Source organism: Notechis scutatus, chromosome 10, assembly GCF_049901735.1.
Source record: "Notechis scutatus isolate UNSWTSFEM ecotype Mainland chromosome 10, rNotScu1.2, whole genome shotgun sequence".
Classification (NCBI taxonomy): domain Eukaryota; kingdom Metazoa; phylum Chordata; class Lepidosauria; order Squamata; family Elapidae; genus Notechis; species Notechis scutatus.
Window position 1 is genome coordinate 17,252,443 of NC_142018.1, and position 143,584 is coordinate 17,396,026.

The following is a 143,584-nucleotide window of genomic DNA, read 5'->3' on the forward strand; positions in this document are numbered from 1 at the left end:
GGGGATCATGTGATCCTGGGACACTGCAACCATCATAAATGTGAACCAGGCATCAAAGCATCTGAATGGAAACCAGGTGACCATTGGGATGCAGCAACGGCTGTAAATGTGAAAAACGGTTATCGGTCCCTTGTTTCACTTCCGCTGGAACTTTGAACGGTCACTAAACAAATTGCTGTAAGTCAAGGACTACCTATCATGCTCCCGGAGTCTGAATCCAAGGAGGAAGACGAACAGCTCACAGGGAGTGGGAGTGTGGCTCCGTTGGCTGTGGAGGAAACTGGGGAAGGGCAAAGTCCGGCTGGGCAGAGCAGAGGAAACGGAGAATAAGGGAGAGGAAGTTCAGAGGAAGACCCAGGCCCACCCCCTCTTCATCCTAGGGCACGCAGGGAGGAATGGAGAAGAGAGCAATGTGGGTTGCATGGCTTATGGGAGAGGAAAGGGCCCTGATTCCCTTCATTAGCTGCAGCTGGGAACATAGTGTTTAAAAGAGATGCATGCTGAGTCCGGCAGCTGCCGGGAACAAACGTGAGTTTATCTTGTGTTGACTTTGGTTATGTGTGTTTCTGGCATCCTCCCAATCCAATTGAAACTCAACACAATCCTCCTGCTCTTTTCCATCCCTGGTGATGGTTTTCCTTTATCACAGCATTTTATTCCGCTGCTGGAAGCATTAGGTCGGCTATTGCAACAGAATTCATCAAAGGCATTTGTATCGAACGGCTGCGCTCCCAAAAAGGAAGCGGCACATTGGGTGTACTACAGCTTCCGAGTTCTCAAACTCTGCAATTATGCCGACCGGACATGATTCAGAGCTAGTTAAAAGCAACGTTGCCTGTTGAGCTCCCGAATTGGGTAATGGGCATAATTTGATCTCCAGCTATATCTTTTTTGGGAGGGGGGAGTCATTTAAATGATGACTCAAAAGGCCTTTATTTCGGGCAGATAAATCCACTTGCAGCCATCATACAGTGACACTATCAAACATCCCGTAAGTGAGCTGAATTCCTGAATGTAGACACCTCATTGCTGATGCGATCAGTAATTCTACGTGCCGTCCATGAGCATTAAGGGAGCTTTGTCGTGCTTTTCACAATAAGCTAGAAAGCAAGATCTGTGCATTACCTCTACAATACTGTTCATAACTGATTATCAATGGAGTAACAGAGTTGGAAGGGACTTCGGAGGTCTTCTAGTCCAACCCCTTGCTCATGCTATACCATTCCAAACAAGTGACTGTCCAGTCTCCTCTTAAAGGTTCCAGTTCTCTCCACTGGGAGAGAATTCCTTCACGCTATATACTATATACCAAGGTCTTCAAACTTGACAAGTTTAAGAATTGTGGACTATAACTCCCAGAATTCCTGAGCTAACATGACTGGAGGAGGAATTCTGGGAGCTGAAGTCCACAAGTCTTAAAACTGTCAAGTTTGAAGACCTGAATAGATAAAGAGAGGTAGGAGAGAGAGGTGGGAGAGAGAGAGAGAGAGAGAGAGAGAGAGATATAAAGAGGATAAAGAGGTAGAATATATAGAGGATAGATAGATAGATAGATAGATAGATAGATAGATAGATAGATAGATAGATAGATAGATAGATAGAATAGAGCAAGGGTCTTCAAACTTGACAAGTTTAAGAATTGTGGACTTCAACTCCCAGAATTCCTGAGCTAACATGACTAGAGGAAGAATTCTGGGAGTTGAAGTCCACAAGTCTTAAAGCGGTCAAGTTTGAAGACCTCTGCTATATACTGTTAAGATTATGTCGTGGCTATGATTACATATGCACGTACGTATGTATTTATGTATGTATGTATGTATGTATGTATATGTATATGAGTATGGCTATGATTATGAAGTGGCCACAAAGAAGAGGGGATCAAATTATTTATCAAAGCACAGGAAGGGAAGGGAAGAAACAATGGATAGAAACTAATCAAGGAGAAGCAACCTGGAATAAGGAGAAACTTCCAAACAGTGAGGACAATCAACCAGTGGAACAGAAGTTGCCTCCAAAAGTTGTAGGTGCTTCATCACAGCAGACTGAAGAAGACACTGGACAGCCATTTGCCTGAAATAAAACTCCAAAATCCTTTCCAGCTCTATTCTGATTAATTATGATTCAGCTATCTAACTGAATTAGCTCCAATAAACCATAGGTTAGCATAATATATGAATTAAACACTGGAGAAAAATGGAAACTTAGATCCTTGAGAAAGATGGAAAAATAAGAATGATAGAGACAGGGCTCAAGCATTTTAACTGGTCTTGTGTCTAAGTAAAAAGAAAAAAAAACCCATCATACAGAATATAAAATAATAAATCACTTTATTAAAAATAGTCACTTGAGTTTAACTGCAAAAACAATTCTATGATTATATTAAGTCATTGTAGTACGTCTAAAAAAATAAATCTTTCTTAACACGTTGGAATATAGCTTCTCAAAGTCAACAATTTCATTATATAATCAACAGTTATTTACAACTCAGGCCATCCTTTACACACAACTCAATTCCGCGTTTCAGCGTGGATTGACACGCAACTTATGCATAGCTTGTAAAATCCCCCCTCCCCCCGATGCGTTCGTGAATTTTTTTTTAAAAGGGTGAAAAAAAATAAATCGACTGTCGTGAAGAAAAGTACCCCAGATAGATTTCCATATAAAACAAGTTCTTGCTATTCTCTACGTGAAACAAAAGGTTTAAAACGAAACCCACAAAGATGTCAGGGGAACAACAATGACTCCCACCCCAACACAACCCTTTGCCATGTTTTAACAAGTGGGGTTCTTTTTTTTTTTTTTTTTTTTGAGTTCAGATCTGGCCACAGGAGGACGAGCTGTGTCGCTTCAAACAATGCCACTTATAAAAAAATAAGCGTGAAATAAGTGGGGCAGATCAGGGAACGTTGCTCGAAAACCAAATTTAACACTTTTTTTTAATTGGCAGCCATCCAGGAGTTTAAAGGTCCCGCTTCCTGAAAGCTATCTGGCCTGGCTAGATGGAAAGGAAGTTGTGTGTGTGATTTTTTTTAGCAGCATTCTTATTGAAGTTCAAACTGTCAGTTTCTGGTTTCCTCCCCGTGCAATCGCCATAAAGTGTCAGCAGAAGTTGTAAGTCCACCCCCCCTTTGAGCTGAACTGCCACTGTAGTGTTCAACAAACTCAAAAACAGTCCAGCTTCCTTCCCAGGAAATGCAACCACAACTCTACAAAAGAGAGGTCTTCTACCCCCAGTGCTCCGTGTTGTGCACACCTGTTTAAAGCCGGTTTGTGCCACGAAAGTGGTTTTTTTTTCTTCTTCTTTTTTTAAACAAGTTTTCAAATAAATATGTCAATAAATAAAAATGCAGCGGTTGTTTTTAAAAAGGAAAAAAAAATAAGGTAAAACAGCTAGATCGTTTTAGCAAGATAGGAGTAACAAAATAGGGGTTTTATCACTTAGGAAAGCATCGGGAAGCACAAAACGAGGAAGAGGACTATTTTAAATCTCAAAAGGGGATTTATTATCCTGGGTGCTTGAGGGATTTTTTTTTGCATCCTAGCAATCCCTATAAGCCATTTCAGGAAGGCAAAGAAGTAAAATTAAAAACTGAACATCCCATTTATTCTCCTGGAATTGCAAAGTTATTAGCCGGTCCTCACTCTTTCCTCCCTAAAGAGGCAACTGAGGTTGAAATCAATTAATATTACATTCAGTTTATGTTTTGCCACCTAATATAGTATCTAGTGCAAGGGGGAAACACGGATAATCTGCCACTCAACTTCTGAATGAAAGGATGGCATCCATTTCCCGGGTATTCCTTCCAGTGTTCTCTCAAAGCCACCAATATCAACAAGCTACCTGATGCATCCTTTACTTCACGGGAGAACCTGGTATCCCAGAATAGCAGCTCACTTCTACCCATAAATGATTAAATTAAAAAAAAAAAACCACCTGCAAAACTCTGCTTCATCTATCGCACGAATCTACGGGCACGCCACCAACTTATCCCAACCGATGTGCTGCTCACTGCACAAACTTTGCCGTTGACACCCGGATCCCAAAGCCTCTGTTACGATGCCTTTATGCAAACTGAAATGGGAAAACTTAAAAGTCAGGTTTTTATCCTAAGTTTCTGCAATTCCAGTTACTCCACCTATGGAGGACTTGCTAGAACACAGGCAAGCCTTTGAACTGGGATACAAAAGGGGTATCAAGAGGTTCTCCCCTCTTTTCCACAACTGTCAGTCAGGTCAGCGAAAAAGCCCCTACGACAAGAGACAGACTCAAGGAAAAGGGATTGGGTTTGTAAAACAGAGCGATTGTTGCTGCTTTTCCATCCTTTGAACGGATGGAAAAATCAAGAGACGTACAAGGTCCACCACCTCTTCTTTTTGTTTTCTACGATAATTCTTCACGCCCTTTTCCATTCAGCCTTTTGTGTTGGCCTTTGCGCGTCTGGCTTATACCGCTTCAGACTTCAACAGGGATAGGCAGAAAGTTGCTGGCATTGCACGCTAACACAATTAAAAAGAACGCAACTTTCAGACGGGCAGTCCGGAGCAAGTTCAGCCATTCTGACAATCTGAAGGTTGAGAAAGGGCCTTGGGGGTGGGGGACTATTCGGTCAATACAGATGACAACGACCTGTGGACTTCAACTCCCAGAATGCCTCAGCCGAGAACGCTGGGAGTTTGAAGTCCACAGGTCGTAAAGTGGACAAAAGAGGTGACCAACCCTGTTCATTTCTTGGTGCACTTTTGCAGGTTGTTCGGTTATGAAGTCTACAAGAACGGAAGGGGGGGAGGGAAACCCCTCCAAAAATACACCAAGAACCCCCCAAAGTTGCAAGATATATCTCTCCACCCACCGAAAACATGACGAAATACCGAAAAGATCCCTGCCCCGATGGAAAAAGCACCTCTGATTAAAACCGTAGGATGGAAATAATCCGATCCACACTCACTCTCTCTCGCCGATTCATCCCACCATGCAACCCGGTGCCCGTCCAATTAAATTAAATCTCGCTAAATCCATTTCGGAGGTCACCCCTGCCAATCTGGGTTAGCTTTTGGATTATTTTTTTTTGCGGGGGCTGGGAGGGGGTGGTTGTTTTTGTTTTCATGGAATCTCTCGCCGCCGGAGCCCCCCCAATTAGGGCATGAAGATCTTCTGCCGGTTTGCAATGATCTTACAACACCAGGGACACTTCTCCACCACCTTGGCGCACTCTTGGCAAGCCAGGTGTCCGCAAGGAATGAAGACCACGGAGAGAAGCTTATCCATGCAGATCTTGCAGATCTTGTCTTCCTCCAGACGTTTCAACTTCTCTTCTGTACTGAGATCTGTCAGTGGGGGAAAAAAAATATTTTATGAGATACCTTCACCAAGGAGGAGGGGGAAAAAAAAAAGGCAGGATCCACTATTCCAGGAGTTACAAAGAGAGAACCCAATGGGCGTCCGGCAAGTGAGGACTCCTGAACCTAGAACAGGGGTTGTGATGACCCAAAGGGGCGTGGCACAAAGGCAACACAGTCAGGCAATCAGTAGGAGTCCCTTTATTAGCTCCAACTTTGCCCCCAATGTCCTGGTTACCTTCTGAGCTGGAGAAAAACTCTCCCAGGAACAGCCTTTGGCTGCAGAGAATCAACTCCAAAACATGGTCAACAAAAACTGTAACTATAAGTGCAATCAAGGCAAAATGAGGAAATTAAGTTTGGCAGGGCAGGAGAAGGAATTCCAGATGTGAAGGAACGGCTGTAATTCAACACAGTTGGGAGGATGCCAGAAACGCAGATAACCAAAGTCAACACAAGATAAACTCATGTTTGTTCCCAGCAGATGCCTCACTCAGCATGCATCTCTTTTAAACTCTCATTCCCAGGTGTGGCTAATGAAGGGAATCAGGGCCCTTTCCTCCCCCATAAGCCACGTAACCCACGTTGTGCCTCTTCTCAGTTCCTCCCTGTGTGCCCTAGGATGAAGAGGGGGTGGGCCTGGGTCTTCCTCTGAACTCTCTCTCCCTTGATCTACCTCTCCTTTGCTCTGCCTAGCTGGCCTGTGCCCCTCCCCAGTTTCCTCCACAGCCAAGGGGAGCCACACTCCCACTCCCTGTCAGCTGTTCGTCTTCCTCCTCTGATTCAGACTCTGACGGGGGCATGACATGGGTCAGCAACATGTGGCTCTTTCATCTCTCTGCTGCGGCTCCCTATCGCCATAGGGCTTTTGGTTAGGACAGGTAGAGGAAAAAGGAAGCTGCGTTAGGATGAGACTCTATGATGGGGGAACCGGACGTCCAGTCGGCAGAGGAAAAAGGAAGCCGCGCTAGGAGACTCTATGGTAGGGGAACTGGACTTCCGGCTCCAGAATTGGACAGGGGGTTTCCAGTTAGGACCTTTGTGGCTCCTTGAGTGTTCAAGGTTGCCAACCCCTGACCTAGAACTGACCTAGAACTTGCAATAAAACTTTAAAAATTACAGATAGTCCTCAACGTACAACCACAATCGAGGCCAACATTTCTGTTCAAGTGAGAGACATTTGCCAGCAAGGAAGTTTTATTATTTAAGTTGCTTTGGAGAAAAGCTTCTCTCTTGGTAAAAGCCCAGGTGTCGTCGTCGTCCCACCCCAAAAAAAAAAGAAGAAGCAACAAGTTTTGTCCCATTTTAAAACATTTCTTTCCCCAGATGTTAAGTGAACCACTGCAGTTGTTAAATTACGTAGCAACACGGTCGTTCCATCAAATCTGGCTTCCCCACTGAACTCACAACTCATCAGTTGTGGCTTTATTCATCAGAAGGTTGTGAAAGGGGATCACACACACACACACACACACACACGACACTGCAACTGTCATAAGCAGGAGCCAATTGCCAAGCCTCCCAAAGTTGGTTCACGTGACCACGGCGATGATGCTGCAACGGTTACAGGCGTGACCAACAACCCTACGTTACTTTTTTTTCAGTGCCGCCGTCACTATTTGAACGGTTGCAACTCGATACTCATACGTTTCAGGGATCAAGGCAAAACATGGAGACTAAACCATGGGAAGAACGGCTGCAGGTTTTGGGTCTGGCTGGTCGAAAGAAAAAAAAAAGAATTAGGGGCGACAAGATGTTCCAGCATTTGAGGGGCTGCCACAAAGAGGAAGGGGGGTGGGGGGGTCAAATTAGTCTCCAAAACACCGGAAGGCAGGAGAAGAAACAATGGATGGAAACTGATCAAGGAGCGAAGCAACCTGGAATTAAGGAGAAACTTCCTAACAGTGAGGACAATTAACCCGTGGAACAGCTTGCCACCAGAAATCGTGGGCGCTCCATCACTGGAGATTTTTAAGAGTCTAGCCAGTCACTTGTCTGAAATGGTTTAGGTTCTCCTGCTTGAGCAGGGGGCTGGACTAGAAGACCTCCAAGGTCCCTTCCAGCTCTATCCTATCCCATACCATCCCATTTCTTCCCCTCTCCCCCATTCTAAACTATGCTATCCTTTCCCTAATCTATCCTTATTCCTTATCCTATCCTTTCCCTATTCTATCCTTTCCTTTCCTATCCTTTCCTCTTTCCCTTCTTCTCTCCTTCCCTCTTTCCTTTCCCCGTTCTATCCTTTCCTTTCCCCTTTTCCTTCTCCTCTCTCCTTTCCATCCCACCTTTCCTTTCCCTTCTCCTCTCCTTCCCTTCCTTTTTCCTTCTTCTCTCTCTCCTTCCTTTCCCTATTTTATCCTTTCCTTTCCCTTTTCTTCCTTTCCTTCCCTCCCTTTCCTTTCTCCCTTCTTCTCTCCTCTCCTTCCTTTCCCTATTCTATCCTTTCCTTTCCTCTTTCCCTTCTCCTCTCCTTCCCTCTTTCCTTTCCCGTTCTATCCTTTCCTTTCCCCTTTTCCTTCTCCTCTCTCCTTTCCATCCCCCTTTCCTTTCCCTTCTCCTCTCCTTCCCTTCCCTTCTTCTCTCCTCTCCTTCCTTTCCCTATTTTATCCTTTCCTTTCCCCTTTTCTCTCCTTTCCTTCCCTCCCTTTCCTTTTTCCCTTCTTTTCTTCTCTCCTTCCTTTCCCTATTCTATCCTTTCCTTTCCCTTCTCTCTCCTTCCCTTCCCTTTTTCCTTCTCTTCTCCTCTTCCCTTCCCTTCCCTCCCTCTTTCTCTTTTCCCTTCTTCTCTCCTCTCCTTCCTTTCCCTATTCTATCCTTTCCTTTCCCTTTTCCCCTCTCTCTCCTTTCCTTCCCTTCCCTTTTTCCTTCTCTTCTCCTCTTCCCTCCCTCTTTCCTTTCCCTTTCCCTTCTCCTCTCCTCTCCTTTCCTTCCCTCCCTCTTCCCTTCCCTTTCCCTATTCTATCCTATCCTACCCTATTCCAACCTTTCCACCAAAAGGATGCACGAGGGCTCAGCCGTTAAAGAATGGCGCTCCACGGACAACGGTTCTTTCCCCAACTGAGTTTGTCACAATCCTATCCTCGCCTTGCGCAATTCGGGTTTGTCTACCTACAGGCGCTGGGCTGTGCAGCAACAATCACCTTTCTGCAGATGGTTTTCTAAGTGCGCACTGGGTGAATTATCCCTCTGGGCAGCGATTAAGTCTGTGACCAGTGCCTCAACCGATTGGTAGCGCTCGGCCGAAAGGCGCTCCTTCCTCTCCACCATTTGGCCGATTTCCTCCGCGCCGAATCCCATTTGCAACGCGCTCTGGATCGCCTGGCTGTGCAGCTGCTCTTCATCTGCAAAAAGCAAGAGCTAAAAATCCCGTGAAAGCAAGGAAGACCCTGCTAGGAAAGGAAAAGCAGAGCTTAATGGGATAGCCACATTCCCACGTTACGCTAAACTCTGAATACAGGCCTTCCTCAACTTAAAAGTTGTTCATATAAGTGACTGTTCAGAGGTAACACACTTGGGGGAAAAAAAAGTGACCTAGGACCGTTTTTCACACCTTATGACCCCATAATCCCTTCCGGGGTGGAGCCTGGGCAACTGAATGGAGCTAACAGAGTGTTTTATTGGCCGGATGACTTTCCTGTCACCAGAGCGGGGTTTTGTTCAGCAGATATATTCACATTGTGCCCAGAGAGAAAAATATCTGCCTCCTACCTAGGATCAAACTCATAGCCTCCTGATTGTGAGGCGAGAGCTCCACCTCTAGGCCACTGCACCACTCAGTCGCAGTCTCCACATGATGCGATCCCAATTCAGATGCTTAGCAATTGGCATGTACTTATGACGGTTGCAGTGTCCTGGGTCACACGATTCCCTTTGGTGACCTTCTGACAAGCAAAGTCAAGGGGGGGAGGGGAAGCCAGCTTAATTTGGCTTAATTGTGGTCATAAGCCAAAGAGTACCTGTATTTATGTCAATGGTTTGTAGATGAAACGATAAGGGAAATGAGTAGAGTAGAGTAGTGTAGAATATAGAATAGAATAAAATATGGAATAAGGAATAGAATAGGGGATAGAATAAGGAATAAAGAATAAGGACTAGAATAGAACAGAGGATGGAATAAGGAATAGAATAGAATCGAGGGTGGAATTGAGGGTGGAATAGAATAGAATAGAATAGAATAGAATAGAATAGAGGATGGAATAAGGAATAGAATAGAAAATGGAATAAGGAATAAGGAATAAGGAATAGAATAGAATAGAATAGAATAGAATAGAATAGAATAGAATAGAATAGAATAGAAAATGGAATAAGGAATAGAATAGAATAGAATAGAGGATGGAATAAGGAATAGAATAGAATAGAAAATGGAATAAGGAATAGAATAGAATAGAATCTACATCTTATTTCTGTTTAAGATTTTATTAGTTTAATTTGGAAAATTTATACTGCCGCTTAACTTGCTCACAGCAACTCGAAGCAGCTTACAGGAAATAAAAACACAAAAGAAATAAAAATAATTATAAAATGAACATAATATAATAACCCCCAACCCCTATTATGCATTTAATTAATGGATAGTGACGGGATAGTCCGGTATATAAATATTCATTTCTATACTTGGATGCCCAAGCACTGCATTCTTGAAGATATAAAATTGCTTCCTATTATTTCTGGCAATGACTCCCTATTACTGAATTAAAGTAAGATCCAAAAAGAACTCTTGTTTCCTTCCAAATAATATATATATTCTAGGTTCAGGATTTTACTTAACAGTTAATTTTCATGGCTGCAAATTTAATGTTTATCCTAAGATCAGGTCAATGCTTATATACCACTGTCCTAATTTACACTAATATTAGCCTGCAAGTTTTGCCAAACGAAACCAACAGGTGTGTGGGGTTTTTTTTCCCCCTTTTCAAAGCACAATTATTTTGTAAACACAATTATTTTTTTAAAAAATGCAAATTAAGCAACTGACTCATAACAGCACGTTATTAGAACTGATCACTGGCGTCGTTCAGGAAAGACCTACCTTCAATAGTTAAAACTTTCTCAGGCTGTTCTGCCTATAAAGAAATAAATAAATAGTTTTTAGAATGTTGCACTGGATTGGAATGAAATTTCTGCTGGCTCATTCAATGCTTGTGGGGAAAAAAACTGATAAAGGGTGTCACAATCAGAGGTTTCTAGTCCGTTCTAGTTTGTTTACACTGACTTAGCAACTTTTACAAGCAACGCATTCTGAGTCTTGAATTCCACACATCTTAAAAGTTGCTCAGGTTGAGAACGACTAGTTTACATAATAAGATTCCATTAGGAGGGAAGATGTTGTTTGAGGAAGGGACTGAGCCAACTGGTAGGTAATCTTATAGCACATGGCCAGGTGGTCTCACCTCCCAAAGAGAAACAACCCAGAGGTATTTCTCTAGGTGGTTGCAGAAATAAAATTCAAACAGGGAAAGAGCGAAGAGCAAATGGTGGGAAGTGAACCGACAACAATATTCCAGAGCAGAGTTGTGTTTTTTTCCTCTAAAAATCCCTGCCAATCAAACATCAGGAGCCCCTTTGCAAGCAGAAAAGATAAAGGATGCCCTGTCCACTCGTATCCGATTCTAGGGTGTGGTGCTCATCTCCATTTCTTAGCCTCAAGAGCCACAACTTCCATGGTCATGTGGCCGGCAGGGCTGTACGCCAAAGGCACACAGAACCCGGTTACCTTTCCACTGAAGTGGTGCCTATTTATCTACTTGCATTAGCCTGCTTTCGAACTGCTACTGTGTTTCCATGGGGGGGAAAAAAAAGACCCAACTGGAAAATAAACCCTAGCATTTTCTCCCCCCCAGGATGTTCCCAATGTAAGCCCTACCCCCAAAATAAACCCCAGTTAAGATTGTCAGCCAGACAGATGCATTTAGTACTGTATTTTCCCCCAAATAAGACCTAACTGGAAAATAAGATCTAATGCATAAATTAATATAAGCCCTGGTCTTATTTTTGGGGACAACATGGTAGATGGCCAGGAGCTGGAGCAAGTAACAGGAGCTCACCCCATTGTGTGGTGCCAGGGTCTCAAACCTGGGCTGTCAGCTCTCCAGCTGACAAGCTCAGCATCTTTAACAGCTGAGCTATCGTGCCCCTTTTTGCAAGCAGACTCCTAAACTTAAGGGGAATATTTATAGCTGACCTATAAATCTCCCAGTCCTTCAAACAGGACTAGTGCATTCTCTTCTCTTCCTCCACCTCTGTCATCTAAACAGATAGATACACACACACATCCACAGCTCCTGACATCCTCAAGCGACAAATATCACAGTTTGTACTTGTCAATTCATTTCTGTGAGCTAATCGCTTAGTCCACTCGCCGCCGTCAACAAGGAAACAGGAATCAAATCAGTTAAAAGTGGCCTTTTCCGTGGCAGCAATTAACCTTTTCAGCTGAGGATGGGAATGCCATCTGCTCACGGGAAGACAGCTGGAGAGACCGCGGGATAGTAACTCAAGCCCTTCTACTAATTTAATTGGCTCGATGCATGCATGATTTAAAATCCACATTCATCCGAAAACAAGAGTCCCTGCAGAGTTGGCTTAGGCACATGGCGGAAGCAAAGAGAAAAGAAGAGAGAGAGAGAGAGAGGGAAAAGTGACAAGGAAAAAGTGAGAGTGAGAGTGAGAGAGAGGAAAAAGAGAAAGAAAGAAAGAACGATGGAGACAAAGAGAAAAATAAAAAACAGAAAAAGAGAAAAGAGAGAGAGAAAGGAGGGAGGGAGGGAGGAAGCGAGAGAAAAAAAGAAAGAGACAGACAGACAGACAGACAGAAAGAAAGAAAGAAAGAAAAAGACAGGGAGGGAGGAGGAAGAGAGAAAGAGAAGAGAAAGAAAAAGAGAAAAAGTGAAGGAGAAAGAAAAAAGAAAAAGGAAGGAAGGAAGGAAGGAAGGAAGGAAGTCTCTTTCCAACAAGACAGACACTCTAAACAAGAAAAGGCAGACTTACAGTTGATTCCTGTGGCAAAGGCTTTAAATGAACGCCGTTCACAAAAGCTTGTCCCTTTTCTTCTCCCAGGTATTTGCACCTAGGTACAAAAGGTGGGAGCAAAATAAGCCAAGCTGAAGGACAAAGCAGTCATCTAATTCACACATTACAGTAAGTTTAAGCGTCCTCTGCGGAACAAACCGCCCTGATCTGAACTCACCCAGCCCACCGCGCCCTAAAGCAGGTTTGGATCGGTTGCACGTACCTTCACAACTGGATTCAGAAGAAGTCCGATGAGGTGGCCTGAGCCATCTTCTTGCTGTTGAGAAAGCTTTCCCCCACAAGCATCCTTAAGAGCATAAGGTATAAAGACTCCTGGGGGTTGGACTAGAAGACCTCCGAGGTCCCTTCTGACCCTATGAGCAGCATTTAATATAAACAATTGGCTGCTTAGAGCAGCCTCCCCTTTTCTACCACTCACTCGCTCCTGGGGTTCCATCACACCTGCTAGAGTTGTCCAGAATAACAGAGTTGAAAAGGGCCTTGAAGATCTTCTAGTCCAACCCCTTCCTCAAGCAGAAACTCTATAACATTAGACCAATGGCTGTCCATTAAAAGCCTCCAGTAATGTCAAGTTTGAAGACCCCTGGAATAGATAAAAGAGAGGTAGAATAGAGAGAGGATAGATAGAATAAAGAGAGGTAGAATACATAGAAAGAAATAGGATAGATAGATAGATAGATAGATAGATAGATAGATGATAGATAGATAGATAGATAGATAGATAGATAGATATAGAGCAAGGGTCTTTAAACTTAGCAAGTTTAAGACTTGTGTACTTCAAACTCCTAGAATTCCTGAGCTAACGTGACTGGAGGTGGAATTCTGGGAGTTGAAGTCCACAAGTCTTAAAGCGCGTCAAGTCTGAAGACCTCTGCACTAGACTAGACTAAACATACCCAAATTCCAGCCACCGTTTTTTATATCTTTTAGCCTCCAGCCCCCTAATCAACTTTGTTGCTCTTCTCTGCACTCTTTCTAGAGTCCAAAGCTTTTCTGTTTCTGACACATCTGGTTTTGGATATCCCTGAGCTAAAGATCTGGTAAAAAAATAAATATTGCAAAGCACCCCGCACCCCAAGATGAAAAGAGTGAAATATTCCTACCCAGGATACCATCTCGCGTGTTCCTCCCACGGATCTTCACCCGCCTTCCATTCCTTCAGTCCCCCACCGCAACAGAAGCATTCGACGCCATCAGCCACACCTGGAAAAAGCACCTCGTTCATGAACATAAAACTCTTTTGTCTGCAAACACAGGTAGTTCTCAACGTGCAACAGTTCATTACCTATCCTTATGTATGTGTATATATTTATTTGGTAGCACAGTGGTTAGAGTGTGGTATTGCAGGCTAACTCTGCCCACAGCTAGGAGTTCGATCCTGATGGGCACAAGCTTTCTATCCTTCTGAGGTCGATAAAATGAGGACCTGGATTGTTGGGCCAATGTGCTGAGGTTATAAACCCGGAGAATACTGTATGGGGTGGTGTATACAGTAAATCTAAGTGCTACTTAGACGTACTAAACTGCGGTGGCACAGTGGTTAGAACGCAGTACTGCAGGCAACTTCTGTTGGCTGCCTACAATTTGGCAGTTCAAATCTCACCAGGCTCCAGACTGACTCAGCCTTCTGTCCTTCTGAGGTAGGTAAAATGAGAACCCGGATTGTTGGGAGCAAGAGGCTGATTCTGTCAACCGCTTAGAGAGGGCTGTCAAGCACTGTGAAGCGGTATATACCGTATATACTCGAGTATAAGTCGACCGAATATAAGCCGAGGCACCTAATTTTACACAAAAAACTGGGAAAACTTATTGACTCGAGTATAAGCCGAGGTGGGAAATGCAGCAGCTACTGGTAAATTTCAAAAATAAAAATAATTAATTTGGGAAACGATCTCACTATCATGAAAGGTTTAATTGATTCACTAACCCAAAAGAAGAAGATGATGATGACAGCGGGAGGCAGGAGTCACTCTCTTCCCTCCCTCGGAGGCCCCCTGAGTCAGGAGTCGCTACAGCCGGCGCGCCCCAGTCCCGCTGCCGGGAAGGGAAAGGCAAAGCGCTTTTGCCTTTCCCTTCCCGGCTGGGGCTGTTGGGAGTCGCTGCCGCCGGCGCGCCCAGTCCCGCCTCGGGAAGGGAAAGGCAAAGCGCTTTTGCCTTTCCCTTCCCGGCTGAGGCTGTTGGGAGTCGCTGCCGCCGGAGGCCGCGACTCCACACCATTTTTTTTCAGAGGGAATCTGACTCGAGTATAAGCCGGGGGGATTTTTTCAGCACAAAAAATGGGCTGAAAAACTAGGCTTATACTCGAGTATATACAGTAAGTCTAAGTGCTATTGCTAACTCTGTCCACTGTCAGGAGTTCGATCCTAACCGGCTCAAGGTTGACTCAGCCTTCCGTCCTTCTGAGGTCGGTAAAATGAGGACACAGATTTTTGGGGGCAATACACTGACTCTTAGAGAGGGCTGTAATGCAGTGTGAAGCAGTATATAAGTTTAAGTGCTACTGCTATTGCTAAATGCCCTTCCTTCCTTCCCTCCCTTTTTTCTTCCTTCCCTCTTTTCTTCCTTCCTTCCTTCCTTCCTTCCCTCCATCCCCTTTTTCTTTCCTTCCTCCATTCTTCTTTTCCTTCTTTCCCTCCTCCCTCCCTCCCTCCCAGCGGTTAGAATGGAGTATTGCAGGCTCACTCTGCCCACTGTCCGGAGTTTGATCCTGACTAACTCCAGGTTGACTCAGCCTTCCATCCTTCCGAGGTGGGTAAAATGATTGTTGGGGCCAACAGGCTGACTCTGTAAACCGCTTGGAGAGGGCCGTAAAGCACCGTAAAGCAGTATGTAAGTCGAAGTGCTACCACTATTGCTACAATAGCAGTGTAAAAAGGGACTTATGACCATTTTTCACACTTAAGGCCACTGCAGCATCCCCATGGCCACGCGATCAAAATTCAGATGCTTGGCAACCGACTCATCTTTACGACAATCGCTATGTCCCAGGGACACACGATTCCTTTTTTTGAGATCTTCCGACAAGCACAGTCAATGGAGAAACCAGATTCACTACACAAACCGTGTTCCTAACTTCTCCACTGCAAGGATTCGCTTAACCACCGTGGGAAGAAAGGTCGTAAAATGGGGAAAACAAAATTTAACAAATGGTCCACCTAGCAGCAGAAATGTAGGGCTCAACGGTGGTCCTAAGTCAAGGATTACCTGCCCATTCCTTATGAATACTAAATCTGAATCAGTGCTGAAATGTGTGATGACTCAGGGCGTGGCACAAAAGCAACCAAGTCATAAAAGTAGGTAACGTCCCTTTAATGCCTCCAACTAGGCCCCCAGTGTCCAGTTATCATCGGCTGGAGAAAAAAACTCTCCCAAGAACAGTCTTTAAAGAGAAGAAATTCAGTCCGAACCCAAAGTACATCTAAATTACTATATAAATAAAAACCAACACAAACTATCCTGCAGCAATTAACGAGACAGAGCAGGATAAGGAATTGTAGACTTCAAAAGACAATGAAACACATATAGTTGGGAGGACGCCACAACCCAGATAAGACTTGAAAAACGAAGATAATTCATGCTTTACTTTCAGCAAGGTGCTGTGTGCAAACGCCCTTTTTAAATCCTGTTTTCCCAGCTGCAGCTAATGAAGGGGATCAGGGCCCTTTCCTCCCCTGTAAGCCATGGAACTCACATTGCTCCCTTCTCTGTTCCTCCCTACGTGCCCTAGGATGAAGAGGGGTTGGGCCTGGGTCTTCCTCTGAATGCCCAGCCGGATTGTGCCCTTCCCCAGTTTCTTCCACAGCCACTAGAGCCACACTCACATTCCCTGTCAGCTGCTCAACCTCCCCCTCGGAATCAGATTCCAAGAGGAGCATGACAGAAAGTGTCTGAATTGTCTGATTAATCTTCTAACAAGTCCTATTTTTAGTTCCCTGCAGGTTCCAAATCAAATGAGATTAACAAAGATCAGCTCAGATGCAAGACGTCTTGCACAGATGTGAAATGTGTAAACCTATTAATGCACTAAAGAAGAAAAAAGAAAAAAAGAGGGAAATTGCACTACCATTTAAGACTCCTGTTCCAATGAATTATCCCAAGCACTCCGTGTACAATATTCTCTTGCAATTCACAGTCCAAAAATACAGCTGAACATTTGTTGAAACGATCAACAGCAGCTTATTGTTAAAACAAATCAAGAACACGTAACGCTGAACCACGAGAGATCATAGCCACATGCTGGAAAACAATTCCAAAAATTGCTGTGTCTTAAGTCTGTGGGGAACGGCAAAATTTTGTACGGTTTACTTGCATCGACTTTCCAAGCCACGCTTCCGGATTTATCCTGCTTAACAAGCCCAGAAGCTGCGGTTAAGTTGCCAGCTTTCAATCCTGGTTTGTTGAGAAGCAATGAGCCACAGATCCTTGTTTGCAGAACATGAGATGGAGCTCGTATGGTTGTTCTATAACCCTGATGGCAAACCTATGGCACGTGTGCCACAGATGGCACGCAGAGCTGTTTGTGTGGGCATGCGAGCCCCAGGCAAACTTACCTCACTGTGCATGCGCGTGCCTCCCAGCTGATTTTTCGCCCGGTTTGAGGCCTTTTTCGGCCTCCCAGAGGCTCGAGGAAGCCTCTGCAGCCTTTGGAGGTCGAAAAACAGGCCCGTTTGTCACTTCCTGTATTTCCGTAAATATCAGAAGTGATGAAACGGGCCTGTTTTTCGGCCTCCAAAGGCCGCAGAGGCTTCCTCGAGCCGCTGAGAGGGCAAAAAGGCCTCAAACGGGCCAAAAAAATCAGCTGGGATGCGCACATCTGCAGTGCAGGTAAGGAGGTGGCGGATCACGCATGCATGCGCAGGGGGCGTGGGGGAGGGGCGCATTTCTTTCTGGGTGCTGGCATGTGAGCGAGCAAGCGCGAGTGCCACTTTTGGCACGAGCCCAAAAAGGTTAGCCACCACGTTCTACATTTAATAAAACAAAGAAAAAAGGTGCCCTTCTAATAAAACGGAGCTCAACTGTGGTTGTACCTCAAGGACTACCTTGTACTTTCTGCCCTCGACAAAACTCCCACTCAGAATTGGGACACTTGGCAACCGACTCATAGTTATGATGGTTGCCATGTCCCGGGGTCCCTGTATTCTCCCTCGACGTGAGTGAGGAATCCAGATTCACTCAACAACCGTGCTACCAACTTCACTGTCAACTCATAAAATATTTCTATGGTCTTTTTAGAGTTGCCAACAGAAAGGGAAGTGGGGGGAAAGGGGTTTAAAAGAGCAGTGCGGCAGCTTGGAAATTGAAAGGGCGTTCCATAGTTTTTCAAAGATAGTGAGTAGGTGACGGAAGTTTCTGCCGTGCAAAATTCTAACTGGAGGACATGATTGATGACTCTTGGCTATGGAGATGTCCCATTGGAGAATATGAATTATGATACACCCAGTGGGTGGGGGGAAAACCAGGGTCAAGGGTGACAATGTGTCTCAGAGTCTGCTACACCCAGGCAGTGCTGGCATGTTTACTCCTAATAAATCTTCTTCAAGTTTTGGAAGTTTTGCTCGAGACTCATGATTTAAATGGGGGTGACTGCCAGAATCCTGACATTCACAACTGCAGCGATTCACTTTAACAACAATGGCAAGAAAGGGCATATAATGGGAGCAAAGCTCACTTAGCAACCATCTTGCTTTAGCAGCAGACATTCCTGGGCTCCAGCTGAGGACAATCTCTACGGCGGTACTTTGGATTTGGGAGGGAGGGGGGCTGTGAGACTGAGTGAACCCAAACCAAGGGAAACCCACCGTAAAATCTGGCCCCTCTGCTTACCTAGACTGTAAAAGCCAGCTTGAGCAAGCCTCTCCTTGCTCACCGAGTAATTCCACGCCCCAAAGGTCTGGAGGCGCTTTGCGAAATCCGCCATGGAGGGGTTATGAGGAGGAGGAGGAGGAAGAGGAGACCCCCAGTGGGTGGTACTGCTTCGGTCCAACTGTCCATCCCCTGGCGGATGGGCAACGTTCCCAACATTCCCAACGTCATGCCCAAGGACGAAAAAGCATCTCGGGAAATGCCGGCGGTGCTCCGACCATGCCTGGTCCCCCAGCTCCCAGTTTTTCAACTTTCCCCCACAACAAAAACACTCCACTTCGTCCGCCATGCCTCGGTAATAGAGCCCCGCATTGGCCAGGTCTTCCGGGCTGACGGGCGCGTAGGAAGGCCAATGGTGGAAAGATCTCCGCCGGACCTCTTCGTTGCACATGGCTGGGTTTTGGGGATATGGGGAGCCCGAGATATCCACCACTTGCCCGGTTCTCACCAAGTAATCGGCCTCGAAATCGGAAGAGAGCTCAGGATTGGGTGGGACGGAGGTGGCGGCTTCTCTTCCGGGGGGACCATTCGGGATCCCGGAAAGTAGACGACCCTCTTCGAAGTTGGCCTCGTTGATAAAGGGGCAGTTCGGAGAGACATTTTTGTGTTTAACAACCACCGAATCTCCCTCTTCCCATCCTTCCAGGGTCGCTAGGCAGCGGAAGCATCGGACTTGATCCCCTTCTCCCGTGTAGAAGAATCCGGCCTGGGCTAGGTCCGAGGAAGAAACGGGGCAGCGAGTTGGAAAATTGGCAAAGGTTTCTTGTCTGGAAGCCAACTCAGCCAGGTCGGGAGACGGATCCTCCAAAACGGGGCCATTACACGTCATATCCCTCTCGGGGAAGGAGTTTCCTCCAGATTTCCTAAAATAAATAAATTTTAAAAAACCACACACGTGAGGTTAGAAAGAAAGAGATGCTGCAAAGATAAGGTTCAATGTTAGGACATCATTGGAAAACAAAATCACAAAATGGCATCAACACTTATGTTGGATGTTCAAACATGGCTGTGCAACCAAAGGACCATCATCCAGAGCAGGGATCCCCAACCTTTTCGACGCCGCGGCCCGGTTCCGGCATCAGCTGGGCGCCGCCTGGCGGCAACTGGCGCCGCCATCTTTTGACGAAAAGATGGCGGCGTCAACTCGTGAGCTTTTTCGGGTAGAAATGGCTTTCTACCCGGAAAAGCTCACCGGAAGTGGTGGCGCCATCTTTTTTGACGAAAAAGCGCTTCCGGTGAGCTTTCTACCCGGAAAAGCTCACCGGAAGCACTTTTTTACCAAAAAAAGATGGCGGCGCCCAGCAACCAGCGGCCCGGTAAGGCTTGTTCCGCGGACCGGTACCGGTCCGCGGACCGGCGGTTGGGGACCCCTGATCCAGAGGGTTGGTAGCACCCTGAAAGTCCCCCCTTCAACTTTTAGCTAATTTTAACAGAGTTGAATGAATTCTTGCCTCCTCCTCCATTTCGTAACCTGTTTTTATATTTTAACATTTTATGGTACAAGCGCCCAGGTGGTTTCAAAATGTGAAAAAATGAACATTTTATTTATTAAAGTTCTACACCACCCAGTTCTCTTACAAGGTGATTCAGGGAGGCTTTACAAATTAATTTTGGTAATTTTTGTATTTAAAGTTTTAAATAAAATTTTGTTTTATTTAAAAACCTTGAAAACAGCATCCTTCTCCATCCTCAAGTGAGTAGGCCTAACAGAAAGTTTAAAAGTTCTTTTCATGGCTAACTAAAGCTGAAGCTTTCCCAATTTACGGACCATTCTGGCTGATTATCGAAAGTTTTGTTTTCCCTTCTTGTCAGCTGACAAAAAATGAAAAAAACATTTTGAAAGACTGGGAAATTTTCCACAGCAAACTCCCATAACATGTGACTAAAAAAAGGATATCTTGTTTCGAAACCTTTTTTCCATACTTCTCTTATTTTCACACCAGGGGTCAAATCTAATTTTTTTAAAATCCTTTAAGAATCTCCCCTTATTTATTTTTACAGAAAGGGAATTTCGAAGGTCTTGACCGATCTATTTTTTTTTTAAAAAAAAATCCTTTTAAAAACTCCCCTTATTATTAATTTTTTACAGAAAGAGAATTGCAAAGATGCTTTTTTCAAGAGGCAAACTGGACTTTCTGGTTTTTTTCTTTGAAGACGTTTGGCTTCTCATCCAAGAAGCTTCTTCAGCTCTGACCTGATGGCGGGAATTGCAAAGGTTTTGACAAATCTATTTTTTTAAAAAATCCTTTAAAAACCTCAGCTTATTTATTGTTACAGAAAGGGAATTGCAAAGGTTTCATTTTCTTCTTCCTTCTTGCCATGCTGGCCTCTACTAATTGCTAAGGAAAAAAAGGAGCAGGAAATGATGCATGGATTGATGGAAAAAAACGTGGGCAGATCCCACCAACCTCAATTCTCATTTTATCCCAGGAAAAAACTTTATTCAGCCAGTCCATTGGGTTCCGCCTAGAAGACATTTCCAATTGCCAAGCAGGGATCCCTGGAGCCATAAATCCCTGAATTAAGCTCGAAGGTTGAGCAAAGGGCGAGCGTTCCCATGCGAGAAGTTACGCTTGCAAAAATCGCCTATTTTGCTTTTCTTCTTCTTCTTCTTTCTAATTCCCCCTCTCTCTCTCTCTCTGCGCAATTCAATTTTAACCCCAAAAGCTGGGCAAGGAAATTGGTGCCGGGAACAAAACCCACCGCAGGAACGCAAGCGGGAAACACGCGCGGCGGTTGCATTTACACGCGAAACACGACTCCACCCGCGTGGGAGTAAGAAGGAGCAAGAGATTTCCGCCCTTCCCTTTCGACCTAGCTGGGCTTGGCAAGGTGAAAAAGACTTCCGTTGGACTATTTTCGGGGATTTGCCTTCTGTAAACCCCTCACCCTACCCGTGTGCCTGCCTGGGGAGGCATTCCCACGACCCGCCGCGCCCACGCGGGTTTTGCAATGCAGAAAGTCCCAGATCCTGGCGAGGGGGGTGTGTGTGTGGAAAGGGGCCGAGGCAAACCTCAAGCAACCCCGCATTTGGGAAGAGCGAAAGAAACCCCGGGAATTGCAGAGAAGCGGGGTTGCAAAGCTCATACTCCGCAGGATCCCGGCTGGGGAGGATGGGGGTGTGTGTGTTCCTGATGCAGAAGGTGGTCTGTTCGCCCCTTGCGCGCAGAAAAGCGGGATTCCAAAGCCCATACTCCGCAGGATCCCGACTGGGGAGGAGCTTTTCCCGGGGTAGAAGGACGGTTTGCCCCCTCGCCCCATAGAGAAGCGGGATTGCAAAGCCCATTCTCCGCAGCCCGCAGGATCCCGGCCGGGGAGCATGGGGACGGGTGTTTCCGGTGCCGAAGGTCGCCTAAGCGTGGTCCGCCCGCAGAGAAGCGGGGGTTCCAAAGCCCATACTCCGCAGGATCCCGGCCGGGGAGCATGGGGAGGGGTGTTCCCGGCGCAGAACGAGGGTCCCTCCGCCCGCACTCACCCCGAGTCTCCGCCGGCAACGCTCTCGGGCCGGCCCGAAAAAATGGCTGCTGGACCCTCGGCTCCTTCTCTCCGCCGCCGCCCCGAGAAGGAAGAAGCGCCTCCCCGCGGCCTCGGGGAGGAGCTGCCGGAGGATCGGGCGCCCCGCCGGACGGAGGGAGGCCTCGGCCGGCTGCAGCAATACGGGGGTGGGGAGAGAAGGGTCTCCCCAAGTTGCAGCCTCGCTTCCCCGACTCCCCCTTTTAACTCGGATTGCGGGAGCCCGCTTGACCCGGAGCGCGTTCACACGTGCAAAAAAAAAAGCCCTGCTTCTCATCCCGGCTGCGAGGCGCCGCGGCAAGGGTGGATCGCGGAAGATCTCCCGAGTCCCGCTGCAAGCGAATTAGTGGATCGTGCAAGGGGAATCCCTGTCTTGCTTCCTCCCCCGCAGCGAAACCCGAGTCGAGCACTTGTCTTGAGAATGCGCAGAACCTCTGAATCGTTTAAAAAAAAAAAAAAAAAGGAACCGCAAGCTTGGTGGAAGATGGCGCCCTAAGATCGCCTTGGAGCCCCAAATTTGGGGGGTGGGTGGGTTAGGAATTCCTGCCACCCCCCACCCCAGCCATAGGCACCATACACGGCTCGTTTGGATTGCCAAGCCCCAAGGGGAGCCCTTCAACTAGGCAGGTTTTGCCAAGGAGTGTCCGGATGGGTTCGTTGGAATGGGGGAAGAGACCCTGTCCCGGATGTCTTTTTTGCAAACGTCCCACCCCCAAAAAGTCAATTCACTCAACATGCTCAAACCATAGTTAAGCTTCAAAGACCTTAACCATGGTTTCTTCTGCTCTGCTTTGAGGGGATTTTGAACCGACATCAAACCTGGGTTTGCACGCTTTAAAGCGATGTCTTCAAACACCACACAGTGTCTTTCAAACCAACTTTCAAAGGAAGCTTGGACTTTTTTTTCTCTTTTTAACAGACTAACGAAGAGTTGGAAGGGACCTTGGAGGTCATCTAGTCCAACCCCCAGCCTTCCACTCCCAGAATTCCCCCAGCCAGCCATTTGCGTTAGAAAATGGTGTTAGAAAAAAGCCCAAACCACTCAAAAAGTCCTTCTGAGGGAGGGAGAGCCCCCCCCCCCACACACACACACGGATACAACGGACCAACACCCCCCTCCCAAATCCTGGAGGGGTGGCTTCAAAATCCCGACGACCATAAGGCACCGTCCCTCGACTCGGCACAATCTCTATGGCTTGCCTAAACCCGGTTCCGTCCATCCGTGCAACCAACCAACCACGGCTTCCCACGGCGCCGGATTTAGCGGACAGCGAAGCGAACGAAGACAGCAGCTTCTCCGGCGGAGGATTGATTCTGTGGTTCACGTACCGCCAGCGTTTCTTTTCTCTGACTTCTTCCCTCGCTTCGTCTCTCTGAGATAGGAAAGGCAAGATGGGGGGTGGGGGTAATGGTTGCTGTTTAACGCCGCCGCCGCCGCTTTCCTCTTGCCCCGCCTCCTCTTCCTCTCTCTCTCTCTCTCTCTCTCATTCTCTCTTCCGGCGCGCTGCGGGGCTCGCCTTCCCGGCATGCCTCGCGCGGCCGTTCTCCGCCGTCCCCTCTGACCTCGCAGGGCCCGTCGTCGTTCTCGCATCCGGGCTCTTCTCCGCGCCACACGGGGAAGAAGATGGCGGCGGCGATGATGGCGACCTCCGTGGCGGCGGCGCTCCCGGCCGAATGGATCCGCAACTGGGAGAAATCCGGCAAGAGCGAGTTGTGAGTTCGGAAAGGAGGAGGGGGGAGCGTAATGGGTGGGCGGGCCTCCAGGCGATCCCCTGCCCGCCTAGGCCGCCCGTCCGTCCGGTCGAGCTGAGCCCCCTCCCCCCTTCATTGCCACGCCCCTCCCCGCTTTCAAGCCCCGGGCTCGAAGCCGCCTCCTCTCCCCCCTTCCAGCGGGCGCCTTCCCGGCCGCTTGGACTACAACCCCCAGGATCCTCAGGCCGCCTTGCCCTTGGCTGTAATGGGGCAGGAATTCTGAGAGTCCCCACGGCCCGCCGGGAAGACAGTCCAGGCTGGGCAGTCCCAGAAGCTCCCTTCCATCCTTTTCCCAAGCCCTGGAATCGTCCCCCCAACTGCCCCTCCCCTTTCCTTTCTCTCCCCCTCCCCACCAACCCCCTCCCCCAGCCCCACTGAGCATCCCATAGCTTTCTCTCTCTCTCTGTCTCACACACATCTATCTCTATCTCTCCCTTTTTAGATCCCATCTATCTACCTCTGTCTGTCTGTCTGTCTCTCTCTCTCTCTCTCACTCTCGCACTTATCTATATATCTTTATCTCTCTCATTCATCTATCTCATCTATCTTTCTCTCATCTATCTCTATATCTCTATATACATACATACATACATACATACATACATACATACATACATACATACATATATATTGCTGTTATCTATCTATATATCTCTCATCTATCTTTCTCTCATCTCTATCTCTCTCGCTCTTATCTAGCTATATCTTTCTCTCATCCATCTATACACACACACACACATATATGTATGTATGTATGTATATGTATGGCATTCAGCTTTGGGTATTTTCCCACATTATAGTTGTGTTTTTAAAGTTGTAGCAATGTTTCAGCAGAATCTCATCTGCCATCATCTATCTCTGTCTCTTGCTGTTATCTATCTATATCTATCTTTCTCTCATCCATCTATCTATATCTCTCATCTATCTATCTTTCTCTCTCATCTATCTCTATTTCTCTTGCTCCTATCTATCTATATCTATCTTTCTCTCTCATCCATCTATCTATATCTCTCATCTATCTATCTTTCTCATTTATATATCTATACACACACACACAGAGAGAGAGAGAGAGAGAGAGAGATACATACATACATACATACATACATACATAATTATCTATATATCTCTCCACTTTCTCTCTCTCTCTCTCTCATTTATCTGTCTCTCTATCTTTATATCTCTATCTCCTTTTTCCAGGGCTTCTCAAATATCTGTCACTTGGGCTTCTTCTTAGCCTAATGGCATTTCAGCATTTGGGTTTGGCTAGTCTACAGAAAATAAGGACTTGGGGGGACATGATAAAGCAGTAATCCAATATTGGAGAGGCTGATGTTTTCCAAAGCATCAGAAGGCAAGAAAAAGAAGCAATGGATGGAAATTAATCAAGGAGAGAAGCAACCTGGAATTCAGGAGAAATTGCCTAACAGGGAGGACAATGAACCAGTGGAACGGCTTACCACCAGAAGTTGTGGGTGCTTCATCACTGGAGGTTTATAAGAAGAGACTGGTCAGCCATCTATCTGAAATGGTTATTTGTCTCCTGCTTGAGCAGGGGGTTGGGCTAGAAGACCTCCAAGGTCCCTTCCAACTCTTTTGTTCGGTTAATTAACCAGTGGAATAGCTTGTCACCCGAAGTTGTAGGTGCTCCATCACTGGAGGTTTTTCAAGAAGAGACTAGACAGTCACTTGTCTGAATTGGTTATAGGAGCTCCTGCTTGAGCAGGGGGCTGGACTTGATGACCTCCAAGGTCCCTTCCGGCTCTATTCTGATTCTGATTCTCCTGTCCAATTTTGACTTCCACTTCTTTGTACCTTTTCCAAGGTTCCTTCTTTTTCGTACATGGGAAAAAAAGAGAAAGGAAAGCAATGTATTGAAACCTTCTTAAGAAAATGAAGGGCTAATATAGGATTTCCCTCCTATTCTTTATCTCCCTTTAAATCTTTTCAGGGATGCTTTGTCTCATTCTCTTAATGTGATTCATAGATTTCAAGACTAATGGACTGTGTGTGTGTGTTAACTTATCAGTGAACAAAATCAGCTGGGTGCTCCAACACTGGAGGTTTCCGAGAAGGGATTGGACAACCATTTCATTGAAATATGGTATAGGGTTTCCTGTTTGAGGAAGGGGCTGGACTAGAAGACCCAAGGTCCCTTCCAACTCTTTCTGTTAAATCCCTTAAATCAAGGTCATGAACTGGGGACAAGAACATCAGTAAAGGGTATTTTTTTTAAATCCAAAATGTTCTTACAAAGGCCAGTGGGGACTGTTTCTGGTGTGCAATATTGTCCTGTAAAACTTGCATTCTTTATATAGTATGGAGACTTTGTCCACGTATCTATTTTAATTTATTTTACTATATGCTATTGTCATGCAGAGCATTGCTCTTCAGCTGAGCACATTAGGAGTCACAACTAGCGACTGCTAATGTGCTCAAATCCCAGCTAGTTTCTATTTAACTGCAATATCTTTAAACCGCCTTTCACTGTTCATAGGAAACATACAGTAACTTTGGAAAAACATACCAGATGAATACAGGTATATTCCTGGTAGAATCCCAAAATAGAATCAAAATGTAGTGTTATATACATTGATAGACTATTTGTCAAATTCAGAATAATGGAACTTTTTTTTCCATTTCCACTTGCAAACAAGAAAAGTTAGCTGTCTCATTTTCTGAGATAATGAATCCCACAGTTTAATTCCACCTGCCAAGAAAATCCTCTGAGAACACATCAGTTGTACTGCATCTCACACAAAGCTTAAGAAATTAAGAGTTCAAACAAACAAGTAAATTTGAACACTCTCTTTTGCTTTTCCTCTTCATTATGTCTCCCTACAGTTGATCGATAGGCAAATCAGAAGTTCTGTAATATTTTCCTTTTACAGATCCCAAAATGTACATGTTAGTCAAGAACAATTCAAAGTAACTATAGTTTGTACGTAACACTAACATGCCATTGGTAACCGTTTGGGTTATTTTAGCAGCTTTTATTGGTATGGAAGAAACTAGTATGAATAATGAAGCAATGAACACTAATGTCTTCAAATCACAATAAGTCCGGCTTCTTTACACTCCTACTGTAATGTTAACAGTGATTTCCCAGATGGAAAGATGCATTAAATAATACGGTCTTTTTTTTTTTCCAAAGGGAGGCATCAAAAGTACATGTGGATTAGAAAACATCAAGCATACATGTAAACAGAGGGCAAATCCTGGTGTATTTTCTAGTAACAGTGTTGTTCTTGAGCAATCTTTGGTTAGTTGCTTTAAAAACATGGACTGGGTCACTGACTTGCCACTTGGTTATATTTCTGATCCCTCTGAATTTACAAGAACATTTAATTTTATGTGACAAGGTTTAGACCAGAAAGTACAGCTGTGGAAACTGTTTTAATACGCACATATTTCTGCAGGAGAACATTTCTAAATAGGGTTGAGCTGGATAAGGGAACATTGGCTTGTTTATGTAACTTATCTGTGCACAAACACAACAGTTGGTATTCCCCAAGTGCCCCTTATTATCAACCCTCCAGGCGTGCTATGTTATTTGTCCTCTTAACTTGGGGTGCCAATTTAAGATCCAGCGTGCGCCCACTTTAAAACACGTTCATTTGCGGAAAAGAATATTGTGACTGATACGGAAGTTAAGATGCAGAGTGTTGGCATCCAGATTCAGTGCAGCTAATGCAGATTAATGCTGGAAAATTGCATTTTAAACTGACGAGTATAATTCCAGTAAGGAACATGCTGCAATTATTTACAATCCCTGGGTAGAAGAATTAATAAGAGAGGTTTCAAAATTTTCTCAGTTCACGGCAGGCTTGGTTTCTTCCTGGTGGTGGTACAGTTTCTCTGAGGTGTAACAGCACAGCTCGGGAACTCCAGGATGTAACAGAACCATGAATTCTTCAAGACACCATGGAACGTTTTACATTTTTGAAGGAAGCATAGTGATATTAGGCTAGTAATTTGTGAGGTATACAACAGATGTTCAATATTGCTGCACTTCCTTTGAAAAATTAAAATAACCTGCGGAAATCCAGAGTGACAGTTTGGGAAACATAGTTAAATGTTTGCTAAGAACTGGGGTTTTCTTAATCTAAAGCCCAGTAATTAAGATGAGCCATGTAATTTTAGGCCTGACTAGGTTATCTGATTTCTCCTCATTTTGAATTAATAAAAGGCTTTAAAAGAGTTGCCCAAATATATTCATTTTTTTAAAAAACGGCCTTCTCTTTAGCATAACCAGACCAGGGATGGCAAATATATACTCCTTTTCACGCGGTCATTAGAAATATTAAAAATATTTAGTGAAGAATTGGTCCTGTTTTTTTTTTTAAATATAGCCCTTAATTCTGATATTTTAAGTAGGTCCTCCTTAGAGGAAAACTTAGAATCCAAGTGTATAATCTTCAAAGAGAACTAAGAGCAAAATTAAACCCATTCCATCATGAGTAAGGTATTAGGTTCCTAAAAGATTTGACACTAATGAAATAAGTCATATATAGTGCATATAACCTCCACTTTACAGGCCGGTAATCTCAAGGGTGTATATTATCCCCAAGATTACTTTGCTTATATCATCTAATCCTTTGTTTTCTCAAACTTGGCAACTTTTAAAAGATGTGTGGATTTCAGCTCCCAAAAGTCGAGGGATGCTGGTTGAGGAATTCTGGGCATTGAAATCCACACCTTTTAAAGTTGCCAGGTTGGAAGAATGCTGAATCAGTTCATATCGTCGCAAATACAAGAAATCCTTTACTGTTTTTTTCTGGATCTTTTTTTTAAAATCATCTCACAAACTTAACAGAGTTCATCAGTTGCCGAGGCAGTTTTGAAATGAAGGCACTTGTCCTTCCTTGTGTGCTGTTCTTGTACATTTCAGTTATCTGGAGAGAAGGGAAGACAGTAGAGAAGAACTAGTAGATGGAAGTTGGGAAATGGAAATGGAAGGCATAATATTGATAAACATAAAGGATCCTATCATTTGAAAGTCCCAGGTCCAACAGCCCCACAGTGTGAACTAACAGCCAAGAGGAATACACAATTGTGAACTCTTTTTTCACTTCAATATAGATGGTCCTCAGCTTACAACAGCCCATTGAATGACGGTTCAAAGATACGGTGGCACTGGAAAAAAAGTGACATATCTGTTTTCACACTTAGGACCCCAATGGGGATCCCAAGTTCACTTAATGGTGCAGTGATTCACTTAAGAACTATGGCAAGAAAGTTGTTAAGAAAAGATAAAATCGATGAGACAAGATAACCTTTATTGTCACTTTTTTCTGCGAACACCTTGGCACACATTAAAATTGAAATTCTGATGCCTGCTCTCAAAATGTATGTGTGTATATATGTATACACACACACACACAGAGACGAACACAATACAGAAGCCTGATGATGGCAGATGAGATTCTGCCAAAACGTTGCTACAACTTTAAAAGCACAACTATAATGACGTGGGAAAATACCTGAACAAAGCTGAATACCGTACGTGTGTGTGTATACATATGTGTGTGTGTGTGTGTGTGTGTACACATATACATACAGTAGAACATCTGTTCATGAACATAATTCGTTCCATAACTTTGGTCGCAACCCAATTTGGTCATGACCCGAACCTAATTTTGGAAATTTGGCGCTTACAAAAAAAAATGGTGTGGAAGGAGAAATCGGCCACAGGGGGGAAAAATTGTGATTTTTTTGGTCGGAACCCAATTTGGTCATGGTCAGAAGCGTTTGTGACCAGAGATTCTACTGTATAGGGCAAAAATCAACTGTCTCAGTTAACAACATAAATTTTGGGCTCGATTGTCATTGTAAGTCGAGGACTACCTGTGAAATCAGCGGCCTTTTTGTGTTCAATCATTGTATTCATCTCGTAGACATTAGGGGTGGATCTTTTGTTGTTTGCGTCACATTAACAATAGCAAAACTTCAAAACAACTTCGGTCAGGCTCCACTTGTCTATCAGATGTTTCAAACGCCCTCATTTTTTTTCCATCCACCCTCTTTGCTAACTGATCTGTCAATTAATAGAACAGCTGTTTGCCTGGCTTAGATGACAGCTGTGAATATTGCCATAAGTCGTGACAGGCTATGATTAATAGCAGTTCCTCCATAAGTTTACATGAGGGTCAGTTTTAATACCCTTTTTTTAGTACGTATTACAGTACAAAACCCAGACAGATGTTGATTTTATTTTAGTTTGTAGGAAAAGGTAAGATTTTATTTTGGTTTGTAGGAAAAGGGATCTAAAGATCGCTTTCTGTTAACAGAAAAATGCTTAGTCCATCTAGAAATGCTGCTTAAACACAAAATCACTTGATGTAAAACTTAAAAACAGGGTGAATTTGTCTTTAAGATGTAATTTGCTTAGACACTGCTAGTAGATTCTTAGAATCTGTGAGAAACTGCCTGAGTTTCAAAATTTAGAAAAGAATCCATGGTTCTTCATAATTAGACCTTTGACTGTGTAGTGAAGTGTTAATTTCTGAATATCAGTTTGGACCCATGAGTTCAAATTTGAGGTGTACTACTTGAAAGAAACATGGTTCAGCCTTCAAAGCATCTAAGTACACAGATGTACCATTTGAATAAAAAAAGGCTTTTAAAAGTACATCCGAATCAAAAGGTCCAATATGAAAATGTAACTTAAAATGTAATCATTAAAGCTTAAATCTAAAATTTAGCAATTCTCCCAGTGTTTAGGTTTTTATAACGTTCTGTAATCAGGAGGGTTTTCTTGCTGGCAAAGTTGTAATTAAAAAAAAGAAACTCCACAAAAGTTGCATTCACTTAAAAACGAAATCAGGTTTTGATGGCATCTAAAAAAGTATCTCCAGCACATATCCAGAGTCTCTCATTCTGCTATAGTACTTAAAATTAACCTAAATTGTCCATTAGCATTAAAGCTTTATGTCATCTTTTCATAATATTCATAATGTATATTAAAGAGTAAACATTCCAGTTGTGTGTAACAATAGGTACAGTTCTATTTTCTTTTAAACATTTCCTGGGTCTGAATGTATTTATTACAAAGGTAGGTGTTTGAATGACTTACAGACCATAATAATGCAATGGCCTAGCGTACTATGACATTTAATCAGCCACAAACAGGTAGCTGGTTAATGGCATCCTATTGCAGGAAATTGACCTCATTGTTTTCCTTTTGATTTGTCCCCAGTGTTTGATTGAACATTAAAATATTATGAATAGCCACGAGAATAGATTTCACTAGGCAAATCCTTCATCGATTCTGGATGCTAAACAATGTTCATTCCCTTTCAGCTTGCAGCTGTGCCGCGCTCTTTCGGAAAATGCAACTTTTAGAGGTGAGCCTTGGGGTTTTCATAACTGAGGTCAAACTAAAAAATCTGACAGTTATATATTGTTCCATAACATAATAATTAGAAATAACTTACATTGATGAAATACGATGCTGTCTTAAAATATGTCTCATTAATATTCCTTTGAATATATTACATTAGTCAGTCCCTCTTTGTCTTGTCTTCCAGGTGTCCAACAGGCTCTCTATGAGCTTGCGTATCACGTTGTCAAAGGAAATCTAAAGCATGACCAAGCATCAAATGTTCTTAATGATATTATAGTAAGTATTATTTTGTACTGAAGCAACTGTCTTTAGCAATAGCAATTGCACTTAAACTTATATACCGCTTCATAGTGCTTTACAGCCCTCTCTAAGCGGTTTACAGAGTCAGCCTATTGCCTTTAACAATCTGGGTCCTCATTTTACCCACCTCGGAAGGATGGAAGGCTGAGTCAACCTTGAGCTGGTCAGGATCGAACTCCTGGCAGTGAGCAGAGTCAACCTGCAATACTACATTCTAACTACTGCACCACCAGGGCTCCTCATAACAATAGCACTTAGACTTATATACCACTTCATAATGTTTTACAGCTCTCTCTAAGCGGTTTACAGAGTCAGCTTATTGCCTCCAACAATCTGGGTCCTCATTTTACCAACCCAGGAAGGATGGAAGGCTGAGTCAACCTTGAGCGTGGTGAGATTCGAACTGCCAAATTGCAGGCAGGAGTAGCCTGCAGTACTGCACTCTTAACTGTTGCACCACCACAGCTCTTACACTCCAATTTAGTGGGAATTGTAGGCGTGGTGGATCAGTGGCTTCATGACGCCAGAGATGGTCTTTGCTCCAGCAGTTCGAGTCCTAGCACAGCGTGGCGGGATGAGCTCCCATCTTTTGCCTCAGCTTCCGCCCATCTAGCAATTCAAAAACATGTTCCACGCGAGGAGATAAATAGGTACCACTTCGTTGGGGGGAGACAACCGGCACTTCGTGTGGACAGTTAGAAGAACTCTGCTGGTGCTTCACCTTCCCGATTGCAAAACGTATTTGTGAGGTGGCTTTGGTGGAGGAAAAGGATCCCAGATAATGTGGCAGGAAACCCACTCTGCTTTCTTTCTGGAGTGGAGGTAGCTTGACCTCCTCTGGCGACACCTTGGGAAGCACCCAAGCATGAACCAAAACAGAGCTATCACTCTTAGGCAACCAAACTGCTACTCTGCATTAGTATTGTAGCCTCCTGGCTAATGTAACACCGCCATACACTAAATAGATAAGTGGGAATTGTCACCTCCCCAAATTCTCCCAGCCAGGATGAATGCTGATCACATTGGTTGGAAATTCTGATGAGCTGCAGCCTGAATCTACAGATAATCTTCGACTTAACAGTTTAGCGACCATTGAAAGTTAGAATGCTGAAAAAGGTGACTTACAACCATTTTTCACGCTTATGACCACTTATGGTCATTTCCATTTGGATGCTTGACAACCGGTTCCTATTGATGACGGTGTCGGTGTTCCAAGTGGTTGCACCCATCGAAAGCAGAACTCGGAGGCAGGCAGATTCCCCAAAGAACAATTTATTGGATACATGATATTGGCCTAGTGGGTGAAAACCGGCTCTGAAAGTTCCTGCGGTTTTCATCTAATTAAAGAAAGTTTCCCCCTTCCCCTCAGGTCATCAGTCACATTGTCCAACGATGGGGCTAGCAGGTTGCTTGGTTATTCCACTCCTCCTCAGCCACTTGTTGGAAAGACCTTGGTTCCCACAAGAATTGTTTTATTTTGACGGCAAAGCCGAGCTATCTAAATTTGCCCTGTCTTCCCTTTCTCCCCCTTTACTTCGTGGCATCCATGAAACCTCCAAGATGGCCTCAGCCAGGTTTGCTTCAGGGTTGACAGAAGGTTGCAGTGTCCTGGATTATCTTTGGTGACCTGACCAGCAATGGGCAAGCCAGATTCACTTAACAACCGTATGATTCATTTAACAATGGCAATGATTCACTTAACCCAGGGGTCTTCAAACTTGGACAGCTTTAAGACTCGTGGACTTCAACTCCCAGAATTCCTCCTCCAGTCATGTTAGCTCAGGAATTCTGGGAGTTGAAGTCCACAAGTCTTACACTTGCCAAGTTTAAAGACCCTATCTATCTATCTATCTATCTATCTATCTATCTATCTATCTATCTATCTATCTATTTATCTATCCTCCCTCTCTCTCTCTCTCTGCCTCCCCTTTTATCTAACTCTCTTTATCTATTCTACTTCTCTTTCTCTATTCCAGTGATCTTCAAACTTGACAGCTTTAAGACTTGTGGACTTCAACTCCCAGAATTCCTCCTCCAGTCATGTTAGCTCAGGAATTCTGGGAGTTGAAGTCCACCAGTCTTAAATTCCCAAGTTTGAAGACTATCAATCTATCTATCCTCCCTCTCTCTCTACATCTCTCTCTGTCCCCCCCCTTTCTGCCTAACTCTCTTTATTCTACCTCTTTTTCTCTATTCTAGGGGTCTTCAAACTTGACAGCTTTGAGACTTGTGGACTTCAACTCCCAGAATTCCTCCTCCAGTCATGTTAGCTCAGGAATTCTGGGAGTTGAAGTTCACCAGTCTTAAACTTGCCAAGTTTGAAGACTCTTGAAATCAGTGCAGCAAGAAAAATCGTAAAAAAGAAGAGGGCAAAACTCCTTGGACCAATTTCTCACTGAGCCACCTAAATTCTAGGCTCCATTGTGGACGTAAGTCAAGGACTTCCTGCCTTTGCAAGTTTTCCCATATTTTAAGAACAACATCCTAACCCTATAAGGGTGCTTTAGCTTTGGTGGCAAGCAAACTACGAGGGGAAAAAAACCTTACGGTGCCAAAGTCCATTTTAAAAGCCGAGAAGAAAAGCGAACACTGGAAAAAAAAAAAAGGAAGTTCTTTGGTCATTCTTCTTTCAAGACGGCTGGAGCGAAAAGCTGCGAGGGAGAAGACTGGATGGTTGACCTATTAATTTCAAGCCTTAGAACCTGTTACTGATTCATGTCCATTTTGACATTATATTGTTTCAGCTTTGGGGACTTGGAAAGCCGCTGTGTGACTTATGATTAACGCTTCAAAATCTGCCCTTGAATGACGCAGCTGCTGCTCTTAGGCTCCAAATCAGAGCAGTTGGAAAATCAGCCCTACTCAAGAACACGTTGAAGGGCTCCTGATTTTAGCAAGCGGTAGTTCAAGACGCGATCATCTCCCGTTTGACCACTGAAGTCAAGTTTTTTTAATTCAACCAGCGTCGTGCCCTAAATTTAATAGGTTTGGCTTAAAGGTTAAAGGGCATTTTATTGACTTTGTGGGGTTGGTGTTTCCTGGAGCAGCAGGTCACTCTTAAAACTCTTAAATCAGTTCATGTGCTGGAATGGTTTGTAAGCCATTGTAGAATGGCCATTTGCCAACGTCCAGGTTAAGTCCTCGGACCTTACGACTGCAACTTGCACCCCAAATTTCCGTTGTCAAGGGAGACATTGGTTTAGTGAATTTTGCCCTGTTTTACGACCTTTCTTGCCACCGTTGTTCAGTGAATCACAGAGGTCGTGTCCACTTGTAAAACATCCCTCTGCTTGTTTCCAAGTTGCCATAAGAAAGGGCAGGCGGGGGGAAGACTGGAGAAGCATACGGCAAATGAACTTAGAAGCACATTCCAACCTTAGCTTGAAAAAGATTGTAGCTCACCTACTGGAGCTTTTGCCCGCAACAAACTGGCTGTGGAGGAAACTGGGGAAGGGCAAAGTCCGGCTGGGCAGAGCAGGGGAGAGGTAGAGCAAGGGAGAGGGAGTTCAGAGGAAGGCCCAGGTCCACCCCCTCTTCATCCTAGGGCACGCAGGGAGGAAAGGAAAAGAGGGCAACGTGGGTTGCATGGCTTATGGGGGAGGAAGGGGCCTTGATTCCCTTCATTAGCTGCAGCTGAGAACACAATGCATTTAAAAAAGGCAAACTGTACAGCAAGCTGTTGGGAACAAACATGACTTTATCTTGTATCGTCGTGGCTTATCTGAGTTCTTAGCGTCTTCCCAACTATGTGAGTTTTGCCGTGCTTTCAGGTCTGAAATTCCTTCTCCTGCCCTGTCAAGCTGATTACTTCAGTTTGGTTTGTTTGGACTTTAAGTTACAGTTTGTGTGTACCTTGTTTTGGACTGAATTTTCTACAGTCAAAGGCTGTTCCTGGGAGAGTTTTTTTTTTCAGCCGAAGGTAACCTGGACACTGGGGGCAAAGTTGGAGATAATAAAGGGACTCTTATTGCTTATTTGACTGTGTTGCCTTTGTGCCAGGTCATCACAGAAGTTTGGCTCAAAGCTCATGATTTAATTAGGGTGATCGCTGGAATCCTGGCAGGTTGTTTGGTTAGTAAAGGGGTGGTTCCCCCATCGTCTTTGCTTGTCAGGAAGTCGTAAAAGGGGATCACGTGATCCCAGGACACTGCCACCATCATAACTATGAGTCAGTTGCCAAGCGCCTGAATTTTGATCATGTCACCGTGGGGAATGCTGCAATGGTTCTGTGAAAAACGGCCATAAATCCCTTTTTTTTAGTGCCGTAGTAACTTGGAACGGTCACTAAACGAACTGTTGTAAGTCGAGGACTACCTGTAGAAATTGGACAACCGTTTGACCAGGAAAGTATAAGCTCTCCTGCCTTGAGCAGGACGGGTTGGACTAGAAGACCTCTGTTCTGGGCTTCCCAAAAGCACAAAGTCGACTCCTCGTCCTGATAAAACCCCTTTTATTTAGGTTAAAGGGAATTCCTCTCCAGCAAAATCCCGGCAAACAATCTTTCAAGAGATTGCACAACTATAGAACTTTATCAGGCTTGGAGAGCTGCCAGGCTGATATCTTTCAAACACCACACTGTAGCAGAGAATACTTGGCAAGAAGTCAGGAACGGATTTTCACCCTAATGAATTGAACTAATTGTCTCCTGCAAACCCCATTCTCCTTTCGCTTCTCTTTATTTCCTCTGGGAGGGGCAATTCACCATCCACCTGGGCCTTTATTCCCGAATTGACCCTTGTTCCTTAATTGTTCCCTTCTCCTGGTAGCTCTGCACATGTGCACACTGGGAACAGGCTCCAGCTGTTCTTCTTCCCCACCGATGTCCGACTCCAAAGGCAGCTGATAACTGTTGGATGGCCCTGGCCCCATCTCTGCCTCTGACGCAGAGCCCTTGTAAGAGCCTTCCCCAGACTCCAGGACTGGCCCATGTTCCTCCCCAACCTCCTCGCTGTCTGAATCTGCCACCAGCTTCGCTGGCCGCTGGTGGGCCACAACAGCTTCCAAGGTCCCTTGCAGCCCTGGGATTATATGTTGACCTTAACTGCAGGCCCCGATCGAAGTTTTTTTTTTTTTTTAAATTGTTTCTCACCTAATAATTTATTTTAACAGGAATTTCGGGATGATATGCCTTCCATTCTGGCTGATGTATTCTGCATATTAGGTAGGCCTCCTTCCTTTCATTTTCTCAGTGTAGATTCTTTTAACAGTTTCAAGGAAGAATCGAGAGGAAAGACCTGAGTGATTCGTTTTGAAAGGCCATTTGTTAAAGGGTTTGCTCAAAAGTATCATTGTCATCATAAAGGCTGAGGATTGCAAAAAAGAAATTTTAGCCCTTGACAGAGGATATAATGAAGGCTGAAGAAGCACACGCATATTTAGGAAGAAAAAATATATAGGATCCCAGTGAGCGCTCAGTAGCCAATGGATAATTTTCCATATTCATCATGCTAACTAATTTTATATATGCATGTCATCGCCATCTTATAACGACCCCATAATCCCTAGCGGGGTGGAGTCTGGGCAACTGAATGGAGCTAGCAGAGTGTTTTAATGGCCGGATGCCCTCCCTGTTGCCAATATGGAGTTTTGTTCAGCAGATATATTCTCTGTGTGTCCAGAGAGAGAAATATCTTCCTCACAGCCTCCTGATTGTGACGTGAGAGGCCACCGCACCACTCCAATTTTATGTATGCATGTATTATGTATAATTTTTAATCACCAAAATGGTCAGTCCAGTATGTAAATTCCACAACACAGCCTTATAAGGTAGTCCCAGGCACCAACGGCTGGCCGGGGAATTCTGGGATTCGAAATTCACAGGTCATAAATTTCACCAAGGTTGGATACCGCTGAATTAGCCTGCGAGTTTCGTGATAAAGACGAGCCCTTAACAATCGGATGCCGTTGGTTGGTTTTGTAGATATCGAAACCAGTTGTTTAGAAGAAAAGAACAAAAGAGACCAGTTCATGCAGTTGGTGTTGGCTTGCTTGGTGAGTTACTCTTTATTTGCTTTTAAAACTCAATTTAAGGAGAAAGAAAACCCCAGAAAGGGGTTCGTCCTTATGGAAAGATAACATAACATCAGATCCAGTTGTAGGTAAAACCCATGTTCCCTTTCTTTACAGAACCTGGTTTCCGATACTATATTGAAAGAGCGCCTGGACCCAGAAACTCTGGAATCATTAGGGCTTATCAAGCAGTCCCAGCAGTTTAATCAGAAATCTGTGAAAATAAAGACAAAACTTTTGTAAGTATGTCGTTGACGTTTTGCAAAACTCCCATCTCTTTTAACGTTCCTGAAATCCCGCAAGACCTGGCTGTGTCATCAGTCTCGGGGGGTGGGTCTCAGAGGATCCCTGAGTTTTCAGATAACCCCCTTATTTCAATTAACTTTGATTTATTTTATTTATTTATTGAATTTACATTGTCACCTATTCGCCCATGGTGACTCGAGGCGACTTACAGAATGTAAAACCATATTTAAATTTTAAAAAAACAATAAAACTAACAAAAAAAATGAAATAAATTAATAAGGTACAATAGAACAAAACCTGGGGGAAAAATAAATAAAAAAATCACCCCCCAACTCCCACCTACCTCCCATATCCTCTCTTATGCCTTGTGCTTTTTTCAAATATTCTTTTAAAATCACAATTATTTTTTTTTAAAGAGTTATTGTTTATAGTGACTTGCCCAGAGTGACATTTTTTTGAGAAGGGAGCCCCTATAAATTCATTAAGCCAATAAGGCAGAAAATTACCAGTTTATTACAACTTCTACTTTTCTTTCATGTTTTCTTTGTTCATTTGTTGAATTGTAGTTATAAGCAACAGAAATTTAATTTATTAAGAGAAGAGAATGAAGGCTATGCAAAACTGATTGCTGAACTGGGACAAGATTTATCTGGAAATATCACTAGTGAATTGATCCTAGAAAATATTAAATCTTTAATAGGTAAGTCATGTTTTCTGAGACAAATTCTCTAGTTGTAGTTTTCTCTATATTACTGTATATTTTAGATTTACTATATTTTGAGTTTTCTATTCTATTCCATTTCATTTCATTCCAATATTCGAACATTCTATCCCATCCCGTCCCATTCCAATCCATTTCATATTCTATTCTATTTTATGTTTTATTCTACTCTACTCTGTTCATGTCTCCCAAGTCTACATGCTCACACTTTCCTCTATATTTTACAGTTTCCCAGGTTAAAAAAAAATATTCCTGATATTAATGACGATTGAGGATATTTGATAAATTAATGTTAGATAGAGGACCATACTTTCTTAAGCTTGTCTGTTTAGTTGTCTTGAACAAAAGTAATGTTTTTATAACTCCCTTCTGTTTAATAGGATGTTTTAACCTGGATCCTAACCGAGTGTTGGATATTATCTTGGAAGTCTATGAATGTCGACCAGAATACGATGAATTTTTTGTACCTTTGATAGAGTCGTATATGTATATGTGTGAACCTCAAACACTCTGCCATATACTTGGATTCAAATTCAAGTTTTATCAGGTACCACAGAAGTTCACGGCTTAAAATCCTCCCATTATCTCAGTGATTTATTGTTTACTATGAAATGCAGATAGTTGTCGATTTCTGACCTCAATTAAGCTCTGGCCAGCCATTCACCTGGCCCAATTCTGAATAGGCCACAACCCAGTAGTGGCCCAGGAATTGGGGACCCCTGACTTAACCTTTAAAACATTGGTTGCCAAGCAGTGGGCTGGGGACCACTGGTGGTCCGCGAGAAAATTTTGGTAGTCCGCAGAGAAATGTCACCCCCAAAGCAGCCCCCAAGTAATTAATCCAGGAACACAAGGCTGTGCCGCCCACATGGCCCATGGGAATACAAGTCTTGCGTCACTTGCATTGCGAACAACACGAGGTAGTGAGGGGAGGGGGGAAAGGACGGAGGGGAGGAACTTGCCCCACGTGCCTGGCCTGGCCACTGGGCTGCTTCTTTCCACTCCTTTCTTCCTCTGCTTTTGGCTGCACACAAGGAAAGCAGCAAACATCTTTCTTTCTCTCCCCCAAACTCCGCCAGAAATGAGTCTTTGGGACCCTGCAAGGCCTCCTGCTCCAAGAGGCTCATTTCTGGCAGAGTTTGAGGGAAGAGAAAGAAAGACTTCTGCTGCTTCTGCTGCTTTCCTTGCATGAAGCCAAAAGTCTCTCTCTCTCCCCCTGAAAACAGAGCTGGAGATGGTATCCTGCGATTCCAAATAAAGAACAGTCAATCAGTAAGAAAACGGGGTGGAGAATTTACCTGCAGACTTTTGGGGGGATTTTCCCAGGGTCTCTGGTCCACGGGATTTAAAATTATGAGTTTGGTGGTCCCTGAGGTCCAAAAGGTTGGTGACCCCTGCTTTAAAAAAAAATATTAATGAAAGCCGATAGTCGTGATCTTAATAATATAACTATCCTAAAACTATCCTAAAAGAAATACATATATATTTCTTTCCAGGAACCAAATGGAGAGACTCCAGTTTCTTTGTATAGAGTCGCTGCAATTCTTTTGCAACATAACTTAATAGATCTGGAAGATCTTTATGTGCACGTAAGTTATTTATTTTGCATTTAACAACAAAATATATGTTCCGTTAAGCGCAGAAGATAAATCTCTCCCAAAGAGGGGGCTTTTTTCTCTTAATCCATGATTTATGGGCATATTTACAGTTTCAGTAAAGAATCCTCTCATATTTAGGAAAGAAATCTGAAAAACGTAACATTTCTTTTACTGCTTAATACATCTCCTGTGATATGCACATAGTGAATGAATATTGATTAGGATTGGCGGTGATACAGTGGTACTATCGGTATGGATTTGGACGGTTATTTGGGTGAGATGAACGGGCTGTAGAGATCAGATGAATATAAATAAATAGATACTTATTGGGAGAGGTCTTCTCCATTGCATTTGCCACTCCAAGGTTGGAGAAGGATGGATCTAAATGTTGTGGCCTGCCAGCAGCCAGCAGAGCTGGCAGCAGACTCTGACAGTGAGGAGGTTGGGGAGGAACAAGGGCCAGTCCTGGAGTCTGGGGAAGGCTCGGACGAGTGTTCTGCTTCGGAGGCAGAGAAGGGGCCAAGGCCGTCTGACAGTTATCAGCTGCTTTCGGAGTCGGAGATCAGCGGGGAAGAAGAACAGCTAGAGCCTGTTCCCAATGTGCACATGCACAGAGCTGCCAGGAGAAGGGAACAGTTAAGGAACAAGGGTCAACTCGGGAGTAAAGCCACAAATGGATGGTGAATGGCCCCTCCCATAGGGAATAAAAGAGGAGTGAAAGGGGAGTGGGATTTTTCAGGAGACAATTAGTTAATTTAGGTGAAAATCTGTTCCTGCATTCTTACCACAAGTATTGTCTGCTACAGTGTGGCCTCTGAAAAGATATGGGCCTGGCAACTCTCCAAGCCTGATAAAGGTCGGTAATTGTGAAATCTCTTGAAAGACTGTTGGCCGGGACTTTGCTGGAGAGGAATTCACTGTAAACAAAATAAAAGGGGTTTTATTGGGATGAAGAGTCGGCTTCGTGCTGTTGGGGAAGCCTTGGTCAGAACACTAAATCTATATTATTCCAGATAAAGTAGTACCTCAGTACTCGGTACCAAATATGATGAGTAGGAAATGATTTTTTTTCCCCCATAAGGAATAATGTAGAGTCATAAGGCAGCCAACACGAACAAAGTTCTAGCTTGTGCGTTGAGTAGCAAACAAACTGAGCATGGGGACCAAATGTTCATGTCGAAAGGCATTGAGTACCAAATTTGACGAGTTTCAACGTCTGTTGAGTTCCATTATGTTTATCAGTATGTGAAAGGTAATCAGCTTTGCCTCTCTAGCTCCTGCCATCCGACCACACTATCCTCGAAGAACACAAATGGGAAATCGGGGAGGCGAAGCAAATTGTAAGGAAACTTACCATGGTTGTGCTCTCTTCCGAAAAGACGGAAGAGAAAGAGAAAGAAAAGGAGAAGGAAGAGGAGAAAATGGAAAAGGTGAGTTGCAGCCGCGTAGATTCCCTCCCGTGAAATCCGATCGGAGGCGCTAATCATCAAGCATATACGGATAGCTGGAATTTTCCTCATACGCGATCGAGCAGTCTGGCAACTGTTTTAACAAGCCATGATTAAACCATAGTTCTGGTGGGAATCAGTTTTTGCTTTGACTTGCAGAGAAGATGTGGATGATGGGAAAGGAGTCTTCTCTGTTTTTGCCCCACACAGAAACACGATGTCAGGATTCCAGCAATCGCCCTAATTAAATCATGATTCTCGAGCCAAACTTCAAGAAACTTCCAAGGATTCATTAGAGGCGACATACTGGCACTGCCCTGTATGAAGCCAATTCTGGCATATGTCATTTACAGTCCCCTGTGACCCTGTTTCCCCACCCCTGGGTGTGGCATAAATCAGATTCTCCAACTGAGCACGTTCACGGGCTGGGTGTCATCAATCACATTCTCCAATTAAATATATTCACGGGCACAAGCTCTGGTAGTTTAGTTACAATCTTTTAAAGATAAGAGTTGGAATGGACTTTTGCTTTGCTGCACTGCTCTCCCAGATTTCCTTCCTCCCCCCCTTTTTTATGGCAACTACTAAAACAGACATAGGCATGTTTTATGAGTTGACACACAAACTGAATATAAGATATTTCTGGTACTGACAGAGCTGGACTCAATCTCTTATACTAGGCTGCCAAAGTCTATACAGCTACTTACAACTTATTCATTTAGTGGGCCGAAGTTACAACGGTGCTGAAAAAAGGGACTTATGACCATTTTTCACACTTACGACCTTTGTAGCATCCCCACGGTCACAAGATCAAAATTCAAGATGCTTGGCGACCGATTCATATCTTTGATGGTTCCAGTGTTTCCTGGAGTTGTGTGATTCCCTTTTGGGGCCTCCTGACAAGCAAAGTCAACAGGGAAAGCTAAGTGCACTGATTGACCGTGTTCCTGGCTAACCAATTGCAGCGATTCACTTAACAACAGTGGCGAGAAAGGTCGCAAAATGGGGCAAAGTGTCTCATTTACCAACAGAAATTTCTGGCTCAGTTGTGCCTGTTAAGTGAGGATTCCCTGTCTTTCAGGAACTGTATGTTTTTATACATACATACATATATAATATAATATATAATATATAAATATATATTAAAAACAGATCACTTCAGCTGTAATGTTGAAGAATATAATTAATATGCAGGTATTTTTGAAAACAAAAAAATATTTCTATGGTCGTTTTAGAGTTGCCAATAGTCGGGAGAAACTAAACTTCCGCTCTTTAAAAAAAAAAATTTACTTTGCTTGGTTATTTTATTTTTTCCAGCCACCAGATAACCAGAAACTGGGTTTATTAGAAGCCATGTTAAAAATCGGCGATTGGCAGCATGCGCAGAGCATTATGGACCAGATGCCTCCATTTTACGCCACTTCACACAAACCCATCGCTCTCGCTCTTTGCCAGCTTCTCCACGTGATGATTGAGCCTCTCTATCGAAGGTGAGTGGGGTCTGCATGCCCGATAAATTGACTAAACAGGACGTACCGGACGTACCTTCACGGACGGTGTGATTTTAGGCTTCCTTGATTGAAACTCCCTTGGCTTTAGAATTTGTGGCTGAGAGTGTGATGGGAGAGTTTTTAATCTCTCGAACCAGGGGTGTCAAACTCGATTGCATTGAGGGCCACGTCCGCATTTTAAAAAGCTAAAACTTACCTTCAACTGCAGCTGAAGAAAACAGCTAAAGTGCGGCAAACCACTCTTGTTGCGCATATCATCTGTGCTCTAACAAAAAGACAGGAAAGCACAGGAAAGCAGGGGCAGGCGGGCCCAAATGCTCATCGGAGCGAAATGTTTTGGAGCCAGATTCTGTTTAAGACGGTTTGTCGGAACAAGGGGTTTGCCCGAACCAGGAGAACCCCACCCCTGTCCAGATCTAAGCATCCCGTGGGCTGGATGTTGCCCACGGGCCTTGAGTTTGACACCCCTGCCTCAAGCCTTTGCCTGAGGAAAGGGTTCTCTTATTGCCCCGTCCGACGCTTTCGGGAAACTCTTCCCCAAAACCTTACCTTCAAAGGATCGTCTGAAGAACTTCCCTTTCTCGTTTCAGAGTCGGCGTCCTCAAAGGTGCCAAAGGAGCCCCTATCCCCCCGTTGCAAAACAAGAGAGCCCCAAAGCCAGCAGAACATTTTGAAGACTTAAGGAAAGAAGTGTTCAACATGCTTTGCTATCTCGGCCCGCATCTCTCCCACGATCCCATTCTCTTCGCAAAAGTTTTGCGTCTTGGGAAAGCCTTTATGAAAGAGGTAGGTGTCACGGTTCCGACCGACGGACTGAACTGAGCAAGCGCTGTCGAGACGGTCCAATCTCTTTAGGCAAAACTTCATTGAGTACATCATTTCAGCACTGGTTAAGGCCAAACCAACTCTAGCTAACACCCGCACAATCCCATATAATTAAAAATACAGAATTCTCCCTATTAGTGCCGGTCACATTGTCCAATGGAATATCATGGTATTGTTATGAGAAAGTGTTTCTGAGTTTTTTTAGCCACCTGCTGAAGTGTCCTTGGCTCCCACAGTTTGCCTTCTTGATATCTGGAGCCTACATTCCACTTCCTCTTTCCTTCCCCCCAGTCTGTTGGCAAGCTGAGAAACGAAAATAGCTGCAACAGCTTTCATCTTGACAGTAGGTCAGCTTCCAGCTATGACTTTCCTTGCCTGATGTATCCTTAAATGTACCTTCAGTGTCTTAGCAGCATCATCCTTGAGTTACAACCATAAGGGAACCTGCCCATTATAGTTGTAAGTCATGACAGTTTTAAATCCATTGCTTCTTGTCCTGCCTTCAGGTGCTTTGGGGAATAAGTTGACCCCCTTTTCTTTGTGGCAACCCCGAGATATTGAAAGCCTGCTATCATGTTATCCCTAGTCCTACTTTTCATCAAACTAGACATCTTCAGTTCCAGCAACTGTTCTTTATATGTCTTAGCCTCCAGTCCCCTAATCATCTTTGTTGCTCTTCTCTGCACTCTTTTCAGAATCTCAACATCTTTTTTGTATTGTGGTGACCAAAACTGGATGCAGGATTCCAAGTGTGGCCTTACCAAGGCTTTAGAGAGTGGTATTAACACTTCACGTGGTCTTGATTCTATCTCTTTCTCCATTAAGGTATCCATAAGACAGCTTACAGGTCTCATTCTTCCTTTCTGCTATTTTTCATGTTTAAAATTATCATCATCATTATTATTCATAAGCTGTTTCAAAAGGAAGCAGCTGAAGAGAAAACTGAGTTAACATAAGCCTTTGCTGTCTTAAATGGCCAGTTTAAACAGTGAATATTAAAACTGTAGAAGCAAGTCGATGTTTTTAATGCCCAATTCTCTCACGTTTCTTTGGGAATTCTGCTGCTAGTACAAGTAACGTTTAATAACGTGCTGTTGTCAGTCTAGTGTGAGAGGAAAATTGTACTCTTCTTTAGACAGCAAAAATGCCCCATATAATTTCACTGTTAAATAGTTGACAGGCAGTTAGAGTGGATTCTGTGCAAAGTGCGGTGAAATTTATCTTCTAAACATCTGTTAATTAGATAAGCTCTTGTAAACCCAAGTCAGGATTTGACAGGTTGCTGAGAGCTATCTCCAGATGTCTCGCAAAATAAAAATGCAGTGTAGGGTTGAAAGCTGATTTTGTTTCTTAGTTCTCTGGTACCACATGTCTTAACTGTCTGCTCATTTGTTGGAGACAAGGCGCTTGTTGTCACATTTTCCTGATTTGCAGGTATCCCTGACTCCTCCTTGGGATAATGTGAGTAAGCAGCCTTGAAGTTTACATTCTTTTTTTTTTCTGGGACAGTTATGAGGAACAAAAGAATTGCTTATTCAAAATCCTTTTATTCCCAATTTTCTCCCAAAAAGAACACAAACGGGTTGACCAAACTAATTAAAAGCAAGCTCAAATCACGGCTCAGTCTAGAACTAACATTAATTAGAAAAATTAATGTTCACTGGCGTAAAGTAAACTCTTTTCCCCTCCATTTGCTGGGTTTAATACTTTGCTAAGTTCTGCTTTGCTCATGGTCTGGTTGCATTGCGTTGCATTTCCTTTGTTCATGCAAGAAGGATATGATTCCAAGCAGCTTCTTTCCGGTTCATTTCAACCACTCTGGAGGTCCTAAGCTTAAAACACGCTATTCAAGGTTGGAAGCTAGGTTGCAAAACTCAGTTAGCCAACATCATTGTGTGTTTTCTTGCAGCCATTTTGAAAAGGGGAAGCAGATGATGTATAGGTGCAAAACTACGCTTAGTAATGCCAAGCTACATAGGGTTCGGTGTTTAAGTGCGAGTTAGACCATTTCACAGAATAATAGAGTTGGAAGGGACATTGAAGATCCTCTAGTCTAGCCCTCTGCTCAAGCAGGAAACCCTGTAGCATTCCAAACAAATTGTTGTCCAGTCTTTTCTTCAAAACCTCCAGCAATGGAGCACCCACAATTTCTGAAGGCAATCCATTCCACATTCTCACTGTCAGGAAATTTCTCCTTAGTTCTAAGTTGCTTCTCTCCTTGATTAGTTTCCACCCGTTGCTTCTTGTCCTGCCCTCTGGTGCTTTGGAGAAGATCTTGACTCCATCTTCTTTGTGGCAGCCCCTGAAATACTGGAACATGCTGTCATGTCACCCCAGTTCTCCTTTTCATTAAACCAGACATGCCCAGTTCCTGTAACCGTTCTTCATATGTTTTCTCCTCCAGCCTCCTAATCATCTTTGTTGCTCTTCTCTGCCCTTTTTCCAAAGTTTCAACATCTTTTTTTTTTTTAATAATGTGACCAAAAACCACCTCTAATCTTGTGAACTCAATAAGAGTTTCTTCCTTTGTAGGTTTAACCAAGGTGGAAAAGAGATGTCATCATGAATGCCACCAATTTACCAAGCATTTGAGGATTTAAAATGAGGGTTGGGAGTTTTCTAACTGTTGACATACGGAGTAATTTGTGAGAGTTATTGTAACCAACTGAGGTTGGAGATCCCTAGTTTTGAGTTCTCCTCCTGCATGCCACACCCCATTCTTTCCCTTTCAGAGGTCCAAAAAATTCAATCCCGCCATGATTCTTCTGACTCAGATGTTTCCCTCGGAAACTTGGAAGAGGACAGGTTTTCATTAACATGCTTGGGATTGTCTCTTTGGTCTTAAGCCATGACATCTTTGCAGTTAACCTATCTTCTTTTTCCTGTAGTACCAGTTGGACGGAAACAAACAAGAGGACCGAGAGAAAATGGTTGGTTCTTTTTTTTAAAAAAAAGAAAAATCTTCCTTAACAGACCTTGTAATATTTGGTGCAAGATAGAACTAACAGTCACTTATCCAGTGACACTTACTCGTTGTTGGCTGACATAGGCTTTGTACAAGTCACACCCCATAGGGTTGACTCTTTATCGCCTGCCATTCTAGTCATCTTCACAACTTCTAGGATGTGAAGGTGTAGACTCTTAACCAATAATATTTTATAGTCTGTCTAGTGCAGGGGTAAAAGTCTTGTGCTTTTGTAAAGGATCGATTCCCTTTTATGGAATTGAGAAAGCAATTCTCCCAACAGATCAGAGGTTACTTGACTGTGAAATAAACCTGATTTTAGGGAAGGGAGAAGATGAAAAAATGTTAAGGCCTTCAGGATACCATGCATATATTCTTGGACTTTCTCTGTGCACCTCCTAAAAATCAGTTCTGATTGTCTACAGCAAGGGTCTTCCAACTTGGCAAGTTTAAGACTTGTGGACTTCTACTCCCAGAATTCCTGAACTAACATGACTGGAGGAGGAGTTCTGGGAGTTGAAGTCCACAAGTTTGAAGACCCCTGGTCTACAGTATTACTCGAGAATGCTTATACATCCTACTTCAGTATTAGCAATGTTAGAAGACCAAAGATGATTTCTAAACCCAGGGTTTGCAAGCTGCAAATTTCTCTACATAAGAAGCTCCAATTCATTGCAATTTTGTCATACTGTTTTGTGAAGGGGGGGCAGGGTCTTCTAATCTTGTGGATTCGATTGCAATTGCTCCCTAGTTTTCTCCTTTGCAAGTGGTACCAAGATGGGAAGGAGATGTCATGCAAATATCACCATTTCACCCATCGGCTCTTATTTTCTTTCATTTGAATGATTTAAAGTAAGAGTTGGGGTTGTTGTTGTTTTTTAACCACTGACATATAAATAAAGAAACGAGTCTTATTGGAAATAATATGCCTGACAAAGTTTGTAGAAATCCACAGTCATCCGGGTCACAATTGTCCCAAAGGTGCGCTTTTTTTTTTTTTTCAGCTGGACTTCCTTGTTTTTTCTTTTGAAGACATTTCGCTTCTTTGGTGAGAAGTGAAACATCTTCAAAAGAAAAAGAAAAAGTCCAGTTGCCTCCTGAAAAATAAAAAAGCATCTTTGGGCCTGACCAAGTTGTAAAAGAAAAAAGAAAAAATCAAATCGAGCAAAATGAAAAAGAGGACCCCGCATTACTAAATTTTGGGTTTCCCTCCTCTCTTCCCGCTTCCCCAGGAGATATTATTCAGCTGCTTGCTGAGTATCACTGACCAGGTCCTGCTTCCTTCTCTTTCCCTGATGGACTGTAACGCGTGCATGTCTGAGGAACTCTGGGGGATGTTTAAAACATTTCCATACCAGCACCGGTGAGTAATTGCCTACCGTGTTTACCTGAAAATACGACCTACCCCGAAAGTAAGTCCTAGCTTGATTTTTACATGCGTGGCCAATATAAGCTCTACCCCCAAAATAAGCCCTAATCAAGACCCTGCCCACTCCAGGGTGCACAGGTAAAAATTAAGCTAGGGTGAAGATAGGGTTGGGTGGAGCCGCCCTACTGCTTACTTTCAGACAGTTGCAGCCAGGCCTCACCCACCTGCCTTACTGGCCCATTCTGCAGCTGGCAAGTTTTTCCTGAAGGCCTCTATAGCGGATAACAAAGCTCAGGATCGATCCAGAGCTCTGTTATTGGCTGCAGAGGCCTTCAGGAAAGCCTTGCTGGCCGCAGAAGAAGTTCCTGACGGCCTCTGAAAGCGAAAAGGAGGCCGGGGGCGATGTGCGCAAGTGAGGTTAGTCAGTGGACGACACCCCCTGAAAATAAGACCTGGTGCCTTTTTTTGGTGGCAAAAAAATTTAAGGCAGTCTTATTTTCAGGGAAACACGTTTTAATAATATTTCAGTGCTTTTAGAATAAAAAAAATATGTAAATGGCTTCCTTTTCTCTCTGTGTCCTGTACTAGGTATCGTCTCTACGGCCAGTGGAAGAACGAAACATACAATAGCCATCCGCTGCTAGTAAAAGTTAAAGCTCAGATAATCGACAGAGCCAAATATATAATGAAGTAAGTTCAATATTTGTTTGAATAAGTATTGCTATTAAGTCTGTGGAAAACCAGACACTTTGAAATGGAATGTTCTGGATAAGCCTAGCATGGAATGTTCTGGAGAAGTCCAGAACATTATATTAGTCCTCCAAATCATGCTGGGTACAGTTGGTCATGAGTACAGTTGGTCACTCAGTTTGCAAAAGTTAATTTCTTCACCTCAAGGCAGATGTTGGTGTCCTCATAAAGTTAATTTTGAACCTATATATTCATTTGCATCCTATATGATTCAGGAGAGATTATTCATAAAATGTATAGGATTGCTGACTAAATTATATGACTAAGTTATATGACAAGAGTACCACACTTATATTTCCTCAGGTATAACATTGAGCAAAACTTCCTGTAGTCAGTGTGAAACTCAGGAATTGTTGTTTAAATAGTGCCAGCTTAAATAATAAAGGATGAATTAAAACCTGGTTAATTTTCTTCTGGATTAGAAAAAAAAATCCATACTTGGCGTCTCACCAAAATAAGTAGGATTTCTTATTTTGATTTACACCCTTAAATTCAAGATAATACATTATGCATGAAATGTGACCATACATGCAGTTTCCCCCAGGAGTTGGAGATAACAATCTTAGACTTTATTCATAGGAGAGTAAAATAAATTTCTCTGTAACTAGCAAGAGAAAGCTGCAAAAGAAAGGAACTAAAGTACAGTATTTTCTTACAGGCGTTTAACGAAGGAGAACGTAAAGCCTTCTGGAAGACAAATTGGGAAACTGAGTCACAGCAACCCAACCATTTTATTTGACTATGTAGGTGGCCAAGATAAGTTGCAATATGTGTCTGTTGTCGCAGCAAATGTGCTGAAGCTGCGTAGTTTAAAAACTGCACTTTCATCAAAATGTTACAATAGATGGTCTTATTAATGCACTGTAACTTGGTTGTAAACATGGAAAGGAAAGGAAAGGATCGAGTGAGAAGAGATTGTGGTGCTCAGGTTACAGTGGCAATTGGGGCAGGAATTTCTGCCACAAAGCAGTTTGGTCATAAACAGGGATGGGATCCTGCCGGTTCGGTCCGGTTCTATAGAACCTGTAGCTCCAAAGAGCAGCTGACACTGAACTGATTTTGCTGGGGTGAGGTTTTGGTCTGCTGTTTGCCAGCCCACCTGGGCTCTAGGCTGTCCTTTAGTGGCTGCATTTTCTTCCTCAGCTGCTTTGCGCGGCATAGCTGAGTGCCACTCATCAGCTGGAGAAGGTAAATGCTTGTTTGACGGGCATGCACGCACTCCCGAACCAGTTGTTATGCCGGTTGGATCCCACCCCTGGTCATATAGCACAAAATCAAATAATTGCCTTATGTAGTGATAGCAAAACCAGCAAATCATGGTTACCATTGTAACCCCAGGACTGTACAGGTCATTAAGCAGGAAAAGACAGGAGTCCAAGCTGAGGAGTTTGGCAGATTAAAACTGTGAGGGCTACCAGTGGCATGTGTACATCTCTCTGTGTGTGTGCATGTGTGTTTATAGCACAGGGTGGTGCTATAGAGCGTAAACGAGCAAAAAAAGTGGCCAGGGCAACTTTCGCCTTCCCTGCTGGCTTTCCCATTGACTTTGCTTATGGAAAGCCAGCAGGCATCAGAAGTCATGATGCTGTGACTATGTCTTACTGCAATGTAATCGCAAGCCAGGCCTCCCAATGCCTACATCACAATTGTGTGATCGCAGGGACAGGGCAATGTCTAAAACTCAGAGAACCGGTCCTAAATCTCCCTCGTTCAGTTCCTTCGTAACTTTGAATAGTCACTGAATGATTATAACCCGAGGGCTACCTGCCAGTCACAGAAATAGTTTCTCTTAAGGCTTTGAAAGACTCACCAATGTGCAGATATATCTCTAAATGTTTCATTCTGACTTAATTCTTTTCAGATTTTGTCCCAGATCCAGAAATACGATAACTTAATAACTCCAGTTGTTGATTCCTTGAAATACCTCACTTCACTAAACTACGATGTTTTGGCTTGTATCCTTTGCCAGTTTTCTGGAACTTTGATCTATCTTGTTTTACATTCCTTCTTCCTCCGTTGTTGCTCACAAGTGATTCCAGGGTGATCCATTGCTCCCCATTTAGGGCTAATAATAGCTCTTGCCGTATTGAATTCAGACTCAGAAATTCGATCGCTTTACACAAGTGACTGATAGCTCCTAAATTTCTTTTTGGTTTAGTTGTTTTGAAGTGTTTCTTTTCTTGCACCTTTTTGAAGGTGGTAAGAATTCCTATTTATTTTTGCAATGTGGCACAAATGTTAAATTTTTACCTACATAGAATACCTACGTATAATTTTGTTCAATAGAATTAAGCCTCAATTATGCGATCAAATAATCCACCCCATCATCGAACTGCAGCTATTCTCAATGAAACACTCCTTAAAGAGTATGTTTTCTATTTCATTTTCAGAATTAGCAGTATTACGTAGCGATGGGAGGGCTAGAAAAATATTTCCTTTGTTAGTGGTATTTACTAAGAAATGTAGCAGCACAGAGGTAGATCTTTTGATGCCTTGTCTTGACTGAATTTGAGATCTTCGGGGCTCTCTAAGCTTGATTGTTTTCTTACAGACGTTTCATTATCCATATTACAACTAATGAAGAACTGATGAAGTTACTTAGTTGGGTAATGAAACGTCTTGCAAGCAAACAACCCAGCTCAGAGAACACCAAAGACCCAAAGATACACATACTCTCTTCCACCAGACTGTCTCAGCTGTCATCACCCTGTAATATGTTTTAATGCTAACATTAACATCTCGGTGGAGTTCTTGCTTAACATCGTTCAAGATTGCATAATTGAAGCTTTGGCAAATCCCGAGAAGGAGAGGATGAAGCATGATGACACTACAATCTCCAGTTGGCTTCAGAGTAAGCATTTGTCTTTTGTACGTTTTACCCAACTAAAGTGACTGGAGGCAGCTGGTCTTTACTGGATTTATTTCTGCAGCAGTCTTCTGGAAGAGTACAGAGGGGTTTACAAAACAATGAAAAAGGACACCTTAAATAAAAGCTACCATTAGATGCCTTCCATGCACATCCAACATGGAGGGAGGGAGGGAGAGATAGATGGATGGATGAATAGACAGAGAGACAGACAGACACCGTGTTTTCCCCAAAGTAAGACCCTGTCTTATATTTTTTTGCTTCCAAAAAAGGCTTCAGGTCTTATTTTCGGAGGATGTCATCCACTGACTAACTTCACGTGCGCGGATCACCCCCGGCCTCCTTTTCGCTGTCAGAGGCCTTCAGGAACTTCTTCTCCAGCTGGCAAGGCTTTCCTGAAGGCCTCTGTAGCCGATAACAGAGCTCTGGATCGATCCAGAGCTTTCTTATCAGCTACAGAAGCCTTCAGGTAAGCCTTTGCCAGCCTTGCCAGCTGCAGAAGAGAAGGGCTGGCAAGGCAGGTGTCGGGGCCAAAGGTAAGTAGTAGGGCAGCTCCACCCCCCACATCCCCACCCTAGCTTAATTTTTACCTGTACACTCTGGAGTAGGCGGGATCTTAATAAGGACTTATTTTGGGGGTTAAGGCTTATATTGGGTACACATGTAAAAATCAAGCTAGGGCTTAGTTTCAGGGTAGGTTGTATTTTCAGGGAAACAGGGTAGATAGAATCAAGATGGAGGGAGAGAGAGAAAGAATGGATGGGTGATAGATAACTCATCAACTAGAATATTTGGGAACTACATAACATGGGTACCAAAAGTAATAATTTCTGGGCTTGCTAAGGTCAGGACTACATTGTTAGGTAGTTACTCTGGTCTATTTCTTCTCCCCTGTTTACTTCAGGCTTGGCAAGTTTTTGTGGTGCTGTTTTTCGAAAATACCCAATAGAACTTGCAGGACTCCTCCAGTATGTGGCAAATCAACTCAAGGCTGGGAAAAGGTGAGTGGAATTTTGCTGTCTTTGTTTCTGCAGCCATCATGTTAAACATAGCGCTAAATATGCTCGCATTAATATCTCAACGCATGGATGGCTGGGCGAGCAGATGGGGCTGGTTTAACTGCCTTCCAGCGCCTGGATTAGGAGATTTAAGCAGTGCAAGTCAAATTGCATATTTTTAAAAAATAAAATATCACAGCATCTATGGAATGCATGCAGTTCCACCGCCTCTAATGTGGTTTAGTTGGGGCGTGTCTTTGCAACAGCTGTCCTCCTTTTGTATCGACGTGGAGAAAAGCAGATTGTGCTTTCTATATAAAACACTATTAATTATTAAATTTATTTGCCACCCATCTCTGCAATTTCCATTTGTACAGCACCCAGAGTCACCCTGTGAGAGAGAGGGACATTTTTAAAAAATTAGATAGGTGGACGGACGGATGGATGATAGATAGCAATAGTACTTAGACTTATGCACCTATTCACAGTGCTTTACATCCCTTTCTAAGCGATTTACAGAGTCAGCATCTTAACTCCAACAATCTGGATCCTCGTTTTACTGACCTCGGAAGGATAGAAGGCTAAGTCAACTGGTTAGGATCAAACTGCTGATAGTGGGCCCAATTAGCCTGCAATATTGCATTCTAATCACTGTGCCACTACGGCTCTTCTAGATGGATGGGTGGATAGATAGATAGATAGATAGATAGATAGATAGATAGATAGATAGATAGATAGATGGATGATAGATAGATAGATAGATAGAGACAGACACAAAGAATTTCAAAAAGTGTTGTGGGAGGGTCCTAATATGATTGGGGTAATATATACCGTACTGTAAAACCAGTTTTGTCTCCATGGAATACATTTCTTAGTTTTGTTTCACTTTTCGTCCCTCTTTATATATATATATAATTTTTCTTCCCCTGTAGTTTTGACCTCCTCATTTTGAAAGAAGTGGTACAAAAAATGGCCGGAATTGAAATCACCGAAGAAATGACCATGGAACAGTTAGAAGCCATGACTGGCGGGGAGCAGCTGAAGGCAGAGGTGTGTGTTGCACATTGAAGGGAAAGGAAAATATGGGTGATTTTCAAGTATGCCAGGAAGCAACAAACTTAGCAGAAACTTATAAGTTTCTTCGTTGTGTTTTAAGTGGCAGTCATTGGTGAGGAAGGTGGGTTTCTTATAGCTTCTTTGTACACTGAGAGCTTATGCACTGAAGACAAATTCCTTGTGTATCCAATCACACTTGGCCAGTAAAGAATTCTATTCTATTCCTTATTCCATTCCATTCTCTATTCTATTCTAATTTTCTTCTGTTCTATTTTCTTCTGTTCTATTCTAGTTCCATTACATTCTACATTCTACTCTAATCTATTCTACTCCTGTTCTACTCTATTTTTACTCTAATTCTATTCTATTCTCTATTCTAATTTTCTTCGATTCTGTTTTGTTCTGTTTTGTTCCAATACTAGTTCCATTCTATTCTACATTCTACTCTAATTACTCCTGTTCTACTCTATTCCTATTCTATTCCTATTCTATTCATTCCATTCCTTAACCTTTTTAAAAAAATTGTTGTCATTCCTTTGCTCAGGGAGGCTATTTTGGTCAGATCAGGAACACGAAGAAATCTTCTCAGAGATTAAAAGACGCCCTTCTGGACCACGATCTCGCTCTCCCGCTGTGCCTTCTCATGGCTCAGCAGCGCAACGGCGTCATCTTCCAAGAAGGAGGGGAGAAACACTTGAAGCTGGTGGGGAAGCTGTACGATCAGGCAAGCCGAAGGGAACTGCGTGTTTCTTTTTATTGCCTTAAAATGTTTAAAAGACGCGTGCCAGAAGGCTGTATTCACAGGCCGCATGAAGGCTAACGGGAGGATTTAGTTTGGGTTGGCTGAATTATCTGCGCTCTGCAGGTAGTCCTCAATTTGCAACTGCAAATGGTAAGCCAAACTTACCATGGTTAAGAAAGGCACTTGAGTTTTTGCCCCATGTTACGACCTTGCTTGCCATGGTGGTTAAGCGAATCCCTGCGGTTGTTAAGCAAGTAACGTGGTTCTTAAATGAACCCAGCTTCTCCGTGATTTTGCTTGTCAGAAGGTCGCCAAAGGGGATCCCGTGACCCCCCGGACACTGCCAACCGTCGTAGGTACATGCCAGTTTCCAAGAGTCTAGATTTTAATCACCTGGGATGCCGCACTGGTTGTATGTGTGAACAACGGCCTTAGGTCACTTTTTTCAGTGTCGTTGCAACTTCGAATGTAAATGAACCATCGTAAGTCGAGTGAAATTAGGCAGTTGCCCTCCTGATAGGAATCTGGTCATTGCCTTATACCTGTCAGGGTTCCAAGTAATATGTCAACTCATAAAATATTTCTCTGATCTTTTAGAATTGTCAACAGAAAGGGAGCTGGGAGCAATGTAGCAGCTTGCAAAACTGAAACTGAATTCCAGAAATGTTTTCATAGATAGTTTCTAGGCGACCAAAGTTTCTGCCGTGCAAAATTCTAACTGGAGAGCTTGATTGATGACTCTTGGCTAGGGATGTGTCTCATTGGAGAATATGAATTACGATACACCCAGGGGGTAGAGGGAAACCAGGGTCAAGAGTGACAATGAATGATGTGCCTCAGAGTCGGCTGCACCCTGGCAGCACCAGCATGTCTTCTCCTAATAAATCTTATTTAAGCTTTGAGAAAGAGACTCCTAATTTAAATGGGGGTAACTACTGGAGCCCTGGCATAATACACCCATTGCAAACAGGACTCCGAGGCAGGTAGATCTGTCAAAGAACAGTTTTATTGGATATACCATATTGGCACAGGCTGGTGAAAACCGACTCTGAATATTCCCGTGGTTTTCACCTAATTAACAGAAAGTTTTTCCCTTTCCCAAACAATCAAGTCATATGGTCCAATCAGGGTGCCGTCTGGTTGCCCAGTAACTTCACTCCGTCTCTCTCTGACCACCTGTGGGAATGTCCTTGGTTCTCAGGAAAAAGTGTTTTGTTTTGACTACAAAACCCCAGCTATCTCTATTCCCCACCTTCCCTGTCACTCAGCTCCAGTGTGGCAACACTGAAGCCTCAAAATGGCCTCAAGTCAAGTCAGCTTCAGGATTGACAATACCTTATGGGTTTTTTCTCTTTTAGTGCCACGATACTTTGGTCCAGTTTGGTGGATTTCTGGCATCCAATTTGAGCACAGAGGACTATATTAAGCGAGTGCCTTCTATCGACGTCCTCTGTAACGAATTTCACACTCCTCACGACGCTGCTTTCTTCCTTTCAAGACCTATGTACGCACATCACATTTCGGTGAGTACACATTTCCCATTCACAGAACCCTTAATGCTCCTCAAAGCGGCAGAACCCATCTGACATTATCCACAGTCTTCAGCAAGCGTGTCCAATCTTGGCAAATTTTAAGACTTAAGCGTTCCAATACCTCAGGGGTTGCCACAAAGAAAAGTGAGTCGGACTATTTTCCAAACCATTTGAAGGCCGGACAAGAAACAGGCTTTGCAGGCGGAATGATAGGCCCTTTTCGTCACTTCCTGTATTTCCAGAAATACTGGAAGTGATGAAAGGGGCCTATTTTTTTGGCCTGCAAAGCCTGCAGAGGCTTTTCTCAAGCCTCTGGGAGGCCCAAAATCAGCTGGGAGGCACAGTTCAGGTAAGGGGGCGGCAGGGGGGATTGCGCACGCATGTGCAGGGCATGTGGGGAGGGGCATGCGCATTGCCTTCTGGGTGCTTGCACACGAGCGCAAGTGAGCACACAATTTTTGGCACAGGAGCCCAAAAAGGTTAGCCACCCCTGATTTATAGGCTGGCGTTTTCTTCTTTTTCCCCCTTACCAGTCGAAGTACGATGAGTTGAAGAAAGCGGAAAAGGGGAATAAGCAGCAGCAGAAAGTCCACAAATACATCACGTCCTGCGAACTGGTGATGGCGCCCGTTCATGACGCGGTCATCTCCTTGCACCTTCCGAAGGTCTGGGATGATATCAGTCCCCAGTTCTATGCCACCTTCTGGTCCCTGACCATGTATGACCTGGCGGTGCCCCGGGGTAGCTATGAACGGGAAGTCAACAAACTCAAAATCCAGATGAAAGCCATCGACGACAATCAAGACATGGTGGGTATTGAACTCCCAATGGGAATGTTTTTGGAAGTGCGTTACAAAATACTTACCCTGTTTCTCCAACAATACGGCGTCCCCCAATAGGAAGTCCCAGCATGTTTTATAGGCATGAAATGAAATTAAGCCCCTGCCCCCAAATTTAAAAGACCCGGCCTTATTATATGAGAAACACGGTAGATTTGTGAAAATGCGGGTAATCCTCGGCTTAACTACCACAATTGCCCCCCCCCACTCAAATTTCTGTGGTCAAGTGAGACCTTTGTTAGGCAAACTTTGCTCTCTTGTTTTATGACCTTTCTCGCCAACGTTGTTAAGTGAATTGTCGCAGTGGATAGTATCCGAGGTTGTTGCAGAAAACCAAATCCAAGCAAGCAGACACACAGAGAAACTGATTCAAGTCAGTAGGATTCATTAACTTCTTTATAGACATAATAACACACGAAGTAAATTTACAACACCAACAGCAGTGGAATATAATTCCTTCAAACAAGCCAGCCTTGCTTCCTTCTCCCCAAGCAGCAAACAAACCACAAATTAAGGCTTCTCACCTGGGGCCCAGAATCTGGAACAGCCTAGTGGCCTGGTTGCTGCCACCCAATTATAAATTAATCCTTGTTTTAATTCCACCCACGTTTTGAAAGGAACGTGTCTTTGATGATACAGGATGGCGGAAGTAAAGAATATCAGTGCTAGGAGTAAAGAACGACTTAACAGGTCATTAGCTTTCTACAGGAGGCCGCTGAACTTCTTATAAAGCCTTTTTTTTATTTTAGCAGACTAGGGACAAAGAGGGTTAAAGAATGCAGGATGTGGTCCCAGTCAGAATGCAGGTACTTCTGCAACCCCAATGTTGGCCCGTTGAAGTCCACTTTTTATAAGAATTGCAGTTCATATTTTTATGGAGATTCTCAACCATCCAGGTCATGGTTGTCCCAAAGGTACTTTTTTCCCCCCAAAAGGCAACTAGACTTTTGCTGCTGTTGTTATTTTTTTTTTTCCTTGAAAATGTTTCACTTCTCAACCAAGAAGCTTCTTCGATTCTGAAGAAGAACTGAAAACGTTTCGCTTCTCAACCAAAAAGCTTCTTCAGATCTGAAGAACTGAAAACGTTTCGCTTCTCAACCAAGAAGCTTCTTCAGTTCTGAAGAGGACCTGAAAACATTTTGCTTCTCAGCCAAGAGGCTTCTTCCATTTTGAAGAACTGAAAACATTTCGCTTCTCAGCCAAGAAGCTTCTTCAGCTGAAGAAGAACTGAAGAACTTTCTTGAATGGCAAGTGAAACGTTTTCAAGGAAAGGAAAAAAAAAAAAAACCAAGAAAGTGCAGTAGCCTTTTTGGAAAAGCACCTTTGAGACGTACAGTTGACTTGGCAAGCGTTGTGAATGCCGTGTGTGTGTGGATAATTTTTTTTTTCGTCCTCTAGCCTCCCAATAAAAAGAAGAAAGAAAAAGAACGCTGTACAGCCCTTCAGGATAAACTTCTCGAAGAGGAAAAGAAGCAATTGGATCACGTGGAAAGGGTGCTGCAAAGGCTGAAGCTTGAAAAGGACAACTGGCTCCTTGCGAGTAAGTTGTGTGGTCAGTTGTGCGGGATGTTCCTCGGTGTTTTTTTTTCCTCAACCTTGGCCACTTTAAAACATCTGGACTTCAACTCCCAGACTTCCCCAACCAGCACTGGCTCTGGAATCCTGGGAGTTGAAATCCAGATGTTTTAAAACAGCCCAGGCCAAGAAACGCCGCCCTAGACAGGCGGGCGTAACAGTTAACCCTTTCCTCCCTCCTTTTTGAAATGTTTTTTTAAGAGTCGACGAAAAACGAGACCATAACCAAGTTTCTGCAGCTGTGCATATTTCCTCGCTGTATCTTCTCTGCCATCGATGCTGTTTACTGTGCTCGCTTTGTGGAACTGGTGCATCAGCAGAAAACACCCAATTTCTCCACGTTGCTTTGTTATGACAGAGTAAGTCACTCTTTTAAGTTTGGCCTCCCCTTGCCTTAGAATCATTGAAAGGCCCTTCCTGCCAGGGAAAAAAAGACTATTTTATGTGAGTGTCTATCTCTCTGTCTGTCTGTCTATCTCATCTGTCTGTCCATCCATCATCTATCCATCCATCCATCCATCCATCTATGGTATCTATCATCAGTCTGTCTGTCTATCTATCATCTATCCATCCATCCATCTATCTATCTATCCTCTAGAGGGACCCTGGATGGTGTACAAATAAATTTTACTGGAAGATTTTTTAAAATTCATTTTTATTTACTCTAGACAGCAACAGATCAGCAGCAAAATTAGCAGATTAGTAATGAAAGAAGTAGTGGATCACAAACTTACACAAATGGCTTGACAACTGGTTCCCAGGTTTTTGCCCTCCCCTGATTCTCTCTTCCTCCTCCTCTTCCTCCCATACTTTCATTTTAACAAAATAAAAACCTACAAAGTCCCAGACTGATAATCCCAGGGGAAGATTTCTCTTTAGTGTGTGTTTTAAACAAAAGAAAACAAAAGAAACTAAAATATTGGCATGTTAGGAATATTGAAACCTCTTTCTTTTAGCATAACAGGTTTTTTCTTTTTAAAATGCCTGGATTTCTCTTCTAGGTGTTCTCCGATATCATCTACACAGTAGCCAGCTGCACCGAAAATGAAGCCAGTCGATATGGTAGATTTTTGTGCTGCATGCTAGATACCGTAACCCAGTGGCACAGCGACAAAAGCGTATACGAAAAGGTACGTTTAAAATACGTGAACACCTGATTGTGCTTTAAGAAGGGGGGAACCAGCACCCCTCCGGTCAGTGTGGCAGGATTCGGAGCATTCCAACGACGCTCTGACTACCCAAAATTTTCATTCCTAATTTTGACTGAAGAATTTACTCGGATGAGCAACAAAACGTCTCCGTTTTAGCAAACTTTGGCTCCGTTTCCATGATTTAACCTTTTTGGCCTGGATGACTGAGTCTCCACTTACATATATTTAGAAAGGAATCAGGAGTCACCGGAGATAATTTAATATTGGTGAAAGACCATCCAAAGAGCCACGGTGGTACAGTGGTTAAGAGTGCAGTACTGCAGGCTACTTCTGCTGACTGCCGGCTGACTGCGATTTGGCAGTTCGAATCTCACCAGGCTCAAGGTTGACTCAGCCTTCCATCCTTCTAAGGTTGGTAAAATGAGGACCTGGATTGTTGGGGGCAAGAGGCTGAGACTGTAAACCACTTAGAGAGGGCTGTAAGGCACTATGAAGCAGTATATAAGTCTTAAGTGCTATGGCTATTTTCCTTCTTCCCTTCCCTTCCCAGCTCAAGGTTGACTCAAACTTTCATACAATTCTATAAAAGTGGGAGGGCAAAGTTAATCGGTGAAAATAATTCTCAAAATATGTACAGTACTTGTGAAGAAATGGATAGACTAACACTACCAAAGATAAAGAAGAAACTAAATACTTTTTGACATGGGACTTATTTTACAGGTGGCTAGACAATAAAAACAGAAAGTTAGAAAGGGACATAAAAAGGATAAATGTTAAAATGGAAGTTTGTTAAAATGGACAAACAAAATATTATTGTCACTCCAGTATTAATGTTATTGTGATATATGTTATTGTGAACAATCCAATTAGGATTGCCTAAAAATAATTGTACCCAGACAACACGCTGTTCAATTGAAATAGAATTTTTATATATTATACTAATAAAACAAATAAAACTTAAGGTTGACTCAGCCTTCCATCCTTTCTGAGGTGGGTAAAATGAGGACCTAGATTGTTGGGGGCAAGAGGCTGACTTTGTAAACCTCTTAGAGAGGGCTGTAAAGCACTATATAAGACTTACAAGTGCTATGGCTATTCTAAGAGAGATATTAACATACACAACACTCCTTCTTATTTCTTTAACAACCCTGGGTGTTAGGTTGGGATGAGAGAAACTCCTGATGAATTGCCATGGGTGCATTAATCCATTACATTTAACCTTGTTATTTCCACCTCTTTTGTAATTTTAGAAATGGGTAAGGGGATCTGCCCAAAGCATTTCTAGTTACTTCTTGAAGTCATGGTGAGGGATTTGGCGGGGGGGTTGGGGTTTTTCTGTGATCCAGACAGGATAGGATAGGTAGAACTTGGGCTGGAAGTATTTCCAAAAAAGATGGAATCAGGAAAAGAAAATAGAAAAAAGGTAGAACTGTGGCAGTGCATTGGGTAGAATGCAGTATTGCAGGCTAACTCTGCCCCACTGCCAGCAGTTCGATCCTGACTGGCTCAAGGTGGACTCAGCCTTCCATCCTTCTGAGGTGGGTAAAATGAGGACCCCGATTGTTGGGGGCCATTGGCTGACTCTGTAAAATGCTTAGAGAGGGCTGTAAAGCACTATGAAGCGGTATATAAGTCTTAAGTGCTATTGCTATCCTTTTCCATTGTTTGCACACAGGAATGTGGTAACTATCCTGGCTTCATCACAGTACTGCGATCCAGTGGTTACGACGCTGTGAACAAAGCCGACCAGTTAGACTACGAAAATTTCCGACACGTAGTACACAAATGGCATTATAAGTTAACCAAGGTAAATTCAGGAATGGCGTTGAACCGGGCCTGAACCGTGGCGAGGGGCATCTTGTGTCCGATGTTATTTTTCCGTTTTCTTGTTTTCCCCCTTTCCAGGCGTCTGTACACTGTCTGGAAACCGGGGAATATACACATATCAGAAATATCCTGATCGTGCTGACCAAAATTTTGCCATGGTATCCAAAGGTGGTGAATCTGGGCCAGGCCTTGGAAAGAAGAGTCCGTAAGATTTACGAGGAAGAGAAAGAAAAGAGACCAGACCTATATGCATTAGCCATGGGGTAACAAAATAATTCCCTTTCCACGAAACGAAAGTTAAACTGTCTGTCTAAAAGACACACACACCCCCGCTGAGGAAGCACTATTTTTAAATCTTGAGTTTGGGTTTTACCTCATGCTGGAAAACTGTTTTCATCAGTCATGCAGGGAACACTGGTAGTGGGTGTTGGTGTGAGGGTTTTGTTTCTGTTTTTTTAGATTGTAAAATGGTTGATATCTACGTAAGGAAATATCTTGGATTTTAACCAGCCCAAGAATCTTTTTTCCTCAGGGCCAAAACCTTTCTAAGTTTATATCGTGCATCCTCTGGTTGAAGTAAAATTGACAGAGGAGAGAGAAATTTTTTTAAAAAAAAATCACGCCATTAAAAGTTCAAAGCCTTTAAATTGGCAGCCTTTTAAAAGAGCTTTCAAAGGCTTATCAAGATGAGTCATAGAACAGAATTGAAGCTTTCGAGAGGGAAAGGGGCCTGGGAGGGCAGAAGAAAACAAAACAGCTATTCTGTTAAAGTTCTTGTCAAAATCAGGAACAGCCCAAAGAGAGGAAAGGCTGAAATGGATGGTCTTTTTGGAATAGGAGTTGGTTTTGCTTCCCTTCTTCCCTTCAGGCCACCTGGTAGAATGACTAATGCCAGGAAGGAAAGAAAGACGTTGCAACTCTGAATCCATCCTACAGAATCCATTTTTGCTTTCTCTGTGTTGGCCTGGTCAGCACAGACTGCAGGTATTTTGAGCCCCAAATTTTGACTGGTTCAAACGAGACATTTGTTAAGTGAGTTTTGCCCTTGCCACATCTGTTAAGTGAATTGCTCCAGTGGATAAGATAGTGACACAATTGTTAAGTGACTGGCTTCCCCAATGGACCATCCCTTGTTTCTTGTCCTGCCCTCAGGTGCTTTGGAGAATAGCTTGACACCCTCTTCTTTGTGGCAGCCCCTCAAATATTGGAACACTGCTATCATGTCACCCCCAGTCCTTCTTTTCTCTCAACTAGCCATACCCAAATCCTGCAACTGTTCTTCATATTTTTTAGTCTCCAGGTCTTTAATCACCTTAGTTCCTCCTCCTCCTCTCCTCTTTCCTTTCTAGCACTGATGCGTGTCCGACGGTCTCAAAAGGGGACATTATTTATTAAATTTATATGCTCCCAACTTGCCTCCCTTGCCTTTCACCTTGTATTTCTTAGATAATCTCTCTTTTATATCCCGGGACACAATTTAAGGCTAGCTGTGTGTTTCTGTTCAAATGTCAGCAGTTTAGATTATTCTTTTCAAAGCTAGCCAAAGGATATTTCATGCAACCAGAGATGCTTAACTATCGAAGTTTCATTAAGGGTTAAGGACACCCCGGAGGCTTAAGAGAACCCCACAACCCTGTACCAAATCCGCAGTTGGTAGAAAGGCAGCACAGGTACAACTGCGGTGGGTTCACTTTAACAACAGTGGCAAGAAAAAGGAGGGAAATCCACTTAACTCCCTTAGCTGCAGAGGCGCCGGGCTCAAAACGTGGTCATACGTCGAGGGAAACCTACACAAAGGCGACTGCGAAAACCCAGAATTTTTTTCTTTGGTTTTTAAGACTACTCCCGAGTTTCTGTTTAAATGCCAGCAATTTAGAGCACAGGGGGAAAAAAAAAAGAATTAATTTTGGGCAGTTTTGACAATAAAGGTCTCAATAAGGATTAAGCGGTCACAGGAGGCTTAAGAGAGCAAATCTTTAAAACCTAGAAAGAGGGTTCTTTTTTTTTTTTATCCACACAAGCTTGTACCAAACCAAGCATTAGTGAAAAAGATGGTACCTCTGCCAGTAGTGAAAATCCTTAATTTTTCTCCTTTCCTGAGCAGCAACATTTTCTAACGTTCGTGCGTGTGTGTGTGTGTGTGTGTGTGTGACTTGCTTTTCGGCCTCTGTGTTCTGCCCCTATTTAACCCTGTGTGCGACTTTCAGCTATTCTGGCCAACTGAAAAGTAGAAAAATGGTCCCTGAAAACGATTTCCATCAGAAGGACCTTCCCACCCGGAACGCAGTGCCCACAATGGTGCAAAACGGGCCTGGGGGAGCAGGGCTGCCTCCGCTCACAATCAACACAGCTAAATTGGAAGAAAGCACCGCCGAGGAGACAGGTGGGTGTTTTGCCACCATCGTTGCCAAAAACCCTCATTTTTTATTAGACACCTGTAACTGCGGGATGTGCCTGGAATGCCTGAGATGCAAATAGACATCAGTTGCATCCTTTGCACGTGGCTTCCTCATTGGCATAAACATGTACATCTACTCCAAACGTGTAAACGTAGACAAATGATCAGGACGTATTGTTCATTCGATGCGTATGGTCGGCCATCTCATTTAAGCGTCAAAAATGGTGGTGTTCTGATCTAGGTTTCCCAAAAGCACGAAGCCAACTCCTCCTTTATTTAGTTTAAAGTGAATTTCTCTCCAGCAAAGTCCTGGCCAACAGTCTTTCAAGAGATTTCACAACTACAGACCTTTATCAGGCTTGGAGAGTTGCCAAGATGATATCTTCCAAACGCCAGGCTGTAGCAGTAATTACTTGGCAAGAAGTCAGGAATAGATCTTCACCCTAATGAATTGAACTAATTGTCTCCTGCAAACACCACTCCCCCTTTCCGCTCCTCTTTATTCCCTCTGGGAGGGGCCATTCACCATCCACCTGTGGCTTTACTCCCGAGTCGATCCTTGTTCCTTAACTGTTCCCTTCTCATGGCAGCTCTGCACATGCGCACACTGGGAACAGGCTCCAGCTGTTCTTCTGCCCCACTGATGTCCAACTCTGAAGGCAGCTGATAACTTTGAGACAGCCCCGGCCCCATCTCTGCCTCCGACGCAGAGCCCTCATCAGAGCCTTCCCCAGAATCCAGGACTGGCCCTTGTTCCTCCCCAACCTCCTCACTGTCTGAATCTTCTGCCAGCTCCAATGGCCGCTGGCAGGCCACAATAGGTGTAGGATCTCCTGCTTGGGCAGCGGAGTTTGACGATGACCTACAAGGTCCCTTCCAACTCCGCTAATCTGTTAATCTACTAGGATGCTAGTAGAGTGTCATCCCTTCCGAAATGTTTACAATGTCACTTCATCGATATTCGTAATTTCTTTCCTTTTTCTTCTCTCTCTCTTTTTTTAACCAGATAAGTTGAAGGAAAAGTCTCAGGGTGCAGTTAAAGTGGTCAACAAAGCCGTCAACGCGACGCCCAAGGTGATTGCCAGCAATGGAAACACCAGGTGAGGGCCAGCTGCCTTGGTATCTTTTGAATGCAGAATCTCCTGGCGAGAGGCTGCAAAGGACAGAAACAGCCTTGGGGGAGGGAAAACAGATGAAATGTTTATTGATGCTTCCTGCTACTGTGGGAAAGCAACATGGGAGCCGTGGTCACTGCCTTTGGAGCCTAAAGAAGTGGACTGCGGCCAAGCCCCTGTTGCTAGCTCATTGGCCACCTGATCCCATTTCTCTGGGGCCCATAGAAATTCCCAGAGTTAACATGGTGGGGTTTGAACCCTTTGCGCCCAGAGCGGATTGCTGCGCCTCAGCTGAGCTATAAAAAGAGTTCAGCATGGAGGTCAGTCTTTGTGTCCTGCGCACACGCATAGAACCAGTAGGAAAAATATTTAGAAACCTAGCACTGGTCGTAACTCAAAAGACTTAACCTGTACAGATACGGCTAAGGAGAGAAAGGCAGCGGGGTTGTTTAAGCTGTCCCGATGCTAACGCTCGTTTCCTCATCTCGGTCGCAGCAAGCTTGTCAAAGACAAAGAGGACAAAGAGAAATGCGGGAAGGAGAAAGAGAAGGAAAAGAAAGATAAAATCCCAGCTGGCACTCCTGAAGCTAAATTGCTTGGCAAAGACGGGAAGGATAAGCCAAAAGAAGAGAGGGCGAACAAAGAAGAGAAGGCCAGAGAACCCAAGGAGAAGACCCCGAAGGTTGACAAAGAGAAGGAGAAAATCAAGCGAGAGGAAAAGCCATCATCCAAAGAGGAAAAATCCAAGAATATTGTGACCAACGCCGAGTCCAAATCAATGGCGGAAAAGGAGAGAGAGAAGGAGCCATCGAGAGAGAGAGAAGTAACCAAGGAGATGAAATCCAAGGAAGTCATTAGAGGAGGCGGAGGAGGCGGAGGAGAGAAGGTTCCACTTGCTGGGTCCTTGAAGTCACCTGTTCCCCGATCCGAAACTTCAGATACTGAAAGGGGTAGGTTGACTTTTTTTGGTTTGGGCCAGCGTTTAATTTTCATACAAAAAGCACAGGCTATTGAACAGAGGAGGCTCTTTATCCACAGCTGCAGCAGCTGAAAGGAGTTCCTTGGAAAGTTCAAAGTCACCCAGCTGGCTTTCATGCCTAAGGTGGGACTAGAACTCACCATCTCCTGGTGATTGCCCCAAAGTCACCCAGCCAGTTTTCATGCCTAATTCAGGACTAGAACTCACCATCTCCTGGTGATTGCCCCAAAGTCACCCAGCGGTTTCATGCCTAATTCAGGACTAGAACTCACCATCTCCTGGTGATTGCCCCAAAGTCACCCAGCCAGTTTTCATGCCTAATTCAGGACTAGAACTCACCATCTCCTGGTGATTGCCCCAAAGTCACCCAGCCAGTTTTCATGCCTAATTCAGGACTAGAACTCACCATCTCCTGGTGATTGCCCCAAAGTCACCCAGCCAGTTTTCATGCCTAATTCAGGACTAGAACTCACCATCTCCTGGTGATTGCCCCAAAGTCACCCAGCCAGTTTTCATGCCTAATTCAGGACTAGAACTCACCATCTCCTGGTGATTGCCCCAAAGTCACCCAGCCGGCTTTCATGCCTAAAGTCAGGACTAGAACTCACCATCTCCTGGTGATTGCCCCAAAGTCACCCAGCTGGCTTTCATGCCTAAGGTGGGACTAGAACTCACCATCTCCTGGTGATTGCCCCAAAGTTACCCAGCCGGCTTTCATGCCTAATTCAAGACTAGAACTCACCATCTCCTGGTGACTGCCCCAAAGTCACCCAGTCGGCTTTCATGCCTAATTCAGGACTAGAACTCACCATCTCCTGGTGATTGCCCCAAAGTCACCCAGCCGGCTTTCATGCCTAATTCAGAACTAGAACTCACCATCTCCTGGTGATTGCCCCAAAGTCACCCAGCTGGCTTTCATGCCTAAGGTGGGACTAGAACTCACCATCTCCTGGTGATTGCCCCAAAGTCACCCAGCCAGTTTTCATGCCTAATTCAGGACTAGAACTCACCATCTCCTGGTGATTGCCCCAAAGTCACCCAGCCGGCTTTCATGCCTAATTCAGAACTAGAACTCACCATCTCCTGGTGATTGCCCCAAAGTCACCCAGCTGGCTTTCATGCCTAAGGTGGGACTAGAACTCACCATCTCCTGGTGATTGCCCCAAAGTTACCCAGCCGGCTTTCATGCCTAATTCAAGACTAGAACTCACCATCTCCTGGTGACTGCCCCAAAGTCACCCAGTCGGCTTTCATGCCTAATTCAAGACTAGAACTCACCATCTCCTGGTGATTGCCCCAAAGTTACCCAGCCGGCTTTCATGCCTAATTCAAGACTAGAACTCACCATCTCCTGGTGACTGCCCCAAAGTCACCCAGTCGGCTTTCATGCCTAATTCAAGACTAGAACTCACCATCTCCTGGTGACTGCCCCAAAGTTACCCAGCCGGCTTTCATGCCTAATTCAGAACTAGAACTCACCATCTCCTGGTGATTGCCCCAAAGTCACCCAGCTGGCTTTCATGCCTAAGGTGGGACTAGAACTCACCATCTCCTGGTGATTGCCCCAAAGTCACCCAGCCAGTTTTCATGCTAATTCAGGACTAGAACTCACCATCTCCTGGTGATTGCCCCAAAGTCACCCAGCCGGCTTTCATGCCTAATTCAGACTAGAACTCACCATCTCCTGGTGATTGCCCCAAAGTCACCCAGCCGGCTTTCATGCCTAAGGTGGGACTAGAACTCACCATCTCCTGGTGATTGCCCCAAAGTTACCCAGCCGGCTTTCATGCCTAATTCAAGACTAGAACTCACCATCTCCTGGTGACTGCCCCAAAGTCACCCAGTCGGCTTTCACGCCTAAGGCGGGACTAGAACTCACCATCTCCTGGTTTCTAGATTGCTGCCTTCAACACTAGAGCAGGGGTCTTCAAACTTGGCAAGTGTAAGACTTGTGGACTTCAAACTCCCAGAATTCCTGAGCTAGCATGACTGGAAGAGGAATTCTGGGAGTTGAAGTCCACAAGTCTTAAACTTGCCAAGTTTGAAGATCCCTGCACTAGAGCAAACTGGCTCTCAAACCATCTCAATCTTCAATCCCATTTCCCTAACATTTGAGCTGCTTCACCCATTTTGGGTAGAGGGCGGGCCCAGCTAGTTAGCCGATCAACAATTTTTAAAGTTTTCGTGTCAAAGAAATTAGCCCTGCCGCCTTTTGTAGACTCTTCCCAGCACGGATGCCCGATTCACATGGACTGGTTTAACCTCCCGACTTCTCTCTCTCTCTCTTTCTCTCATTCGTCTTTCAGAACAAAAACGCCGCAAAATAGATACCCATTCTTCTCCATCACATTCCTCAAGTGTAAAGGTTAGTATGGCCTGAGGAAGGTATCGCCCATTTTCTAGGCTCTCATCTAACACGGAATGCCAGTGTCGACTTCCTTCCTTCAAGTTTGGTGCCGAATTGAAGCCTTTGGAGGTTATATTATATATATATTTTTTCCCCGATGCATTTTTTTTTAAAAAAAAAGAAATGCATTCCTTTTGACGGATCGGTGGACTCTTTTTTTAAAAAATCATTTTCAAAAGTAAATAAAATCGAAACCTCTTTATTATTATTATTAGAGGAGAAAAAGAAAAAAGAAAAGAAAAATGAAAGCTTCAAGGACCTAGCACAAAGCATTGTAAATAGAGTATGGAAATATCAAGATTTTTTTGTTGTTGTTTTTTAAAAAAACGTTCAAACCAAGCCAGAAGTGCCTCGCCATTTTTAAACAGTCAGATATATATATATACATATACAAATATATATATATATATATATATATATACATCCGTATATATACATATATATAGAGAGATCTTTGGAGTGCAGTGGTAGCTACAAGCAAACGAATCTCTCGCAGCACGCCGAGCGAAGCGTGAGAGTTTTTGGTTTTGGTGGTGTTGGTTTTTTCTTTCTCCTGCCTTCATGGGGAAGAATCGATCGGTAAACTTGGAAGAGTTTGCAGAGAAAACCGGGAGAGCGATGGCGTCTTGCTATACCTTTCATCACGCTGCTTGTCGAATGTCTTCCAGCTGAGCCGAGAGAAGCCTTCAAAAGCTTTGAAGAGTCGTGTTTTTTTAAAAAAAAATAATAATCATAAGTCGCCTTGATGATCAGTTCTCCTGTAGTTGTGTATTTTCAGGCCGACCTCCTTGCGAGGTTTCTTTCTATTCCACTTGAGTTACAACCCCGTTGAGCTCTGCGCTCGTGCGTATACCAGATGTGGCAGCCCAGTCTTCCACTCAAGAAGCCGAAAAACAAAACCAACCCCAGGAGCCGAGCACAGCACAAACCTCTAAAAAAAAAAAACCTCCCGGGCTGCAGCCTTCTTGAAGACTCAGGGTAGCAATTCCTTGCTCCGTGTTTATTTCCTTTTTTTTTTTTTTTAAATTTCCCCCCCCCAAAAAAACCAAAAACCACCCATCCTCATGGATTCTTTGAGTTTGCAGTACGTTGAAGCGTTGCAACTGTAAGTTTAACCGATCACTTTGTCCGCGCACTGGGCCACGTGGGGGAATGTCGCTCTTGACTTGCCAACGTTTAGAGGAAAAAAAATATGTTTTTTTATTATTATTATTATTTTTAAAAAGGCTCTCTTAAGAAGTTGGCTCGCAATGGAGAATAGCTAGAACAGGGCCCTCGCACCATCGTTCTAGAGCAAGCCGGGGGGGTGTTTGCATTTCGGGAGCCAGTCGTAACGACAGCCCGCTGTGGCGAGAAACCCAGCCGTCATTTCTAGTCTGATGTCAGCTTTCTTTTTTTTCTTTTTTTTAATGTTTGCTTTCAAGAGAATAGGAACCGTGCAGGGGAGTAAGACCACCTCCATTAGCCCAAAATTGCAATTTCTCCCAATCATTGCACTAGAACTTAGATAGGAGTGGGTGCGGTAGCCTGGAGTTGGAGCTCTCGCCTCACAATCAGGAGGCTGTGAGTTCGATCCTAGGTAGAAGGCAGATATTTCTCTCTCTCTGGGCACAATGAGAATATTATCTGCGGAACAAAACTCCGCACTGGCAACAGGAAGGGTATCCGGCCAGTAAACGCTCTGCTAGCTCCATTCAGTTGCCCCGGTCTCCAACCCTCAAGGGATTATGGGGGTCGTTAAACAAAGATGATGATGGTTGGGCTAGAACTTAGATGGTTTTGGTAGAGAATAGATTTTTTTTGGGGGGAGGCAATGTTTAAAAAGCATGAGCACATAATGCTCACTAGCTGATTTGATCCATGTGTAATTAGCCTAGCCGCTGTGCATACAATTGCCTTAAGAAAGTATTAATGCTGTTTTTAATTCCCGGAGGGGGAAGCTGCTTCTTCTTTTTTTTTTTTTGGATTTTGTTTTGTTTTGAGGTTCTGCCTCGCATTCCCCAGGCTCCAGTGGTATCTGAGAACCCTCTGACCTTACGTGTCGTCTCCGTTCATTTCCCACAGGACAACTTCAGCGAACTCAAGGATTCCGCAGTTAAGGTTTGAGTCTTTCCACCCCCCCTCTCTCTTCATCTTCCGATTTTTAACGGTTGCTTTTGCAGGGACGGCAAGGTCTTTCAAAGCTTCGGTGAAGGAGCGCAGCGCAGCTTGGCCAGGTTGTAAGTTGGGTACAGTTGTGGCAGGCAGGTCACTTGTGGTCTTTCGACCCTGCGGGCAGCTTTTCTCAGTCTGTTCCAGAGACTTGGCCATTCCCAGGCTTCCTAAACCGTAACTACGCACACACTTATTTTAAAAACAAGACTTTGTTTGTTGCAATGCTGGGAATTGTTTTCATTCCCAGCTGGAATTAATCTCAAAATAGTCCCCCGAGATAAGCACCCACCTTTCGGTTCTGTGAAGTGCTGCCAAAAACAGAAGTGTCAGATGAACTAGAGAAGAAACCAACCGAAGTACAAAAAACAACAACCAAAGTACAAAGAGCTTCAAGAATGACTCTGAACCAATCGGACTACTTTGCTTACTGCAAAGGGTTCATCATCTTGGCCTGACTTTTATCCCTTAAGGGAGGGGCAATCACCTCCCAGCCTTACTCCTGAGTTGCCCCTTTTGTTTCAGCTGCTCTCGCCTTCTAGCAGCTCTGTACACAGCGCACTGGGAACAGGCTCCCCTGGGTCCTCCGCCTCGCTGCTGCCAGACTCCGAAGGCAGCACCCCACTCCCAGATGGTCCTGGTCCCCATCCCTGCAGGACCCTCATTCAAGTCCTCTCCAGACTCCTGAACTGGGCCCCGTTCTTCCCCACTGTCCGATTCCACTGCCGTCTGCACAGGCTGCCAGCGAACCACAACATTACAGCTTACAACCAAGTGAACAACAGCACTGAAAAACATGACTCGGAAATTCATCAAGGAGAGAAGCAACCTAGAACAAAGGAGAAATTTCCTGAGTGAGAACAATTAATCAGTGGAACAATTTGTCTCCAGAAGTTGTGAATTCTCCAACGCTGGAAGCTTTTAAGAAGAGATTGGACAACCATTTGTCTGAAATGATGTAGGGTTTCCTGCTGACCAGGTGTTCTGACCCACACCCTTTTCCAACAAATCAAACACAATTCAAAAGGAACAGAAACCTTGTAATGCTTTTACAAAATAATTAGCTGTGATAAGCACAAGCCTTGCCAAACTGTGCGAGACTTGCCAACAGACAAGAAATAATTTGCAAAAAAAGAATCTTCAAATATAAACTCAGGATACTAGAATGTCCACAAGGCTGGAGTTTCAAAACGTCTTTGCCTTCTGCAAACAAGGTTAGTTTCACAGCTGGCTTTTATCTTCTTGAGGAAGGGGCCATTACCTTGCAGCCTTACTCCCAAGTCGCCCATGCTGTTGTAACTGCTCTTTCCTATGAGCAATCCTGCGTGCACACGCACTTGGCACAGGCTCCTCGGGAACCTCCTTATCGCTGCTGCAGCCCCCACAATCTCTGAAGGCAGCAGTCCACTTCCTAATGGTCCTGGCCCCTCATCTGAGTCCTCACTCCTCAGCAGTCTGCACCTGCTGCTGACTAACCACAACACTAATAGAATCCATGTAAACGTCCCAAATCAAAGTTTACAACGCAAGAGTCTTCAAATACCAACTGTAATGTCCAAGAAGCTGAGTTTCAAAACGTCTTTGCTTCCTGCAAAAAACATTCGCTTCACAACAGCCTCTTCTTAAAGGAGGGGCCATTACCTTGTAGCCTTACTCCCGAGTCGCCCGTGCTGTTGTAGCTGCTCTTTCCTGCGAACAATCCTGCATGCACGCACACTTGGCACAGGCTCCTCGGGAAAACCTCCTCATCACTGCTGCCAGCCCCCACAATCAGCAGTCCTCTCCCTAATGGTCCTGGCCCCTCATCTGAGTCCTCGCTCTCCTCAGCCGTCCGCACCTGCTGCCAGCTAACCACAACACCAGGGGGTTGGACACATCTGGGAGAAACGAGAGACGTACTGAAGCTACCTGAAGAATATTGGGGGGTCTCAAAATTTTGAAAATAGCTTATCTGTGGGGTGAGGAGTGTGCGGGACTCTTCCTACCAGTTCCACATCGAATCTTTTTTTTAATGTATTTTGTTACACAGGTCGTCCTTAGCTTACAACAGTTGGTTTAGTGACCCTTGGAAGTCCCATCGCCGTTTCCCCACTTTTGCGACATCTGTAGAATCCCCATGGTCGTGCAGATTAAAATTCAGGTTCTTGGCAACTGACTCACACTTTTGACGGTTGCCATAGCTTGAGATCACCTGAACTCCTTTTTTTGCAGCCTTCTGACCAGCGAGCCTCATATATATATATATATGAATTTCTGGTTGCATTTTGTAATCATTCACTATATTTCCAGCATGATATGAGACAATCTACCCGAGAGAGAGAGAGAGAGAGAGAGAGAGAGAGAGGTAGACCAGCATTTTGGTGCAAGATGGAGTGGAATTGCCTTGGAAGCGATATAGTAATTTTTGATCTTGCTTTTGATTTAACAGCACTACGTTAACCACTCTGCTCCAGCGTTGTCCAAAAGTAAGGAGAGAGAAGTAGACAAGAAAGATTTGGACAAATCAAGGGAAAGATCCCGAGAGAGAGAAAAGAAAGACGAAAAGGAAAAGAAAGACCGAAAAAGGGTTGGTGATTTCTGCATTACTCGTGACACTTGAGTGCTAAGATGACCCATTCTCTCCAGCCTTTCGAATAAAATTTTTTTTCCTTTTCTTTGAGGAACTGATATCATTGAGGGCTGCATCACAGTGGTGTATCACCTTGGGGGGGGGGGGGGCAGAATGGACGTGGCCAGCTCGACATCACCTGTGTCAGGGGCACCTGTGGTGGCCCAGGCAGGGCTGGGGCATGCAACAGCCTCCTGCAGCCCTCTGCCAGGAAAAATGGAGCTGGGGGTCCCCGTACACATCCCCCACCTGGGGCCCCGTTTACAGCCATGATGGCCTCCTGGAGCCCACTGCCAGCAAAAGCAGAGCTCCGTTTTCGCTGACAGAGATACCGCGGGCCAGTCCTTCGCTGTTTCCAGAGCAGCCCCGTGGACCAGATCTAAGCACCCTGCCACCCACATGATATGGCCTTGAGTTTGATACCCCTGGTCTAGAAATTTATCATTTAAAGGAACTAGGGAAGTAGCTCAGCTAGTTTGATGCCTAAAATTTACAAACCTGTGTTTCTAAAAGCAAACCTTGTCTTGATGTCCTACCCATCTAGGATCATTCGAACAATGACCGCGAAGTCCCCCAAGATTCAACCAAGCGTCGGAAAGAGGAAAACGGAACAAGTATGTCTTCTTCTTCTTCTTCTTCTTCTTCTTCTCCTCTTCCTCTTCTTCTTCTTCTTCTTCCTCCTCCTCCTCCTCCTCTCCTCCTCCTCCTCCTCCTCCTCCTCCTCCTCCTTCTCCTTCTCCTTCTCTTCCTCCTCTTCTCTTCCTCCTCCTTCCTCCTCCTTCTTCCTCCTCCTCTCCTCCTCCTCCTCCTTGATAATCCCTCGTTGGCTCCTTGGGTAGCTTACTGAGAGTATTTGTTTGTTCTCTCCAGCTGGTTCCTCCAAACATAGTAAGAGTGAAAGTCCTTCCGACTCTCCCCCTCGTTCAAATGAGAAGGAGAAAGAGAAGAACAAGTCAAAGTCTTCAAGCAAGGAGAAAGGTGATTCAATCAAAGTGGAAAAGATGGAAAAAAGCTCTTCTGGAAGCAAAAAGGTAAAGCAGTTGTTTTATTTATTTATTTTTTGTCTGGTAAACGGTAACCAGATATCTCCCTTCATTTGACTAGTTCAAGGGTGGGCAAACTTAAACACTCAAAGAGCCCCAAAGGTCCTAAACAGAAGCCCCCCTGTTCAATTCTGCAGCCAGTCAGAAATCCAGTTCCCCCACCGTGAAGTCTCCTCCTGGCATGGCAGATATTCCAAGCCTCTTCCGTGCCTTCTTTCACAAGCATGTTGTTCTGACCAAGGCTTCTGTGACCGTAATTAGGCACACGCTTATTTTAAAAACAAGTCTTGTTTTATCGCAACGCTGGGAATTATTTTCATTCCCAGCCGGTAATGAATCTCAAACAGTCCCTCGAGATAAGCACCCACCTTTCTTTCCTGTGAAGCGCTGCCAATAACAGAAGCGTCAAATGAACTAGAAAGTACAAGGAGCTTTAAGAATGAACCTGAACCGAACGAACTTTGCTTCCTACAAAGGTTTCTTTACCTTTGCATGTCCTTTATACCTTAATGGGAGGGGCCCCAGCCTTACTCCCGAGTCGCCCCTTTTGTTTCAGCTGCTCTCGCCTTCTAGCAGCTCTGCGCACACGCACACTGGGAACAGGCTCCCCTTGTTCCTCTGCCTCGCTGCTGCCAGACTCTGGAAGCTCTGGAGTCAGCATCCCACTCGTGGATGGCCATGGCCCCATCTCTGCATCGAATGCAGGACCCTCATCCGAGTCCTCTCCAGACTCCCGGAGTGATCCCCTTTCTTCCCCACTGTCCAATTCCACTGCCGCCTGCATAAGCTGCTGACGAACCACAACACTGTCCTAACCGAAAGCCCTACCAATTGTGGAGCCGACCAGTGACAAGGAGCCACAGCAGAGAGATGAAAGAGACCCATGCGGCTCAACAGCCCCATGCAGCTCCAGAGCCGTGGGTTGCTGATCCCTGGACGAGGTTGAACATTGGATTTCCGGTACCTTCTGAAGCTTATTTTTGTCTTCAGGACCAGAATTAGTTAACCAGAAACACCCTTAATAGCTTTGGGACTATCGAATGAGAGAAGAGGAAGGCAAAAATGTAGAGTTTTGTTTCGGAAAAACAAATTCACTAGTTTATCCAAAACAACAACCCTCACAGTTTTCCCCGATTCATACAAAACCTGCTAAGATATGATGTGTTTAAGTCACGTTTAATTTTTTTTCTCCCCTTCTCTCATTTTTGTCTAGGAATCCAGGCACGATAAAGAAAAAACAGAGAAGAAAGAAAAACGGGATAGTACTGGGAACAAAGAAGAAAAAAAACAATATCCTTTTGCTGCACTATCGTTCGGATTGGTTGAAATTGTTTTCTAAGCATTTCTTTTTAAAAAAACATGATTCCCTTAACATTAGATCCACCCATAAATCTTCAGACAAACACAGATAATGAGCACTGTTCTGACCAAGGTGAGCGTAATTGTTTTTGGACTTCTCATTGGAGAGGGAAGCAAGTAGTTAGTTGCCCCTCATTCCTGTTGAGAATGGCTTTGAAGGAATTGAGTGTTTCGTGTGAGTTAGGTGAGGCCTACAAGAATGTTCTCCGTGAATAAAGTTGGGAGTTCCTCTATGAAGCGCCGTGCATGAGCCCTGAGATGATTGTATAAACGCCCTTGTATTTAAATCAAAAAGTAAATTTAGGGTTGCAATATTTTTGATAGTCCATTCCCATAATTATATCCTGTCCTGTGTCGTCCTAAATGGCCACGGTTTGGAAACTCTTCTAGATGAACCCTAAATTCACTTCATGTCAGATGTGAAGAATCAGAACCATATGTTAAGCCTACACACAAGAATCTAATCAACTAACAGTCATTACTAAATTGGGGCTAAATTCAACAGAATGCAAATCGGAGCTGAACTTAGAGCATTTGTGGACACGTAATGATTCTAGGCTAAATCCTCTCTTGACTCCACTCCCAGGCTCTGTCTCTTCTTCTCCTACACTTCAGTTGCATATTAATAAAGGTAAAGGTTCCCCTCTCACATGCGTACTAGTCATTTCCGACTCTAGGGGGCAGTGCTCATCATTAGAAAGCCGAAGAGCCAGCACTGTCCGAAGACGTCTCCGTGGTCATGTGGCTGGCATGACTAAACGCCAAAGGCGCACGGAACGCTGTTCCCACCAAAGGGGTCCCTATTTTTCTACTTGCATTTTTACATGCTTTCGAACTGCTAAGTTGGCAGAAGCTGGGACGAGTAACGGGAGCTCACTCCATTCCGTGGCGCTAGGGATTTGAACTGCCGACCTTTCTGATCGACAAGCTCAGCGTCTTAGCCACTGAGCCACCGCGTCCCAATAGTTGCATATTAACTCTACTTTATTGAGTGAATTGGATCAGTGGTGGACTATTCTCGCTACTTAAGCTTGTTTCAGCTTCTTTCTTAGTAGTAATTGCATTTCTCTTTCTCTTAGGTGAGGTTCAGACAAGAAGATGGTGAGCTGTGACCAGACATAATTTTTGATTGCACAGAAGATTGTGAATGAAGCGGACCTGTCTCCATCTCCTTAACTTATTCACCTCTCTGCTTTATATCTCTCCCGTTGCTGAAGATGTTGATGGTTGACTTGTACATTACTGTAATTTTAACTCGTCGCTTAAGTTTCTTAAAACATTTATTTTCAGTACTGGCTGGAAGTGTTACCTGTTCCGTATTTTTAGCACAATGTGCTGCCAACAGTTGCCATCGTGCAAATGATGGTTTCTCCCCACATGTACAGAGTTCTTACTTTAGGTTAATCAAAAATACTTCCTCCGTTTAGCCATTTTATTATTATTATTATTTTTAATTTTTCTTTTCAATTGGAAATGCGTTATTTTAGGTGTTTGGGGAAAAAAAAGAAGAAAAAAAAAACCCCAACAACCAATAAAAACAAGTTATTGAACGTTTGGATTTTTACCTCATTTAAAGAAAAATCCAGTTTTTATTTATTGTTTTTAGTATTGATAACTAAAACTGGGGGGAGGGGCACTTTTCAAGCAATGCTAAGGAAAGTATTTGTATATTATGTGCACAACAGTGAAGTTCAAAAAGAGAGAGAGAGAGAAGAAAGGAAACAGAGGAATGCCCCATGCTCTGTTATTCCGCATGATGCTCCTTAACGTTTGTCATAATGTTTTTAAAGAAATGGGGAAAACTGCTTTCTTCCGAACATGAATTCAGACCAATTAGGTTTCAATATTACAGCTACAGGAACTTTGTATCGGTGGGACTTTTAGTCCAAAAAAAAAAAAAAAAAAACCACAAAAAAAAAACACAAAAAAAAAAGTTTCACAATGACCTTTTTAAAAAAAACAGACAAAACAATTTTTTATCTGAAATTCTACCAGTGTAATCTTTTTTCTAAATAAAGAATAGTTTTCTCAATGGGTCGTAAATCTTTGTGTGCGTTGCTTATTCTGACATTTTCGCGGTTCTGCATTCCCTATTTCGATTCTCCTCTTGTCTATTTTTTAAAAAAACTTTTTAAAAAATGTGGCGGGTTCCCTTTGTTTTTTTTAACCGGTTGTAGCAAACTTCCCGAACGTCTATTGTCGCGTGTTTTCCTGGCCTCGTCGCTTTCCTGATACTTTTTTTTCCCCTTTCAGATGTCTGAAAAGCTATTTAGAGCAATGTCCTAATAACAAATAACGTCGGTGGATTCCCCCCAAAAAAAAAAAAAAAAAAATTAGCTGAAATTGTATAATTCATGTGGTCTTCCTATAAACTCAATTTACTGTGATCAAAAGAAGAGATAAAATTTACCCAATTTTTTTCCCTACCCACTTTCCAAAAAAATAAATCAATCAATTTTGGCTTTTCAGTCGTAAAAGCATCGAAAAAGCTTCTAGAAGGAAATGTCTGATTTTGGTACCTTGTAATAAGAGCGAGGACAATAAAAGAAAAAAGAAAAAAAATCGAAGACATAACCTATCAATTTAACTAACCTGCTGCAGAAGGCTTTGTAAGAATCTGGCGGATTGAAGTAATTATCTTTCTCAAAAGAGAGTGAAAGATTTTGCAAAAAATAAGCTTTTTTTTTTTTATACAGCTACCAATTTTATACAAAGGGTGAGAGAATAGATTTTTTTTTTTAATGGGTAGAATGAAACTTGGAAAATCTCACTTGTGTCTTCTGCAGTTCAGCAATTCAGGAAGGGAAACATTGATTTTACGATGGATTGGCTTGCTTTCTTTTCCTAAAGTGAAGATAACAAGCCTTCGTTGTTTGTCCGAATGATTTTTCTTTTAATCGTTTTAAAAGGCCATTGAGGCTTTGAAATCAATTTGTAACGATTTGTCTTCCTGAGAAAAGTTTCGTGGTAAATTCAACGTTTAACTTCATTTACAGGAGTTTTTGTTTTGTTTTTTAAATAAGAAGAGGGATAATGAGTGGCTGGTTAAAAGCCTTGAATACAGACTCTAAAATATTGCATGACTAGCTCCGATACCCGTGCTTCACTACAAAACTATGTGGTCGGGCTTAGTTTTGGGGAGGAAAATGAGTGGGAAAAATTCTGCCTTTGCCTACCAGCATCCATCGGTATTCATCTGGCTAGTGTCCAGATGAGTCAGTGTGTGAGAGAGTTGAGGGCTGTTTGGAAACTGAAACAGTATTTGCTATATGAACAAGAAGGAGACAGCAAAGAGCCTGGGTGTGGCTTAGCTCAACTGTTCTGTACTAAAGCTGCTTGGTGCTCTGAAAGTGAAACTCCTGCTTGTGTTTTGCATTTGGAACAGATTTCTTTTCAGGTAGGAAGGGGGAGTAGAACTCCTTAGCATTAGAGCGTGTTAATAATAATAATATAGGAAATACTAATGCTCTGATGGTCATTTGGAAAAATCCTTTCTTAGTGAGCACCTAGAAGCCAAGAGGAACATACGTGCCAAATGTCAAGTTTGTAAGCTACGGTTTTGGAGATTTGGTGATGATGCGTGAGGGGTGTTTCGTTTTGAGATAGATAGATACAGAGATACAATAGATATATAGATATAGATACAGAAATAGATAGATAGACATAGATAGATAGATAGATAGATAGATAGATAGATAGATAGATAGATAGATAGATGATAGATAGATAGATAGATAGATAGAGATACAGAGATACAGATATAGATAATAGATATATAGATTAGGAAGTTTAGATACTGCCCATCTCGCTTTTAAGAGCATTTCCGGTAGATTAAAAGCTTTAACCTTAAAAGATTTGATATCTCAATAAAAGGAGGAATTTATAAACAAGGAGAGAATAAATTAAAAAATTGGGCCTTCGGTTAGCCAAGCTTGCAAAAGGGTTGTATGGCCCAAAAGAGCCGCAAAGAGAAAAACAGAATATGCATTTTTATACCACTTTGTAAAACCACAAATATTAAATCTCAATCCACTGGTACAGGTAGTGCTCAGTTTCTGATGGTTCATTTAGTGACCATTTTGAAGTTACAGCGGCACTGAACAATGTGACTTAAGACCATTTTTCACATACGTGACCTTTGCAGCCTCTCCCCAGGGTCATGCGATCAAAATTCAGACGGTCGGCAACCAACTCGTACTTATGATGGTCGTAGTGTCCTGGGATCACCTGATCCCCTCCTCTGATGAGCAAAGTCAGTGGGGAAGCCAGATTCACTTAACAACTGTGGCACAAAAGGTTGCAAAATGGAGCAAAGCTCACGACAGCTACCTCACTAAGCAAGAGAAATTTTGGGTTCAAATGGGGTTGTAACCCGAGGACTACCTTTGCAAAAAAAATACCCCTATATTAGAGGTAGGTAAGAAGATAAACAGATGGTAGGTAGGTAGGTAGGTAGGTAGATAATAGAAGATAGATGATAGATCGTAGGTATGTAGATAGAAGATAGCTAGATAACAAAAGATTGATAGATGGTAGGTAGATGATAGAAGATTGATAGATAATAGAAGATAGATGGTAGGTAGGTAGATGATAGAAGATTGATAGATAATAGAAGATAGATGGTAGGTAGGTAGGTAGATGATAGCTAGAAGATAGCTAGATAGATAATAGAAGATTGGTAGATGGTAGGTAGGCAGGTAGATGATAGAAGATAGGTGATAGATCGTAGGTATGTAGATAGAAGATAGATAGATAACAAAAGATTGAAGGGCTGGAAAAGATTTCCCCCTTTTTTATTTATTAGAAAATTTATGTTGCCGTCTATTCGCACATGGCAACTCATGAGTGCTTGAACATATCCTAACCTTTTTATTTCGAAATTCCAAATTTCTTTCTGTGCACGAGGCGAACCAGGTGGCTTTTTGTACCCTCTTGCTCTTTAAATTTAAAAGTCTCCCAAGTGAGGAAGACAGCACCTTCGTCCAGGAGAGGAGCAACCTAGGCAGCTTAGGAGAAACGTCCTAACAGCAAGAACCATGAACCAGTGGAATGAATAATTGCCTCCCGAAACTGTGGGTGCTTCAACACTGAAGGTTTCCCTAATCTGATGATAGGAGATGTAGTCCCAGGGGGAGGGAGCGGGGGAAATCTACCCAATCTGCTTTTTCTTTTAGAAAAAAGAATTTTTAAAAAACGAGTAAGCAAAGTACTGTCGAGGTAGGCTAAAACATGCAAAGATCAGTTGCAGGAATTGGGTAAAAAGAAGGACAAGGGGGAACATGATAGCAGTGTTCCAGTATTTATGGGGCTGCTCCAAAGAAGAAGGGGGTCAACTTATTTTCCAAAGCACCTGAAGGCAGGACAAGAAATAATGGATGGAAATTAATCAAGGAGAGAAGCAACCTGGAATTAAGGAGAAACATCCAAACAGTGAGGACAATTAACCAGTGGAACAGCTGGCCTTCAGAGGTTGTGGGTGCTCCATCACTGGAGGTTTTTAAGAAGAGATGGACAACCATTTTCTGAGATGCATAGGGTTCCTGCCTGAGCAGTGGGTTGGATAGAAGTCATCTCTTTCAACTCGGTCATTCTGTTCTGTTCTTACCAAAGAGAGAAGCAACCTAGAACTAAAGAGAAATTTGCTAACAGATCAATTAACCAGTGGAACAGCTTGCCTACAGAAGTTGTAGATGCCTCATCACTGGAGGCTTTCAAGAAGAGACTGGGGCAGCTATTTGTCTGAAATGCTGTAGGGTTTTTCCTGTTTGACCAGGGGGGGGGGGGGTGGACTAGAAGATTTCCAAGGTCCCTTCCAACTCTTGTTATTTGGATTTTTTCCATTCTGGGGTTCCTACTGCTAAAAAGAAACCAAGGGAAGAAAATCAATATTTAGTGACGGAGTGAACTGGCCACTGCATGTCAGCATTGCTCTAAATTATACAAAGGAAAAGAAGGAATGGTTAAAAAAAACACAAAAAAACCACGGCTTTGTAAAAGAAATGTTCCAGAAAGGCTTAGAGAGGATCAGAGCCAATCAAACCGTGAAGTTCTTTGATTAGGAAGCTGTTCCTTCAACTTACTTCATCTTGTAAAATAAGCCGGTGCCTGTAACATTGATGGTTTTTCTTCTTTTAAACCAAACCCATGTGGATTTTTAAAAAATAACAAAATGCATCTTGCCAACACGGATGTGGGATTTTTCCATGCCAAAACGTGGAAATCGTTTCCTCAATAAATAAACATACTTCTGTCCATTGTAGTCCACACTGCAAGGTGAAGAATCCAAATAAAGAAAGAAGAAATGCAAGTTTCCCTGTGCATTGTTTGCTCCCTGTCACCTGATAGATGGTCACGTTATGCAGAAAGTACATAGTTTACAACTGGCCCTTTCTCACAAAAGACATCTAACCCACAAAGTTATTATTTTGCCTATGCTGGGAGAAAGTAGATCACAATTTTTTTCCATTCTTTGGGGTCCTTGGGGCTCTCTGAGCTTGGTGGCTTTCTTGCAGATGTTTCATTACCAAATTAGGTAACATCAGCAGTGCTAGAAGGAAGGAGGCTGTACTCTTTATATTCTAGTTCATCTTATTTAAAGACAAAAATAAGAGGTTCACGGTGAAATGGGAGGCATATGAATTAAATAATCAAACAATGAATAACTGTAAGCTACTTCATGAAATAGGCTCCAAGGAGTACAGTGGCCAATCTGCCAGCTGATTTGAACCCATCGGATGGCCTCTGTATGGACAGAAATAGGACTGGTGTTTTAAGTTGCCAGTTTGGAATGAATGGGTGCAATGTTATATTTGTGAAAATGGAGAATCAAAGGTGATTTCTAGTTCTAGTGAAAAGAAGCAGAAGGGGAGACATGGTAGCTGTCTTCCAATATCTCAGGGGCTGCCCCAAAGAAGAGGGAGTCAAGCTATTCACCAAAGCAAATGAGGGCAGGACAAGAAACAATGGAGAGAAGCAACCTAGAACTAAGGTTGACAGTGAGAACAATTAATCAGTGGAATGGCTTGTCTCCAGAAGATGTGAATGCTCCATCACTGGAGGGTTTTTTAGAAAAATTTGGATAGCCATTTCTCTAGAATGGTGTAGGGTCTCCTCCTTGAGCAGCAGGTTGGACTAGAAGACCTCCAAGATCCCTTCCAGCTCTGTTGTTCGGTTGTTGTGTTATGACTTCTTTCTTCATCCCAGAAGAACAACTGCATACAACTTGGGGATGTTACAACTGAAGCCTGATTTTAAACATCTGCTATTTCTTCATCGTTTTAATATAAAACTGTGACCTAGTTTAACTGTCATGTTTTGAATAAGCTACAACTGGCTAGGTTGCCATAACATGACAAGGTACACTTGGTTTTAGAACAGATTCAGCTTGTAGTTATATTACTGACGAGCTGTTTACTAATCCATCCAATATTTGGGGTTTACATACCAGTTATAACTTAAACACATCAGTTGAGTCCAACATACTAACCTAACTATGTAGTTTGGAGGTGTTTTTTTGGTTTGGGGGGGTGTCAAACAATGGATGAGCAAATGGAGGTTTTGTGGCATCAAAAGCTGTTCTTTCTGCTAGTTCACTTCTTAGTCTGTTGAAATGTTCTACAGGATTTGAAGACTGATTGATTGATAGATTAATTTATGGATTGATTGATTGATTGATTGATTATGTGCCTTCAAGTCATTTCTGACTCCTAATGACCACATAATCTTATTTTCTCTATGATGAATGGTCCTTAACATGTTCCTTCAAGTAGTCCAACAATCCACTCCTTGCCTTCATAATTAAGTCCATCTCCCTTGTTGCTGGTCATCCCCTTCTTCTTTTTCCTTCGTCCTTTTCAAGCAGGAGAGCCTTTTCATGAGAGCTGGGTCTTGGCATTAGATGCCCAAAGTAAGATCATTTAGCCCAGGGATCTCCCAACTTGGCCACATTAACACTTGTGGACTTCGACTCCCAGAATGCAAGTTAAAGTCCACAAGTCTTAATGTGGCCGAGCTTGGAGACCCTTAACAGAATTTGGAGATAGGACCCTCACTTTCTATAATGATCTTCAGAGCTGAAGAAACATCTTGGATGAGAAGCGAAATGTCTCCAAAAGAAAAAAAACCAAGAAAGTCTAGTTGCCTCCTGAGAGAAAAAAAAAAAGCACCTCTGGGACAACCACAACTCGGAGGACCGAGAATCTCTACAGATTTTTAGCTATACAATTTGGGATGAAGAACCTTTGAATGGTGTGGGAGTAGGAATGGATTTCCAGAGGAAAAAAAAATTGCAGACTACAAAAACCAGGAGCTTTACTCAGGTGACCCTGAGGACACAGATAAGCCTCCAAGCAGCCTCGATGATTCTAAAAGGATGCAAATGACCAGCTGTCTGCAAGGAATATAAATCCTTCCATTCCCCACTATCTTGTCAGAGCTGAAGAAGCATCTTGGATGAGAAGCGAAACATCTTCAAAGAAAAAAAACAAAGAAGTCCAGTTGCCTCCTGAAAAAAAGCACCCTTGGGGACAACCATGACCTGAATGACTGAGAATCTCTACAGATATTCCAGCAGTTTTCAAAAATAGCTGTAATAAGAAATCCGGAGTTATTGGTGATTTGGAATTCACTCTATCTGTAATCACTGGGGACAGAGTTCTCCCACCTTGGAGGCAGAATGTGAAGGAAGACTCCCAGCTTACCTAAGCAGAATTATGGCATTAAATAGTATTGACGTCAGCAACGGTTTGCGTATGTCAGCGTAAACTTTATGGATGGGGAGAAGAACAGATAGGTAGGCATCTTTGCTCAAAGAAAAAAAATGATTTATAGCAGAAAGATTTCCAATTCGGAGGAGGCCTTGAATGTCAGCTGCACAATTATTATGCTCCCGAACCAGTGAATGCAACATGGCTTTTTGGAAATTGCTCTCTCTCCTTCCAGATCATTGGCAGGTATAACCGAAGGGCAATGCTCAACAAGATTGTTGGTTCAGCGAAAGAATGATAAATTGCCAGGGACTTCAGCCAATTCTTTGCAAACAACTGAAAAGTTCCCTCAGCGTAACCTTCTTCTTAGTAGGTGAGGTTTACACATTAGCCCGATTTGGGTGTGTCTAGATAGCACATGGAAATCATAAACCATGACTAAAGTCAGACCTCATGCTAGGCTGCAATTTCAGTAATAGCAGCAGCCTTTAGACCAGTGGTCACCAATCGGGGTGGCCGGGGACCACTGGTGGTCCGCAAGAAAATTTTGTGGTCCACGGAGAAATGTCCCTCCAAAGCAATTAAACCAGGCTGTGCAGGAACACAAGGCTGCGCTGACCACATAGCCCACTCACCTGCTGGCCCTCACCTTTCTGCCAAGTGCAAATCTTACCTTGAGTAGAGCCACGTGAGCTGGAACTGGAAGGTAAGACCAACAGCAGGGGAGGGAAATCCACCCCGGGCTGGCTTGTTGACATTGGTGGGAAAGTGGGTCCCGTATTCCAGAGCTGCAGTAGTCAGAAGACTGGCCCTTTGGTCATCCCAGAGCAGCTCATCCATGGCAGGCCGGTGTACCCGGGTGGAAGAGCAGCTGCTCTGGGATGACCAAAGGGCCAGTCTTCTGACTACTGCAGCTCTGGAATATGGGACCGACTTTCCCACCAAACGTCAGCAAGCCACCATCAGTCAAAATCCATATTAGTGGTCCGCGGGATTTAAAATTATGAGTTTGGTGGTCCTTGATCTCCAAAAGGTTGGCGACTCCTGCCTTAGACCACATATGGGATGCTGCTGGTTTGCACCGGTTCTAGTGAACTGGTAGCACCGATGAGCAGTTGGCTTCCCCACCCGCACCTGCCCTTTCCTGTCCTATATTTCCTTCGTTTTTAGCTGAACTGATTTGTATGGCAGAGTGTATTGCCGTGACTCAGCTGTTTTACTAACCAGCGCAAATAGAAGGTAAGTTTTGAAGCGTAAAATTGGTGGTTTTTGAACACTGCATGAAGCACTCTCTCATAGAACCAGTAGTAAAAAAAGGTTGAATCCCACCACTGCCTTAGACTTATATACCACCTCACTGTGCTTTACAGCCCCCTCTAAATGGTTTATAGCATCACCCTCTTGCCCCCAACAATCCGGGTCCTCATTTTACCCACCTCGGAAGGATGGAAGGCTGAGTCAACCTTGAGCCTGGTGAGACTCGAACTGCCAAATTGCAGGCAGCTGGCAGTCAGCAGAAGTAGCCTGCAGTACTACACTCTTAACTACTGCGCCACTGTGACAAACCAACAGAACTTTGTGCAACACATCACACCAGCTCTTCTCTCAGTGTTTACAACGTTTGAAATGTTATCTGGTATTAGACAGCCGGAAGTCATTCCCTATATAACATGGAGGCCACTTTAAGCTCAACCGCTTCCTTCAAAGAGTTGGCATTTGGGAATTTGAACGGACTGATCTTCAGATCAAGCCCAGCACGCATGTTTACAGTATCAGGACATGTTTCTCACAAACTCCTCTTATTCTGAAGGGTTTATTTCCAGAAGTTCAGTTTATTGTGATTATTTTTGAAAACTTTTTTTTTAAAGGCCAGAAATGACTGGATTTTACTAATGGAAACAGTGAAACGGGTCGAATTTCTCCAGAATTGGGCACCTGGTAGATACTGTTTTTTATTCAAAGCTTAGGAAATTTTCTCTCTCTCTCTCTCTCTCTCTCTCTCTCTCTCTCTCTCTCTCTCTCTCTTTTTTTTGAAATCTTGAGTCAATCCCAAAATGCTTCTTTGTGGCCATCTGAATTCTCTTTCAGCCTTTTTTTTCTTCTTACTTTTCTCAGGGCAGCTGGGATCTCTCTGCCTAAGAGATAATCTTGTGCAGCCAAGAGTTTATTTATTCGTCTGTCCTCACGCTTCCTTTCATACGGCTATTGCCGCACAGCGTGAATCGCCCGCAAATTAACAGTGTCCTTCTCAGTAGCATGCTGGAAACATTGGCCTGTGGTTCAGGCAATTAGACGATATTGCTCCGATCCCTACTCCGTTCTGCTTGACAGTTTTCTTACAGTTTCTGCATTGGGTCTAGAGAAAAAGATTTTTTTTAAGAAAAAAAAAAAGGAAAATAGTGTTCAGAGCAACGTGAAAAATAGCCAACCCACCCACCTCAGCCCAACTTAATTTTAAGCCTGAAATGAAGTTAACAAGGAGCATAATTCTGTCCTCCAAAGAAGGAGTTACTGCATACCATATATTTTCGTGTGGGAGAGTCAAGACAAAAATAGATTTGTCATGTTGTGCAGAGCTGACTGTAGCTAGCTGACAAATGTCAAAAATGCACATTAGTCAGTTTTTTTTAATCTTTGAGCAGGGCATTGGAATGTCTACCTCTGGAGAACTCTTCTCCTTGCTGTCTGCCCACCTAGGAGCCTCATCGCATCTGCTGCAAAATTATTCTGCCAAGTTTATTTTTTTCCCCCGCCATCAAAACTCAGGATTTGCTTGTAAACACCTAAAAAGTTCTCTAAGTTCATTGTTCTAAAAAATGATGTAATCCAGGAGCCAGTCCAGAAGGCTGGGCCTCACCCAATCTTCACACCAGAGCTTTTCTAGACCCACCTACAAATCAATCAATCAGGATAGAGCTGGAAGGGACCTCAGAGGTCTTCTAGTCCACCCCGCTGCTCAAGCAGGAGACCCTACACCATTTCAGACAGGTGGCTCTCCAGCCTTTTCTTAAAAGCCTCCAGTGATGGAGCACCCACAACCTTCAATGGCAAGCCATTCCACTGTCCTCACTGTTAGAGAGTTTCTCCTTAATTCCAGGTTGCTTCTCTCCTTGATTAATTTCCATCCATTGTTTCTTTTCTTGCCTTCTGGTGCTTTGGAAACTAAGTTGACCCCCTCCTTATTGTGGCAGCTCCTCATATACTGGAATACTTCTATCATGTCACCCCTAGCCCTTCTTTTCTCTGGATTGGCCATACCCAATTCCTGCAACAGTTCTTCATATGTCTCCAGGCCCTAACCATCTTACTTGCTCTTCTTTCCATTGTTTTCAAAGCCTCAACATCTTTTTTTGTCATGTGATGACCAAAGCTGGATGCAGTATTCCAGGTGTGGTCTTACTAAGGATTTATAAAACAGTACTAATACTTATGATTTTGATTCTATGCCTCAAGGATTGTATTAGCCTGGGCTCTTCCTATAAAGACCTTTCCCTTGAGCTACTTGAGGACAACCTGTAGGTTCCTGAGAGCATCGTGACCTGGGTCATGGGAATTTAGGAAATTGCCTTTTCCTGGTTTATCATTCTTGCTCATGGCTGGGAGAAGGTCTTCAAATTCCCAACTCTACTTGGCCAATCTAAGGTTTAAAATTGAGGTCTTAGTTCTTTGTCATTGATCTAGGATTCTGACCTGACTTGAGAAGCTGTACTGGACCATACAAGAGTCAATTGGGCCATCAAGTTTAGAGCTTTTGGTTTGTAAGTACTATCAGCCTCAACCAGCACCACCAGTTGAAGAAGGATTAACAATACCCATAGCACTTAGACTTATACATTTCCCCATTGTGCTTTGCAGCCCTCTCTAGGTGATTTACAATGTCAGCAACTTGCCCCCAACAATCGAGGTCCTCATTTTATCAACCTCGGAAGGATAGAAGGCTGTGTCAACCTTGGATCAGGATTGAACTGCTGGAAGTTGGCACAGTTAGCCTGCCCTTGCTTATCAATGGAGACTGAGTGGAGCAACTGACCAGTTTCAAGTTTCTGGGTGTTACCCTAAAAGAGGACCTGACCTGGGGTGCTCACATTGCAGCCCTGGTCAAAAGGGCCCAGCAGAGATTATACTGCCTGAGGCTTCTCAGGAAACAACAACTGAATGAAAAACAGCTGGTGACCTTCTACCGCTGCACCATAGAGCAGGGGTCTCCAACCTTGGCAACTTTAAGCCTGGAGGACTTCAACTCCCAGAATACCCCAGCCAGCTGGCTGGGGCATTCTGGGAGTTGAAGTCCTCCAGACTTAAAGTTGCCAAGGTTGGAGACCCCTGCCATAGAGGGTATCTTAACTTATTGCACCTGTGTATGGTTTGCCAATTGCACAGTGGCAGATAGGAAAGCACTCCAGAGGGTTAATGTCATTGCCCAGAAGATCATTGGTTGCCCTCTCCCCTCTTTGGAAGAGCTTTATAGCTCCCGCTGCCTTAAGAAAGTTCAAAACATCCTCAAAGATCCATCTCATCCTGGGCACCCTTTTTTAAAAACTGTTATCTTCTGGCAGATGGTACAGGATAATAAAAACAAGGAAAATAGGCTGAAAAACAGCTTCTATCCCAGGGCAGTAGCTCTTTTGAATTCTACTGTATAGTGCAATATTAATGCAGTATCAGGGGTTTTCAATTCAATGTATAAAATGTGAAGGATGTGTGTTTGTGCTTATTTTCATAGTCATGATGTTCATTGAAGATGGTATTTAATTTCGTTGCATGAGGTGCAATGACAATAAACTAAACTAAACAATACTGCCTTCTAACCACTGTGCCACCACGGCTCATATTATTAACAGGATTACAGTCTGAAATGTCTCAAAAACCCTAGCTTTAAAAATTTTTGTCCTGTTTTATGCCACTCCTGTACATTATACACCCTCCTGTTCTTGCTGGGTTCTATATGTAAAACAGGATCCATCAGTGAACCAGGTGAAAAAGTAGATAGAAAAATATTGAAATGAAATGTAAATTGTTTTATTATTATTATTTTCTTTTCAAGAAGGCAAAGCAGGGAGCTACTTATGAAGATTTCAGCCTCTTAGCTACAATCACTCTACTAATCCTTGGCATAGGCATCTTCTAGAAGGCACAGCATCTTAACCCTAGACTTACTTTATCTCAAGCAAACTACACCGTGGGTTGTTTTTGTGTTCTGGAATACAGGAGGGAAAGTGGTTATTGTCCCAAAACAGCTACTCCATGGATCAAAATATACCACAGCAACAATAGAATTAAAGAGGAGAAATGTGAGAGCTCTCCTCTCTCTCCAAATATCTTCAAAATCCAGGCGAAAACAGCCCAGGTGCACCACACACCATCCTACCCTATTCCCTGCAGCCTTGACCTCATCCCTGGAATGAATTGTATGTGACAGTCAAAACATTTCCATCCAAATTGATTGCTCTACCCAGACGTCATTCAGTTATTCTCTATTCTTGAAGAACAAAGGAGCTAGTCAGCTCACATCAGCATCCTGGATATCCTGCCAGGCCAAGAAGAGAGAGAAAAGGAGAAGAGCATTGTATAAGGAAAAGACGGGTGGAGGGTCTGCAAAATTTCTCTGTGGAATGCGTGTGAATGTGACGATGGCCCCTTATATGATTTTGAGAATCTAGAAAAAGACCTTATAAGAGGTTGAGACTCTAGAAAGAGTGCAGAGAAGAGCAACCAAGATGATTAGGGGACTGGAGGCTAAAACATATGAAGAACGGTTACAGGAACTGGGCTTGGCTAGTCTAGTGAAGAGAAGGACCAAGGGAGACAGGATAGCAATCTTCCAACATTTGAGGGACTGCCACAGAGAGGAGGAAGGGGTCAAGCTATTTTCCAAAGCACCCGAAAGCCAGATAAAGAATAATGGATGGAAACTGAACAAGGAGAGAGATTCAACCTAGAAATAAGGAGAAATGTTCTGACAGTGAGAACCATCAACTCATGGAACAGAAGTTGCCTTCAAAAGTTCTGGGAGCTTCATCACTGGAAGCTTTCAAGAAGAGACTGGACATTATAAAAAAGATGTTGACGCTCTAGAAGGAGTGCAGAGCAACCAAGAGGATTAGGGGACTGGAGGCTCAAACAAACAATGAACGGTTGCAGGAACTGGGCATGGCTAGTCTAGTGAAGAGAAGGACCAGGGGAGACATGAGAGCAGTCTTCCAATATTTGAGGGGCTGCCACAGAGAGGAGGAAGGGGTCAAGCTTCTCTCCAAAGTACTTGAAGGCCAGACAAGGAAGAATGGATGGAAATTGATCAAGGAGAGATTCAACCTAGAAATAAGGAGATATTTTCTGACAGTGAGAACGATCAACCAATGGAACAGAAGTTGCCTTCGGAAGTTGTGGGAGCTTCATCACTGGAAGCTTTCAAATAGAGACTGGACTGCCATCTGTCAGAAATGGTGTAGGGTTTCCTGCTTGGGCTGGGGAGGTTGGACTAGATGACCAAAAGGTCCCTTCCAACTCTGTTAATCTGTTAAATCTGTTAATCTTGAGGCAGCTTGAAGAGGATTTGGCCAACTTGGGAGGAGAGGTCCTTGATCCTCTTCATGGGCTGCAGCTGTGACAACTGAATAAGAGGACGGACCTGTGTACAGGCGAGCACTGGAAACAAAGCATGGAAATATCTCTAGTTTATGGTTCCTCTCTGAGTTTGGCATCCTTCCCAGTGTGTGTTCTGTTATCTGTGGACATCCTCCAGCCCTTATCTCACCTGGTTTGTGTTGCTTTTTTCCTCCTTCTTGTAACTGTTTGTGTGGGAGTTTTGTTTTTTTGTCTTCTGTCAAGGATATTCGGAGCTTGGAAGCAAAGTGAAGGAATGAAAAAGGCTTCACCTGTTTTCTGTGACTGTGTTTGTTTTGTATCCTACCCTGGGTCATCACAATAACCTCACAAAGCTTCTTTGAGCCAACAGCAAGGCCCAGAGACTGTGCCCCATAACAGAGAGAAGAACAAGCTCAGCAAACCAGCTCATCTGAAATAACTGAAGATTCCCTTTTAATGGAGAAGGTGAAATGAGGAAAAGAAAATGGATACATGTGATTATCCATTAATCAGAGCTGAAGAAGCTTCCTGGATGAGAAGCGAAATGTCTTCAAAGAGAAACCAGAAAGTCTGGTTGCCTCTTTAAAAAAGCACCTTTGGGACAACCATGACTTTGGATGACTGAGAATAGACATCTTATTGTATTAAATACTGAGTGGTATTTGATACACCTCAATACCCATATCTCCTACTCTGCAGCATATGGGGGATAATAGATAATAATAATTTGCCTCCATGTATCCCCACATATCCACCTTCCAAAGTCAACCATAATTGTCAATACAACACTGGCATCTTTCACGTACCACATCTGAGACAGTTGGTGGGCAAAATCCGTTCTTATGGTACAATCAGTGTTTGACTGCCTTCCAACGCAATTCCTGTGCTTCTCCTGCTTGGTTAGAGAGATGGTGGCTCTGTGGCTTAATGATGCTGGAGATAGTCTCAGCTCCAGTGGTTCGAGCCCAGGCACTGTGTGGCAGGTTGAGCTCCCGTCCCTCACCTCAGCTTCCGTCCACCAATTCAAAAGCATGTGCCATGCGAGCAGATAAATAGATACCACTTCAGTGGGGAGAAGAGATGTTACTCTGTGCAGGCAGTCAGATTCCTGAAGGCTCTGAACTTTCCCATTGTGACACCCGGGAAGGGAGGTGGCTCCAGGAAGAGAAGGGGCCTTGGGTGACCCTGTCACCAAGAGCCACTTGTTTTTCTCTCTGGTACGAAGCCAACACGCCTTCCTGTGGTGCATCTTGGGAAGAGCGCACCATGCATGTCCTACAAGAAGGCTGGTACCTTGGCAAGCAGAACTACTACTCTGCAATAGCGTTGCAGCTACTGTAACAACACCGTACGCTAATCATAATAAATAACCCTGCTTGCTTTCTGCAACAGAATTCAGCTTCTGGGGATTGTATCATTTGTTCAAGTAATTCTCTTTGCAGAACGCAAAGAATGACCAACCTGTCCTGTATCCAATGGAGATCCGATTCCATCTTCTTCTATGGTAGGCATGACTAATTTACTTTTTTTTTTTTCATGCTCCACTATCCATAGCAACCCACCCATCAAATCAAAACGACACTCGTTACTCTGCATTCCCACATACCCACCGGATGCATTTTAGGGCTAGAAGTTCTTTTTAAAAAAGCAGTTTCCTAAGGAACCACATTCTCGCACGGATAAAATTGGCGAGCGATCTTCCCACACACAAACCATTCAAGCAAATGTCTGCTTTAAAATTTTGTTGTTGTTTTTTTTAAAAAAAGAAAATGCAGAAATGAGCTGCTTTTTTTGCATTTGGGGTTGTTGTTGGGGTGTTTTGTTTTTTTGTTTTGATATTTTTTAAAAGAAAAAAATATTTCCTTTACAATTTTATTTACAAAATGTATTAAAACTCTTTGTACAATTGCCTCATTAAAATGAGGCTCGGGAATTGATGCTCACACATGCAGTTAGCCAGAAGTTTGTTTGGCAAGGTTTTTTTTTTTCTTCTTTTTTTTTTTCTTCTGTTCATGAAGTGCAATTTTCAACAACCGATCAAGAAACAACCTAAAATTACTTTTCGAACCCCCAAAAAAGGCAAAGGAAAAGAAAGAGGAAACCAAAACATTTTTTTTTAAATGCCTCTAAAGGAGCTGCTGCTTTGTCTGCAGAGCTTCAAATTAGTAGCAGATTTTTTTTGTAAGCAATTGATACTTCCCCCCCACCCATTTTTAAATTAACATGCACATTTTATAAAAAAAAAAATTACAACCCATTGACCGAACTTATCGCTAGCGTGAAGCCTTCACTCTGAAAAAGTTATTTTCATTTGATAAACATACATTTCTTTTTATACAGCTTCTATGAAAATGTCTCTCCCCCCACCTTTTTTTGTTCTTTTTGTTCTTTTTTTTTACTTAAATACAACATTTTTTTTTGCACAGCATTTTGCATTTCCTTTTGCTGGAACATTATAGCATTCAGGAATTTAAAATCACAGTTTCAGGAAAAAGAGCAAGTTTCTTTTTGCTTAACATCTCTGTAAAAAAAAACAAACACCACACACATGAGTGCCAGCTTGTTCTTCAGGAGAAATGTTTCTTGAGCTAATTTTCTTCTTGTTATTTAATGTTACTTTTGTGTGTGTGTGTGACAATGAAATGAGCATTTCACCCATTTTAATTTCTACAGGCTATCCCTTGTCTTATATGAACTATCAAATATATCATTAAAGAACGTTTCTCTTCCTTTTGAATAAGCTATCAAATATATTTCCAGCGACTTATTTCAAACATCGTCTTCTTCTTTTTTTATTATTATTATTATTATTTTAAAGAAAAAAATATATATCTCTATGTCTTATCGTCATTTTTAAATTGAATTAATATCCAGTATGTTGTTAATGGGATGAAATGCCGCAGAGATATCACGCCGCACACATCCTGTCCTTTTGTATTAAAGGTAATTAATTAGTAGGCAGAATTTATTTTTATTTTTGAAACTTATTTGTGGTTTATCTTTTCCAGAGGACGGATGGCTGCATGGAAGGAGGTGGTTTATATTTTGCCATTCAAAACCAGCCTGATTCATTTGACACAACTCTGCCTACTTTTTCCCCCCTCCTCCTATTATTCCAAGACCTTCATCCCCAACTCTGAAAAACCTGCAAGCCTATTTAATTCGAATCATCGGTGATTAAACCTGAATTTTATTTTATTTTTTAATCCACCAACCCTACCGTTGAGCCCTCCCACATAAGATTCACATCCCGAACACTTGTTTACGTCTGAAAAACTGTTAAGGCAGTAACGCTTAACTCATCATCTTGAGTGTTGAATTCTGGAATGCATTATATTTTCTTTATAAAACTCAAGATTTGACTTTTTTTATTATTTAAAGAAAAAAGTAAATAGCTGCGGGAAACAGCTGAGAATAACTACGGTAAAGCAACTGAAACTGGTCCCCTTTTAAAGTACCATTCTGTCTTTGTTTTTCCTCTCTCTTTGTGTGTGTGTGTGTGTGTGTGTGTGTGTGTGTGTGTGTGAAGTAAGCATGAAAACCACAACTGCTTCACCTGAGCACAGTGCTAAAGTTACCTGTTGAAATGACAATGCAAAGGTGAAAAGAGACAGACAGCAGGGCTCCTAAAACAGCACGACGAGAGCCAAATTGTTCTCTCCCATCTGTCATTTCAATATTCAGTGATAATCAGTTTTGTTCTGAAGAGATAGAAGTACGTTTCTGAGGGGACAGATCGCAGAAAACAACATTGGGAGGGTCGGTTACTTCTCAAAGCTCTACTAGATCGGACTATTATTATTATTATTATTTAAGAAAGCACTTGGAGATGATCACTAAAATGGCTGGGACACCTGCCAACCTGCCTGATTTCTCTCTCCAAAGTGACTTTTAGTAGGAAATGAAATGTGTGTGTGTGTGTGTGTGTCTGTGTGTGTGTGTGTGTGTTTGGTGCGGTGGCCTAGAGGTGGAGCTCTTGCCTCACAATCAGGAGGCTGTGAGTTCAATCCTAGGTTGGAGGCAGATATTTCTCTCTCTGGGCACAACTGAGAATTTATCTGCTGAATATAACTCTATAACTTGGTGACAGGAAAGGCATCCGGCCAGTAAACACTCAGCTCCATTCAGTTGCCCCGACTCCAACCCGCAAGGGATTATGGGATCATTAAAAGACAATGGTGATATATATATATATATTTGTGTGTGTGTGTGTGTGTGGTCTACAATAGCGATGGTAGACAGAGAATTCTGGAAAGAATAAAATGGCAGAAAAATAGCATGACAATATCCCAACTTTCAATGAACAGACAGTTCCAGGAAGATAAGCAGTGGGATTCTGAGGTGTATTAGGAACAGCGTAACATTTTAATAATAAGTAGAGAAAAAAGGGATTTGAGAATCTTTCCTTTTCTCCCTAAAGAACATCCATGGTTTCTGTGCAGTGGTATCAAAGAATGGCTTCTGTTGAACGTTTTGATTTTCTTTCTTTCTTTCTTTCTTTCTTTCTTTCTTTCTTTCTTTCTTTCTTTCTTTCTTTCTTTCTTTCTTTCTTTCTTTCTTTCTTTCTTTCTTTCTTTCTTTCTTTCTTTCTTTCTTTCTTTTCTCTCTCTCTCTCTGTGTCTCTGCCTTTATGAATATTGTCTGCTGAACGGACTAGTCTCTTGCCACGTTTTTGTTCATTTTTCAAGCAAAGCAAAAATATTATTTTTTTTGTTCTGATGGTTTGCATTGTTTCTAAAGTCTTAAGAATCTCCTGTTAAGGCACTGAAGGAAAACCAAAAAAAAAAAAAAAATTCCTGTGAAAAGTTCTTTGCACCAACATCAGTATGGTGTCAAAACCGACACCCGGGAGAGAGAGTAAAATTGGCTCAGGTGACCAGGATCACTGAAGTAACTGGGAATCTCAGTTGTTTCCTCCCTTTGCAAGCCGTGATAAATGCAGGATCTGTAATGAGAGGACAAAAAGCTGAGCTGTGTCCCACAGAGGCCAAATCATACGTGGGGACCAGGAAAAAAACATCAGAGGAAGGAGGGGGATCATCTCACTAAATTTTCTTCTCCTCCCCCTAATTTTCTATGGTTCAATGGTGTGGCCCACACAGTGCACCCCTCTCATTTTTGGAGCTTCCCCCTTTAAGATTTTGAGGTAAGTGGTGGACCTGAGTAGAACCAAATTGTTGGCCAGAGGACACTGTTCAAGGTATTCATTTCCTGTCCCGAGGGTGCTTTTTTCAAGAAGCAGCTGGACTTTCTGTTTTGTTTTTTTCTTGAAAATGTTTTGCTTCTCATCCAAGAAGCTTCTTCAGCTCTTCAGAAAACCAAAACCAAAACCCAGAAAGTCCAGTTGCCTCTTGAAAAAAGCACCTTTGGGACAACCATGACTTGGATGATAGAGAATCTCCATCAATGTATTATTTATTTATTTAATTTATATTGCCGCCCTATTCGCCCATGGCGACTCAAGGCGGCTTACACAATGTAAAACCATATTTAAAACAAAAAATAAAAATAAAAAAAAAACAATTAGACATAGTAGCAACGGCCCTAGTGGGGACATCGCCATAAAATCGGACTCAGTTGATAGAGAAAGCTATTCAAAACTTGACTTTACATGAAAGTAAAATTCATGCCCTCCACTTTATGGAAAGGAGAGAGATGACTATTTCGTCAGCCATCTGTTTTCATGTGTTCCGTCACAATAACAAAGAGAATTTTGCCCAGTTCTCTTCAGGACCTCAAAAGTTCTCTTCCATTGGACAACAGGAGAAAGATCTCTGAAAAGTACTTACCGCTGCTCCTCAGTTTAATACATACAAGTGAATATCATATATAGAAGGTATTTTTATAATAATAATAATAATAATAATAATAATAATAATAATAATAATAATAATAATAATAATAATAATATCAGCAGCATTGTTTTATATGTGTGCTCTTGGATGGGTCAGTATTTTCAACAATTTTGAATGTATGCAGCGATGGGGTTCAAATAACCGGTTCTCTGTCCGATTGCTGGGTGGGCATGACCTAGTTGGCCTTCTGCACCACGCTGGGAGCGGAAACAGGCCGGGTGGGGGGGTTGTTTTCACCCTCCCCGGGCTCTGGAGGTTCTCTGGAGGCTGGAAATAGGCCCGTTTCCAGCCTCCCAGAACTTCCAGTCGGGGTCCGTATGCAATGGCCATTCTTGCTGGAGGGGATGTGCATTGCTTGCACAAATTAAAATACTTCAAACCTCGATGTTTGTCGGCTTGTATCTTGAAACTACGATCATCCAAGAGGACCGGTGGAGACTTCCGGGAGGCCCTGAACTTACCTGGGATCCAAAATGGGCCAAGTGGGGACCCCTGGGAGGGGCAGGGGCAGGGTGGGCGGGGCCAGCCAGTTGTCAGAATGACCGGTTCGCCCAACCAGATGTAAGATGAACATCCAATTCGGCCAAACCGGTGTGAACCAGCTGAAGCCCACCCACCCCCTGAATGTATGGCTGTTGAACGAATGAGAAAAAAATTAGATGCTGACTTAAAACCCAGATTTGAATACTCTGTGAAGGGCAATGGATTTGTGGTTATTTAAGAAATAACTGTAATTTTGGATTTTAATTGCTAGCTTCAGACTCTTTGGTGGGGGGTGAGGGCGACATGCTTCCTTGGATGCAACAAATGAACTAAGGAGTTTATACATCTCAATGCAAGTTGAAAGGTGGACAATCACAATATGAGTGAAATAGACCGTACATTAAAATTCCTTGTTCATTGGAGGATGCTACTCTAGATAACTGCGTTTCTGTTGAAATAATTGGACGGAATTTCAGTCTTTATCATAATTCTCTCTTTAATGTATGGCTCTCCAAAACTGAGCCAAGTAGTCAGAGTTTCCTGCTCCTTACTTCAATTTATTGGAATTCTAAACCAAGAGGCGGAAATGATTTATCATGTTCAAGAAATAAATAATCACCAATGTCCATTTCCTGAAGAAAAGGAGTCCTGCCATGAAAAGGATGGATACCATCCCATCTCCAGATACTACTTAATTTATGTAAAAATACGACTTTAATATTAAATACTGTGCTTTATCACAGCAAGTCGTTCTACCAGAAAAAAAGATGTATTGATAGAAGAAAATATTTGTAGCTCGGGGTTGGTGCTCTCTGAGCTTGGTAACCAAACCAAACCTCTTCCAGATGTTTCATTACCAAACTAGGTAAACATCATCAATGCATTAATATTGTTATCCAGTTTGGTTATGACATATCTGCAATAAAACAATCAAGCTCAAGAAACCACCAAGGAATCCCCAAAGATATACGAATGGTTTGAATTAGCCCCTTCCATTGATAGAATCGACCAATTGTTGATTGACAAATGATTTAAGAGTCAATCCAATCAACTTTGCAGATCCAAAAGGGCGTTCCTAGCTGCCTTGCATACGACGTCCAAGATGTCCAGTCCTAAAGTGTTACTTCAGATGCAGAAGGAGAAGACAAAACACCAAAAACACGTCAACATAAAGCCCACCAAACATGTAAAAACCAGTGGATTTGCTTACTCAAACCTTTAGCCATACCACTAGATCTTTACACTTTCTGTTCCATACACGTTGTATCCTTCTCTGTACGTAGCATAATTCTGGGTATTGGGTGCAGGAGCTGGCTTAAAGTTTTGTGTGTTCTTTGTGAGTTTCATTCGTTTGGCTTCGGCTCGAGACTTGTAACAGAACTCTATCAAAGCCACCGTCATGGCCAGGCCAAGTCCTCCAACCAGGATATAAAACACCCCTGCCACATTGCTCAAGCTGAGTGCGCTTGTCTTGTCCTAAGAAAAATGAACCAGTCGGTTAGCTTCAGAGTAGGAAAATCAACAGACAGGTGGACATTTGTGTTACTTAGGCAAAAGAACGAGAGGGATTTGCTACGAAAACCTAAGGCTTTTTCCTGCATCCGAGCATAAAGCTCTTCACACCCAAATTTCAAAATACAATTGTCAACACTTTTTTTTTTTTTTTTGGTAGCTTAAAGTTACAAATCGTGCTCCAGAAAAGAAAGAAAGAAAGAAAAAAATATTTTACAAGAGGAACACACCCGGAAAAGGAAGTTTCATTCCACCCGCCCCATCTATTTTTTGAGTGCTAATTACGCACAAGGACAGAAAATTTGCTCTGTGCTATGAACCACGTTTCACTGCTGGTATGGTGAATATGACTGTATCATCTAACCATCCCTTGAAATGTGTCAGATATTCCCACTGGAGTGGGGCTGAAGAAAGCAGGGTGAATTTAAAGAATTTCCAAAATGAAAAAGAAGAAGAAGAAGAAGAAGAAGAAAAAGAAGAAAACAAAAAAAAAGAGGAGAAGAAGGCCTTTGAAAATGGTTTTCAACTGATGCATAGATCGATCATTCAAATTTGACTACTATTTCCCCTGACATCCTAATAGCCATGTTGTAAGAGGTTGGCCAGTTATCTTCAGGCTGAGCTTGCTAACGTTAATTTCGGTATGAACATCAGGGCTGAACCAAGAAACAAAACAAAAACCCAGCAAAAATAAAGATGGATTTCTGTACTCTCTAAGCTGTAATCCTTAAGGCAGAAGGAGAAGGAAAAAAAAATAACTGTCTGGGGTTTATTTTATTTTTTGTCTGAAACCTCATTGTAACCATTTTGCTTCTGGATTGGTTTACCAAATCCCTTGGTTCTCGGTTTATGGTGACTCCTTCCACTTTGAGCTGTGACACAAAGAAAATCAGAAGGCTTGTCAACGTGAGAAAGTTGTGCTGGTACCACTGAGTGTGAATTGGAAACGCAGTCAAACTGATTCAGGTCCCAAGGTGGACAGAACCCTTTTGGACTTCCAAGGGGAGTGTTTCAGAAAGCCTACTTGGGCCAGAAAACACCCAACAACTTTAACGTCGCAGGAGGGTTGCGGTTCAGCCAAACCAGATAACGGGTGGCCTAGCAAAAATCCAACTGAGTTGGCAACGAAGAGACGGACGTTGACTTCTTCTGCGTTGGAAAGAAAAATCTACCACCCCGTCAGCATGTCCACACAAGGGGTGTGACCCAGCTTCACAACGGACTCATCTTCAAACCAGCACAACTCTCTTATGTAGGCAAGGCCTGAGTGGTTGATGTCAATCTGGATTCCAGACCAATCTGGCAGATATTACAGAAAACCGGTGCTTTGCAATAGTTTGCAGGTTGAGCCTCTGCTTACCGTAAGAGTAAGAGTAACCGTAAGTAGCTGGATGGTGTTTTTTTTCTTTTACAATCGGTCTATCGAATCAGCTTCTTGTATGGAATCCCTTGAAGTACCTTTCCCCACGTATAATATAATCCAAGGTAGGCAGGGAAAGTCAAGGGCACACCGAGAAGCCTAGCTACTGCGGTTTCCCTGGATTTTTAAGTTCTCATTTCAAATTTTGAGGCTAACCCTGCAGTGGTGCATTTAAACATCCATCGGCCCAAGAGTCAACTGAAATTTAAAAGGCTATATCCTAGCCCTCTTGAAACCAATATATGTCTCTCGTGGCTTCAGAAGGGCCAGGGGATGAGCCCTTCTGAAAAACATCTAAGAATGCTGATTAGGAAAATGTCCATAGTCTTTTGTTGTTGTTGTTTTTGTTTAAAAAAAAAAAACCACACACACTAAAGGCACAAATAAGAAATATTCCATTCCTATTTATTTACAAGAGGAACCAGACGTCCCGCTGTGCTTTGTGCCTCAAAAAGTGCATCCCAAAAAATGTGATTTTAATAATTTGGGGGGGGGGGGCGGGCAAGGGGAGGAGGGTTTTCCAATGGTCCCATTAAAATACATTCTCCAATGTCGCAATCCCATATAGGCGGAAAGTGCTTTCTTCCAAATAAAAAAAAAAACAAAAACCGAAAAGCAGGGGAGAAGCCTCATCTTTACGTCCACAGAGCAGACAGCCATAGGGTGGCTCCCCCATCACCTTCAACACCCCAGCAATATGTGTCTATAATAAGCCGAAAGCCATACCATTTAAAAAGAAGAAAAAGAAAGTGGGCGGGGAGGGGAGAGAAAGAAAGAAAGGAAAATCGAAGGCTGAGTTTGCAAAAAAAAAAAATTATTATTTGTTGGTATGGAATGTAGCAATACAGTAGCAAAATGGTTTGATGAATAATCATGTTTTGTTTTGTTTTCAAAAAGCAACCAAATGGTTAATATTTATGGAATGAATTTGCAATAAAACAATGCAATATTAGAGATATTTTTTTGACAAAAAAAAGAAGAGAGAGAGAGAGAGGATGTTTTACGCTTATTAAATACTTATCTTCTTAAAAATGTTTTTTTGTGCTCATGTATGTTCTGGGGTGTTTTTTTCCCCCCTCCCTTTCACTGTATACAGAAAGAAGTGACAAAATTCCTAGGAAAACTCTGCATCTTCTTCTTTTTTGGGGGGGGGGAGGTGTTTATCTGTGCAAACCAGAGAAGCCACAGTGGGATTATTTAATATTGAGTGACTCTGGCCAACTTAAAGAATCAAAAACAAAATCCTATCGGTTTTAAAAAGATTGAAAGACAGAGGAGAGAAAGAAAGAGTTGCACCATATGCAAATAATAATAATAATAATAATAATAATAATAATAATAATAATAATAATAATAATAATAATATGGGGACGTGTTATCGCAACGAAGAAGGAAGTCAGACTATCTATATCTTTGGCTAATTCTTCAACGAAGATCTCCTTTGGTATATAAAAATAGTTCTCTTCTTATCCTTCTGGATATAAAGAGTTATATTTATGGAATGGATTTGCAATAAAACAATGCATTATTAATTTTTAAAAAAAACTTTCCATGTCTTTCTATGGAAAAAAAAAAAAAGGATGTTTTATGCTTTTTCAACTATCCGCTCAAAAACAATCAGCTTCAGCATTCTTGAGTCTTTTGATTTGTTTGTGTTTCCCCTCCATTACTGTATTCAGAAGAAAGTTTTAAAAAATTAAATAAATTCTAAGGGCCCTTTGAAAATTTTGAGCGGATAAAGATTACCATCCAAGGCCAACTTCTCTCTCGTGGCACGTTTGTTGTTGTTGTTGTTTAATGTGCGCGAGATGCAAAAGCCACCGAATAGTGATTTTTTATATGGAGTGACTTTGGCCAATTCCAAGGACAATTTTTTTTAAAAAAAAATCCCTCTACTTTAAAAAAGAGACACACGGAGAGAGAAGAAAGCAAGAATGAAGTTGCATTGAATGCCATCTCTCTCTATATATATTATTGCATATATATTATTGCAATAATATATATATATATATATATATATATATATATATATATATATATATATATATATATATATATAATTGCAAAGGAAAAATAATAATAATAATAATAAAGAACATCAGGCTATCTCTTGGCTAATTCTTCAATGGAATGTCTCCTTTGGGAGAATAAGTTTTATTTAAAAAAGAAGAAGAAGAAGAGGAGTTCACTTCAGAAGATAAAGCGATAACTTTGGGGAAGAAATCAAATGAGAACTCAAAAATAATAATGGGGGGAAAAAACAGGGGATCAGAGAAAATCCTTCAGCAAACTGCAAAACTGACCTTGCTTCCGGAATCCTTGGCACCACATTCACCTTTATCGTACCACCATTTGTTTTTCAGCTTGTCTAAGATGCCTTGTTCACTGAGTTTCAATACTGCAAGGTTTACAGGAGTTCTTTACGTGGGAAATAACATAAATAACATTATATTATGTTATTTTATGTTATTCAAGCTTTAAACTACTTTCAAACTATACAAAGCGATAAAGCAGGTTTCCTGGCTGCAAACGTCAAAAGATATAGCTCTAGAATCACTAGCGGTGTGTATAGATATACATATATATACATACATACATACATATATATAAATATATATATATATATACACAGGAATATTTAGCTCATACTGCAGGCAAACTGGATCATCAAACCCCTTTATAAAGAACGTTTAAACTTCTAGAACACCACTCGATCACCAGGTCCTGCCCATATCGCTTTGAGTAATCGGCACATGCTGTTAAATCCGTTCAGTGGAAAGCGTGGGATCTGATTTCCCCATTTGGTTGGTTGGCTTGCACGGTGGATACCGTTTGACAGCCTGCAGTAGCTTTGAGACAGACTTTATCCTCAAAAGGCTTCCTTATTGAGCTAACAGAAAGAACAAAAGAGGCTGGCTGGGTCATGTCCACATGTGAAGATGCCATCAAACCATTGATTGCTAAAAGCACTATGCAGAAGAATCTTCTCAACTAATGGTTAGCAAAACCTGGTTGGAGTTGGATAAGGACGCATGGAATTCAAGGAGAGTTGGACATAGTTTGCTTGTGGCTACGTAGGGATTCTAGGCTGATTCCTCTTTTAATTCCACCTCCAGGTCCTGCCATCCCTTCTCCTGCAACCGAGCTATTTGGCGAGAAATTCTAGCTGAAGACGGAGAATATCCAGATTTCTCTATACAAGATCAAAAGACAAGATCAAACATTTTCTCTCCCAATGCACAAAGAAATTAGCTGACATGTTTGTGGGCTTGTTTATTCTCAGGTTTAGGGGCAATATATCCTGAATAGTTATAGACGTACAGTGCTAGAAACTGCGCAGAGATTCCCATGCATAGTCACAATGTCATGATATCCTGTTCCCATCGAGAAGGGGTTTAAAGAAGTAGTTACGGAGGACAAGGGACTCGAATCTTTCAATAATAATAATAATAATAATAATAATAATAATAATAATAATAATAATAACAACAACAACAACAACAACAACAACCACAAATCCAGGAAACGGTTGCATTCCTGAGTTAACCCAAACTCTGCTCTACTAATTCTGTAACTTTAGGTCATGAAATCCTCCACTGAAGCAAAGCTCGAAACTTTTGGATCTACTCAAAGTCACATGGTTTTCTGAAGTTTTAAAAGAATCCCAGGATGTCACCTGTGGTACACTCAGTTACCCTGAATGCCTTTTGATGAGTCTGCTAATTTGTACATCAGTAAGTGGAACCCCATTTGAACCCGCAACAGTCCAGGGGTATAAATTCCCTTATGAAGCCCATGCAGTTTGCTATTCAACTGCTTAGCAAGCACCAATTGATAGGTGGGCATGATTTCCAACTTTGGATGGCTTAGTTCACATGACCTGCTAAACCAAATTGGGAGAGATATGGAAACATCCAGAACAGGAAGGCTTGGAGTAATGTTGCCCATGGGGTTGCAATGGGTCAGACACGACTTCGCAACTAACAACAACAACAATGGAAACATCCAGAGGCAGATGAATAAGGAGCCACTCCACACGGCTGCTTTAATCCGACCAACAATAAGCTATGTTTGCTTTTCCTGCTCAAGGAATCTCAACCCTGAACTAAAAACCCAGAGACAAGGCTGCCCGTCTCGGCTAAGCATCTCTTTGAACAGCATAACTGCCTACAATAGGCTGCCATCCCTTGGAAAAAATTCAGCAGCAGCCTTGCATGAAATGAAATGATGTGCACCCTCTTGTGCTTCCGATATGCTGATATGCTTTGCAATTTGATATGCTTTGCGATCCAAACTGAAACAGTAAATTAGACCTCCCCAACAATATTAAATACATAACATTTGAGACTAATTGAGAGGCAGATGATTCTTGCTAGTGAAGAAACATCTTCTTCTTTCTACCATGCTTCCCTGAAAATAAGACCCTGTCTTGGTATGCGCATGTGCAGGAAGGTGGGGTGTGTGTGTGGGGTCACATGTGCATGCACAGAGGTGCACAATGGACACACAGGGAGTCATGTGCACATATGCAGGGGGTAGCGCACACGTTGCATTATGAGTGCAGGCATGGGCATGCGCGCCTGCCCCACACTTTCGGCACACGATGACATAAAGGTTAGCCATCCCTGGACTAGACAATGGTCAGAGGAAAGACAGGTGAGCTCGCAGAAGGTTCCTTTCTACTGAAAATTAAGACTAGTTCACGGCTCCAGATTTTAAAACTTGCTAATCTCTTTTTAAAAAAAATCCAAAGAAAATAAGAGGCTGGCCAGGACCGCAGGCAACCATTCGTTTAGCAATGGTTGAAAGTTACTGTCAACTAAAAAAATACTTCTTTGGTCTTTTTAGTTGCCAGCAGAAAGGGAATGGGGGAAAGCAGTGCATTCCTTAAATGCTTCAGAAAATTGCTAGGCAGCCGAAGCTGTTGGTGCACAAGATTATTACTGGAGAACATGATTGATGACTTTTGGCTATGGATGTGTCCCATTGGAGAATATACATCCAGGGGGTGGGAGGAAGACCAGAGTCAAGTGAATGATGTGTCTTAGAGTCGTCTGTACCCAGGTAACGCTGACATGGTCACTCCTAATAAATCATTTTTTTTTTTTACTTTGAGAGATGCAGCTAGAGACTTATGATTTGAATGGGGGTGTATAGTCGGAGCCCTGACAGTTCCCACAGCACTGAAAAATGGGACTTACGTCTGGACCTCACCATTATGATAGTTGCAACCTTTTCCTGGGATCAAAATTTGAGTGTCTGGCAACTGGCATGCATGGACGATGCTTGCAGTGTCCTGAGATCACATGGTCACCACTTGTGTGACCTTTCCCAGCCAACGTCTGTGAAACAAAGTCAATGGTGGAAGCTATGAATTCCCTTAGCAACCGTGGTAAAATAGGTCGTAAAAATCAGGCATGACCGATTTGACCCATCTCAGTCAGCAACAAAAACTCTGCTCCAAATTGTAGTTGTAAGTCGAGGACTACCTGTATATGAAGATGCTATTGGTGGTGAGTTGGACTTGAGAAAATGAGAGCATCGGTTGTGTTGAACAATGTTGATAATGGGCTCGGACCTTCCTTGTTTTGATCGTTGCTTTCAGAAGTAAAAAGTTAAGAAAAACAGAACCGATTAATTCAGAAAAGTCTTCAACTAAAATCCTTATGCTGAATTTTGTTATTTTTTTTAAAAAAAACCCTTTATTCCTTTTTAAAATTCATCTTCATCTCTGACAGTTATATCAGAGTCAGGTTCCAATGCAGTCTTTTGCAGTCCATTTGTTACGGCATTGCTGAACTAACCTCAAAACATTATTTCACGAAAGACTTCATAGCAGCGGGAGAGCATCCAAAGAGGGCTGTTCACCCACCCCGGTCTACGCTTGTGAATTTTCTGGGTGTACCTTGCTGTTCTTACCTTCTGTTTTCGCCTGTTGGATGCCAGCCCCTCCAACAGCTGGAATCAGATGAGGAGGTGGCGTGGGAGTCAGGGTCAGCATCAAGGCATCCTGAGAGTGCCAAGGGGATGAGGGAATGGAGCTGGCAGAGAGAGAGAGACAGATAGACAGACAGAGAGACAGACAGACAGACAGACAGAGATGGAGCCTGGGCCATCCGTCAGCCCTCAGATGGAGAGTCAACAGCCCCCAGGTCTGGAGGTGGCTTGATGAGGAAGAGGAGGAACAGCTGGGTGCAGTGCCTGACATGCGGATGCACAAAAGGCAGAGGAGAGGAGAGCAGTGGAAATCTTTAAGCCAGCCCTTGGGACAGAAGAGCCACTGCTGCTAGTGAAGCCCCACCCTGGCTCTGGGGATAAAAGGCAGGGGGCGGAGATGAATAGATGTGGCAGACAACTGTTATTCTCCCTGCCAGAGAGAGTTGTTAACCTGCTGTGAGAGAGAGGGAGATTTTTTGCTGGAGCTGCTGGCTAATAAAGGAATCATTGCTTCAACTATAGAGGGCTTGTCATATTTGGGGAGTTGGGTCAGAGCACCTTCTTCCTTTTGTTTTGCTCTCAATTAAGCACAAGGAAAAACATTTCCCCCCTTCCTTATTCTTCCTGAATGGTGGGGTTCAGCCACTTTGAAGAGATGATTTGAAGTTGCATCAAGGTGCCAACTTTGGATGACATTTGGACGGCCTGCATACTTATGAAACAGATGTTGTTTTGCCTTTCCATCCTTTCTGGGGAGGGAGGAAGGGGCGCTCTGAATGCAAACATTGGCTGCTGATGGCTTATTCACTTCCTTTTCACCAGCAGAGGTTTTCAAAGGCAGAAGTTGAATGCAGCCATTCATCAGCATTCAATCTCCCGAAAGACGAAATCTCAATTAGTCTGCCGAGTTTTCAATCGAATGGCGTAGAGCTTCGTATCTGCGAGATTTCTCATTGGTACTTTTCTTAACGTAAGAAAAACGAACTATAGAAGAGTTGCATTTCCTTGATGATGAGTAAGGAATGAGAGCATTTTTCTAAATAGTTCTGTTCCATTTTCCATCAATATATTTGTTCCTGAAATGAGATTCCTTCTTTGCAATGGAATACATTTCTTTACTTTTCTTTTTGAGAAGTAAATATAGCTTTTGATCCATTTAGCCTTGGATGTTCTCATGGTCATTGCAAATGTAGTGTCAATGGAGTAGCTTTTTTCAGGCTTCTGTATTGTGTTGGTTGGTAAATTTGTTCTGTTATTTGCTGTCTTCTTCCCCAGCCTTCTGGAGTTTGCATCTGTTTGCCTCTAGGGTGTAAGAGGAATCCATACTAAGCATTTATTTAAAAAAAAACAAACACCAATGTGTTTTCCTTCTCTCTCCCAGTGCAAATAATATCTATGGACAGATTTTTCACTCTAGTGTTTGCTTCATCTTCAAAACAAATCCTAGCACAATTTTGATATTGTCAAGGTATTGTGCAATAGTCAAGTTCCATCAAGATAAGATGACGAATTTTATTAACAGACTCACAAAATCTGCTTCATCAACCTGCATCCAGTTTTGGACACCATATTGTAAAAAAAGATGTTGAGACTCAAGAAAGCGTGCAGAGAAGAGCAACAAAGACAAATAGGGTGCTGGAGGCTAAAACATATGATGAATGGTTGCAGGAATTCGATATGTCTAGTCTAGTGAAAAGAAGGACCAGGGGTGACAAGATAGCAGGGTTCCAGTATTTGAGGGGCTGCCACAAAGAAGAAGGAGTGAGGGCAGGACAAGAAACAATGAATGGAAACCAATCAAGGAGAGAAGCAACCTACAGCTAAGGAGAAATTTCCTGACAGTGGAAACAATTAATCAGTGGAATGGCTTGCCTTCAGAAGTTGTGGGAGCTTCATCACTGGAGGTTCCTAAGGAGAGATTGATCAGTCATCATTTGTCTGGGGTGCTGTGGGGTCTCCTGCTTGAGCAGTGGGCTGGGCTATAAGACCTCCAAGCTCCCTTCCAATTCTATAATTTGGTTATTCTGTTATTCTCCTTCCTGACCTTGCTGCAAATGTTGAGACGTCATGGTGAATTTCCATTGACTTGCTTGGTAGAAATATCATCAATGCAACAACCACTTCAGATCTCTTCCTTTTGCAGCAATATTTCAACAGTATTGCAGCACAAAAGAGGGAACTTGGCAGGCATTGCTCTTGAGCAAACTATATTGCCTTTGATGAGATCCAACCACATTCATTTGAAGGATATAATATAGATGGCTTTCTTTTGTCGTGTAGCTGAATATGTGTTATTTCAGTCAAGAAAAAGAACATTAAAATATTTAAACATTCCATCTGCCAATTGACTTTCATCTGGGATATTCCACAATCTCCCTCTCAGGGGGGGAAAAAACTTTTCAAAAGAACACAAAAGTCCCTTGGACAATTTGATTTGTGTTGATATCAAGGAAGGGACAGAATTACGATTGTACTCAATTGCTTTCTGTGCAATTAAGTAAATGTATCAGGTGAAGAGTGCTGCAAGCTGGCAAATCGACAGTGATTCTTCAGCCCATTAAGACTGCAAAATTTCTGACTTCGGATCTGTAGTGTACAGCAAAAAAAAAATAACAAGCTTGCAGGTAAAACCTTTTCAATTGCCCAAGAGAAAAGGAGGAAGCACTGAAATGGGGGGGAGAAAGAATGGCCAGGTGTACATGACCAGGTGTGCATCCATTATTCATGATGGCTCAGAAAAAAAAAAGTTTTTTTTTCCAGACTAGAAGGAAAAAGTTAACTCCTCTTAGGAATGACAGTTTACCAGATGGTGAGGAATACTGTAGATGTTTTGACCCAGCTCCCCAAACATGACAAACCCTCTTCCTTCCCAAAGACCAACCCATAGATTTCCACTGCTCTCCTCTCCTCTGCTTTCTGTGCATCTGTGTGTCAGGGATTGCACCCAGCTGTTCCTCCTCTTCCTCATCAGCCACCTCCAGACCTGGGAGCTGTTGACTCTCCATCTAAGGGCTGATGGACAACCCAAGCTCCATTTCTCTCTCTCCCTCTCTCCCTCCCTCCCTCCCTCCCCCCCCTCTCTCTGTCAGCTCTATTCCCTCTTCCTCCTTGGGGCTCTCAGATTGCCCTGATGCTGACTCTGATTCCCACGTCTCCTTTTCTCCTCCTCCTCCTCTTCTAATTCGGCTGCTGGAGGGGCCAATGGTTGACAGTCCACAACAGTAGAATAGTCAACGTTCCACACACCAACATGGTTCATGTTTAGGGAAGCTGGCACTTTCAAGTGAAAATCACATAGAGGATTTGCGCTTATGGGTTTACAGCGCTAACTGGCAATGGGCCAATTATTTAATCAGTCTTCCAAGTTTTTACAATTCAGCGGAAGGATGGTTCGGATGAGTTGGCAACCTTCTGATCTTTGAGTCTTTCTAAAGCACCTTTTGTTCCTCACACAGAGGTGAAGGACCTCGATTGGAATGTCCAACCTTTGCAATTTCAAGACTGGTGGACCTCAATTCCCTTCCCTTACAGCCCTAAGATTCTGATTCTAAATACCTTGGGAATTATGGAGGGAGAGCGAGAAATGTACCCTTAATATATGAGGCGCATATGTACCTCCCATTCTTAGCCAAAGAAAGAAAGATCAGTTGGCACCAGGAACGGTAGGGATCAATCAGGCATTGAGATACATTTAATATTCTACTCCAGCAGTATCAAGTTAGAACTTCTAATCAATCCAAGGTGCTGGGAATTTCAACTGACTAAATTTAACAGACTTATTTGCTAAGAGAAAAAGGCATGAAATGTGTAGGATGCCTCCAAAGGAAGTAATCCTAGGCCTAGTTCATGCAAGCTATAGGTCCTGGCTTGCTTTACTAATGGTTGCTGAATCAATCAATTAACTCGGTTCACCAAACATGCTAATTCCTAGCACCCTTCTGGCACTGATGATGTTACCTAGTTGGGTAATGAAACGTCTGCAAGAGAAATGTCTAGGGAAATTCTCAGTCCTCCAGGTCATGGTTGTCCCAAAGGTGCTTTTTTTTCAAGAGGCAACTGGACTTTCTGTTTTTTCTTTGAAGACGTTTCACTTCTCCTCCAAGAAGCTTCTTCAGCTTTGAGCTTCTTGGAGGAGAAGCGAAATGTCTTCAAAGAAAACAAAGAAAGTCCAGTTGCCTCTTGAAAAAAAGCACCTTTGGGTCTGCAAGAGAACAACCAATCTTCAGAGAGTGCTAAAGACCCACCTACTAATTTATTACTGAATGTATACCTTGCTTAACAAACATGCAAGCACTTTTAAGTCAAAAGCCACTAGCCATATTATGCCTTTTTTGCAACAAGGTGTTTCCTAAGCACAGTTTCTTGGTTCTTTGAATCATACAGATGACCTGATTACTCCTAAAAGGTTTCTTTTGTGTCCCAGTTTATCCTTTTGCATAAGTGACATTTGATTTGACCAAGCAATTTTTTTTTTAATCTCTCCTCCGGTGCCTGATACACTCCAGGGAGAATGTTCTTTAATCTGCTTGAATGAGCGAAGACTTTTTAGATAGATGCAGACAACTATTTAAATCATATATATATATATGATTATATATATGTTTTCATATATATATATATTCTTAAGTTTTCGCGGGTACTTACATGTATGGTATTCAGCTTTGTTCGGGTATTTTCCCATGTCATTATAGTTGTGCTTTTAAAGTTGCCACACAATGTTGCCAGCCAATCAAGACAAAAAAAGCCACAAAACAGACAAGATATTAGAAACACCAATCAAGCAGAACACAGCAAACTCCAAGACTAATAAACACAGACCAAGACTCCCAACCAATCAGGATTAAGAAAAAACCATTCTGGCACAGCAGTAGGCTAGCCCCAAATTTAAAACTGAAACGGCTGTGAAAGTCTGACTCACAGATAAACACAATACAGAAGCCTGATGATGGCAGATGAGATTCTGCCGAAATGGGTATTTTCCCACGTCATTATAGTTGTGCTTTTAAAGTTGTAGCAACGTTTCGGCAGAATCTCATCTGCTATCATCAGGCTTCTGTATTGTGTTCGTTTATACAGAAGCCTGATGACGGCAGATAAGATTCTGCCGAAACGTTGCTACAACTTTAAAAGCACAACTACAATGACATGGGAAAATACCCGAACAAAGCTGAATACCATACATATAAGTACCCGTGAAAACTTAAGAAAACATATAAAGATAAAGATAAAGATAAAGATAAAGATAAAGATAAAGATAGATAAAGATAAAGATAAAGATTCATCTCATTAAACTCCAGCTTCACTGCAGCGAGGTTAATATGAACAATTAAATTATCCCCAGGGTGAGTTTGCCAATCGTGGGGAACTTAGAAGAAGTTGCCACTTGGTAAATTGTCACTCATTTTTCATTCTCAAGTGCACAATTCATACAAAGCCAACACTTTTTTTTCCTTAGGTCTAGGTTATTTTAAAAGGAAGAAACAATCACACAATTACAATGCCATGCACAAAGAGAACTAAGCCCAAACTGGCTTGAAGATCACTGTGCTTAAATGTGCAGCTTGGATGCATTAATGAAAATGAAAAATTGAATTAAGTATGAATGCTCAAACTCCTTCAAATGCAAGTGCTATAATCCTGCTACTGAGTAGAACGTAAGCAAAACTGAAAACCTCAAGATTTCTAACCCGGGCCTTTTAATCCCAAAGAAGCTACAGACACCTCTTTTTTTTAACATAAGAATACATCTAAGACCAGATGCACAAGTTCCATTTTTGGCTTACAAAGCTGCTTGGTCCTATGAGAAGAATATATCAACCAGGAACACAAAGACTGTTTAATAATCTACTAAAATACTAGAAAAGAGGGTGGGGGGATATCCATAGCTCCATGCACAGAAACCAAGTTGCTTATAGCAATAGCACGTAGACTTATATACCGCTTTACAGTGCTTTACAGGCCTCTCTAAGCAGTTTACAGAGTCATCCTATTGTCCCCCAACAATCTGGGTCCTCGTTTTACCCACCTCGGAAGGATGGAAGGTTGAGTCAACCTTGAGCCTGGTGAGATTCGAACTGCCAAATTGCAGGCAGCAGGCAGGCAGCAGAAGCAGCCTGCAGCACTGCACTCTAACCACTGTGCCACTATGGCTCAGCAGCTCTTTCTTCTGGGACCAGGTCCTTCCACTGATTAATGGATGAATTCATTTTTCAACCTAGCATGTTCAACACATCAGGAAGGCAGCCAATTATGGAAACTCCCTCTCAGTTTCCTACATATAAAGTCTGCAACAACAAATGAAGTCCGAAACACCGAAGCTTAGATCTTCTCCATGCCAGGAGGTGTTGTAACCCTGCAGTGGTCTGTTCACTCCCCGCCACCCAAATGGGGTGAGGACCTGGCCCTTCTAAAGACCAAGGAGACAACGGCATGGATAATTATTCTTCCATATGTAGAAGCTTCTGGATTTTTATCTCCCCATCAGAATCCTCCAGCAGTGCGGCTAATCAGCCTGTCACTTTATTATTGCCAATACTTCACAACGATGACAAAAGCAGAGTGGGTGGAAATATGTGGGTTATGAATTGCTTATTTAAGGTCACAATAAGAACTTGACATAAAGGATTTGTGTAGGTAGGTGCAATATTATAAAATGCCAAGCAAGAAAGGAGGGGAGGATGAAACCAAACAGAAAGAGCCAGAATTCCTTTTAAGGAGAGAACGGATAAAAACACCCCACATACATTCTGCCCTATTTACCAGCCTGTTGCTTGGAAGGATAGAGGAAAATTAGGATACGGCTATACAGGTAGTCCTTGAATTACAACCATTGCTTTAGCGACCGTTCAAAATTAAAGCGGCACTAAAAAAGTGAATTGTTTTCATCCTTATGACTGTCGCAGCCTCCCTGTAGTCACGTGGTCAAAATCTTGGCCACTGGGTTATATTTGATAATGGTTTGCAGTCACCTTTCATGACTTTCTGACAAGCAAAGTCAATGGGGAAACCAGATTCACTTAATGACCGTGGCAACAAAAGTCATCACAACAGGGCAAAGCTCACTTAAACAATGGAAATTTTGGGCTCCTTTGGGGTTGTAAAAGGACTGCCCATAAAAGGATAAGGGTGTCCTTTTCATCAGGGTTTCATTGCCATACATTGCTATCATCCTGGACAAGACATATTGTTGTGGCCTGTCGGCCATCGGCCCCTCCAGCAGCCGAATCAGATGAGGAGGAGGCAGTGTGGGAGTCAGGGTTAGCATCAAGGCAGCCTGAGAGCTCCGAGGGGGAAGAGGGAATGGAGCTGGCAGAGAGAGAGAGGGAGTGACAGACAGAGCCTGGACCATCCGTCAGCCCTCAGATGGAGAGTCAACAGCCCCCAGACCTGGAGGTTGTTAGGGATAACATTGTTTACCCTAACTGGTTTGGGTAAAAATAATAAATAAGGTATCATGGTTTGTTGGTTAAAGTGTGTGTAACTTTAACTGCAAGAATGTAATTAAGGGTGTGGTTGTAAAAGCACTATATAAGAAGAGAGGCAATTGCAGCTCTCTCTCTCTGACTTACTGATCCCTAATTACTGGATGGATTGATGACTGCGTTCTTGCTGGAACGGGGAGAGAAAAAGGAGTGTTGATTTTTTTCTCAACGGAGAGAAGATAAAGATTGGACTGATTTATTGTAAGTGAACTGACATTGGCTATTCAACACGGACTTAGCAAATAGAGTATCCCCGACAAGACTTGACTGAAATGATATATGACTAATGGACCGTTTATTTGACTATGCTATAATTCTTAAATGGAATAAACTATATTTTTGATAGCACAAGCGTATCTGTATTTTTACTGCGTGTTAACTAGAAAACTTATCTCACACATTTACCTGTCTTCCTATCTGACTTCGCTGCATGTTCTGTTTAGTTTGTTTTCCTTAACACCTGTTGGGGAATCCAGGCTTAACAGAGGTGACTGATGAGGAAGAGGAAGAACAGCTGGGTGCGGTGCCTGATGCGTGGATGCACAGAAGGCAGAGGAGAGGAGAGCAGTGGAAATCTATGGGCTGGTCCTTGGGATGGAAGAGCCAGGTCTGGAGGTGACTGATGAGGAAGAGGAGGAACAGCTGGGTCCAGTGCCTGACGCGTGGATGCGCAGAAGGCAGAGGAAAGGAGAGCGGTGGAACTCTATGGGCTGGTCCCTGGGATGGAAGAGCCACCGCTTCTACCAAAGCCTCACCTTAGCTCTGGGGATAAAAGGCAGGGGGCAGAGATGAATAGGTGTGGCAGACAGCTATTCATTTTCCAGCTGGCTGGACTTGTTAGCTTACATTGAGAGAAAAACATTTTGCTGGGGCTGCTGGCATTCCTAATAAAGGAATTGTTGATTAATTACAAAAGGTTTGATATGTTTGGGGAGCTGGGTGAGAATACACATAACTCAGAATCGAATTGTTGGCTTCTTGGTGTTTGTCTTCTCCTAGTCATTTCATTACCAAGCTAGGTGGCATCATCAGCATAAGGGCAAGTTACATGTTATTATTATTTTTTTATCCATAGTCTACTTTTTAACTGAACGTTCACATCAGACTGTAGACACCAGCTCAAAATGCCACAAACAAAAGAACTGCATGAAGCAAGTTAAATAAAAGCAAATGGTATATAAATAGCTCAGCGTGGAACAATCCAGCCTGCCTCCAGGTATTATGGCCTTCAATTTCCATTTGACTGAGTCATCTTGGCCAGTGGGAACTGCTTACAAGAACTGTAGTCCAAAATAACTGGAAGACAACATGACATGTTTGTCTGCAAGATTATTTATACACGTGAGAATTTCTACGTAATCTTGCATTGTTCCTCTAGAAAAAAAAACTTGAAATGGCTAGCTAGATTACTGTCTCTCTGTCCAAGAGCTATTCCTCCAAGGATAAACAGTTTTCACCAAGAAAAAGGGAAAAAAAATGACAAATCTAACCTTCCTTGCCTAAGAAATCTCTCTTGAATATTTGCAACTGAGTTGTCTTACTTAAAGGTTGGGAATTAATGCTTTTGAAGTCAGGGATGTGAAGACATTACAGCCCAGCAAAGGAAATGATATAAAATCACAACTGACTAAGTGAAGCTACCTTGAGCAAAAATTACAGGTACTGTTCAAAGAGGAACATGAATCTTTTGCAATCCATTGAGAGAATAGGAGGGATGGGGTTTTTGGTTGTTGGTTTTTCTTTTACAGGAGACAGTAAAGACAAAGGAAAGAAGAGATATTGCCATCTCCCTACACAACTGTAATGGGCCACTCTGACGCCTTTGATGAGACTAGAGCAGCATGACCCATATTGTATTCCCAGGGGAGGCAGCCTGGATGATTTGAGCTTTAAGTCTGGAAACGAGGCTGTCCATTCTTAAAAGCAGCTTGACACAGCCAAAACAAACAAGCAAGAGCAATCTGGAGTGACCGAATAAGGAGAGAAAAGCTCTTATTATTATCTACTTGTATAGAGCAAAGAATGAGACAGCCGGAAATACATTTCGCTTAGTCGCATAGGAACCACTACATTAAAGATTAAGCTAGAAAGACTATTTCTTCGAGTGCCAATGGATACTGATATTTCCTTTCCCTCCCCGTTGGATTTTCTTCCTAGCAAACAGAAGGAAATTCCTTGGTTTTAATCACGTTACACTTGTTGTAGTTATCCAAATATGATGAAAGGAAATGGGTTTACCAGGCTCTCTTTATGAAGAGGTCCATGCGGGAACCACGTTAACTTCCTTGCGCGGTTTTATTGCTATCAATAATTTTGCCGTAATTAGGTTGCTTCACTCCAGAAAGTGCTTACACTTTCTTTTCTTAGGGGAGGGGGGAAAAAAGGAAGTTTGGTTGTTATTTCTTGTTTTCCTTCCCTCCCATTGCAATCTTCAAAAAATTAACAGAGTCTTTTGTAGCATTAACTTTCAATGAATGGAATTAATTCTATTAAGGCTCTTTTTATGCCAGCAGGGTTTTTAGATTGGACAAGAAGTGGCAGAAGTTACATATCGATGGACGACAGACTCAAGCTTTGGGGGTTCCTGGGGGCTCTTGTTTGGTTCACCTGTGAAGCAGAGAAAAATTCAATCATGACCCTCACCTGGCGCCCTCAAAAAAAGGTTGGGAAATTCCCAACCAGAGTGAAGCTGGTGGTTGGTGATGACAAAAAAATGTAACTCAACCCATTGGGAGGGAACAAGAGGAGAGGCTACCTTAGATCATCAGAGTGTTAAAAAAAGGCAAGAGAGAAATCACAACTGTGCGACCAAATTCCTGCCTTTTGTATATGTCAATGTTGCACGCATGCACTAAGGGGCTGGCCTTTGATTCCTCTATTGTCGCCGCCATCTTTAATTTTCCAACCCCCTGAGGCAACTCTGAGGCCCTCAAATGTCTTAATTTCAACAGTTGTCACACAACCATAGTTAACGTGATAAGAGAGGGAGAAAAGGCTAATTAAATATGGGATGGGAGAGTCATCATGTTCAAATCCCTATATGGCATAAGGCCCGAATATCTGAGAGACCACTAATCTCCAATCATTTCTGTCCAGGCCTCTTTCATTAATTATTGACATCTTGTAGGACCAAGAAAACAAACCTTCTCTATGATGGCACCCCATAAACAGCACACACACACACACACACACACGCACGAGATAAGGATGGCACCCTCTCTTCTGGGCCTCCAGAAAACCTTGAAAATGTAGCTGTGAATCTAATCCTGGGGCCAATCCTTCTCATTTATTTAAGGCCATTTTGTTCAGTTGATTTTTGTCACTTAGATCAGGGGTCCCCAACCACCGGTCCGCCGACCGGTACTGGTCCGTGGAACAAATCCTACCGGGCGCTGGTTTGCTGGCGCCGCCATCTTGTTTTGATGAAAAAGTGCTTCCGGTGAGCTTTCCGGGTGAAAGCTCAGAAGCACTTTCATAGATGCGGCTGCGCTCGTGAGCTTTCCGGGTAGAAAGCCATTTCTATCCGGAAAAGCTCATAGTAGCGCGCATCTTGTTTGATGAAAAGTGCCGGTGAGCTCACCGGAAGCACTTTTTCATCAAAACAAGATGGCGGCGCCCAGCTGATGCCGGTACCGGGCCGCAGCATAAAAAAGGTTGGGGATCACTGACTTAGATTATTTTAGTCTGGACTCTCTGTCTGATTTAATGTTTTATGTTGCTTTCATGGTTTGTTTGTTTGTTTTTTCTCCAATTTTTTAAACTGCCCAGAGTCCATTGGAATTGGGCAGTCTGTACTGAAATAAAGAGATACCTATCAACCCTTTTGCTGTGGTTGATGAACTTTTAAAGGTTCGTAAGAGCTGTCGTGGCACAGTGATTAGGTCAGTAAAATGAGGACTCAGATTATTGGGGAGCAAGATGCTGACCTTGTAAACCACTTAGAGAGGACTGTAAACCATGACGGAGTGGTATATAAGTCTAAGTGCTATTGGTATTGTTATTGTTGGCTATTGAAGGCTAACTCTGCCCACAGTCAGGAGTTCGATCCTGACCGGCTTAAGGTTGACTCAAATTTCTATCCTTCCAAGAGGACCCAGATATGCTGACTCTGTAAACCACCCAGAGAGGACTGCAAAACACTACGAAGGGGTATATAAGTCTAAGTGCTGTTGCTATTGCTAATTCTGCCCACTGCCTGGAGTTCGATTCTCACTGGTTCAAGGTTGACTCAGCCTTCCACCTTTCCAAGGCTGGTAAAAGGAGAACCCAGATTGTTTGGGGGGCAATAGGCTGACTCTGTAAATAGCTTAGAGAGGGCTGTAAAACACTATAAGCCTAAGTTGCTATTGCTATTAAGGTCCATACTGTGGGTCTCGACCAGCCAAGGCCAACCCAGTAGGGCAAGTTCTCTCTGTTAGTCCAATAAAAGAGAGCAGAAATAAGAGGAGACTGTCCGATGGAAGAAGCTACAAGGCAAGTGAGGGACCTGACCTTGATTGGGTTCAAGGCGGTCTCCATGACAAAGTTCTTTGCCCCCGTCCACCCTCCCCGATGCATCAAATAACAGCTTTGCCGAATACTCTTGACTAAGGTACCCGATTGTGGTGACATTGAGGCTGACCTTGGAGTCACCGCCCCCGCTGCCGCACTCTCCTTTGTCGTACCACCATTTGTTTTTCAATTTGTCCAACAGGCCTTGCTCATTCAGTTTTAATACTGCCAGGTTTACAGCATTTCTTGAAACGATAAAACATAACTCGTAAGAATATAGCAGCGATGCTCGGTTAAAGGTGTTCAAACGCAGAAGGAAAGGAGCAGAAGGACAAATTGGCCAGAAAGAAGAAGAAGGAAAAAAAAAATCTTTGGTTTGGTCTTTTTTTTTAACATTTTTTTGGAGGGGTTCGGTGGATTCTGGTTTTAAAGTGCTTCGGTTTAGGGGTTTTTAGAAGCGAGGTGTCATTTTACCCCCACAGTGAGGTGGCGCTAGAGAGCGTGGATTGGTTACAGCAAATGGCGGGGTGAAATTGGAAGGATACAAACATTTGCTGAAAAACCCTGAGGTGTGTAGGATGGGGGGGAGATTGTCTTCAGAGAGAGAAAGAAAGGAAGGGGGAAAAAAGGAGGGGAGAAAAAAAAGGAAAAACACAACGAGAACACCACCTCATGCAATTTAAGATTCATCACATAGGGCGGTTTTAAACTTGGGCTTTGACCATTTCAATTGAGAGGGGAAAAAAGAGTCACTGGACAGTCAAATTAAACAAACAAACAAATAAACAAACAGCAACCATCCGGAGGGACAACATGGAGAGAACATTTGATGTGTGGGGGTGGGGATATAATATATGGATGCATTCAAGTCAACAAAACTGTAATTTACCATTGTATTTAACTCCATGGGATACTGTTTTTTAAGATTTTGTTTTTCGTTTTTGTTATTAAAAAAAAATACTGTTTATGTTTACCTCAAATCCACAAGAAAGAAAGAAAAAAAAGACAACACAATACATCAGGGTAGGTGGAATACTATAACAACATGGAGATTGTTATATTATTCCACCCACCTTAATGCTGAGCCTTTAGGAGTTGCTACACCATAGCCTTTGGAATCCAGGTTCCCACCAACTTTCATTGTGTCACAGGGCTTTCGCTGTTCAATGTACTCATTCATGGTGGATTCGAGCAGGAATGCAAACTTTCCCTTTGATTTCCTCACGCGGGCCACCCCGTCAGCCGTGGTTTTGGCAAACACCGAGGGCTCTGCCGACTTCATGTACGACCACATTTTCTCATAGACCGCAATTTTGGATCTCTGAGAGGGAGAGAGAGAGGGAGAGAAGGGGAGGGAGAGAGAGAGAAGGAGAGGGAGAGAGGGAGAGGGAGGGAAAGAGGAAGAAGGAGTGGGAGAGAGGGAGAAAGAGAGAGAGGGAGGGAGAGAGGGGGAGAAAGAGGGAGTGAGAGAGTGAGAGAGAGAGAGATTGTTTATTTATTATTTATTTATTTATTTATATCCTGCCTTTACTCTTTGTTTTTACCAAGAACTTAAGACGTCAAACCTACCCAACACATCTTCCTCCTCATGTTTGCATAGAATTTGCAAAGATGGCACCATTGACTTGTTTGATTAAGGAAAAGTCAATAACTACAAGTTATGGGTTTTTTTAAAAAAACTAAAAATGAAAAAAAAAAGAACTTGTCATTTATAGGTTTCATGGTTAGAATTAGAAAGGATAGACTTTGGAAAGAAGGGAGCCATGAGACAATCTTAGAGAGAAAGGATAAAATATAAATTCCTTTATAAATGGTGTAAAGATTTGAAGCTGCTCTTTTATATTTTCCTTTCCCCTTCCTTCCTTCCTTCCTTCCTTCCTTCCTTCCTTCCTTCCTTCCTTCCTTCCTTCCTTCCTTCCTTCCTTCCTTCCTTCCTTCCTTCCTTCCTTCTTTATTGACTGATCATTTTTCTAAACTTTCTTTTTTCTTCAAATGGGTATGGTTGCAATTTGTTTTTTTTAAAAACCCTTCAATAAAAACAAACACACTTTTCAGAACAATCTGTCCAACCAGGGAGGAAAAAAAATGCTCAAAAACGACTGCTCACATGTAATTTGAGCCAGAATTCTTATCAAAATCTCCTTTATGTCTTTAAAAAGTCATCTAATGGCCTTTTAATTGCTGTTAGATTTGGACTGACCAGAAAGGGTTTTAATCAGCTAATGTACTTTGCTGGCTGCACACTGTGTCCTTAATTAAAAGTGCTATATTTTCTTCTAACAAGTACCTATTCATGTGACTTATTCAGCCCAGTTATATAAAGGGTACAGTAAGTTGGGGGCAGAAAAAAAAGAAGAAGATATGAAAGCGTAGTTGTTTCGGGCAATGTCATTACCATTATCTCATGGTTGCTCTCCCAAAAGTAGAACACTGAAACAGCACGTGACTGGCTTCCTGAGGGCATTGGCTGGATTTGCTACTGTGATACTACCCAGCTTCCAACTTAACCCATTAGTTGATCCTCTACTTGATTTCTGCTTCCCAATCCTGATCGGGTGGATGTTGCAGTGGAGGGTAGACAGTTATGGGTGTTGTCAGGTCGGCCATCTTTGGCCTGGCGCCTCACTGGCATCCTGCCATCAAAGGCTGGGGTGGGGAGGGTATAGGGGAACCAGTGGGCAATAAACCTAGATGTCTAGGTGATGGGAAACAGGGAAAGGGAGAATGACAGCCTGGCAAAGAACAGGGAAGGTCGGAACCCGTTTGTGCCAGCGTCCAAGGCCATGAACCCTGAGAAAGAATGTGGATAACCCCAACATCTCAGTTGAATCTTCATTGGTTGAAGATGGACTGGTCAAGGGGAGAGGGAGAGGGCTGAGATGCGGGAAAACATTTTGTATCTATTTTGCCCAGGAAACTCAGTTCCAGACTGATTTTACTGCAACCAACTTCTTTTAATAAAAGAACCTATCACTTTAGCTAATTGGAGTCGAGGGTCTTTCTTTCCTAAGAGATCAGACTGTGGCAGGTCTGACAGATATGAACAATTTCATCACTTCAGTCACTAGCCAAGCAGACAACAACGCATGTGTATAACCTGCTCTTTGTGTCCTGATCAGTGTATGCTTGAAGACCTCATAGCAATGTGACAGAATGCAATTAATGTTGCTAGTTCCTAGGCAAGATCTGTTTAACTGGTGCACACTTTAATCTTGTATTTTATATTTTATATCATATAGTATGCCTCATTTTAATGCTTCTGGTTCAAATAAGCAAACAAACTAGCCAAAGGAACAATTTGTGAGTTTTAAAGGAACCAGGAAACCAACCAACACTCTTCCCAATTTCTAGTTATTTATTTAATTAAGAGTTTTAAGAATGGTGTGCAAAACTCATGGTTGGAAGATGGTAGAACTTTCTTTTTTCCTTCAGGGACAGGCCAAACTGGCCATTCCAAAAATGGTTATCAACTTTCAGAAACAGGAAATATTCTATGACATTCTCAATAAATCTGGCCTTAAGGTATCGCTAGAATATCATGAACTACCTCTAGAAAGGTAGAATCAACATGTTTTGGGAAGAAACAGAAATTCTCCATGCTTGGAAATGTCAGTTGTGCACATGCCTCTGAAATTTTTCCACTGATTTTAAAGACACAAGACCCAATCTTACTGAACTCAAGCTACTGCACTAAAGATTCTGTTTATGGTGTGTCTTTCTTAACTTTCTTAAAAAGGAAGTGTGGTGGCTTCCAGAAGTTATTTCTGGCAGTACATTTCCATCAAAAGCATCACATGAGGTGGCTGGTGGCTCCTGTATCATGTAAGGCAAATAGTAGCAAAAAGTATCCTTAGATATTGAGCTTGTGCAACCTATCTAGACTTCTCCAATTAAATTTAACCTAGGGAAAAATTGAAAAATGATCAACAATTAGGGACTGTTCTTTCAGACAAGCTTGGGTGGAGTTGCCAAATTACGGTGAGGACACAGAGGCCAACACTAATCAAGATAGTCAACTGTCATGCAAGAAGCTGCTGAAGTTTTGCAAGATTTGAAGATTGGGCCAATCATACTTTACTAATTATTGAGAAGGGCAAGTAGATACCTGATCCTGACCCAGGATGGAATCCTCCACTTGAAAACCCATCCCTGAGATAAGGAATATACTGGAGTGAGGGCTTATTCTTGGGGTATATGGATAGAATGTTGCTAGAAGGCCATCACTTGCAATGAACTTTGAAATTATGACTGGGGCTGTGAATTGCTCTATCCCATTTTTATTCCCCCAGGCTGTGTTTGCAATGGAAATGATCTTTTTCTTGGTGCTATCTCTGTTAGGAAGAAACGTTTTCTCCATTTGTAAAGTTGAGAAAAATGTCACAATTTCCCTCACAAAATGGCAACTGCTAGAGGCAAAAAAGCTTGCTTGACTCTCAAGTGTGTGACACCGAGGCATGATCTCAGCATGAACTAGCAACCAATCTTGACCCCACAGCTTTATTTTCTAGAGGGAACCAATTTCACAGAAAAGTACAACAGTTGCTGGAATTGGACATGTCTAGTTTGATGAAGAGAAGGACTAGGGGTGACATGATAGCAGTCTTCCAATATCTCAGGGGCTGCCCCAAAGAAGAGGGAGTCAAGCTATTCTCCAAAACACCTGATGTAGGACAAGAAGCAATGGGTGGAAACTAATCAAGGAGAGAAGCAACCTGGAACTAAGGAGGAATTTCCTGTAGTGAGAACATTTAATCAGTGGAACAACTTGCCACCAGAGGTTGTAAATGCTCCAACACTGGAAGTTTTTAAGAAGAGCTTTAGGATAACCATTTGTCTGAAGTGGTGTAGGTGTCCTGCCTGAAAAGGGGGTTGGACTAGAAGTCCTCCATGGTCCCTTCCAATTCTGTTATTCTATTCTACATGGTCAAGTTTAAGGACCGGGTGAAATTTGATCAGGCCAGGCCTAATTGGTCAATTACAAAGCCAATGTAGGCAGACCCATGAGGACTAAACCATCTGAAGTTCATGACAGAAAAGGAGCTTACAGGAGAAAAAAAGGAAGGAAAAAAAAAAGGAGATTCCCTTGTCAAGGCCAAGAATACAAACTTGATCCCATTTTCAAAGAGATGCAAATGACTTCCCTTCTCCGTCATGTCAGGACAAAAGAGTGGCAAAAAAAATCAGGCTGAATATTGGCATCTGCTATTGATCGCAATTAATAGCACACCTCCTCCGTAAATGTTAATATGGCCCAAAAGGAACGAGGGCAAATTGTCAGGATTAAAAATCACCTGCGATCCAAATGGAAAGCTGCTGGTTCTTTGCTTTGGAAAGAGACACGGAAATGGGTATTATTTGCCTTGTCTACATTTTGCTGGGAAAAATTGAATGGTGAGAATTCAGGGCACACATACGAAGCAAGTGGAAGGCCTGACCTACAGCATTTCAATTCTGATGCCTGTCATCGCCTTAGAATGATGGGGACAGTGTCAGTAATGGAAAACAGGTTGCTATCTGGATCATTGCCCAAGATTGGGGCGAATCAAATTCATGACCATCTGTTCATTCAAAATAAATTGCTGGGGGAAATCTCATCTCTACCATCTTTATTTCTTCTCCTTCAAAAATAAAATAAAATTGACAAGCAATGGAGAATATCACTTTTGTGGTCTTTCTAAGAAGGCAGGGTTGGCTTATGCTTCTGCCAACATGCTGGAGGAGATTATTTATTTATTTATTTAGTATTAGAGCTTTATCCCACTCTAGGGACGCGGTGGCTCAGTGGCTAAGACGCTGAGCTTGTCAATCAGAAAGATTGGCAGTTTGGAGGTTCGAATCCCTAGCACTGCGTAATGGAGTGAGCTCCTGTTACTTATCCCAGCTTCTGCCAACCTAGCAGTTAAAAAGCATGTAAAAATGCAAGTAGAAACATAGGGACCCCTTTGGTGGGAAGGTAACGGTGTTCCGTGCACCTTTGGCATCTAGTCATGCCGGCCACATGACCACGGAGACGTCTTTGGATAGCGCTGCCTCTTTGGCTTTGTAACGGAGATGAGCACCACCCCCTAGAGCCGGAAACGACTAGCAAGTCTGTGTGAGGGGAACCTTTACCTTTACCCTTTTTATCCCACCTCTGTTACTTTATAAGTAACTAAAAGTAGTGAACACAAGAATGTTCCTTCCTCCTCTTGTTTTCTCCATAACAATCCTGTGAGATGGGTTGAGCAGAAAGAGAGGGACTGATCCAAAGTCACCTAGACAGCTTTCATGCCTAAGGCAGATCTAGAACTCACTATCTCCTGGTGAATGGTTCAAAATCACCTAGCTGGGCTCCCAGCCTGAAGTGAGACTAGAACTCTCAGTCACATGATGATTGGCCCAAAGTTACCCAGCTTGGCTTTCATGCCTAAGGCAGGATTAGAACTCACCAGCTCCTAGTGATCGGTCCAAAATCACCCAACCAGCTTCTGTGCCTAAAATGGAAGGCTTGTTCTGGTCCTCTTTTTTTAATCATTGACCCCATGCTTCTTCTTACTCAAATGCTGTCATGGCTTCAGGGTCAAGATCTCAGCAAAGCCCCTGATAAAGTCCTTGAATATCATGAAATATCTCAAAATGGAGAGAAAGCCACCAACATCTGTCTTCATGCGCGAGCCAGGATCTCTATCAGAGACCTGCCATAGTTAAGACTCAGAAGATGACCTTCCTGGAGCTTCTGCATTGTCTTAACTGTGCCAAGCTGTGAGGGGCCAGAGAATCTGTAAATTTAGAAGCAGCAGCAGGCTGAACGGAGCTAAAAATGCCTTGGCTTAGCCAACCGTAAAACTTGAATAGTTCACAAAGAGATGCAAAAACACCTCTTATAATATTAGCAGCTAATTCAGTTTGTAACTCCGCGTGTGGAGCTCTCCAAGGTCCTGAACATGCCACGATTCGCTGGAATCCAGATGGTTATTTCTTCCATTCACTTTTGACCCGTTTGCATTATGCTGAGAGAAACATCTGTTCCCTCAGGTTGCTGCCTCCACTCCCTGCACCGAGATGTCCGCATCGATCAATCCACAGCCACGTTTACAGTCTTTTAATAACAGATGCTGGAGGTTCTCGTTTCCTACTCCCTAATTTGATCTCCATCTCTCCAGAATGTAGAGCGGGCTTTCTCAGCCTTGACAACTTGAAGAGGTGTTGGACTTCAACTCCCAGGATTCCTGTGCTGGCTGAGGAATTCTGGGAGTTGAAGTCGACATGTCTTCAAGTAGCCAAGGAAGGCTGAAGAAAACTGGTGTCGAGAGCTGACACAGAACGAAAATAAAATAAAAATCTACAGTGAAGTTATGGAGTCGTAACTCACCTTCTTCAAGTCACCATACAACTATGTGTTGTGTGTGTGAGAGAGAGACTGGGAGGGCAGAAATCACCCAGAGATAGAAGGCCTAGAGGCCTCTTTAGGACAATTTCCCAATCACAGAATTAATTAACTCTGTAGTCCATTATTTAGAAGATAGAGCATGCCAGACATGCTAATTTAACCACCAAAAAAGGTCAATTTGGGACTAAATTTAATCCTTTCCAAGTTAATTGGCAAGGACATTTGACCCAGTTCTCCTGTTTGTATATCCCTTCTACAATAATCTCGCTAAGCATAAGAGTGTTGTGCAAGCACTCTCATGGATATAAATACTTAGCTATCTTCACTGACGTTCTCAACCAGACCAGAAAAGCTATTGTCTGTTAAACAGAAGTACTGGAGAAAAAGGGCAGAAGAGAGGCAGGAATCTGACAAATATATCTAGTGACCATCAGTGCTGAAGGTCATCTGTTGGTCAGAATGGGATAACTTGCCACAGCCAGCTTGCCACAGCCAATGGACCATGAACTTGTAGCCCTGATGTTCCTGATAAAGTTAGAATAGAAAAAAGCTGGAAGGACCTTGGAGGTCTTCTAGTCCAGCCCCTTGCTCAAGCAGATGACCCTACCATTTCAGGCAAGTGGCTGTCCAGTCTGTTCTCAAAAACCTCCAGTGATGAACCACCCACAACTTCTGGTGGCAAGCTGTTCCACTGGTTGATTGTCCTCCCAGTTAGGAAGTTTCTCCTTAATTCCAGATTGCTTCTCTCCTTGATTAGTTTCCATCCATTGTTTCTTATCCTGCCCTCTGGTACTTTGGAAAATAACTTGATCCCCTCATTTTTGTGGCAGCCCCTCAAATACCAGGCTACTAAGATATTGATTTTCATGCTTCAGGTGTAGAATTAGGCTTAGGAGCTTTTGCCCTGTGTTTTTCCAGTCACAGATTCTTTCTTAATGGGGTAGAAAATAGGTACTCAGTGTGTTTCAGTTGACATGATTATGTTCACAAATTAGCCAGCCACAATTCAATCAAGTGTATTTGGAAACCCAGGTTTTATCTTTAGTTTCTGGTTGCGTCTGACACACACAAAATGGGACAAACTGTTGTTAAACAAGTTGTCTGGATATAGCCAACACTGAAAAATAATGAAAATGTTTTTAAAATCCTTTCATCTAAGAAAAAAATGTTTGTATAACCAAAGTTTTTCACCCAAGCTATCATTGTCTTCTTTACTTGTTTCTCTTCCAGCTTTATACCCAGTAAATAACTATACAATTTCTTTATTAGCCTTTCTTCTGTTCCTGTTAGGATTTTATCTAGCTCTGTTAATTCTTTGTAAAAACCCTGCACTTTAGCATCTTTCTCATATCTAGACTGTATCTGCGTTTGTGAATACCATGTTATATCAATTCCAGTCTCGGAGTGATTGATATCATGGATACTGTCTGGATGCTTGACAGCTTACTCATTTCTTCTTTTGTTTTAAGTTCCCTTTTTTCATTCAAAATGTCCTTATATCTAACAATATTGCCCATATTAATTATATTTGGATGGGTCCGTGCTTCTATTGTTGAAAGCCAGATTGGTATCCTCAAAATATTCTTTGGTTTTCTCCCACGCCTACATTAGTGCATTCCTTATATAATGTCTCTGAAAATATCCATGTATCTTATTTTTACCATACCACAGGAAAGCATGCCACCCCAATTGTAAATCATGTCCTTCCAAAGTCAATAATCTTGTATTCCTCAATACAACTGTTAAGGTTTTCAGGATGGGTTGTTGTTTGAAGCAAAGGTGACGATAAAGGTAGATTTACATAGTGAAGGAAACGTTGCATGGAAAAAATAATTACAGTTCTTCCCTCTCCAATTCAATAAATTCTCGATTTAAAAGATGTCAATTTCCTGAACTCTGGATGCAAGAGGGGAAAAGCTTCTATATACTTTATCTTCCTATCCCTGTACAACTTCCTATTCATTATTTTAAGCATGCATAACATATATAAAATATGCATGTGTGAAATTTCATTTGCTATTTGGCACATGAGCAAACCTCCATTCAGTTTTAATATACATTCTGCTTTAACAGATATCTTTTCACCTCATTTGTCTATTAAACTGAGGGTTTACTTGTAATTGAAGTGACTGGCAGGGCAAATTACTTGTACCACCAAGGAAGCACTAATAATTCATCTCTGAAATGATTGCTGTCCCCTGTGATGCAGGCCACCCTATAAACCTGCTTTTGAAAGGGGACAGAACAAATGTGGGCCACAGATAATGATAGCAGGATGATAACTCATGTTCAGGGACAGCCTTCCCAGGGTTGCTATGGAGCCTCAGCATTTCATAATACATTTATAAGTCACCATGCATTTTCAGCTTCCTAAAGTTGTCTCTATATGTTGTGAAAAACAGGTCAACAACAGTGGGGCGCATTGCTCCTTAAGACTACAAGCCTACAAGCAGGGGTGGGCTGCTGGGCGTTCGCAGGGGTTCAGGAGAACCTCTAGCTAAGATTCTGTGCAGTTTGGTGGGTGTGGCCTAGTTGGCCTCCCCTGCCCCTCCCCCTCCCTCCCAGGAGTCTCCACGCAGCCAGTTTTGGATGCAGGTAAGTGCAGGGCACACATGGAGGCTCAGAAAGGGTGAAAGGTTTCCTGGAAGTTCTGGAAGGCTGGAAATGCCGTGGTTCAGGAGGCCAACTAGGCCATGCCCACCAGGCAGAGAACCCCTCGCTAAAATTGTTGAAGCCCCCCCCCGCCTACGCGGGCAATGTGAGACCGCCAAATTTGCACAGCAATACAAACAACCACAGCCCGACTTTCCGCACATAAGGAGTCAAGTCAAGAAGATAGACCCTTGTACATGCACACACCCACGCGCCCACACCCACATGCGCACTACATGAGGTTCAAACTCAGCCTCCGTCCCCAGGAAATCCTTGGAACCACAATGGAACGTGGAGCACTTTGTTCTGACCCTCAGCTGTGAGACACACAGAGACTGATTTTAGCTCTGCTGTCGGAGCAAATTAATTTCAACTCCCCAACAGAAACTCCAGGCTGGATTCCACTCTATTTCCCTTTACCCGTCGTTCCAAATGCCAGGTTCTCTATGCTTGAAGGGAAACTGCCTCGGAGTGGTTAACCTCCTTTAACTGAGAGCAGATATGTTTAAAATACAAAATATCTGTTTTGTTCCCCCAAATGGAACCCTTCCCATTCACCTCTTCCTCCAAGAGGGGTTTCTGTTTAGATCCTGGAAGGGAAAATGCGTGTCCATGTTCATTCATGACACCTCCTTAGCTAGCAATTATCCTTCCTCCCTTCCTCTTAAATATAAACGGGAAACTAGCTGAAGGACAACGGAAAGCGACTCTCTGCTGATCAAGACAAGGTAATGAGGAACTACAGCAGGGGTCTGCAGCCTTAAACACTCAAAGAGCCATTTGGACTCGTTTCTCACAGGAGCCTCAAAACCTGGGTAGGCGTGGCCAACTCAATGTCCCTCCCACCCAGTCACATGACCCTTCTACCCCCACCACGCCTACCTAGGTGTTGTGGCTCCCGGTGTTTTTTGTGGGAAATGGGTCTCTCTCCCTCCCTCCCTCCATCTCATTTCTATTTTTTGTGTTTTGCCTTCTCAGGCCAGGTGAGGAGTGACTGGGAAGGGAGGGTGAGGGTCAGGGCCAGCCAGTGGTGGGATCACCAAACAAGGAGCCACAGCAGAGGGCCCAAAAGAGCCGTAGGTTGCTGACACCCAGACTAAAGAAATATTCCTTGCATGCTGGAACTGAGCTGGCTTTAGCAAATTTTCCTCCATCTTAAGTAGAACATGCCACATAAGGCATTCAGACATCCATCAAAGCCCAGGTTGAAGATAAAGATGCTTTCATTGTTATAAGCTGCATTATTTGAATCAGGAAGGGGATATTTTTTATAGGGCAGGAATGGGAAGCATATCTTGAAGTATGTTTTGGAAGATCAAAAATTGATACGGACAGGTCAGTAGTATGATGTTGTCCCTGGGATTTTTTGAGAAGCGTTGTTGTTTGAAAATAATCCTTGGGACTTATTTTGCTTCCTTTCAGTAGGTTGCCACTGAATTAGTGTTCTTACACAATCAGTTTCTTTCCAGAAAGCCAATCACCATTTCAATAATTTATCAATTTATATAGTTTAGTTTAGTTTACTTTATTATCATTGCACCTCATACAATGAAATCAAACACCATCTTCAGTGCATATCATGGCCATGAAAATAAATACAAACACACATCCTTCACATTCTATACATTGAATTGAAAACCCCTGATATTGCATTAATATTGCACTACACAGCAGAATTCAAAAGAGCTCCTGCCCTGGGATGGAAGCTGTTTTTCAGACTATTTGTGCTTGTTTTTATTATTCTGTACCGTCTGCCAGATGGTAATAGTTCAAAAAAAGGGTGCCCAGGATGAGAGGGATCTTTGAGGATGTTTTGAACTTTCTTAAGGCAGTGGGAGCTATAAAGCTCTTCCAAAAAGGGGAGAGGGCAACCAATGATCTTCTGGGCAATGACATTAACCCTCTGGAGTGCTTTCCTATCTCCCCCTGTGCAATTGGCAAACCATACAGAGGTGCAGTAAGTTAAGATACTCTCTATGGTGCAGTGGTAGGAGGTCACCAGCAGTTTTTCATTCAGTTGTTATTTTCTGAGAAGTCTCAGGTAGTATAATCTCTGCTGGGCCCTTTTGACCCGGGCTGCAATGTGGGCACCCCAGGTCAGGTCCTCTTTTACTAGCCATTCAGCTCAGTACATGATGCAATCATCCTGCACCACATGGATTCGTTTCCCACCTCTGCATATTCCATCTCAGTCAACGCTGAGTTCTTGTGGCTGCCCAGATGTTGCAGGGGTTTCCAAATTTGGCAACTTTAAGGCCTTGTGGACTTCAATTCATCTTTCTGGTAATTCCACTATGAAATCCATAACTACTTATTCCCAGGGTCGGCCACAGGTTGTAATAAACTTGGAGTTTTCCCAAACAACTTCTTGATGGAAACAAAAAACGTAGCCACGTATTCTTTTATATCTTTTTTTAAAATTTTTGGACAACAAAACTGTCTTTTCACAAGAGGAAGAGTTTTTACAAACCCAAAATGGCCGGCTGATTTTGCATCACATGCTTGGCTTAACACTAAGGTCCCTTGATTATCTGGGACGTACTGGGTCTCTTTCCATGCCATACTGTGTTTTACCATAAGATCATTTTTATGATCCTGAAACCAATTATCTTGTTCCAAAGTCTCCTTAAATGATCCTGGACTATTATTTGGATACTCAAATAATATCTAAATGTTGGTGTGGACAATTCCTCAGCCAGAACTGAATGTTGGCACAGAATTCCTCAGCCTGCCATGCTGGTAGTTGAAGTCAACAAGTCTTAGAGTTACCAAGTTTGGAGTCCCTTTGTCCAATTAGCTATGGTCCCTCATCCTAGGCCAAGCTGTGGGATTGCCAACACTTGTTCAGCATCTTCTGGACACCCACAGTGGGCTCTCCTGCAGACCCCAATCAGGACTTCACAACCCCTTGAATGAAGCCAAACACTTACTCTAAAGAATTCTTTGGTTGAACCAGAATCCAAAGTCCCGTAGGCGATCTCAGTCTGCTTAGCCAGATCTTCAGCACTTTCAATGGGTGACACCATCCTTTCCACTGTGAGGAAGGCAGCCAGGTTGGCAGTGTAGGATGAGATGATGATGAGGGTGAAGAACCACCAAACACCGCCAACGATTCGCCCTGAGAGAGACCTAAGAAATTGGAGAGGTGGTTACTTTGTAATATGCCGGTCTCCAGTTTTCTGCAGGAAGAGAAATCCCACATGGTTCCAAACAGAAGGGGAATAAAAAAAGAAAGAGAATCAATATTGGTGTTTTTGGAGACTAGAAATTCACTGAGCATTACATTCATGGCATGGAAATGTCATAAGACTGCATAGGTAGTTCTCGCTGTCATGGCTCCAGCAGTTACCCCCATTTAAATATTGAGTCTCTAGTCAAACTTCCAAAACTGAAAGAAGATTTATTAGGAGTAAACATGCCAACTTTGCCTGGGTGTAGCCGAGACATATCATTCATTGTCATCCTTGACCCTGTTTTTTTTCCCCCACCCCCTGGGTGTGTCATAATTCACATTCTCCAATGGGACACATCCATAGCCAAGAGTCATCGATCATACTCTCCACCTAGAATTTTGCACAGCAGAAACTTCAGTTGCCTAGAAACTATCTATGAAAACATTTATGGAATGCAAGCTGCCCACTGCTCCATCCTCCCTTTCTGTTGGCAATTCTAAAAAGACCATAGAAATATTTTGTGAGTTGACACTCGACTTATGACCAAAATCACTTCTGTTGCTAAGCGAGACATTTGTTCAGTGAGATTTGCCCAATTTTTGACCTTTCTTGCCACAGTTGTTAAAGTGAATCGCTACAGTTGTTTAGTTAGCAATATAGTTGTTAAGTGAATCTGGTTTCTTTATTGACCTGGCTTGTTGGAAGGTCTCAAAAGGGAAATCACGTGATTCAGGAACACTGCAAATGTCATAAATATGAGTCCGTTGCCAAGTGTCTGTGATGATCCAGGGTGGGTTACAAAATCAACAAAGTCCCAAAAACAAATGAAGCCCCTTTTATTCCTTCACTTTGCTTCAAAGCTCCAAATATCCTTGACTGGAGACAAAAAACTCCCCCACAAACAATTACGGAAAGGAGGAAATAAGATAAGATAAGATAAGATAAGATAAGATAAGATAAGATAAGATAAGATAAGATAAATTTATTGTCATTGTGCTCAGGAACCTGAGAACAATGAAATAAGGTGCTCTTTCACAACATACAACTAAACAACACCAAAAGATGTATACAAATAACAATATAAAACAAATTAAAGCAAATAACAATTTAAAAACTGTACAACCAGGATATATGTGTTAAGACCACCAGATTCATAACTCTGCATTTAACCTGATCACAGCACTTGGGTAAAAGCTATGTTGAAATCTACTTGTCTTTAAACCATTAAATCTACTTGTCTTTAAACCATTAAATCTACTTGTCTTTAAATGCCATTTAAACTAAAAATGCCTATAAATTATAAAGAGTAAAAACAGCACAAATCACACTGAAGCAATTAAGGGAACCAGGCAAGATAAGGGCTTGAAGACGTCCACAGATATCGGAACACACACCGGGAAGGACACGAAACTCAGAGAAGAACAACAGACTAGAGATATTTCCATGCTTTGTTTCCAGCACTGGCCCATACGCATGTCCGTCCTCCTATCCAGTTGTTACAGCTGCAGCCCATGAAGAGGATCAAGGCCCTCTCCTCCCAAGTAGACCACATCTCTCCCTTATCCTCTCCTCCCTGCATGCCCTAGGATAGAGAAGAAATGGCCTGGGTCCTCCTCTGACTGCCCAGCCGGCCTCTGCCCTTCCCCAGCCTCCTCCACAACCTCAGGAGCCACACTTCCACTCCCCGTTGGCTGTTCCCCCTCTCCCTCACAGTCAGACTCCAACAGGGGCCTGACAGCATCCAAATTTTGATCACATGACCAGGGGGAATGGGAGCAATGGCCATAATTGTGAAACACGGTCGTGAGTCACTTTTTTTTCAATGCCATTGTAACTTTGAACAGGCACTGAATGAACTGTTGTAAGTCGAGGACTACCTGTAATTTAAGCCTGGTGTGAAGGACGAAATGAAAATGCTTGCTACTGCATCACTAATGGTTGTATTTATCCAGGGTGAAGGGTGGTCAAACCCAGGTCATTTGCCTAGGATTTAATGCCTCGTGGAAAACCAGAAACAGAGAAAAACTGAATAAACCAGCTAAGAGTCTGCTAACCATGGCATAAACAGTTCGGCGAGACACTTAAACAGATGAACAGATAATCAGAATTGGGAGGGACCTTGTAGGTTATCTAGTCCAACCCCCTGCCCAAGCAGGAGACCCTACACCATTTCTGATAGATGGGAGTCGAATCTCTTCTTGAAAGTCTCAAGTGATTAAGCTCCCACAACTTCTGAGGGCAACTTCTGTTTCATTGGTTGATTGTTCTCACTGTCAGAAAGCTACAGCACTTCCTGTCCTCCTATTAGCCTTATCGATAAAACAGAAATTCCCTTTGCCATTTTAGGCGTTAAAAAAAAAAGAAAAGCAAAGAAAAAGAAAGCCAAGATTGTCTGCCACCCAAGTTTCTGTCCCATTGATCAGAATTCTGCATTCTTTTGCAAGCAGAGATGCCAGAGCCGGTTGACTGTTAATTAGAGCACCCTCCCCATCTGCAAGTCAAGATTGCAAAGCACAAACATTTATAATTTATAGATCTGATTTACGGCGTAGTGACCTAAGCTCCAGTTTTCCCTTTTCAGCTGGCAGCTCTCACAGGAGAGATGTGCAAACATCTTAATTTCCCCTCCCCACAGTACAGTAACTGCATTTTTTTTTTTAAAAAAAAAGGCAAGATAGGAAAAAATGAAAGATGGGCGACTTTTCTGGCTGTTTTGCTGCGATGAATTCAGGCAACATGGAATTCCCTGCAAGAATCAGGTGTTGGCAAGAGAGAAGAATTGGGGCAGTGGTGGGATTCAAATTTTTTACTACCGGTTCTGTGGGCGTGGCTTGGTGGGCATGGCTTGGTGGGTGTGGTTTGGTTTGGTGGGTGTGGCTTGGTGGGTGTGGCTTGGTGGGCGTGGCTTGGTGGGTGTGGTTTGGTGGGCGTGGTAGGGGAAAGTTACTGAAAAATCCCCATTCCCTTCTCACCGCACTAACCTGCTTTCCAGCTCTGTTCTCCTGTGCAGGGCAACCAAAGAAGACCCAGCTGATCAGCTGAGACTCAGGAGGTGGAGAATAGATGGGGCGGGGCCAGTCAGTCTGTGGACATGGCTTGCTGGGCATGGCTTGGCTTGGTGGGCGTGGCAGGGGAAGGATACTGCAAAATCCCCATTCCCTCCCCACCCCACTAACCTGCTTTCCAGCTCCGTTCTCCTGTGCAGGGCAACCAAAGAAGACCCAGTCAATCAGCTGGGACTTGGGAGGCGGAGGATAGATGGGGGCGGGGCCAGTCAGAGGTGGGATTTGCCGGTTCTCTGAACTACTCAAAATTTCTGCTGCCGGTTCTCCAGAACTGGTCAGAACCAGCTGAATACCACCTCTGAATTGGGGTCTATGAAGTGTTCTGTAGCTGCTGGTGAACTCTGGTTATCTGTTCTGACCCGGCTCCCAAACACAACAAGCAAACTGTTTGTAACTAAGGTTTGTAACGCTGTTACCTTCCCACCAAAGTGGTCCCTATTTTTTTTGTTTTTGTAAATTTTATTTGAGTTTTCACAAAGAGAAAAAAAATACAAATAAAACATCTTTTTTGAAAGCAGCATAATCCTGGGTTACATTTCTTCGGACAGACACAAATTCAGGTTCATGCTCATTTTTATATTCTATTCCGTATCTTATTACTATTTTACATTTTCTGCATAGCTTCTCCCCTCTTTTAATTTTCTCAATTTTATTTTAATTATCTCATCTCAATTCAAATCATTGTATTTATATTTTTTGATGGTCCTGTTTCAATTATCTATTATCTTTTCTCATTAAACAAAATTTCTCCTGTAATTACTGATTGGAGTATGACGCCTTTATATCTTTTCCCTAAAGTTGTAACATTCAATATAATACATAACTTCCATTCGGATTCTGCTTGGTATATTCTAAAAATACACACTGTATTCTTAAAAAAAGAAAAAAATATATAAATGTATATAATTAAAACAACATTCCATTCCAATTCAATTCTATCATTAATATTAATATTCATTAAAGTCTTAACATCTTTAACATTACTTTTCAATTAAATATCATACTTCTATGGGAACAATTATAAGCTTTCCATAGTTAATCCCCCGCCCCTCTTCACTTATATTTTATAAAACTTTAACTAATTAAAATGTTCCTGTTCCTTCCTAATTCAATTTTCTCATTTATTTTATTTCACTTATTTTATTCACAAACATTTCACTAAATTACACTAACTATTTTATCCCTCATTTTAATCATACGTTGTTTCCAATTTTCTAAAGTTATTTCTATTACTAATATAACAATACAATCTTATGTACCGTTACAGAATCCCTTTTTCAGTTAGATTTTCACCCATTATCTCTAAATAGGTCCTGTTTCTCTATATCTTGCTCCTGTCCTTTCCTTCTTCCCTCTCTTCTTCTCTCTTCCCTTTTTACTCCCTTGTCTCTCTACCTCTATTTCTCTCTTCTGTATTCCCCTTTTCTGTTGCTTTCCAGTATTATACTTATTTTTTGAATTATTTTTCTTTTCTTTGGTTGTTTTTTTAAGTCTTAAATTCTCCATTCTCTTTCCCCCCTTTCCTTCCCCCCACATAGAATTACTTGTTCATTAAAGATGGCTTCTTCTTTGTCCCAGTCTTCTTGTTTTGCAGTCTTTTCTTGTTGTTTCTCATAGTTCCAAATCTCCATTTCTAAGAATCGAAAAATGAAGCCAAAAGAACCCTTCCCTTCTTGTGCATCTTCTTTGTACTTTTTAAGTTCCATTTTCAATTCATCCAGAAGTGGTGCCATTGTATAATTTTTAAACAACCACCCGATTGATTTTAGTCATTCAAATATAATAACCCAAAATCCAAAGATCACCAAATAATCCAAATACACGCAAGCTGTTTCTTTTTGCTCTTTTTTTTCACTTTCTCTTCCTGGGGTTACTATTTAGTTGCAAAGTTTCAGTTAAAATGTATCTTTTAGAAGTCTTGTTGAAGTTTTACTTTAGATTCTTTTTAATTCCAGGCAGTCTCCTCCCTCTTCCAGATCCTGCCCTTATTCTTTTTCTCTCCCTTCTTGTTTATGAAAAAGAAAGTTTTTAATGTCCAGAAATCTTTATTATCCCTTTGGCATTTTGTTTTATTTTCAGCTTAATTGCCTATTGATGTCAAAGCGGATTTTTCCGATTTCTTATTTAAGTCTCTTAGTTGTCAGTATAGGGAAGGAGAGAGAAGAAGAAAAAAAGCCAGACCTTTCCCTTTTCACTTTCCTTCGCTGCTTCCGACTCTTCTTTGGGAGTGATGTTATTTTTTGTAAGTTTAAATTCCAGGGTACCTTGGTTGTTGCTTTTACAATTTAACCCGGTCAGCCAAAACTTTCACTTCTTATCTTCCTCCTGCACATTCTTTTCTGGTTGAGTTCTTCTTTGTGGTGGCCATTTCTGACCACTGCTGCAACCGCCTTCGGGAAAGGGAGTAATGGCCAGCTGAGGAGGAGAGATGCGGCTCTCCTCGACCCTGCTGGTGGTCTCCCCCCTCTTCACCACCTCTACGGGGTGGCTTAGCCCTGAAACCAGCCAGCTCGGGGCGCTCCAGTGGCGAGCCCAGACAGAAACCATGCACGATCACGGATTTCTGTCTGTCGCCAAAGCCCTTCAAACCGGAAGTCCAAAAGTGGTCCCTATTTTTCTACTTGCATTTTTTACATGCTTTCAAACTGCTAGGTTGGCAGAAGCTGGGACAAGTAACAGGAGCTCACTCTGTTACGCAGCGCCAGGGATTCAAATTGTCAAACTGCTGACTTTTCTGATCGACAAGCTCAGTGTCTTAGCTACTGAACCACCATGTCCCTGTTTGTAACTAAATGTTCCCTTTATTAGGAGTGTCAGCTACCCCGGCCCAGTCATTCTCTCTCTCTCTCTCTCTCTCTCTCTCTCTCTCTTTCTCTCTCTCTCTCTCACACACACACAGAACCATACATCCTCCAGACCACGGAAAAACCTCCTTCCACAGAACCGGTCCCTGGTGCCCAAAAGATTGTGGACCACCGTATTAAAATAAAACCAACGCAACAACATGACACAGGAATACATGTTTTGATTAAAAAAATAAGTTAATTTTCTCTAATTGAAAAAAATTAAACAGTTCAGATGGAAAAAAACACGCACAAACAAGGAAAAAGGAAAAACAATGGGACTCCCTGTTTCCTTCCCTGAAAGTATAACCAACATTAACAACTTATCCCTGTCTCTTAAAATCCAGCTAAACATTTTTTTTCTTTCATAATTCACCCCATTTTCTACCAACTCACTTCTTCTCTCCTTCGTAATCAGCAAAAAGTCCTACAGGGTTCTTTGGACAAAATTCCTCACCGCTTGACTAAATCCTATGAGCAGCCTCATTGTGGTCTATCCACCAATCTAGTATGAATAGATTCAGTTTTATTCCGCATTCACACTATCGAACTGAGAAAACCCAGTTGTTCCAAAGGGTCATTATTACAGCCCCAGTGTATGAGTCATATCACAGAAGAGACAGATCTCTTTAGATTGAAAAGACCTTCTCTAAAGCAATTTTAGGGTCACCCGAAAGGAGTTTGCATAACCCTTTACTTGCAGAGTCCATTACTTCGTATTGGATAGCAGTTGGGTAAAATAAAAAAATAAAAAGAAGCAAGATCTAAATATTGATAGCAATTAAAGGATCAATAAGGGGATTTCAAAGACTAGTGCCGAATCAAAGAGCAATAGAGAGAGATCTCGAGAGAAAGATTTAGGCTGTTGTGTGGAGTTAAAATATTAAAATACTATCAATGAGGGCAAAGCCATCAGATGTTATAGTAATTGTTATTGATAGAAGAGAATAGGGATACTCAGGGTTGAACGGTGGAGTCTTTGGTGCTGTCTGAGCTCGGTGGTTTTCTTCCAGGTGTTTTATTATACAATTGGGTAACATCATCAGATCTAGAAGAGGGTGGGGTTTGTGGAGTAGAGGGAGGAGGAGGAAGATGAGGAGGAGGAGGAGAAGGAGGAGCAGCAGCAGCTCCAGAATCCTTAATGCTGTCTAAGCCTGGTGTTTTTCTTCCAGATGTTTTAATATACAACTGAGTAACATCATCAGTCCTAAAAGCGGGTGGGATTTGTGGTGGTGGTGATGGAGGAGGAGGAGGAGGAGGGGGAGGGGGAGGAGGAGGAGGAGGAGGAGGAGGAGGAGGAGGAGGAAGGAGCTGGGGAATCCTCAATGCTGTCTAAGCTTGGTGTTTTTCTTCCAGATGTTTTAATATACAATTGGGTAACATCATCAGTCCTAGAGGAGGGTGGGATTTGTGGAGGAGGAGGAGGAGCACATGGAGGAGGAGGAGGAGGAGGAGGAGGAGGAGGAGGAGGAGGAGGAGGAAGGAGGTGTAGTGTGGAGTCCTTAATGCTGTCTAAGCTTGGTAGTTTCCTTGTAGACATTTCATTACCCACCTAGGTAACATTATCAGTGCTAGAAGGGAGCGGTGGCTTGCCTTTGTATATAAGGAGAGAATCAAGGATCCCAATGTATCTCTTGGATAATAAAACAGCAAGAAAGCAACCAAACTCAGTGAGCATCAAGGACCCCAGGGTAATTGTTATATTCTCTGTCTATCAATTACTAGGAACAGCATGAAATCTTAATTCTAAATCACAAGGATAGACTTCTTCCATCTCTGAAAATTGGTTTTGGGCTCTCCATTCTAACTCCATTTGCTTCTACTGAAAACATCAACCATGGGACCTGGAGACCAGAAGCCACAATGAGTCCCCAATAACGGATTCCAGAAAATGCAAAAAAAGAAGCAAAGGAACATGCTCAAACATCTCTGGATCAGAGTATAGGTAGTCCTCTACTTACAATGGGTTGCATAGTGACCGCTCAAAGTTAGGACAGATCCCCTCCCCTGTCAAAAAAGGGACTTAGGACTTGACTGCTGTGGTCAGCCCTCCCCCGTCATTTCATGATCACATTTTGGGCCCTTGGCAACTGGCCCGCATTTTTAGCCGTTTGCAGAACACGCAATTCTGCAGTGATTAAAAATGTTAAAAATTACATCTATCGCTCAAGGCAAACCAAACTTTATGGAACTCGGTAGTCAATCATAAAAATAACTTTCTGGGTCTTCCTTTTTTTCCTTTAATTGAGCATTAAGTGCAAATTTCATCCACATCAGCCACAATCGTATGCTGCACAGTCCTCTGTAGATGGGTTTTTCAGCCGGTTTCGATTAGATACTGGCCAAGAATTATTCCATAATTATTAATTCCATAATGATAATTACCACTTCATATAAAGCTTAGCTAGGAGGGCTGTTTTGTTGACTTCTCCATCTGGCCCCAGCCCTAGAACTGCCTGCTATCTCTCCTTCAAACGCTAAATGCTCCTGCCTCTATTTAGTCTCTGGATCCAGGCAAGGATCAGTGCAACCAGCTGAGACACCCAGATAATAGGCCGAAGTGAAAATAATCATCAGTATGATTACAAGGACTTGTTGAACAGAATGATGCCTAATGTCTTTGAACCAGATTTTTATAGTTTTGGAAACACTGGTTTTCTTTTGTTATATCAGAAAACAAGGGATTTCTTTCTTACTTTTGCTTGGATATAATCCTAGCTCTTCCAGCCTATTGCTCAGGGCTCTATCTTTCCTTCCTTCCTTCCTTCCTTCCTTCCTTCCTTCCTTCCTTCCTTCCTTCCTTCCTTCCTTCCTTCCTCCCTTCCTCCCTTCCTTCCTTCCTTCCTTTCCTTCCATATCTATCTATCTATCTATCTATCTATCTATCTATCTATCTATCTATCTATCTATCATCTATCATCCATACCTGTCTATCTATCATCATTATGTACCCTTTTATCATCCATCCATATCTATCTATCTATCTATCTTTCTTTCTTTCTTTCTTTCTTTCTTTCTTTCTTTCTTTCTTTCTTTCTTTCTTTCTTTCTTTCTTTCTTTCTTTCTTTCTTTCTTATCATTATCATCTATCCTCTATCATCCATCCATCCATCCACCCATCCATCCAACCATCCATATCTATCTATCTATCTATCTATCTATCTATCTATCTATCTATCTATCTATCTATCTATCTATCTATCTAACATCTTGTTGTGCATTATTTGTGTTTAAATACATGCTCTTCAATGGACTCTTGGGCCAGGTTAAGAGATCTATTTTGCATCCACCCAGAAGCAGAATATAGAGACATTCTTGCTAGTATACAACTTCCAGCCAATGGGAAACAGCTAGAGTTGGCCACCGACTTCAAGGTCATCCATTCTCCACAAGGTCATATGAGACTTGGGACTTTTCTTCTCAAACCTCCCCAAAGGAGGCGGCAGAAAATGTCCCAACTAGTATAAAAAGCTGAGTTCCCTAACTATGTAAAAAAGAGAAAGCTGTGTGGTATTACAGATCCAAAGGCCCAATGATGCTTCAGAGTGTATGGCGCCATGAAGAAAACACTTGTCCACTCTTCCATAAAGTGAATGTATCTTTCCTGGAGATCATGCCCGAATGAAGTTGACTTGCAAAGCTGCAGACAGATGCTATGTGAGCTGGTGTGTGTCTGTCTGCCTGCCTGCCTGCCTGCCTGCCTGCCTGCCTGTGTCTGTGTCTGTGTCTGTGTCAGTGGTGGGATTCAAAAAATTTTTTACTACTGGTTCTGTGGGCGTGGCTTGGTGGGCATGGTGTGGCTTGGTGGGCGTGGCAGGGAAAGGATACTGTAAAATCTCCATTCCCTCCTCACTCCTGCGGGAAGGTTACTGCAAAATCCCCCTTCCCTTCCCACCCCACTAACCTGATTTCCAGCTCCGTTCTCCTGGGCAGGGCAATGAAAGAAGACTCAGCCGATCAGCTGGGACTTGGGAGGCAGAAAATAGATGGGGTTGGGGCCAATCGGAGGTAGGATTAGCCAGTTTTCCAAACTACTCAAAATTTCCACTACCAGTTCTCCAGAACTGGCCAGAACTGGCTGAATACCACCTCTGGTCTTTATGTCTGTGTGTGTCTTTGTAGCCCTTAGACTCTGGAGCAGCTTCCTGCCTTTGAATCCCAAAGTGCCACACAACCCACTTAAGGCTTATCTTGAGACACTAACAAAGATTAGTGACGAGATTCTATTACTGAAGAAGAACAAGTCAAATGGAAACCAGCCAACCAATTGAGCGCCCACAGCTTTCCACATGATGTCCTATGCTTATTTTCCCGGTCCATTAATGGCTAAGTACATGGTCAACAGCAATTTAAAATGTTAGCGGTACACATTATCTTTAGAGCAAGCAAACAGCAAAATTGCATTTGTGGTTTCTAGGATTCAACTGCAAAAGCATCCATGCACAAGGAGAAAGTTAGAAGTTGCGCTCAAACAGGAGGGAACAATGGAAAAACTTTGGTTGGAAAAGCACAAAGCTTGATAGCACACAAACAAATTTCTTGGAGCCTGGGTGAAGCCAGTTTAAGCCTGTCAGGTTAAATTCTCTCTGTGCATTATTAGTATTTCTTAACCTTAGCAACTGTAAATGTGTGTAGACTTCAACTCTCAGAATTCCCCAGTCAGCAAATGGGAGTTCACATCCACACATCTTAAAGTTGCTAAGGTTGAGAAATATTGATCTACAATGAACATTGATGGGAGTTACAGTCCATATGTCTTAAAATTGTCAAGTCCTAAAAATATTGGTTGAAATGTATATTGTTTATCATTATTACAGAGGCAAGATAATTTTGGAGCCTCCTAATGATTGGAGAGAATGAGATAGCTACTGCTGGATATCCCTCCCTCCTGTATTCCATAATTACCAGAAGCCAAGAGAAAAGTCATGCATGGACAATACATTTTGCAAGTGCCTAGACTTCCAATAAGATTCATCAGTTTTGGACTGGATGCCCAAACTGGTTGGTCAAGAATCCTAGCCAAGAATCCTGGCTTGGAGGATTCTAGAGTTACACTGGAGGCCACAAGAACCACTCGAAGAATGTTCATGGCTTCTGCTAGATCTCACCACAACAATGTAGTGTTCAACTTCAGCTGAACCCTTGGCATGACTGTGTGTCTTGAGTTTGGGAGTCTACCAGTTCTAGAGTGATCTCATCTTTGGTCTTGGGCTGGGGTGGCCCAACAGATCCAGTGTGCAATTTGGGAGTCTTCCTGGACTCAGGACAGCACAGTGAGAAGATGGCAAACATGATTAGGAGGATCTTTGAACATAGTGCACCAGTTACACCTGTTCCAAGTTTAGAAGATTCTGCTCAGTCACTCATGTCCTAGTCACCTCCAGATTGGGTTATTATAATGTGCTCTATATGGGGCTGCCCTTGAAGAGAATCCAGAAGCGTCAACTGGTGTGGGATGCAGCAATGTAGGCAGCTCTAGATGCTTCCAGAACAGTGTATGTCAGATTTCTGCTCCACAAGTTGTGTTGGATGCCAGCTTGCTTCTGGATTCAGTTCAAGAGCCTGGTTTTAACCTTTAAAGCTCTTCATGTCATGGGCTGGGTTATCCTCAATTACATCTGCTCATCTCATCAGGTCTGGTAGAGAAGGCATGGTTTGGATCCCATCAACTAGGAACGTATTCATGGTAGGTCCTATGAGTTGGGCCTTCTTTGTTATGGCCACCTTATGGAACATTTTCCTCTGCCACAAAGTGAGATTTAGTTCCAGATATTCCAGAAGTCTTTCAAAACGTGGCTATGTCATCAGGCCTGTGGGCCTCTGGAACATAACACATTCAGATGGCTCCACCATTGTGGTGAATATTTACTCTTTCCTGTGTGGGATGGTTGTGTTTTTAATGGTTCTTTTTTCATAATTTTGGATATACGTTTATTGCTTCGTTTTAATGGTTGCATGCCGCCGAAAGTCACTTCGTATGAAATGGATAGCCTTTTAATTTGCTCACTAACTAACTAAATAAATGTGAAGTGTTCAGAGAGAGAGAGAGAGAGAGAGATTGTAGGCTTGGCAGAGTCCAGTCTAATTGAATACAATAAAGCATTCATTTGAAAAAACAAATGTTTCTAAAAGGTCAAAGAGGAAAAAAGAAAAAGAAAAAGGAAGGAAAGCTATTGGCATTGCACTACTAAACAGACATGTTAGGCTTGAATAAACCTCACATACATACGCCGAGCTCTTTGTGAATAACAAAAAGACTGCTCCGAATACAGCACCGTTTATCCAAGGACAAAGTGTATTAAACTAGACCCATGACGGGAGCAGAGGATAATCCCAATTCCATCAATTTTGCTCATAAAGACTGAAAACTTGAGGAACAATTATACAGCGGCCTACTGCTTAGTGCCATGGAGCATATTTTGTGCTGACTGGGATTCCAAATTAAATCTGGGTTTTAAGAAAAGTCTCAGCTCAGAGAAGAGACTGCAAAACATTGCATTTACGGAAGACCCCCCCCCCCAAAAAAAAAAATCTGAGTTGAAATGGATCAAAGGAACGATTCAGTTCAGGCTAAACTTTAAGGTTCCCCACAAAAGTTTACATTTGCTTATTGCACTGCAGGGGGGAAAGTAAATCCACTTATTTCTGCAAACACCACTCCACTAAATTGTAATGGGCCTCAAAGAATTGTGGGTAGTATCCATGCAATCCTTATGCAACTAATCCAGAGTAATTGTAAAGGCATCTATTGACTAAAATGGCATCTACTTAATCCAGCTTCTGATGTCCC

General features: G+C 42.8%; 3 protein-coding genes across 14 annotated transcripts in view; 1 reads left to right on the forward strand and 2 right to left on the reverse strand.

Annotated features, from left to right (window-relative positions):
* Window positions 1-2,310: 2,310 nt before the first annotated feature.
* XIAP (X-linked inhibitor of apoptosis) lies at window positions 2,311-23,218 on the reverse strand. 4 transcript variants are annotated; one of them, XM_087972155.1, is made up of 7 exons: window positions 23,071-23,206; window positions 18,190-19,091; window positions 13,470-13,569; window positions 12,325-12,403; window positions 10,367-10,400; window positions 8,478-8,678; window positions 2,311-5,325 (listed from the first exon to the last, which is right to left on the reverse strand). In XM_087972155.1, exons 2-7 carry the CDS (start codon window positions 19,055-19,057, stop codon window positions 5,135-5,137), a joined length of 1,473 nt encoding a protein of 490 aa, XP_087828281.1. In that variant the 5' UTR covers window positions 19,058-19,091; window positions 23,071-23,206; the 3' UTR covers window positions 2,311-5,134. The 4 variants fall into 4 exon arrangements, with proteins under 4 accessions (XP_087828281.1, XP_026530559.2, XP_087828283.1 ...); XM_026674774.2 differs by lacking the exon at window positions 23,071-23,206 and adding an exon at window positions 21,704-21,782; XM_087972157.1 differs by lacking the exon at window positions 8,478-8,678 and having other exon boundaries at window positions 23,071-23,218.
* Window positions 23,219-23,247: 29 nt separating this feature from the next.
* THOC2 (THO complex subunit 2) lies at window positions 23,248-77,266 on the forward strand. 2 transcript variants are annotated; one of them, XM_087972145.1, is made up of 39 exons: window positions 23,248-23,454; window positions 30,793-30,836; window positions 31,020-31,111; window positions 36,245-36,296; window positions 37,056-37,126; window positions 37,262-37,383; window positions 37,957-38,090; window positions 38,492-38,658; window positions 39,608-39,700; window positions 40,984-41,139; window positions 42,475-42,647; window positions 43,259-43,454; window positions 46,382-46,423; window positions 47,691-47,821; window positions 48,416-48,517; window positions 49,236-49,320; window positions 50,439-50,532; window positions 51,348-51,428; window positions 52,348-52,444; window positions 53,374-53,491; window positions 54,042-54,221; window positions 55,598-55,762; window positions 56,305-56,580; window positions 58,009-58,150; window positions 58,387-58,544; window positions 59,187-59,315; window positions 61,012-61,143; window positions 61,242-61,426; window positions 63,371-63,546; window positions 64,568-64,661; window positions 65,172-65,626; window positions 67,962-68,020; window positions 70,067-70,162; window positions 72,642-72,779; window positions 73,366-73,435; window positions 73,692-73,852; window positions 75,078-75,154; window positions 75,249-75,296; window positions 76,303-77,266. In XM_087972145.1, the coding sequence occupies exons 1-38, from the start codon at window positions 23,366-23,368 to the stop codon at window positions 75,274-75,276; spliced, it is 4,860 nt and encodes a 1,619-aa protein (XP_087828271.1). In that variant the 5' UTR covers window positions 23,248-23,365; the 3' UTR covers window positions 75,277-75,296; window positions 76,303-77,266. The 2 variants fall into 2 exon arrangements, with proteins under 2 accessions (XP_087828271.1, XP_026530562.2); XM_026674777.2 differs by having other exon boundaries at window positions 70,127-70,162.
* A 15,486-nt stretch (window positions 77,267-92,752) lies between these two features.
* GRIA3 (glutamate ionotropic receptor AMPA type subunit 3) overlaps window positions 92,753-143,584 on the reverse strand; it is a 144,326-nt gene continuing 93,494 nt past the window's right edge. The window contains exons 12-16 of one of the 8 annotated variants that reach the window (XM_087972150.1): window positions 130,644-130,842; window positions 118,865-119,013; window positions 102,087-102,201; window positions 98,080-98,327; window positions 92,753-95,458 (exon numbers count right to left, since the gene is read on the reverse strand). In XM_087972150.1, coding sequence (XP_087828276.1) covers window positions 98,082-98,327; window positions 102,087-102,201; window positions 118,865-119,013; window positions 130,644-130,842 — 709 coding nt within the window. In that variant the 3' untranslated portion in view covers window positions 92,753-95,458; window positions 98,080-98,081. Of the gene's footprint in view, window positions 95,459-98,067; window positions 98,328-102,086; window positions 102,202-117,822; window positions 117,938-118,765; window positions 119,014-130,643; window positions 130,843-143,584 lie in introns of those variants that run through there. The other 7 variants (XM_087972151.1, XM_087972149.1, XM_087972147.1 and 4 more) reach the window with 7 other exon arrangements.

Bases quoted from the DNA above. Each gene is read 5' to 3' on its own strand.
- XIAP (XM_087972155.1), bottom strand. From the start codon at position 19,057: ATGACGTGTAATGGCCCCGTTTTGGAGGATCCGTCTCCCGACCTGGCT. The intron at 13,570-18,189 runs GTAAGCAGAGGG...TGCTTTTTCCAG, and splicing joins AGCTGGCTTTTACAGTCTAG to GTGTGGCTGATGGCGTCGAA. The intron at 10,401-12,324 runs GTAAGTCTGCCT...ATTTCTTTATAG, and splicing joins CTTTGCCACAGGAATCAACT to GCAGAACAGCCTGAGAAAGT.
- THOC2 (XM_087972145.1), top strand. From the start codon at position 23,366: ATGGCGGCGGCGATGATGGCGACCTCCGTGGCGGCGGCGCTCCCGGCC. The intron at 37,127-37,261 runs GTGAGTTACTCT...CTTTCTTTACAG, and splicing joins AGTTGGTGTTGGCTTGCTTG to AACCTGGTTTCCGATACTAT. The intron at 41,140-42,474 runs GTGAGTTGCAGC...TATTTTTTCCAG, and splicing joins AAGAGGAGAAAATGGAAAAG to CCACCAGATAACCAGAAACT.